At 43.9% G+C, this 137,858-nt stretch overlaps 1 protein-coding gene across 2 annotated transcripts; it reads right to left on the bottom strand.

The window, feature by feature from the left end:
• Positions 1-33,786: 33,786 nt before the first annotated feature.
• Positions 33,787-119,625, bottom strand: ARHGEF9 (Cdc42 guanine nucleotide exchange factor 9). 2 transcript variants are annotated; one of them, XM_077826431.1, is made up of 9 exons: positions 119,452-119,625; positions 96,906-97,097; positions 86,969-87,148; positions 82,302-82,534; positions 73,650-73,779; positions 63,194-63,325; positions 46,551-46,794; positions 45,780-45,848; positions 33,787-33,968 (listed from the first exon to the last, which is right to left on the bottom strand). In XM_077826431.1, exons 1-9 carry the CDS (start codon positions 119,575-119,577, stop codon positions 33,787-33,789), a joined length of 1,488 nt encoding a protein of 495 aa, XP_077682557.1. In that variant the 5' UTR covers positions 119,578-119,625. The 2 variants fall into 2 exon arrangements, with proteins under 2 accessions (XP_077682557.1, XP_077682558.1); XM_077826432.1 differs by lacking the exon at positions 63,194-63,325.
• Between the last annotated feature and the right edge of the window lie 18,233 nt (positions 119,626-137,858).

Below are 137,858 nucleotides of genomic sequence, written 5' to 3'. Positions count from 1 at the left end.
ACTGATTTGAGCCAGAGGTCTTGTGAAAGAGCTACGACGGCAGCTACACCGTCCTGTGGCAGCCAAGAAGCCAGCAATCCATCCGAAACTCATTCTGTTGGGCCTACAGTAGGAATGGGGATTGCTTTTGCAATATTAATATGGGATAGTTACATTTAAAAAATGCACTAGCACCTTTTCAAATATGAATGACGCTTCCTTATAAAAATTTCATTTTGAAAAAAAAAAAAGCCATGCATTTCAGGACTACAGAAGGCATTGCAATGCCCAAATCTACGTGTGTGAAGTGTAATGTGCAGCGCATGATCTCACATGTGGCTGGAGAGAATTTTAATTTTAATTCTTAATAACGGAGAAAGCAGAGATAAATACTGATCAGCAGAGGCAGGCAGCATGCTAGACCCTACTCTGGGTTGTTGCATTGGGATAGCACTGAGACAATGCCCATGCTTGGGAGACATGGAAAATACAGAAGGGGAAACTCTCTAGCTTCCAGGTGCAGCTAGATGGCCTGATCCTGCAGCGGGCTGAATATCCTCGCCTCCCCGGTGAGGGTGCTCAGCACACCCCCGAGGCACTGGGCAGCTTTCAGAACAGGGCCTAAAGGAAGGGTGTCAAGGGCTAGAATAGTCAGGGTTTGGGAAGCACAAAGGAAGCAGGATGCTGGTGTCAGGAAGAGTTTTTTTGCAGATGTTGACAGGCATGTGGTGTAAGCGCTCAAAAAAAGCACAAGGTCACCATTGCCCAAGCTTTCAGTAAAACAACAGCAAACTTATTTTTGTGCAGTTAATTTCAAGTAAGAAGTTTAAAGCCGCAGGTTGGGATGGCTACACACTGCCCAGCCTTTTAAGATAGTCAGGGCTCCATTCCCAGTGTGATCACCTGGCCACTTGCATTTCCACATCATGGTGCTCCAGAATCTGTTATTATTTATCAACACAGTAGCGCCTAGAGGCACTAGCCAGGGTGGGGCTCCATCGTGCTAGGTCATGTTCAGACACACTGTATAATAAAAAAAAGTTTCTGCCCCATAGTGCGTGAATTCATAGAAAGCATAGACATAGAGGACTGGAAGGGACAGTGGTAGAATTCTAGTCCAGTCCCCTGCACTCATGGTAGGACTAAGTAGACCATCCCTGACAGGTGTTTGTCTGACCTGCTCTTGCAAACCTCCAGTGACTGAGATTCCACAACCTCCGTAGGCAATTTGTTCCAGTGCTTAACCACCCTGATGTTAGGAAGTTTTTCTAATGTCCAACCTAAACCTCCCTTGTTGTAATTTAAGCCCATTACATCTTGAGAATCATAGAATCATAGAACTGGAAGGGACCTCGAGAAGTCATCAATTCCAGTCCCCTGCACTCAAGTCAGGACTAAGTATTATCTAGACCATCCCTGACAGGTGTTTGTCCTACCTGCCCTTAAAAATCCCCAATGATGTAGATTCCACCACCTCCTTAGTCTATATATTCCAGTGCTTAACCACCCTGACAGTTAGGAAGTTTTTCCTAATGTCCAACCTAGACCTCCCTTGCTGTGATTTAAGCCCATTGCTTCTTGTCATATCCAGAGGTTAAGAAGAACAATTTTTCTCCCTCCTCCTTGTAGCCACCTTTTATATATCTGAAAACTGTTATCATGTCCCCTCTCAGTCTTCTGTTCTCCAGACTAAACAAACCCAAATTTTTCAATCTTCCCTCATAGGTCATGTTTTCTAGACCTTTAATCATTTTTTGTTGCTCTTCTCTGGACTTCCTTCAATTTGTCCACATCTTTTCTGAAATGCAGAGCCCAGAACTGGACACAATAATCAGAGCGGAGTAGAGCGGAAGAATTACTTCTTGTGTCTTGCTTACAACACTCCTGCTCATACATCCCAGAATGATGTTTGCTTTTTTTGCAACAGTGTTACACTGTTGACTCATATTTAGCTTGTGATCCACTATGACCCCTAAATCCCTTTCTGCAGTACTCCTTCCTAGGCAGTCATTTCCCATTTTGTATGTGTGCAACTGATTGTTCCTTCCTAAATGGGGTACTTTGCATTTGTCCTTATTGAATTTCATCCTATTTACTTCAGACCATTTCTCCAGTTTGTCTAGATCATTTTGAATTTCAATCCTATCTTCCAAAGCACTTGCAACTCCTCCCAGCTTGGTATCATCTGCAAACTTTATATGTGTACTCTCTATGCCATTATCTAAATCACTGATGAAGATATTGAACAGAACCAGACCCAGAACCAATTCCTGCGGGACCCCACTCGTTGTGCCCTTCCAGCATGATTGTTCTTCTTAACCTGAGGAAGTTAAGGTTGTTCTAAAGAGGAGGGTGATAAATTGTTCTCCTTAACCTGAGGAGGACCTCTCATGGTTAAGGAGAACAATTTATCACCCTCCTCTTTATAGCAACCTTTTATATACATGAAGACTGTTATCATGTCTCCCTGCAGTCTTCTCTTCTTTAGACTAAACAAACCCAATTTTTGTTTACTGTCACAATAAGTAAAATAACAAGGGATATTGTATTGATTGGACAGGACCGGGGAAGGAGGGACACTGAAGTGGAGTAGTGCTGCATGATTCTGGGGTTCCTATTATAGAATCCAAGGGTCCCTTCATGTGCTGCATAGGACATAAGGCCTTGTCTATAGGCTGCTTTAAAAATACTTGTAAAGGCAGAGCTGCAGAGAACACATTTGTGTGTCTGGTTGCAAGGGCCTGAGAGTATGAGAAGATCTATATATCTGACTACATGCTCATCGGGTCCTCATCACCCTAATATCTGAGATCAGGGGCTCAGGGGCTTGGCCAGAAATTGGGATGATCTTTGAGGCTAAGGCTTAGGCTCATCTCTGCCAAAGTTCAGATCCAAACGTCTCTCAAAGTTGGGGGGTTGCTATCAAGGCAGAGGGTTGATTTGGCTTGTTATAGAAACATTATCCTGCTCCAAGTGGGAGCTGGAATCCAGGTTTCTGGTTTACGCCATCTCTCTAGATACTGTAAATCTTCGGTCTGCCCCATGATAACAGGGATCAGCAGGCCATACCCACAGACAAACACCCACACCAGGAGCTGTTCTGACATGGAATCATAGAATCATAAAAGATTAGGGTTGGAAGAGACCACAGGAGGTCATCTAGTCCAACCCCCTGGTCAAAGCAGCACCAACCCCAACTAAATCATCCCAGCCAGCGCTTTGTCAAGCTGGGCCTTAAAAACCTCTAAGGATGGAGATTCCACTGTTGTGTAAAGCCTCAGCTCAATCCTGTAGAATGCGATTGTAAGATTCGTAACTTTTCAGTCATTGCTAATATGATCATTAAGTTCTGTAACCTTTTGCAAACTTTGTAACTATTAGTCATTGTTAGCATAGCCTTTTAAATTTTGTAACTTTTGCAAGCTTTGTAACCTTTTCAGTTACCACTTACCACATTAAAACTCCTGGAGCTTTGTTACATTCCATCATGGGATCAGGGACAGTGTGAACAAGGGAGTGTGTGTGGGAGATAAGGGATTGTGAACAAGGGAGTGTGTATGGGACTGGGTGGAGAGGAACTGCAAGGAGAAAAGAGCCCGGTGACAGGAGCCAGGTGTGTCTGATGTAATCTGCCCTGAGAAGGCAATCATGGGGTGCTGTAAAGAAAAGAAGAACCTGGTATGCATGTAAGAAACAAGGCCTGGGAATGCTTCTCAGTGATGGACACAGAAGAAAAAACTCAGTGTACATGACAGGAGCCATCCAGTTCCAGCAAAAGGAAGAAGGCATGCACACAAGTCCCCTACGTCTTGACCTGCTGGATCCGTGACCACAGGCGGACACACCAGATCTACTATGCTTCGGCTTCTTGCCTTCCTCTGCTGTCTCTGGTAACTCTCCACCTACGTGAGTGTGTGGATGCATGAATGTGTGCGTGCATGAATAAACTCCATCCCTTTTCTGTTTGATCCAATAGCGGCATTTAATAAAACCAGTATAAGTGTAACCCTGGGTTGGTTTCTAGTGAAACTGAGGTAACATCCACCACCTCCATGAGTAACCCATTCCAGTGCTTCACCACCTTCCTAGTGAAATAGTGTTTCCTAATATCCAACCTAGACCTCCCCTACTGCAACTTGAGACCATTGCTCCTTGTTCTGTCATCTGCCATCACTGAGAACAGCCTAGCTCCATTGTCTTTGAAACCCCCCTTCAGGTAGTTGAAGGCTGCTATCAAATCCCCCCCACTCGCTTCTTCTGCAGACTAAACAATCCCAGTTCCCTCAGCCTCTCCTCATAAGTCACGTGCCCCAGCCCCCTAATCATTTTCATTGCCCTCCTCTGGAGTGTCTCCAATTTGTCCACATCCTTTCTATAGTGGAGGGCCCAAAACTGGCCGCAATACTCCAGATGTGGCCTCACCAGTGCCCAAGAGAGGGGAATAATCACTTCCCTCAATCTGCTGGCAATGCTCCTACTAATGCCGCCCAATATGCCTTTAGCCTTCTTGGCAACAAGGGCACACTGCTGACTCATATCCAGCTTCTTGTCCACCGTAATCCCCAGGTTCTTTTCTGCAGAACTGCTGCTTAGCCAGTTGGTCCCAAGCCTGTAGCAGTGCCTGGGATTCTTCCATCCTAAGTGCAGGACTCCGCACTTGTCCTTGTTGAACCTCATCTGAGTTCTTTTGGCCCAATCCTCCAATTTGTCTAGGTCACTCTGGACCCTATCCCTACCCTCCAGCATATCTACCTCTCCCCACAGTGTAGTGTCATCCACAAACTTGCTGAGAGTGCAATCCATCCCATCATCCAGATCATGAATGAAGATGTTGAACAAAAACGGCCCCAGGACCAATCTCTGGGGCACTCCGCTTGATATCAGCTGCCAATGAGACATCAAGCTGTTGATCACTATCCATTGAGCCCAATGAATCCAGAGTGACAATGTCTTTATAGAGTGTCAACAGCTCCAGGATAATGAAGAACAAATATAGGGACAGCGTTATCCCCCCAGAGCAGTATGTGCAGGTGACTTTTTTCAGTCTTACACGGGACATGTAGAAAACTTTGTTTTGAAGTCTTAGACCTTCTAGTTTTGAGCAGGTTTCCACACTCAGTGTGACCGAATTCTCTGTCATTCTTAGTACCGTTTAGCTATGAAACTGGATCACTTTCTCGCCTTGCTGTTGCAGGGGACCGATGGGGCTAGAATGACATTTTCCTAACAGTATTGGTATATCCTGGAAGACTTTTAAACACATTTTTTTCCTTTTGCAAGATCAGCAAGAACCCATTACAGACTGTAGCTCTAATCATAACTGCGTGGAATGCATGAGCGCATCATTTCACTTATGATTGATTTGTGCCTTTGGGATAGCTGCCAGCTAGCCCATGAGGTCACTGATTGCAATAATGCTGTAAGTGAGAGTGGAAAATTTTAGTATCAAAATGAATAAAGACAGCACAGACCAGCCCTATTCTTGGCTCCCTCTCCACCACTATTCAGGTTGAGCGCAGTGACATCCAGGTGTGAGTGCAGTTTAAAGAGACTTCTGGCACATTATGCTGAAAGATAATGGTACCAATTACCCAGATTGGGTTAGTATTATCCACTGCTTTCTGGGCTTTGCCTTGTCAGGTTATTGTTCCCACTTATAACTCAGCCCTTGGTCAGTCTCCCTGTGTTTCCTGTCTCCATGGTAACATAGGAACTCTGCAAAACTGATCTGATGGTTCAGCTTTTGAGTCAAACTCTGTATTTCACTGAAGCAACAAGAGGAATTCTGCTACCGTCAAGCTTAGATATTTTCAGTGAACAGAATTCTCTGCCCTGCAGAGACAGCTAGTGCATGGCTGCTGCGGTTTCAAAAAGTCATCGTATTTGTGAGCTTATTCCCTTTGCACAAGCAGCAAGGGCTATCTTGGAAATATGATCAATAAAGGAGCTCAGGCTATCTAGCTAACGTCTCACTCTTCTCTTTTCATGTGATGGGTGACACAAGTCTTATAAAAAGCCTCGTGTTTGGCTGATTTAGTGACTGCATTAGTGCCTGCTGCTTTCTAGAAAACTGGAGCATGTCTCCAGAGAGACACAGGGCACAGTAAGAATACATTTGTTTCTCTGTGGTCATAGCAGTTATCAGCTCCCAACAGGCCTGGGTGTGTGGTGAGCACTGAACAGCTAGTTCTTATGCTTGTCTAGAAACGGACAAATTACTGTTGGGACAGTCAAAATATTTAGAACTTCTGCCTATAAGGCCTTTTATCTGGAGGGGGAGGATTTTAAATTGCTTCATGACTTTAGCTTTACAATGCCCCATTGAGGAAGCAACTATTAGTTATGTGTTATTGTCCTTATTTTACTAATTAGAAAACCAATGCACAGAAATATTAAGTCACCTGCCAAAGGTCGCACAGGAAGTGTGTTGCAGAGCTGGAATTCCATCCTAGATTGACTCTCAGTTTTGAGCTTTAACTACAAGATGCCCACATATCATGATGATGGGTGCATTATATATGCCTGCAATGAATGGCTTATCATGAGGGCTGGTCTAACATTTTCCTTCAAAATCTTTTTTTGATGGAAAATTGTGGTTTTTCTCAAAAAAATCCATTTATTCAAAAAGTGTCTGTTTTTCTCAAAAATGTTCAATTTTTCATCCAAAACCCCCAAACCCAAAAGCTGAAAAAGTTTGGTTGAGAAAAATAACATTGTGTTGTTTGTTGTTTCAGTTTTTTTGGGTGGTGGTGGCGGGGAGAGGGGTGGATGAAACAAAGTTCCACTAAAATTTTCTATGAGAATTCTTTGTTTTCATTTTCTTTGAAATTTTCCATGGCAATAAAAAAACCTGATTATTGCAGTTTATAATGGACACCAGCCTCAAACTGATTTGATGAGATCCTCCTAAACACTCAGGATCAGCACCTTAGCTGGCGTAAGTCAGCATAGTGCCACGGACATCAGTAGAGCTAGTCCAGTTTACATGAGTGCAAGATCTGGCCCACCCTTCTTCTGCCAGACCCACAGAAAGTGAACCAAATCGAACGTTGCTTCCTCTGAGCTTCCCAGCATGCTCTTCTTCTCCAGCTATGTTGGTTACAATGAGCTAAGGTGGGTGAGGTAATAGCCTTTATTGGACCAACTTCTCTTAGTGAAAGAGACAAGCTTTTGAGCTTACATGGAGCTCTTCTTTGGTTCTGGGAAAGGTACTCATGTCACAGCTAAATTCAAGGTGGAGGAGATTGTTTAGGTGTTAAAACATATTGTAAGAAATCATTCAAAGAGAAGTGGGCAGTTAGCATGCCTACAGTTGTAGGATAAAGGGGGGATTGGTGTAATGAGCCATAAATCCAGGGTCTTTGCTGAGTCCGTGATTTTTAGTGTCTAGCAGAGATATGAGTTGAAGCTCCCAAGCTCGTCTTTTGATGGTGTTGTGCAGGTTTCTGTTGAGGACAAGGACGGAGAGGTCAGATACGGCGTGAGCACTTTGTGAAAAATGATCTGATGTTTTTGTCTTTTAATCTTCGGAGCCGGGACCAACTTTTGTTGCACTTTGTATAGCATCAAGCACCGTGGTAGCCCCTCCCATTGCTCAGGAGGGAATTTTGGAACTTCAGAAACCTATAACAAATTTCATTTCTGTACCATCCATCTCAGAACCCTCGGTTGGGCCCTTTGCAGGTTTAATCATTACAATTAATAATAATTAAAAACAGGTGAAAGCAGCAGGGAATAAATGCCTTCCTGAGCTAGTTTCAATGCTGTTGCAAACTGCATGCTCTGAATCTCAGAAAGGAGCCACTGCTACCCAGGAGGGCAACGTTACAAAAGGCCCTGGCTGGCTCCCAGGGTCTCAGGCTACTAGTTAGGGCCACAGACAGTCAGCCAGTTCTGCCCCTAACGAGCCACAAGGGAACACAGGCTAATAAAAGATGAAACACGCATACTGGACTGCAGCCACGATGTGCTGTAGCTTTATTAGTCACTAGCGAGCCTTTCCAATACATGTGGGATTTCACAGGGAATCAGGATCACCTGTGACAGCGGCACACCAGGGAAGAGTCTCACAAGCCCACCCGCGTTTGTTACAAACTGTTGATTCCCGCAGAGTGCCAATAGCATAAAACTCGAGGAACACAGGGTGAACCAGGTCCTCTGTGTATAAAGGACCATAAGCATGTGGGGCCACAGCTTCGCTCAGCCCCCACCCCTCACCCCCATACCACCAGATGGTGCAAAGGGGAATTAAAGCTGCCTGAAGAATTCCCCTAGTAGAGAGGGCTTTGGATCAGGCCCTAAAACACTTGGGCTGATGGCTGCTATGCAGCTTTGCTAGAAAACAATTTGTGAAGCCCTACCTGTGTTTTAGTTACATGCAAAAGGTGTTTTTTACTGGAACAGAGGAAATCAGTTTGTGTGTGTCTGGGGGTGAGGGGACCGCACAATAGTTCGAACCACAGTACATTCTGTGCAGGAACATGGCCAGGAACCAGCGCAGCTGACCCTAGGGTTCCTTGGTGCTGCTAAGGAGATCAGTAGCACACTAAGTTAGCAAGAGTACACATGTATCAGCAAAGCAACAACTGGCCTCTAGTTTGTCTGTGCAAAGGCTCTTCTGCCGTTGACTCTTCATTGGCTAAACAGGCTCTGAATTCTGCAAAATCCTGTGCACTAGGTACCTAATTCAAAGCCTAGTGAAATGAATGGGAATTTGTCTATTGAATTGAGTGAGCTTTGGCCGACCTTCTAAATGAGTAATGTACATGAAACAGGTCTCTTCCAGTAGCCCCTTCCACTGTCAGGCTTTTCTATTTTCAGAGCATAATACAATTACTTTAAATGAGTATCCTGGCAAAATCTGGGGCAGCCTGCTCTCTGCAGCCAGCAGGTGCTACCAAACCCATTGTTCGTGATGCTAGCCAAATTGGTGCTTAGCCACACCTCCTAGTTGCCAGACTGCTCCAACCTCGGGTTCTTCAGGAGATGGTTCCTTTTGGTGTGGTAGCTTCTAAGAAAGCATAGTGATTCTGCCCTCCTTCACCCCAGGTGAGCATGTGCCCATGGGTGTGTAAAGAGACTCTTTAATCCATCTCTCCATTGTGGAGTGCCCGGGAAAGGTCAATATTATTTTTATGAAAATTATGTATGCCTTCGTTTCCCCATTCCCTGTTGTATTGCTACCTACTTGGTCTCAAGGGGTTAATGTCTTTCCAGAGACCCTCACATAAATATTGAATGGTCTTGGTCTACACGACAGAGTTAGGTCAACGCAAAGCAGCTTATGTAAACCTATGTCAGTGTCTACACTACAGCCTTGCTCCCGCTCATGTAAATGCTCTACTACACTGACATAATAACTCCATCTCCACGAGTCACGTAGGGCTTATGTTGGTGTAGCTCCGCTCTGTGAAATCGACAGGATAGCTGGCTCCCCAGCTGGGTTGCTGCCCAGTCTCCTCTCCAAGTCCTGCTGCCAAACCCGGCTCCTGGCTTGAGCTGCTGCCTGGGCTCCCCATTGGGAGCCCTGCTGCCCCCCAGGGTGCTGGCTCCCCACTCCCCACTGGGAGAAGCCGGAAGAAGCCCCAGGCTGCTTTTCCCCCTGCTCCTGGCTGGAAGCAGGAAGATGAAAAGCCCAAGGAGGTTGCGGGGGGGGGAGAGGCAGCTGGGTTCCCAGTGGGGACCTGTGGGGAGCTGCACAGAGCTGAGAGCCCAGGCTCTTAGGCCCCAAGACTACCCCTCTTCAGTTGGTGGATGCGCTCCTGGTGGGGATGCGCACCACCAACAGAAGGAGGGCAGCGTGGACATCAGCCACCGCAGTAATTACTGTGGTAACTGTAAGTTGACCTAACATAGGTTAAGTTAAGATTGTAGTGTAGACATACCCTAAGAAGTGTAGGTCACGTAGATGAGTCTGAGTTGGCCTGAATGAACTCAGAATTGTTAACACATGAATAGAGCTACCTTGGAGCCCAACAATGGGACCATTATGTTTTAATGACTGCCGGCCAAAGAGACTTTTTGGAATAGATGATTACCTGACTACACTGCTCCCCTACTTGAACCTAGAGTGGGTGGGCCAGCACACATGAAAACAATGTGACTGGAACTTGAAACACAGGCCACCGGAGTTCAGAGATTGAGTCAAGAGGCTTGGTACAAGTGAGAGAGGGCATTCCACTTGGGCCTGTTGGCAGGGCCAAAGAGACATGGGGCAGGCAAGCAGCCTGTCTTTCTTCCAGGCCAGGGCAAGCAGGGACCCGCCTTACCAAGCTAGGGGACACGGACAGGTGAGGGGAGGCTTTTCTTCACCATTTTAATCCAGTGTCTGAGTACTGAATTCCTGCTGACTGGCAAATAATGTCTTGTTTTGCCAAGGCTGCCCTGTGTCCCTGCACAAGTCTGCTGTCTGCCTGGCTCCAAGGAGGGTAAAACTCTGCAATGTGGGAACCCAGCTCATCTGGCCCTGCTGAAGGAGCCTCCATGAGAAACAGAGGTGCTGATCCAGGGACCCCGTCTTGGAGTCATGGGACCCCCATTGAGCACAGAGGAGGCCCAATCACTGAGAAGGGCTTGCGCCCAGAAAGTTTGCAGAAAGGGACAGCTGCATAGCATACCCTATATCATGACACACACCCTAGCAGATCAGTGCAGCACAGGGCAGGATTTTGCTATTGATCAGAGGTTCCAGTGAAGCCTTGATCCAGTTCTGCCAACGCACCCATTAGCTCTGTATTTATCCTACCAAGGAGATAGGAATAATTGACACAATTTCATTTAGAGCTTATCCTTAGTTAATTAATTGAATTTAATTATCTATTTTTTCTTCCCCCCCCCTTAATAAACTAATAATCTAGTAGCTGAGACACCTGATCAAAGTGTTGAAATATTTCCCAGAGTGGCTAATGGGAAGCTGTGAGATTCCTTTCCCATGTGCCCTGGTGACGAGACAATGTTCTATCTCAGCTAATCTCCTTTCTCTCCCTCTAGATTTTTATAACATATGCACCCCCATGAGCTCTAAACCCCTGGGATGAATATCACCAAGCAACACTCCATTCTCCCATGCATCATATGTCACTCGACTTCTTCAAGTGTACCCACTTCAGGCCACCAGGGACCGTGCCCATCTCTGTTTTCAGCACCTTTCACAATGGGAGCTGATCTGTAAAGAGGCTTGTAAGCTAAAAGATTACTAACATCTGCTCGGTGATAGCAAGCTCACTGGCACATTTACTGGCCCACCTTTACTTTCACCACATTGCAAAACCTCTGGCTATTAGCTTGGCAGAGTTTCCACCCAGCCGCCAGCTGACTGTGAAATCTCACCAGGCCGTTCGAACTTTTCTTTTGCATAACTTAAAATGTAGCTGTCTGCTGATCACTGCAAAATGGCCCTGCTGCGAGCCAGAGGGGCCTTTCCCTGAGGACTGACTGACTGGTGCCCCCTTCTGCGCTCAAACCTTCCCATTCATTTCCAGTCATTTCAGAATGTGTTGGTGACATTTTCTTTTTAGTCACTGTTTGTTACCTGTGGCAAAAGAGGCCAGTCCTGAGTCTCTGGGCATTACCCAGATGGAGAGACACAAATTCCCCTAAGCATTTGCTTACCTGGCCCTAGCTAATTGTTCTAATGGTTAGTTTAACTTCCTGGCTAAAATAAAGAACTTGTGCTTGACTTTTACCCTTGTTTATCCAGACTCAGAATCAGCTTATTGCTTTGCAAACCAGGCCAACACTCATTGTACTATTGCTTAACTGTGCTTCCTGAAAGAGTACACCATGTCTTCTTCATCTGCCTCCATGATCCAAATGGGTAGGGCTGGGGGAAGCATCCCCAAGCGTGGAAAGGTTACATGAGATAAATGCAAACCCTGGAAAATTCCCCGCTCCTGTTCATAGTACACTCATCACTTTGGAAAGCTGGCTTGCCGACTTCCTCCGTGGGAGAATTATCTGCCTGGACACACAATTATAAAGGGGCTGGCAACCAATGTGCTCCTAGGTGTCTATGAAGGCAGTGTTAGTCTGTAAGGCTGGCTTTGTGTGTATGCGTGTGTGAGTCATTTTGAAGGCATTGCATGTCAGACTCAGAGAGACAACCACATTGCTTCCACGGCCATCTCATTCTCCGATGTCGCCGTTCATAGGGTAGCCCTCGTCTGCGCTGCATCCTCCATGGATAGTTGGGCTACAGGATAATGTATGGCTTTGCACTGTTTCCTGATAGGACAGTTGTGCACCTGGCTAATGTGTCAAGCAGAAGGGACCATCAATGAGCTGAGAGAGTTTCAGGCCCGTCCCTAAAAGCCAGGTGACAATCGTGACAATTGGCACACTGCCTGGTAGCCTCAGCAGAGCGGTCAAGCCCTGAGCTCTGCTGTGGCCCTGAGAGGTTGGGGGGAAGCATATTGATGGGTGGATAGAGTGGGACGCTTGCTCTGCTCCTAACTCTGCTGTGTCCTGTTTGTGTCAGCTGTTTTTTTTTTAAGCAGCCACTAATTTTGGGAGCCCAGCTTGGGAACCCTGGGTGTGTTGGATTAAGCATGCAAAAAACGAAAGCCTCCAGAAACAGAGCTTGCTTTTAAGCGGCCTTCCCCCAATGTCCAGTCCCTAACCTTTTAACAGCATGTCATTCAAATTGGGTGGGGGGTGGGGCAAATACACGCGGGGCAGAATTCTCGGTGCGTTCCCTTGGGGTGTCATTTAAAAAAAACTAGACCGGGCTAAAATTACTGGGGCAGCCTCACCTTAGATCCGAGCCCCACAGTCATTGCCCTCAGCCTCCCAGTATGGCAGCTCAAGGCTGGTGTTGGTTAAAGAAATATATTCACCTTTGTAGAAAGGGGAAAATAATGCTTTAGGCAGGACACCCAGTTTGAAAGGCTCTATTTAGCATCCTGATGTCATTGGCCCGTGCTCGAGCTAATCCATTTCCAATCTTGCCGCCCTCCCGTCTCACGTAGCGTTATCCGTCCTCGTGACTGGTATAGTAAATCTTGGAGTCCTTGGGCCCTTTAGCCATGGGCCAGTTTCTTGTCCACGGTAACTTTCCATTGAGGAGGGTGTGGGACAGTGGTGCTAGTAGAGGGGATTCGCAGTACTGGAGCCCATCAGCACCATAGCAGAGCTGCAGCTAAACTAGCCTGGGGCCAAGCGGCAGATCTGGGGCCAAATTCAGAGGTGACGTAAACAAAATGCTAGGGGCTGGAATGAAGTGCTGTAGCTGGACTGCCTCTGGTGACAACTCTTGAGCTTTCTGTTAGTGGCTATGCCCGCCCCTTTGCTCCTCCCTTGGTGGGGAACTTGCGCCCGCTGGGTCAAACCAATGCCTAGCGCGGCAGGGCGATACACCCTGCATTTCCCTGTGTAAAATGTCTACTTGCACCCTGAATGGCGTCATCCGCCCGCAGTGGTGGGCAGGCACATCCTGCACCTCTTCCTGTGGCTGGTGCTGATTTACGTTCCACAAGGGGGCGCCACAACAACCCAGCTGTTGCATCCTCCTGGAAAAGTCCTAGGGAATGTCACAGAGCACATGGTAGCTTTACTGCTGATATTTGATTGTTTGTATGTCCGGTCAGCTGAAAAATCATCACCTTGTCTGGAATGAAATGCTACTGGCAATACGGGGCATTATACATGCTTTAGAGAGGCAAAGTTTGGCTGCCCCGTTGTGCCCATTTGATAAGGGATGTTTGATCAGGGCCGGCCAAGATTGCCTGGCGTTTCATGGGAGTCAGACATACCACCAGCAGAGCTGTTCTAAGAATTGTCACACAGGTAAAGCTCAATGAGCCATCCCTCCTGCCTCTGACAATGACTGATAACTTTGTTTACCAAACATTTCCCAGCACTGTGGGTCTCTTCCATTTCCATTTGCCTCTCCACTGAGAAACGGTGAAATACAAAGTTTTTAAAATGCATGCTCTTAACTTTAAAAAGCATGAGATTAAAAATAAAACATTAATTAGTGAGGGTTTTTTTTTAAAGTTGCTTCCCATTTACAGACCCATTAGGGTTCATGTTTTCAAGCGTTTATCTCCAACAAATTAAAAAAAAAACATTCTTAAAAAATCCAAGATTCTCATATTATCAAATGCCTCCAGAAGCAGGAGCTTTAAGAAAACAACAAATGTCACAAGGCTCACGAAAGTTGGCAAAACTACAAAATCAATTCTTTTTCTTCTGGCCAGTTTGTACCCATTTTCAGAGAGTTGCTGTTGGGTGCCCTGGAGGCTGGATATGTGTTGGTTGCTTATGGATTGCAATATAATTCAAGGATTGTCCTTTATTTCTAGTTACTAATACTTTGACTTGCTGTGCCTCCCATATGGATTTTTTTTTTGAATCCTCAATGATGGTTCCTTCTGAATCATAAGCTATTACTAAGTAGCTATAAATGAGCCTTTCTCCTTTCCTAGCCGCCAAACAATTTACAAGGAATTTTTTAAAAGAAAATGAAATGAGTCTAAATTGTCCTTTTCATCATTGTGGTTGCTAACCAGCACACTCTGATTTGTGGCATGTAAGTGTACCTGGCTCAGGAGATTGTTAATGGGATATACAGAGACGCTCACCTTCTTGAAAGGATTACAAGTCTACCTTTGAGTTCTGCCATTTAGACTTACCACACTGTTACTCCTGAGGGTCTGCTGCACCAAAAAAATAAAAATTCTGTTCACACTATTTTAAAATTCTGCAAATTTATATTTGTCAAATAAATGTGAAGGCTCCGGTATGGCATTGGGGAGCAGAGGCTACTGGCTGCACAGAGGTGGAGATCACTGTTCAGCCCCCCCACTCCCCCTGGGACACAGACTCAGCAGTGAGGCTGCACCCAACCCTGACACAGCACAAGGGCTGGGCCTGCCCCAGAAACACCCCAGGGCCCTGCCCCACTGTGCGAAGTGCACCAGGTGTAGGCAGGCAAGCTCAGCAAGGCAGAATCCAAGGGGCTCAGTGAAGGGGCTCCGTGTGGGGGATCCAGGTGTGGGTTGAGAGGGTTCTGTGTGAAGCAATCTGGGTGCAGTGGCTCAGTGGGGGATCCAGGTGTGGGGGTGGATCTGGATGCAAGGGGGCTTGCTGGGGTGGTGTAGGTGCAGGGGAAGTGCGGCTCATGAGGGTGGGTTCTTGGTGCAAGGGGGGTGAGGCTCAGTGGGAGGGTCTGGATGCATGGGGTTTGGTGGATGAGGGAGCAGCTCCCTGTCCAGGGATCCCTCCCTCTGAAGCTGAGCAACAACAGATGCAGGGAGGAGAAGGAGGTTTGCAGAGCTTCCTCCAGCTGGGAGAGACATCTGGGGGTGGGTCTGGCATGGCTTTGGATGCCGTTCAGGGGAAGAGAAAGATCTCCACAGCACAGCTGGGACTAGCAGCTGAGCCCTGCTCAGGGTAGGAGCCTCCAGCCATGTCTTCCCCAGTCCCGCCCCCTGCCCCATAGTGATTTACCTCTCTGCCAGCTGCCCTGGGCACCCAAAACATACCGCTAGGGAGGGTTGCATGACTGCTCTTGTGGCTTCCCTTTGCTTCCCCGTCAGAAAGTCATTTTTCTGCAGGGAAGCAAAGAAATTGGAGGGTGACATGAATTCTGCACCTGCACAGTGGCCTGTGAAACACCTCCATGTGGTGTACATTGCAGCTCCACTGACTATATACACCAGACACACACAGTGGGAAACTAAGACTAGAAGCCTGGTCCTTCAGCCTCAAATCACTTGAGTGAAAGATACTCTCGCTAAATGCTGCTAGTGCCTGTATTCCTTCTGGGGGCCCAGCCGCGAAAGGGCAAAGCCCGCCAACACCCGCTCGCTCCAGATGGAATAGCACATTGCCATCCCCGTAGCCCTCTGCTGGAGGGCACACTGGAGTGGAATGTGGCTGCTCCAGCTACAACGTATTCACCTCCTCTAGCAATAGGAAGGTTGCGGAACCTGGGCAGCTTTTAAAGCTCTCCCCTACAGCCCTGCCTAGTCACAGCCAAGGGAAGCAAATTGACAGCCAAGTCCACGGATGAGCTGTAAAAGGATTTTCATGGTGGACGTTTCAACTCCATTGTGTTCCCGTTTGCGGTGCTTGGTAGCGATGAGCGTAGTTCAGCGGTTTCATCGTCCCAGCCTATGAGTTCACTCGGGGCCAGTCACACAGGCTTGACAGCCTCTGCAGCAGCGCACATTCAGATAATTGGATACATGTAATTAATACCAGCAGCTGTAAGGAAAGGCGTTCAGGCCAATCCCCTCTAAGATTACAGTTTGTTTGCAAAAGGGGCAAGCCCTCGCTCGACATCTTTATGAGAAACTCCCCCCACGCTGCTTTTCACCCATTTAAGCCCTGCATTGCCCCTTTGCAGGTTGGGTTTAGGGTAGGGGGAGGCAGGTGGAGCTGCCTTGCATGGGATTACCCACTATTCCTGTTCACTGAAGAGAGGAGCTCTATGCTAGGCCCTTGTCCAGGAACCCTTTGAGGTCAGGCTGCACTAGGGGGCTACTGGATTAGGACCGATGGCTCAATACTTGTGGTTCAGAATCCCAGAGAAACTGTGGCCTGCCTGTGGGTTTCTGTTTGCTCGTGTTTTTTGAGTGAGAGGTGGATTTCATCCTTTTAAAAGCCTCCAGGAGCTGAAATTCTTATCCTGACCCGTGAGGGTACCGTTAATTAACTCTCTGGTTTGCATTTTTCACCTGCAGGCATAGCACACAAATTGAGCCCAAGAGCAGCAAGTTCTGGCTCATCAGTCTTGCAGAAACCTGAAGGACAGGCGATTTCTTGGACTCTTCTGAGGCAAAAGGCTGAAGGAGTAATTGCTCTCATTTGTTTTGTCTCGATGTGCATTGAGTGACATGGATATGCCGGTGTGTAGAGCACAGACAGATTCTGTGGCTTGTTCAAATCTGCCTTACGTGCCACTGGAGATATGCAGCAGCCCAGCTGGCAAATGTCTTGGACGCATCCTATCAAATGCCTTTGAGAAAGCGATATCATTATTAATGCTTATTGCTCAGTTCACTGGACACCCAATAATATTCATCACCTCTTATGGAATAACTTTCCATTGGAAATCTGAGCTATGCTGCATTACACATAGGGTTTCCAACTTTCTAATTGCAGAAAACCCAACACCCTTTCCCCACCCCCTTCCCTGAGGCCCCACCCCCACGAACTCCATCCCCCCTCCCTCCATCGCTTACTCTCCCCACCCTCGCTCACTCTCACTGCAAGGCCCAAGCAGGCACCAGGAGAAGGCTAGGAGCTGCAACAATTTGACCCCTACATTCCATCTCCCTCATTCAAATACCCTTCACCTCACCAGGGAGAGATTTTAAACACCATTGTAAAATTCATTGCCCCCCAAAAGAGTCCCACTCATGTGCAATGAGCGAGACTAAAGAGACCATTTCAGGATCATCTTCTTGCCTTCACCCAACTGTCCTGGTAGGGATCCAGTAATGCTTCAGCCACTGACTGCAGAAACTGACCCCATCCCTATTTTACCATCCAGCTAACTACTAGATTTTCTAGTGTTGTTTCAAGTTTTTTCACCTGTACGGTGTCCTAGATTTGTCCCAAAGCAGGTTGAGAGGAAATATGTTAGAATGTCACACACAGTGTGACCATCTGTCCTTCGTTCGGTGCCCAGTGTTCCACTTACACATCAAATCAATAAATATTGTCTTGTGTACACCAATAATCAGGCAAAGGATTGTGCACTGTAATACAATATGTTATTTGTATATGAGTGTGTGTCATAAATAAAACATTGGGGAGGTGCCCTTAAAAATAAACTTTCTCCTATAATTTCCAGGTTGTCCTTTATTCGAAACAGAAAGGGTCTGTATATGGGTGTGAGGGAGATTACCATAGCCAGGGACTAGCTCATCCGTTTCAGGAACCTCAGGCCTCGTGAAGCTATGCATTCCCTGATGCCAGGCCCCTTTTGTGCTGCTCGCGGTGTTGGCACCATCGGACCATGTGACCCACTTACTTTTTGCAGACTCCTCCGGGCACCCACCAGTGTGAAGTGCCAGGCTTTGCTCACAGCGATGTCTGGCTGCTGGTGTGGCTCCTGAGGCCCTCCGCTGACTGGGTGGGTTGCAGTGGGCACCCCAGTGGTGGAGGCCGGACCAGCCCCACTGGATGCACTGGCAGAAACACGTCCAAAACCACACTAACCTACACACACCACCTGCATGGGGGGACTGGCCAGCACAGCCACCTATACTAGCAGCTGCTGTGTCCCACTTGCTGGGAGGGAGTGTGTGTGTCCCCTCTAATTTTTCCCACGCATGTGCAGAAAGAATTTTGTTATGTGCACCAATATGGAGGTGATGTGTGACACTTCACCTTCATGTTGGTGCACACAACAAAATTCATGTGGCGGGGTGGGGCCGAGGGATTCGGAGTGTGGGAGGGGTACTCAGGGCTGGGGCAGAGGGTTGGGGTGCAGGGTGATGAGGGCTCTGGCTGAGGATGCAGGTTCTGGGGTGGGGCCGGGGATGAGGGATTCGGAGTGTGGGAGAGGACTATGGCCTGGGGCAAAAGGTTGCAGGTGAGGGGTAGTGAGGGCTCTGGCTGGGGGTGTGGGCTCTGGGGTGGGGCCAAGGATGAGGGGCTCAGGGCTGGGGCAGAGGGTTGCGGGTGCAGGGTGATGAGGGCTCTGGCTGGGGGTTCAGGCTCTGGGGTGGGGCCGGGGATGAGGGGTTCGGAGTGTGGGAGGGGACTATGGCCTGGGGCAGAGGCTTGCAGGTGAGGGGTAGTGAGGGCTCTGGCTGGGGGTGCGGGCTCTGGGATGGGGCCAGGGATGAGGGGTTCGGAGTGTGGGAGGGGACTATGGCCTGGGGCAGAGGCTTGCAGGTGAGGGGTAGTGAGGGCTCTGGCTGGGGGTGCAGGTTCTGGAGTGGGGCCGGGGATGAGGGGTTCGGAGTGTGGGAGGGGACTATGGCCTGGGGCAGAGGCTTGCAGGTGAGGGGTAGTGAGGGCTCTGGCTGGGGGTGCGGGCTCTGGGGTGGGGCCAGGGATGAGGGGTTCAGGGTGCAGGAGGGGGCTCAGGGCTGGGGCAGATGGTAGGGGCGGTGCAGGGGCGGGAAGGGCTCTGGCTGGGGATGTAGGTGGGGCTGGAGATGAAGGGTTTGGGGTCCAGGCTGCCCCAGGGCTACAGCGGGAAGAGAGGACTCCCCACAGCTCTCTCTCTCCCCACACCAGCACCTGGGTTGGAGGGGGGAATAGGCAACTCCGCCATGGCGGGGCTGGGTTGAGGTGCCTCTCCCCCCAGCTGCGGCAGGTCCGTCCAGGGCTGGGCTGGGGCTGCACAGCTTAGATGGAACTAATTGTGTCTACACAGCAATTAAAGCTGGCTGCCCACTGTCTGCTGACTGGGGCCCACTGTGGGGCTGTTTGGGCTAGCTGAACCCCCAAGCTCTGAGACTCTTCAGAGAGCCCAAATGTCTGTGCAGTGATGTTACAGCGGAACAGCAGAACGGGAAAAGAGCAGTGCTCCATCTAGTCTGGTGTCTCCCCCGTGACATTGCTGATAACACTGCATTACAAGCGGCGGTCGCTGGGAGCCCCAGGCGGCAGGGCTCCTAGGCGCGCACGACTGCCCTGGACCCCGCACCTGCCTAGAGACGGCCTTGGCCCTGGGGCCCGGAATTGCTGTCGGGAGGCCTGATTCTGACTCCTGCAGTATCAACAGAGCTGTTACTATGTTCTAATCAGTTACACCCGTGCTAACGAATGCACGGCATGGGGGAGCTGCACAGATCTCAGTGAGGGCATAATTTTGCTTTCAGAACATTTATTATTGGTGAGGACGAGTCATAAGTCAAGTCCCACAACTGGACTCTCCAGTCCAGATGGCATTCAGGAAAAAGACATCTTTTTATTTATAAATTGATTACGTTGGAAAGGGGACCCACTGAGCGTCACTAAACATGGATCAATACCATTTCACCGTCAATCTTCAGATAACCGGTCTAATGGGATCTTGTAGCCCTGGGAGTGGGAACAAGTAAATCAATAAATAAGGAGATAGGCTAAAGAAGTTAGGAGGAATGTACCATACTGACCCTGTGATTGCAGCCCCATCACCTCATATTAAATCCCGTTGTTCCAGGTCTAAAATAGCTCACACATTTAAAAATGCGCTGGGCTAAAATTTGGCATAAGGGTTGATCCACCTGAGAGGTGATTTTTTTTCTTTTTAACACCAATTATTTTAATTGCTTAGCCACCACTTTCTGTTTTGAGATCAGCAAATGGCATGTAATTTGAGGGATTCAGGTAATTGTTCTGCCAGTTCCTAGATCTCACATTAGTTTAATTTTCAAATAGGACCTAAGGTCTTTCAGACAATAGAAAACATCTCATTAAACGGACAATTTATGGCTAGATTGTGCAACTCTTACTCAGGTGGATGAACACCCACTAACCTGAGTCGCTACACTGAAGTCACGGCCACTACTGTAAGTAAGTGCTCACCAGAGTGAGGAAGGGTTCAAATCAACGGGAAGACTTGTGTACGTACTCACTAGTGTAGTCATCCAAGGCAGTGGGACTACATGCGTTAGTAAGGACAGCACAATCTAGCCCTTATTTTTATTTTAATTAAAATGCACTTTGCAGCTGGCCAGGTGTTTCTGTTGGTTCCTGCTCAAGCACAACAGGGAAATTTCCCAAACCCTCCTTTCTCTCTGGTTTGCAAGCACGCTGAACTCTTAGCTGTTATGTAATGCACTTGGAAACGAAGCCTGTTTTCGTCCCAATTTGTCGTGGTTTCATCTTGTTGCCATTTCACATCCCATTGTTCTCATCTCACTGGATTTAGCTTTAATTTTCCTTTAATAAAATGATTTCTGTAGCCTAGGAAAGCAACTTTTGAAATGCCCTTGCTCCAAGGTAGCTTTGTTGCTGCCTAAATAACAATATTACCTGGAGAATCAAATGTGGTTTTAATAAGTGATGAAGTCACATTGAAATAAATTTCAGAGTGGTAGCCGTGTTAGACTGTATCAGCAAAAGGAACAAGGAGTACTTGTGGCACCTTAGAGACAAACAAATTTATTTGGGCATAAGCTTGTGCCCAAATAAATTTGTTAGTCTCTAAGGTGCCACAAGTACTCCTCATTCTTTTATTGAAATAAATGGGTCTCTTGCAACTACCATTTTGGTGGGATCTTATCTCCCGTTTGCTAATGACATTAGGGTGAAATCCTGGCCCATTGAAATCAATAGCTAAACTCTCACTGAGTTCAGTGGGGTCAGGATTTTACCCTTAGTGCCCAGAAAACTATCCTGATAGCACTGGAAAGAGGCAGGCATGGTACACACAGCGGCTGTGAAGGCATGTCCCAAGCTCTTACCCTGCATGCAGTTCTGTGCATAACTCTCAGTCCTGACCTGCTCAGTTCTTGCTAGCCGCTTCCTACTACACTCAGCTGAATGATGCTTTTTTGTGCACAGACTGAGCTCTCCACTTACCTGTGAGGGGAAACTGGACTGGATCCCTGATTGTAGGGATGTAGCCAGGGTAGCATCCCAGAGCAGAGGCTTGCATCTAGGTGGGCTCGGCCACTGCAGTGATGAGGGCCAGGTGAGTAACTAGCTAGAGATCCACCATGCTCCTCTGAGAGGAGAATATTACCTTTGAGATACACCATGCAGGGGATTCAAAAATAGAGACCAGAGGTTATAATAAAAAAGATAAGAGATTTAGGGCCTGATCCAAAGTCACTGAAGTCTGTCAAAAGACGCTCATCACTTTCAGTGGGCTTTGGATTAGTGCCCTCAACTCAGACCCCCCACCCAGCCCACCTTTGGGGGGACTTTGCATAGCGAGAACAACTCTCCAGTGCCATTCCTGAGAAAGACGTGGGAGAGGAAAAACATTAATAATAATAAACGAGGCACCAGTAGAGGCTCAAAAATATGCAGTGTAGCTCTTGGGTTTTTGCAGGACCAGTGAAACTTCTTGTGCACCGCAAATGGTGTTCACTGTGCAACTCCTTCCGTCAGCAGCGAACTCTTGCCCCACAAGCAGAGCAGCGAGGGACCAGAGATCAAAGTGAAAGAGAAAGCACCAGTACAGTGTATTGACTCTATTTACTGCTACGAGTGGTGTGGAGGGAGCCTCTACGCCTCTGCTATCAGTCAGTCCCTATCACTGTCACAATGAACAAATGTAATGAAGCCTGTTATTAATGGTCACCAGGGGGACTGATCTGTCTCTGGACATTTTAACAGCTGGCTGAATAGCGTAGTGTAATGAATATGAGGAAACTTCCCTGGGATCTGAGAATGTGCTGGCCATTAAGATCGGCTGCCATGTGAGCACAGGTTTCTCAGCAGACAGAAGGGAGTCCGTTTTGACTCCGTGTTCACCTTGAAATGAATGATGTGTTTGGACAGCGCCAAGCACAATGGGGTGGTGGTCCATGACGGGGTGTTGTAAGCACTGCCCCAATACAAATACTAAATGACTATGCTTTCACCAACCTCGCACGACCGTTGAGAAGGTTTGGTATTGGAAATTAAAATGTCTTTACAATACTATTAGCTGATCTCAAAAATGTCCCCATCTAAAATCACTAGCCAAAAGGGAGTTTTAGTTGTGCCATGGCATTATTTGTGCAACAGCATCACGCGGGCTGCGTACACATGCCATTGTGCACGAGGCTGTACAGGCATCTACAGCATTGAAAACAACCATTTTATAAGAGAAAAGAGGCTGAAGAAAACATATGATAAAAAAGGGGACATGATTGAAGTTTTAAGCATAAAAATATTAGCAAAAAGAGAAAAATGGGGACACCAGAAAAGCCAAAGGAATGAGTGTGAATAGCAAAGGTCTGATACATACCACTCACTCTTGGGGGGTCGTGTGCACCATGGGGATGCAAGGACCTGATTGTGTAAAGACTTACACACATGCTTAACTTTACACTGTTAGTTCCTGTTGCCATCAGTGGACCTACACAACATGCATAAAGTTAAGTGCATGCTTAAATCTTGGCTGGATTGCGGCCTAAATCTCCCTGAAGAATAATTGTGTCTCTCAGAGCTGCACAGTGGATCTTGTCTCCAAGAACTTCGGCAAAAGTTGCAAAAGGAATTGAGAACAGTCTTGTAGATGTGACAAGCAAATTCTGTTCTTAGGTTACACCATGCACTAGAATCACAAATAGAGATCAGAGGTTCTTACAAATCCACCCTGATGATTACTAAATCAAAGATTAATAAATCACAATTTGACATACAGGGGATAAATAGAGAGCTCAGTTTTAGTTTGGGGTTTATTTACATTCAGTTTCACTTTAAGGGTCTCAGTGCTGCAATGTTTGGGTGAAAACACTGCGGGGAAATGGTTGTTTGCTTAAAAACATCTGTTTCCATTGGCATAAAAATAACCCAGGAAGATATTTCTGTTGGTCTTGATTTGGCAAAATCCTTGTGTATATCTGTTTTCTTCTGATGCAGAACAATGTAAAGTGCCCATTACACAGTTTCCAAGTGCCCTGTCAATTATTTAAAATTACAAAAGCAATACCAATTTCAGTCAGCTCACGCCTTCTCACAAACAGCAGCTCAAAATACAAATAAAGACATCCCAGTACTTCAGCCAGTTCTTACATTTCCCTTATCTCTCTGCAGAGGCCAGGGGAAACAAGTGGGCCCTCCAATCAGCAAATCCAGAGTATTTCAGTGTGCCCTGAATATTGGTATATCCAGGGTTAAATCTGATTGGATAGTAAAACTCTCCCATGAGGTAGGTATTGTTATAATCTGCCCCCTGCCCCTTTATAATAGATATTAACTGAGGCACAAAAGAATTCATGGCCGGTTTGCGGATGAGCAGAGCTCTCACAACACCTAGTGAAGTCAACACCTCTGAAAATGAAGCATTCGGTGATTTGCCTGCAGGGCTGGCAATAGAGGCAAGGAGCCGGGATGCCCAATTCCCTGCATTAGCTGCAGATCTCTCTAGCATTTTCCACATGCGTCCCACATGTAGAACTTCCATTCACGTCAATGTGAGATTTGTGCGGATGCTGTAATAGGGAGCAGTGCTTCAGAGTCAGTTCCAAGCTCACTTTACACTAGTTTTACACTGATACAATTCAGTTTCCAGCACTAGAATTTCTGCTCATTTTTCAGCAATGTGAGATCAGAATCAGGCCCACAGTGTCTGACAGCAGGAGTTTGCCTACTGAAAGGGTGGTTCACTATTCCCTTCAACCTCTTTAGACTTTCCTTATGCATCTGTTATTCTTCTGGCTTAGCCAGTCTCCTTTTGAGTTCCCTGCTTGTTTCTTTCCTCAGCTTTTCCTCTGTTTATGATGCCCTCCCCACTTGTCTGTCTCTCTGTGCAGCTTGTTTTGTTCAGATTTTTACCTAAGGCAGCATAGGGGGTGAAACTTCACTTCTTCCAATGAGCCAAATCCTAATCCCACTGCAGCCAGCGGGAGCTTTGCCATGGGACCAGAATTTAGATGTACAGATTTTGATACCTTCCCATTTTAGTTATGTCACAAACCACTCACAGTGTCAGAACCAGATTATTTCCCATCATATTTGCAATAGTTGAGACATATTCAGGTCTTCTAAAATACAAACAGTTAAATGTTACCAAATCAAATTTCTCCCCCTTGTTGGCACCTAAGCGTTCTTTGCCCAGTCAAGTATTGGAAGAGAGGAAAGTTTCCTTGGAGCCAGCTTTGCCCCTGCCCTCTCAGGTCCTATGCTGAGTGCCGCTCAGCCAGACCCGGGGATCTGGCCCTAATTCTGATCTCACATCTATATTGGTTTGAAACAGCATTGACCTAAAGTAGTTTCTAGTTATTTACAACAGTGTAGTATAAATGAGTTCAGAATCATGCTCACATGGCCAAAATCTCTGCTGGTGTAAATGAGCAGATCTCCCTGGAGATCAGTAGAGCTGGGCCCATTTTAAACAGCAGAGAATTTGGCTTATTGTTTACACACCAAACGTGATGACAGAGAGCCCTTGTGAAATTGCACTTCCTTTCACTAGAGGCTTTTTGTTGTGTGTGTTTGTCCCCAATCTATTGCTCAGAATGTGCCTCATGTCCTAAGGCCATTCTTGCTGTTGGCAGAAAAGTGGTTTTCAGTTTGCAATTAAAATATAGCAAATTGAGGCTTTTGAAATTACATGCCCATATTTTACATTTACCCTGCTTTCAAACAGAAAATAAATGGCTAACAAAACTAGTACTTGGAAAGCAATTTCCAGGGGTACTAAAATACCTGCTACCTATCAGTAAGAACGGCTGTCCTTATCTACTCAGGATCGGCATATGATGGGAGAGAAAAGCCATCAAATGTCTAGGTCAGCAAGCACTGTACTGCATATTAGACTGACTGGAATGTTATAGCTCAATGAATCTCTCCTTAAAACACTGTCATTCATTGAAAAAGGACATTTCTCACATTTTGGGTTAGGCAATAACCTTCTGACAAAGGGCCTTTCAAGGCAACGAAAGAAGCCCCTTTTCTATTCAGCAAATGGCTAGTTCCTTAAAAGCGACTGCTCTCATCAAGATTGAGAATCTTTTTTTTTTTTTTTGCAGCAAACATAATACAGCAGCAACCCATCCTAGCAGTACCAATATGAGTGAAACCGGCACTTAGCACTCTGTCTTCAACAGGAAAGATCCAGAGTTAAGTGATACTCTAAACTATCTCCAAGCATTTACTAGGTCAATTTTGCTCCAATCATGAGAGAAATCTCATGGGTCAAATTCCGTTTTCAGTTATACCTGTTGTAAATCTGGAGTGACTTCACTTAATTCAATAGAGCTACTCTGAGTTCGTAACTGAGAGCAGAATCTGGCCCAACCTCAATCATGAGCTTGATTCTGCTTCCCTTATTCACATCAGCAACCTAAATGTGTGAATAGTCCCACTGATTGAAGAACCTTCTCCTGGTGTAACACACTATTCATGCAGCCCAACTGTACTATCATACGATGACTTTCTGCTAATCCCTTGTGCATGATTGCTTCAAACGAACTTTGCAATGGGCCCGATCCCACACCCATTGAAGTCTATGACAAAGTTCCCATGAACTTCAGCGTTGCAGATCAGGTTTGCTTATATATTACACACTCACTTTTTGTTGCAAAGATTGGATCGCTCAAGTTTCCATTTCCCAAACCAGTAAGGATCTCAGCCCTGTTATGCTTTTCAGCATTTATAAAAGCAAACTGACCCCAAAAAGATTTAAAATATACCAACAAACTTCCATCAAGGAGTGATCACCCCACCAATATGAGAGGAAGGAAAACCCAGTCGTTAAGATGCTATCTTGGAACTCAGGAGACCAAGGTTCAAGTTGCAATTCTATGCTCTGCCACAGACTTCCTGTGTGACCTTAGTCAAATCATTTAGTCTCTCAGGGGCAGATATTCAAAGTTATTTCGGTACCTAAAGGTGCAGATAAGCACCCAAGAGAGATTTTCAAATGAGCCTAGCTGCCTAATTTCCACTGAAATCCATAGGAGTTAGACACCTAGGCATTTTTGAAAATCTCATTAGGCACCTATCTGCATCTATAGGAGCCAAAACACCTTTGAAAATCTGGCCTTCTGAACCTCAGCTCCCCATCTGAAAGATGGAGAAAGCAGACAGATTCTCTCTACCTCCCAGGGATAAGATTGTGAGGTGCTCAGAAATGGGGACCATACAATAAGAATTAGCAGCATCTACAAGTATCCCTTTTTCCTCCTTTCCCCAAACCCTGTTAACAATTCTCCTCTCTGGCTGGAGGGCAGGCGAAGAGACAGAGTGGCAGTGGGGGAGGTCTGTGTCAGAACCAGATGTCCATGTTTGGAGCTCCTCTCGGGGCACTTATGAATCTATTGCTCCAGCAAGAGATTAATGTTTTATATGTTTTAGAGTAACAGCTGTGTTAGTCTGTATTTGCAAAAAGAAAAGGAGTACTTGTGGCACCTTAGAGACTAACCAATTTATTTGAGCATAAGCTTTCGTGAGCTACAGCTCACGTCATCGGATGTAGCTCACGAAAGCTGATGCTCAAATAAATTGGTTAGTCTCTAAGGTGCCACAAGTCCTCCTTTTCTTTTAATGTTTTATATGTTCTCCTTTATGAAAAATTAAAACAAACAGAGTGTTCTTGTCCTACAGATTTTTGTCACTGCTGTTGTTGTAAGCAATATTAGAAGGAGAAAGCATTAAATGCCCAAAGCAATCAAAGGAAGCACATGATGTGACTGGATTTAAATTGCTAGCTTTGGTGAGAAAAGGAGAAGCCAAAGGTTTGGTGGAAGGGAACAAACTGGAGATGGAGCCACTTTCGTAGAGATGCTCTTGGGGTGAGAGAACATTTTAGAACAGAGTAGGGACTGTCCTATCCAGCATTAGCAATGGCTAATTGCCTATTTTCAAGAGCTCAGCAGCTTTATGGTCATTGCATGCAAAGCTGCTATTTCAGCTGCAGAATGAGGAGGAATTGTGCAAGAGATTAATTTGATCCTGAGAGGGGGAAAAATGAGGCAAATACTGAACAACAAATTTAAGGAAAAAAACCCCCAACACACAATGCAACTTCAGTCCGGAATAATCCTGGTACAGGTTTGAGCATTGGCCTACTAAACCCAGGGTTATGAGCTCAATCCTTGAGGGAGCCATTTAGGGATCGGGACAAAAATTGGGGATTAGTCTGAGCAGGGCTATTCTATGTGCACACAGTGTTTTGCGTTGGAGGATGCTGAGCCAGTACTGTAGATGCAAAGGCCGGTGCTGGCTCGGTACAGAAGAATAGGGTCTTCTTGTCACTCTGTTGTGCCTGGACCTACAGTCCAGCTTCATTAGTTAGATGCAAAGAATGCTTGCTAAAAGCACTTGTACTCTCTATATCACAAACATGTATGCATTGCAAAAACATGAATCACTCTGATGTAGAGTGTGCTGGTTCTGCAGTACTTGTGTCATTTCAGGTACTACCTTGCACACACCTTAGCCTCCAGATTTTAGAGACTATGCTGCCCAAGCCTACAACTCTTAGGATTAGCCAGTGCCTGGCACCTGACATGCAAGGTGATGGGTATATGATGTATTCGGTATGTATATTGCCTGACATTGCAGTTCACAGACATGCAGCTGGGGTAATGCTGCAGTTAGCAGATGTAATATGAACAACCAAACCAGACATAATTAATAGAGACAAAGTCATTTTCAGGTCATTTCCCTAATGTCCATGATTTCACTATTTAGGCTCTGATTCAGCAAAGCACTTCAGCATTTAAAGTTAAGCATGCGCTTCAATGAATTGCTGAATCAGGGCCTGGTCCACCGGTGTAAATTGGGAATATCACCACAGAAATCAGAAAGTTACTCTGAGTAGTATATGAGAACAAAATATGGCCCAGTGGAGCAGCCCAAGGTGTTAAAATCTGGCCTCTCTCCTGCTATACCAAATGAAATCCATGGCTATCTGTGAATGCTGAATGCCAGAAGCCCATGGTTACTTGTCTGAATGCCTGATGTTTGAAGAAAGACCAAGAAAACACAAATGAATAAAACTTGTACCTACATAAAACCTGAATGTTTTAATGGTTGAACCAGTCTTCGATTGGCTCTGTCCACTAAGCCAACCGGAAAGTAGAAAATTAAAGGGACATTTAGGTTAAAAATCATGTACATTTATAAAAACCAAACAAGTAGTAAACAGCTATTTCACCAACGTCCTCAAGGCAAAACAAAAAACCCCATAGGTCCAATCCACATCAATCATTTGGTATAACAGAAATAACGTCATTGTAATAGAAGAATCATCCATATCTTCTCCACTGCAAGCAAAATTTATACAATACGATGACGCTTTTTCGGTGTAGTGATGGAAGAGAAGGAAATGGCAAATCCGTGAGGTTTTATTCCATTGACCTCACTTCTTAGCCCAGACAGACTCTGGAATAAGCACTCTGCTTGCAATGCTGCAGCATTCTCTCTGTAATTGATGTAGCACTGATGATTTTTCCTTTTATTTTTTTATTCCCCTTGCTGATTGGTTTGCCAGCATGAGTGGGCTGATCCTCCAGTCCCGCACCATGCTAGCATGCTGACTACCAGTCACCCAGGAAAGCATCGGGAATACAGAGTGTGAAAGGGAAGGGGAGCCAGAGGGAGAGAGATTTAAGTGGTAGCCGTGTTAGTCTTCATCAGCAAAAACAAAATGAGAAGTCCTTGGGCTTATGCCCAAATAAATTTGTTAGTCTCTAAGGTGCCACAAGGACTCCTCATTGTTTTAGAGAGAGTTATTGTTGAGATTGGTATCTGTTTGGATGCAGCCACTTCTGGGCACTTACAGTGTCATCTCTATACATTCTAGATACAGTGGTATCAGCATGGGAATTGCTTGGGTTACTAACTGATCTGAACACCAGTGTTAAATAACTGGAGTTGTCTTAACTGCAAACTAATGTTTGGCACTCACTCAGGCCAGAGGCACTGGCTTCCTGCTCAGAAAAATACGGCCTCTGCTATACTATCAATATGCTCAGGAATTTTTCTTATGTTAACATCAGTGTATTAGCAACTTGAGGTCTGTTGGGTGGCCTTTCTCTTCCGTTGTAAAGCTGACCAGAATTTAGTAATCAAATCCATCATTTAAAACAATGTTTCTGGGGAAGACTCCCCCTGAACTCTATTTAATGCAGAATTGGACTTGAAAGCCAATGAGAATTGAACCTTTCATCCTTAATCAATTGTTTCCGCTCAGTTCAGCAGCGGGCATGGGCAAGGAGTGTGGGTTATTTCTCGGGAGACACTCCAACCCCTTTTCTGGTTCCATATGAATCGCTTCTGGCTGCTTTGTTGACAAACTGGCCCCCCCCATCCAGACAATTCTTGCACATCCTTGGGGAAAAGAGTAAGACCACTCTGCGTAGGAAAATGATTTAAAAATGCCTTCAGATGCCTTTTCATTTCTTTTTATTTAACTCCATAAATATTTTCATAAGGCTCAGTGTCTTTACAACACTTTTTTTCAACACTTTTTTTTGTTTTGTTTTATACACACAACTTAGACACTTGTTTGACAGGGTCAAACAGTCCAATATAAACAAAATAATAAAACTGGCAAGTGTGGATCAGCTGGGTTACCAAAATCCATTTTTTTTTTGCCCATACTGTTAAAACCCCAAAAGCACTAAAATATCAGTATTTGGCTTCAAACATGTATTTTAAAACCCTTGATTGTTCTTTTTTATTCTCTGCTACAAGTCCGCATCATCATAGTGCCTTTAAACTCCTCCAGACTCTTTTGATCTTCTCAAGGAAAAATAAGCGTGGTGATGCCATGCAGAACTTACAAAAGCTACTAAATATACATGTTCCCTGAAATGTAGCTGCAATGAAAAGATGACAGAGCATAAAGAGAACAAAACCAGAAACCCAAAGCACCACAGTGTACTATCAATAACGTTGCAATGGATGGCTAGTGCCCATCCAAGAACTGAAACAGATTTCAAATATATTTTTCTATGTATTATTTTCTATTTACAACTGTTAGATGCACCTAGGTTGGTTCTTGTTTTATCTTTTGGAGAGGGTGGGGAGGCAAAAATCTTGAACTTACATCCTCTGCTAGGTCAAGGGGTAATGAGCATCATTTACCTACGGAAGAGGAGGTTTTTATATTATATATATATATAGTTTCAGCTGGAGAAATTCTACATCTAAGTCTGTTACAATCTCTGGTTCTATTGCCCATGGAACAGTATGTGGGTTCCTCTTGTCTGGCATTGAAATGAAAATCTATATAACATGCGAAGTCAAAAATTACCCCCAGTTTGATCAGATCTAATGTGTTTCTGGAGCTTTCAAGTATACAAGACCACCCAACCCAGCTCTCTATTTCATAATTAATAAGTAAGTAAAAGTGGGACCCATTGCTGGTTTGCCTTTCTATTAATGCTTCATTTCTTGCAGTACCTTGGCAACTTAGGGATGGGAAGAGCTTTCTTGAATGCCACAACTGAGGGCCAAATCCGCTTTGCTCTGGAACAGAGGCCTGCATCTGCTTTACCTGCTGCCTGGTTTTGGTGCAGGTAGTTTGAAGTTAGCAAAGCTATTTGGTTTTGGTTTTCCACGTAAGCAAGAAGCTGTGAGTCCAACAAGTGGCCTTGTCAGATCAAGGGAATCTCGATTTATGATGCAAATAATGGTGTGGCCGTGTTGTTTCTTTTTTCTAGTGCTGAATATTAAGGAAGCATCTTCTCATAAAAATAATGGATGTTTTATTCTCACTCTCAGAGGCACAAAACAGTAAATGAACAGGCTTAACTAACGTGCTTGTTACTTTTCTCCCTTAAGCAATTAAAAAGGCAAAGGTATAGGTGTAATTTTCATCATATTGACAAGGAGGCTCTAATCTGTCTCTCTCTCTGTGTCTCTCTCCAGCCATTCAGAAAGTGTAAGACGTTTTGTTTCATCCTTTACGTTACAACTTTTGAGGAATCGTCTCGTTCACTTCTCTAAACACCCATCCTATTAAACAAACAAAAATAATAATTGCCACATATTCTGTATTAAAATCTGAGCTGTTAGCCATAAAAAAAGCAGAGATACAAAAGAGTATTTTAAAAATGTTTCTGATATAAAAATTGTGTTACCTCCTGATTGGACTTTTTTTTATATATCATTTACATATAGGGGGGTGGGGGGGGAGCCTTCCTCTCTTTAAAATACTAGACTTTCTTTGCTGCTTATTTGTATTTTCTCAAGTAGCAAAGAAAGTGCCGAGATAATCTTTGTGCTTTAAATGGGAAATATGGTCACTCCCTTATAACATGGCATGGTGTCTTTATCTTAGTGCTTGCTCTAGCCCTACAAGAGAATAAACTGTCTGGAAATACTGAAATCATTCACTGGTGGCCTTCACAGATTCTTGTTTTTCAGGTGAAAAATTAAATCTGTGCTCCCCTACCCCCCGGTGTATTTCTCTACATCAGTAGCTAGCCTGATTTGCTTGGATGGCCGATAAGATTAAAAACAAAAGAGTCAATACAAATTAGGGTTTGGATCATTTCACCCCACATTTTCAAAGGAGACTACAAAACAGCACCTGCGAAATTTTCACGTACACCTTTTTATATAAGCAAAACATCCACATTTGCCCAAGCAAAAAGGCATCGTGTGTGCAATGATCTGTTTTGTGAGCTGAACTGCAGGCTTCCGTACATGCAAACTAGTGTGTTTGAGGTGAGGGTGAAATTGTAGGAGGTGTCATTGAAAATGCAGCTCTGAATACATAGAGTGAGAAAAAGAGAGAGAAAGAGACACAGAGAGGTTAACTAATTACTGTGCAGCCTATTGACAATGGTGCAAGTTTGCTGAACCATTGCTACAGTTTAGACTAGTCTGATTGCTGATCTACATTTGGATATGTAGTCCTGGTCACATGGCAAGACGTCTCAGGCCATACTGATTTCAATGCAATCTTTTCTGAAAGGCAGTTTTCAAACTCTTCCACAGGTTGGAGGCATTAAATGTTGAGTAAATGTTTTCGATTACTTAAGCAATAATCCTTAACCTAATAGGTCATCATTGTCAGCTAATGTCCGGTTGGTAATTTGGGGCTCAAGGCAAACCTAGGGATACTTAAATAAAACATAACAGACCAGAAAGCAAGTACAGCAATGGCTGTTACATCTAGGATCGTTGCTCCTGTAAACTGTAATCAATGGTTCATAACAGTGGTGCTACGCGTGTGTGTGTGTGTGGCAGAGAGGATGGGTCCTCTGAGTTAGTTCCTGCAGAAGGAACACTGGCCATTTTGTTTGTGTTCAATAACTAATTTTTCTCTACCTAGAATGCAGGACATGAGGCCATCAAGCAATTTTAAAACATCTGTCATCTTTATGTAGGAAAAAGCTAGTATTGGACATCTCACGGGGTAATTTCTCAGCTAAAAAAAAAAATCTCTGGAGAAAATAAAATAAAATAAGAAACAAAAAAGCCTCCATTGTTCTCTTTCAATCTTACTGGGAATGGCATGTGTGATTGAAACACACAGCATTGAAATGAAACACAGTTAAAAATGCAACAAATCAATTGAACAGAAGTCACCTCTCACATAATAAAGATCTGTTCCCCCCTTTTGTTTGTTTATACCCCCCTCCCTGGCCCAAGAACACATATAAAAACAGTTAAAGCAATAGAAGTACTGAGCAGCATATCACAGTGCATAACAGAGCACACCCAGACTGGAACGACTCAGAACAGAGAATGCTGGGGGGAAAATGCTGTTCATTGAAACAAGAAGTTTGGGGACAGTCAAGGGGTGGGGGGAGCAAAGAGGGAAGGGAGCAGAGATCTTCCCCACCTCTAAAATAGAAAAATAAAAGGCATAAATAAAATAAAATATACACCAATGTGGCCTGCAAGAAACTTCAGTGACAAACTCACAACGAGCAAGAAATCGTCCTGGAGAGACAATGACAAGTTGGACAAAAAAAAAAAAAATGAAGAGAAAAAATGATGTTGTCTGACCAATTAAATAAAACAAAATCGGACACATGAGTAGAAGTCATTGGTGCTTCCTAGTATCTAGTAGTAGTTTGCTTCCCAAAAACAACAAAAAAAAGTTTTTGGTCCTTCTATATATATATATATATATTTATATATATATATATGTATGTGTGTGTGTGTATAATTCTTTTTAATTGCAACAGTGCTTCTCCGAAAAAAGGTCCATCTATAAATATAATTTTATTTATTTATTTTTATTTTTAATTTTTTAAAATTTTTATTTTAAAATTCTCCATCTCACTCTAGGTATTATTTTTTGAATGGCGTTAACCTGCTGAAATTTTGCCAGAATGGTGACTGGCTGCGTTTGGGTTCGGTGAACTCGAAGACCTGGGACTGGGATATGCCATCTGTCACCATGTATTGTCCCTGATTTAATGGATCCTGGGGTGGTGGATAGGCTGGAGGAACCGACCTGGAGTAGCTGACACCTGCATTGATGGTGGGGAAGGGAAAAAGAAAGAGGTCAGTCAGAGTTCAGTTGGGTCAAAAACCGTACTCATGATATTACTTGCTATAGCTTTAAAAACCAAGGCCCCACACAATGGGGACATGAGCAGCAGAAGGCAATTCTAGGGATGAAATTAGCAACTAACTTAAATTCTCACTCCAAATGCAACCTAAACTGGCAAGCTAGTTGGAGATTTGAGAAAGATCAATTACTTTTGTTCTGGTGGAGTTTTGCTTTTCTCTTATGGAAAAGTCCTATATAATTTAAGCCATGAGAGCCCTATAGAACCATTAGATACGGTTATCTAGAAATCCCTCTATTATTGAAAAGGTGAAGTCTTGTCTATAGAATTGTTACATTGTAGAGAACTGTACCTCTTCTATAGAATTCCATTTGTTCGTTTCAAAAGACAGAAGTCATTGCTTCCTCTACTAAGTCCTGTAGGATTTTTCCCTAGCGGTTTGTTTTAAATTCACCAGCCTGGTTTCTGCTTCTAAACTAGAAAGTACTGGGAAATCTCACCAGAGTCACTGCCTGCTAACTTTCCAGCCTTATCTTCCAGGTGAGGTATTCCAAAGAAAGGATGGCCTTGTGGCTGAGGTATAAGACAGTGAGTATGAAGTCCTGGTGTCTATTAATGGCTCTGTCACATAATTTCTATGTGACCCTGAGCAAATTACAATCTCTCTGGGCCAGAGAGTGCCTCCTCTGATGCAGAAGGGGTGAGGGGTCCACTGTCTTTAAGACACAGAACTCTGCAGAGGATGCTCTATGGAGCTGGAATCCACATGAGTGATTGTGGGGGAGGTAGAGGATGGGTAGCCCTGAACTGATGATGGTGGGGCAACCATTACTATGCTTGTGGAGATTACTGGGGAAAGGTAATATGCCCACTGGTTATACTTCCTTCTTGCTGAGACCATTCATGAAGTGTAATTCCCTTCTTAAGCAAGCTCCTTGGGCAGTGTGATAAAGTGGAAGCTACACTGCCAGGAAGCAGGGGAGAGCAGAGGAAACATCAGAGCTTTGAAGCAAATGCAGAAAGTTCTGGTCTTCTGTGGATCCCCTCTGTTGCCTGCAGAACCTGCTACTCATTCTGTGGGTAGGGCAGCCCCCCGACAAAACGATGTGGGGGGGAACATTATGGAGATCTCCTGCTCCCCGGGGTTATACTGCAGGAGACGGTGGGCCAGCCTATTGTGATCAGTTTTCCCATCTGAAAAATGGGGACAATACCCACCTTCCTCATATGAGGGTTATGAAGCTAAATTAATTAATGTTTGTAAAACACTTTGAGATCCGCAGGTGGGAGGTGCTAGAGAAGGCAAAATATTACAATTAGCACCTAGATACCATGGTGATCGGCATAAAAGAAATTAGATTCTCTGCATGTGTCTCTACCAGCACACAAACACAGACTTTCACATGCCAGTGTTTTGTGATCCGGGGATGGGAGGTGCGATACATGTTCAAACCAATTACAGGCAAAGAATTAAACTCTCAAAAAATGCAATGCATTATAATGTGAAACTAAGCTGCCAACCTTTTAATGTTGGTGCATCATTATATAGGTCCTTCTATTATAACAAGCTAAGACTTTAATAGTCTGGAGAGGGAAAAGAAGTAATTTCCTCCCCTTTGTTATAGTAAATACCAATCAAGGCTGGTTAAAAACCAATAAGACTTCAGACTGAATTGAAACATTTCCTGGATTTCTTCAAATTGTGCTTCGAGACGAGGAATATGGAAATAGGACTGATTTCTTCAAAGAAATTAAACGACTATTTGTTTTATCTGATAACAAATACTACCACCCACGTTGCTCTCTATCCAGTCCAGGAAGTACAGTCATCCTTTTTCATTTTTAACATGGGCAAAAGTTGCTGCATGATTCATGACTTAGTAACCCTAACCAACTGCATCACAGTTATGTGTTCCAAGTCAAGCTGAAAACAACAATCTGTTTGGTTCCTTCACCTCTTTGGTAGGCTCTTGGATGCTTGATAAGATTTGCTAATCTCATGCGTTTACAACCTTATTTTTCCTACCTCACATATGTGAATCTTGAGTAAGATCCTTGCACAGTAGAATGCCAGTTCCACTGAGTGCTTGATGTCCCATCATTACAGACAGGGGCCAGGGTCAATCTTAAATGGTTTGGCTCTAGGATATCATAGAGACAGCAGGATACCTCCATCCTCCAATTAGATTGCTCAGGCATCTAGACTCTAGTTCAGCATCTGAAGATACCTGTGGCATGGGGAAATCCCCACCTGGTATAGAACCGGCATAGCCAGCTCTATAATAATCCCTGGTGGCTCACTCCACGTAGTGGCAGAAGATAAAGTGTGACAGGGAATGTGGCCAAATCATGCTATGTTACAGTGATCCATGACCATGGCAGTTTACCTAAATTAGAAAAGTCCTGAGGCTGATCTAATTTGCATAGAAGGAGGGGGCAAATTTGCTCCAGCTACCCTGGGCACCAGGTGAAAGCAAAGAGGAACTAAACTGTCAAAATTGTACGTCTAACCTGTTCATGCAATTACTACAGCTACAGACATGGAGGCATGTGTTATTTTGCCCTTGCATTTGTGTGCATGCAAATATGAGTATTTGTGCTCTGCAGAGTAAATTCGGCAATCCCACAAGAGTAGCTTTTCTCGTGAGGTTTTCAACATGTCACCTCCAACAGCAGATAAAAACGCCACAAGAATGGCCTTTCTTCGGGTATCTGTGTATTTCTGGTCTCGGTGAAACACTGGATGTGGGAGAAAAATCCCACTTACCAGAACATCTTCAAAACCTCAGAACAAGATTAGTTCTCAGAATGAATGAAGGGTTAATATATTTGTATCTGAACTGAGCTGGTTTCCTCCCTCATCAGAGCTTCAAGTAGCTGTGCTAAATTGTCTCTTTAAGGATTTTTTTTATATGCAAAGCCATAACTCTATTGCAATTTAACCAGAAAAAATGAGTAAAGCTCCTTCCCAGTGAAGAATGCTGCAATCTCAGGCTACCTCTGTGAACAGAATTCAAAATAGATAAGGAAAGATTTCCAGGCACAGAAGTCACGCTGCTTTTCCCTAGGCACAGGGAGGCAGTTACACAAGTCTTGACCAGACTTGGAGCTCCTTCTGCTGGTTCATGCAGAACTCTGCACCAAGGTAGACTCCAAGGGTTGCAGCTGCATAATACGATTGTTCAGTAGGGCCGGGGGGTTGAGGGGAAAAAAGTAGCTTTGCAGTTTATCATTTGTCAGGGCAAATGCAGCAAAGAGAGATGATGTATTGTCAATTGAAATTGAGCAGTATTTTAGTGCTAGGCAATGTCAGTTTGAATCACTTAGGTTTCTCATCTTAAAAACCCCCCCTCAAAACCAAAACCCTGAAAGGATTTCAAGCCATCTCTACTTTGCTCCTAACTTCTTTCCAAAATGCCTTTTGTACTTGTGATCTCAGAAGGAATTCCCTGGCACTGAAAGAATTAAAAGAGTAAAGCCAAATATAAGATGTCTTTCTATGCATATTCGATCCTGACCCTTTAAGGATTTCTTTCATGCCTTGATTGGTAGCTATTTCATGTTCCTTTCCTCTCCAGGCATCTAACCACCTTGCCTATCTATTAGCTGGATTTAAGAGATAGGTGATAAAATATAAATGTTTTCTAGTTCAGAGTGGGCTGAAGTTGGTGCCATACTGCTGGTGAATGGAGAGTGTACTGTGGTGCAAACCCTCAATTCTCCTGAGTTTCAACGGCAGTGAGGGAATTCACACCTCTTAGGAGGCGCACTCAACCTCATCACAAGTCCAGTTGCCTTATTTCTGACATATTTCTGTGGTGTACTACTCAGCATGCCCCTTCAACAGGAAATAGTGCCAAAGTATTAATCATTTGATGAGGAAATACTCCTTGCACTGTCCATTTTATTGAACTACAGAGTTCACTCACTGAAATACAGCCACTTCTGGGGTGACACTTATTAACAGCACACAGCAAATCTACATGACAATTTAGAACTAGATAGGAAGAAAAAAATATTTAACTGAAAATACAAGGAGAATTTAGGTGGTCAGAATCACTCAACTGGAAGTCTGGGCATGACATTGTGGGTAACACCTCTACTCTTCAAACAGTCCTTTGGGGTCTTTAATGAAGGCAAGAGGTCAGTTTCACATCTCACCCAACAGATGGCATTCTCAGCACTCTGCTGGAGTATCTGTTCAGAACGGACTCAGAAGCAAGAGTGCCCCCTACTTAGTCACCAGTGTCATTTCCTTTTGCACTTAGGTATTCCTTGGAGGTCTCCTATCCAAATATTCATCCAGTCTGACCTTGCTTAGCTTTGGAAATCCTAACTATATCGCAGATCAGATTCTATCTGGATTTAGTAATTCCTTCAGTGAAGAACCGATTTCATCTGTATTATGAAAATCATAATCATCATCAATACTTTCAGACTGAAAATGCTGTGGCTAGTTCCACAGGGTAACTGTATAATGGGCACTCATGGGCTTTGGAAGGTTCAGTTTATGGCACTGTTCCCTCTAAGCTGTGCACGTGTGCACACAGATCCTAAACACCGCGCGCTCAAAAAATGAAATACTACATCGGAGCCAGGCCGAAATATCATTTACTGGCGACTTTTGACATTGTTTGCCCGCCATCTATCAACACAGCCAGATTCTATTAGCTGGCAATGGGGGGAAGGGGAAAGGAGGTTAAATTTCCTTTGTCTAAGTATTTAAAAATGACATTTATAAAATAATATGGTGTAAAACTATTATTATCACAAATTGCTAATTAATACGTTTTAAATGTATAAGCATTTTACTCGCTTGGGCGCATTTGACTCATGGCACACAAATTTGAACTCTGCTTCAAAAATTTGCACAGAAGAAATTTTTTGTGCACACGGCCTGTCAAAAATTAGAGGGAACATTGGTTTACGGCCCATATAATTTTTGAGCAATGGGATTTGCACCATGTATTTTACGTATTTGCAGGGAAGTAGTATTGATAACATGGTTTTCATCCAGTAATGACATTCTTTCATCTGCAGTGTGGAAAGCTTGGTGAACAAAGGGAAATTACCTTGATTATATCTGAAAATACAAGTGTGCCTCCCCTCCCTTTTTAAAAAGAGTTTAACGAATGGGCCGGTTAACCCTTAAGATGTCATATGATTTCCAGGTAGAAGACACTTGGAAACTGGGAATGTTTGACAACTGAGCTGCAGAGGTTTGAGATGTCAGAAGAAATTAGGATGGTATGACCCTTGGGAGGAATTTGGGTCAGTATATTTGTGAGTTGAGGTTAGCTGGGCATCAGGTCAAGTCACTTAATGCGAATGAGGGTAGCAGAAAGACTTGGCAGCTAGGGAGAGAATGCATTCTGGAGCCAAAGCCTTAGCTGGTGGAGCTATGCCAATTTATACCAGCTGTGAATTTAGCTCTCGGTGGATTTTTACAGACTGCTAGGGGAGGGATGAGGCCACTTAGTGGTAGTGGGAGAATTCAGCAACTAGGGTATGGAGGGAAACAGGGAATACTGGAAACATCTCAGCATGTCAAGGGCGGCTTTTGGAGGCCTCACCATGGTCTGCTAAGAGAACTGAAGCATGCACATTGGAAGATGCAGCTCCTTAGCCCACTGTTATGCTACTCATGAAAACAGCAATAATAAAGAATAAGTTAGTCCAAAATTAAGAGAAAAAAGCAAATTTCATTCTTCATAGCATTTATTGATCGCTCGTGGGGTTCAGAAGGGAGATCCCATCCCACATAGGCTTGCACTATTAGATAAATAACAAAAACAAGGGGATATCATTCCTTTTTATGAATCGTTAGGTTAAGACCACTGATAGAGTCAAGTTACCTGACTAGACAGACTAGTGGTCTTATATAGCATAATGAATCCTATGTTCTTATGTCCAGGAAAAGCTAATATTCTTGACTAATGATTTGGGGAGCCTTAACTTTTGAATGGCCAACTTGAGACACCTTAACGGGATCTAATTTGTAGAAAGTGCTGTGCCTTTGAAAATCAGACCTCTTTAATGAGCCCCAAGTTGAACAGCCAAAAATTGAGGCACCCCAGAATCACTAGTCCCATCTGAAAATCTTGGCTGGGGATTTTGAAAGCATCTAGGAATGTATGCCAAAAAGCACTGTGTGAATTAGAAGTGAATATGTTACCTGCTACCATACATGGGGATAGAAGAAGACTAAACGGGGGATTTGATAAGTGTCTACCAGTTTTTGAAGGCTGTAAACACTGAAGATGGAGAGGAATCGTTACCGGGGTACTGGCAAACAATCCCGATGGTTAGATACACTAAGGGAGCTTTGAAGTCCCTGTTGTTAGAGTCACTTAAAACTGGAATGGACAAATCAATGGGAAATACAGTGTGCTGAGCAATCCTGCATTGGCAATAAGGGATGCATGACATGACCTAATAGGCTTGATTGTTAAGGAAACCTAAACCTGGCAGAAAGGGAGGGGAAGTGGTTAGAGAAACTGGCCAGGATGTTTCAGGGAGAAGTCTGAGACACTCAGAGAGAGGGACCAGGCTTCAAACAGCATAGGCTGTTTCTCCCAAATCAGAGATGGGAAATAAGCCAGACCCTCCCGAGTTATGGATGGCAAGGTTAAGTTTAGGCCAGGCAATATCTATGCAAGTCTTTGTTATTTTAAATCCACCTCTCTGCACTGTGTACTTTTTGGGCAAAATAAATCATGCCTTGTTTTGGAGACACAGTTTCACTGCAAAGGTATGCTGTCAAAGGCTCCCAAAGAGAAACCTCTGCAGGATCTGGCCCCCACTGGACCTGCTGAGTTAGTCATGGCTGGCACCTAGGGGACTGTAAATCCAGGTGCTAGTCTGAGAGTGGCGAACTGCAGAGTTCCACCCCAGGAGAGGTGGGGGTCCATGACTTGACAACTGCTGGGGCTGCACTCAAAATCCCCAAGAAGGGACAGCGGTGCAGATAGCCTAGTAACTGTGACAGGCTCTTTTTAAAAATCAAGCCAAACCAGAATTTCTATCTCCCATTTTAATTATTCTAGGATATACTAGACTAAATTCTACTCTCAGTTACACCCACTGAAGTTGCATGGAGCTGGATGGCTCTTACTGGAAGAAGGATCTGAATCACTGTCTGTAAAAAATATCCCACAACTGTGTCTGCTGGGAAGGAGCACAAGCCAATGCTACTTATCCACTTTATGTCTAATGGACTTAAAGAAGGTGGAGAATTGGTTTAATGCTGTCTTAAGGCACATGCTCTGATATTATTACATTTCCCCCCAATCCAATAAGTAGTGCAAATCCCAGTATGTTGCCGAAATCTGAAGTTTACTCGCTTGCTCAACATCAAACCAATTCTGAAGGAATCTTGGTTGTGCGTGTGTATATATGCCCGTAGGTGCATACGTGTGTATGTCTGTGTGTGCATGTATGTGTTAACAGCAAGCTGGTTCCAAATGGGATGATTCATTTAGGACACTGGTTTAAAAAAAACAAAACAAACCCCAAATGCAAAGGTTTATGTTGTCTCTTAATCATCTGATTAAAGTTTCATCAAGTTTATCTGACAGAGTTTGGATGTTTCTTCCTTGTCAGTCTCATCTTCCACACTTTCTCTCTCCAGTGTATTGCAGCTAGTGGTCCTTTAAATGTTTCCTCTTAATAAATATGCGGGCTGACTCCAGAGTAATACTTCAGGGAAACACTGTATGACAGTTCATGAAATACGCTGCTGTTAAAACTACTGAAAACTTTCTAGTTCGTCTCCAACACACTTGATTGCCCTTCCCATTTCATCTCCTTAACTGCTTCAATCCTTTCCTTATGCATTGTGTCATAGGGAAATTATTGCTGTTTCCCACAGAAGAGGTCAACTGATATAACATAGCAGATGGTAAAAATAAGGCTACAAAACACATCCAGTGACCTAAAACCTGGGCACAGACATCTTAACATATCAGATCAGCTGGTTGGGCCATCAAGGCCTGCAGTGGCTACTAAGCCTGATCAGGCAAAGTGTTGACGCATGTGCTTACTTTGAACATATACGTAGCATTGATGTCAATTGGACTATTTATATTCTTAAAGTTAAGCACATGCTTAAGTGCTCTGAGGCCCAACTGATGTATCAGAGGCAACCCAAACCTTTCTGCAATGCATATGTCTAGTTCCGCAGTGTGTACATAGAAAAGGCAGCAGGCCTACCTGATCCCTGGCTGCAGTCATCGTGAAGCATGAGAACTGGTTACCCTTCTCTTAGCACAGGTAACTACAACTAGGTACTAGCAATACACAGTCTCCAAGTATTTATCAATGCCTTTGGTAAAGCCTTGTTGGGGATACATTTCAAATACGTATGAAATTATTACAAGATAAGTCAACAAAAGCACCCTGAAACTGCAAATAACTTGGAGCCCAGTTCTGCTACCCTTCCTCATGCTGAGTAATGCTTGCTAAGTATTCCCACTTAAGCCAGCTGCTCAATAGGACTACTCACACAAGGGCCAACCTCTGGGGTATTATGCAAAAGCGATTTGCAAACACCTGGAAGATAAGGTGATAAATAAGAGTCAGTATGGATTTGTCAAGAACAAATCATGTCAAATTAACCTAATAGCTTTCTTTGACAGGGTAACAAGCCTTGTGGTGGGGAGGGGGGAAGTGGTAGATGTGGTATATCTTGACTTTAGTAATGCTTTTCGTACTGTCTCGCATGACCTTCTCATAAAGAAACTAGGGAAATACAACTAGCTGGTTGGAAAACCGTTTCCAGAGAGTAGTTATCGGTGGTTCAGAGTCAAGATGAAAGGACATATCAAGTGGAGTCCCAAAGGGATCAGTCCTGGGTCCAGTTCTGTTCAATATCTTCATCAGGGCTAATGGCATAGAGAGTACACTTATAAAGTTTGCGGACAATACCAAGCTGGGAAGGGTTGCAAGTGCTCTGGAGGACAGTATTAAAATTCAAAATGATCTGGACAAACTGGAGAAAATGGTCTGAAGTAAATAGGATGAAATTCATTAAGGACAAATGCCAAGTTCTCCACTTAGGAACAATAAATTGCACACATACAAAATGGGAAATGACTGTCTAGGAAGAAGTACTGCAGAAAGGGATCTCAGGGTTATAGTGGAATCACAAGCTAATTATGAATCAAAAGTATAACAACACTGTTGCAAAAAAAGTAAACATCATTCTGGGATGGAAGCAAGACATGAGAAGTAATTCTTCTACTTTACTCTGAGCTGATAACGCCTCAACTGGGTATTGTGTCCAGTTCTGAGAACCACATTTCAGGGAAGATGTAGACAAATTGGAGAAAGTCCAGAGCAGAGCAACAAAAATGATCAAAGGTCTAGAAAACATGACCTATGATAGAAGATTGAAAAAACTGGACTTGTTTAGTCTGGAGAAGAGAAGACTGGGGCGGGGACAGGGACATGAACAGTTTTCAAGTACATAAAAGGTTGTTACAAGGAAGAAAAGTTGTTCTCTTTAACCTCTGTGGATAAGACAAGAAGCTACGGGCTTAAATTGAAACAAGGGCAGTTCACGCTGGACATTAGGAAAAACTTCCTAACTGTCAGGGTAGTTAAGCACTGGACCAAATTGCCTAGGGAAGTTGTAGAATCTCCATCATTGGATGTTTTAAAGAAAAAGTTAAACACCTGTCAGGAATGGTTTAGTTATTACATAGTCTTGCCTTGAGTGCAGGGCACTGGACTAGATGACCTTTTGAAGTTCCTTCCAGTTCTACACACCTATTATTCGATAAGCCAAACCACACTCTATGGGGTAATAAAATCAACTGGTTTTGATGGTATTTAGCAAGGCTCTGGCTTTACAAAATTTACTTTATCAGTACTTAATTTAATTAACTTGGGGCTGGGCTATTCTCACTGAAGCACAAGACATTATGGAAGAGGCAGAGTTGCTAATATAATGATGCTATGTAAAGGGTTTTGTTATTATTTCAGAATAAATGTCTTAGGTAAAACAATCTGACATCGTTCCACTTGATGTGTGAGTCAGAATGAGTTTCTGTCAGACTCAAGGACGTCATATCATAAAAAGAATTCCCAATATTAGAGCACAGGGTCATTCTGGATAAGGGAGGTGCTGACTGATGTTCTAGGAAGAGGGAAGCTAATTAATTGTATAGCCTAAGGAGCCTGGGCTATTAAAATTCCCCTCCCCTTTTGTTTTTTCCCCACAGAGAAAGAAAGAGAGAGAATAAGAGAGCAATTGCTGTGTAAAAACTAAATATAGTTAAGTACGCTGAGTTTGTCAGGATGGAACTACAGCAGTTCAATTGGAAATATTCATATGCACTCTCAGGCACACTTGAGCTGAGTCAGTTTCATTAGCACTAATGAGAACTTGATTTGCCGGGGCTGTCATTTGAGTCACAGATCCTGCGATTTTCCAGCGAGCGTGATTTCAGTGAATTGTTTGCATGCTCCGGGAGTCAGTGCGCAAGAGGATAGTGAAGGGGAAAATTTTCAGAATTGTGCCCATACAAGTGGCCAGTTACATGAAAAACTGGTCTATTGAATGTGCAGTTCCTGTGCACAGTTGCAGTGATGCGGTACGTACATTTGGCACCCAAATGCATTTTTTGCACATTTCCAGTTTTGAAAATCTGGCCATGAGAGTTTTTAGAGAACAACTCAGAGGATAACACTAGAGGCTAGTAGATGGCGGTAGATCAACAACAACAGTGCAGGGACACAGGAGACCAATGGATTCACACTGGGCCTAACAAAGCACTAATGAACCATCAGGACAGTATGGAACAACCAGGTGAGGAAGAGAGCTAGGAACTCGTTAAAGGTTTAAGACATTGTTTGTTTGAAAAGTCAAGCATAGGGCTGTAAAAGCTATAGAACAGGGAGGCGGCAGCTGGTGACTGCAGGTACCCAAGAAGTCCTGAGTTGTTCCCAAAACATTTAACCATTTGGAGACCTGAACGTGCCATGATATTTTGGTAACTAGATGGCATGTTCATGACTTCTCATATTTTTTCTGAAGACTCCATGACTTCAAACATTGTTACTATGACTCCTCTCTAACTCTCCCCAACATTGATCATTACAAAACCTGCAGCTGCAAGAATTATCAGAACTGATCATTAACTCTGGCCAGTGACTTCTCAGTCTAATATATGACATGACTCTTATTGGTTGACTGTACTCTTCCCAGGCAGGGGGATGAATATGATCTTCTAGGACTATTTGATATATAGTGTCTTTACTAGGATGCTATGTTTGCTAGTGCTGATGCAACTGTGCTATCCTTAAAAGGTTATATGCAAGTTCCATGAGCCTCTCATTTCAAAAAGAAGTAGAGTGGTGGGACCTCAACACATCCTGGGTTTTAGCCATCTCCCTTTCTTTTCCAATGGGAGACTCTGGGAATTAGCAAAGCCTCTTTGTATCTTCTCACCGGCTTTAGTTTCAGTCCGAGGTGAGATGAATCTACATACTGTCTATGGTTTGAGATAAATTCCTGCCCACAGGATTGCTTTTGGATACTAGACTGGACAGAGGAGATCAAAATCACCTCTGCTGTAATTCCACTGGCTTCAACAGAGTTACACCAGAAATGAATTTGGCCCATGGATACATCAACAAATTATATGAAACACACAAACGAGATAAAAAAAGAGACTGGTGAAAAATCAAAGGGAACGTGGATTGCAGTCCAGCATAAAGCCCCACCCCACCCTGGCTTCACCTAACGAGAGACATGCTGCCAATTACCTTTTTGCTTACTGACTTTCCTTACTGTCATTGCCGCTTGCCGCTTTTGATTTTCAGAAATTTCAAAGCCTGGAAAAAGGGAATATGGCAAAGAATTCAGAAAATCGTTTTCCAACCCTCTTTTTCTGAGTATTTCTTCATGCACCATTTATGAAACTAATAACCCATAGATGGCAAAGCATTGCCTGGTGGGGCTACCCATACAGAGAGACATTTTAATAAAAAACAAATCTTCTTTTAAAGTAAAGCCTCACTGTAACATCAGTTGGGAGGAGGCTGCCTAAAAAGCAACCTTATAAACATTATTATTTTTAGCATTATTTATACAGTGCCATAAATGAACACAGTACTTTATGAATGAGCAAAAGACAATAAGCCAGATGCCAATCTTGGTTACAATAACCTTTTGTGGTAATACAGAGAGAAGGGCAAGGCTGGTAGAGCAGTGAGTCTGTCTGCCTTTCTCCCTACAGTGGTAGTGCATAGGTAGGGCAGAAACTACTGCAGCCGTGAGGCTTTGCTGCCTCTCAGTGGCTGGGGGACTGTAGATTTCTCTCTCCTGCATCACCTTTGTGGAGTTTTCTTCTGCTGAAGCTTGAAGCCAAGGGCAGCATTTGCTCCTAAATGAGCAAATCTTCACAGCAACTGTGAGATAAGCCAGGGATGTTATAATGAAGTTAAACTATAATTCTAAAGCACAGTAATTTGGCCTTCTCCCCCACAGGGGGCAAAACCTAGCAACCACCCTCCCACTGATTTTCGATCCCTTACCTATCTTTTCATCTTCTTGAACCATCTTTCTTTCTTCTCTGAAAGCTCTGAGCCATCGCAGTTTCTCCTCCAGCTTCTTGGCAAAGAATAAGTGAATTTCCTCGGTTTCCTTGTTATGAAGTTTGAAGGCATTCTTCATGCTGACGTTGAAGTCATCATCTCTCCCGTCTTCTATATCCACCACTTCATATTTATCCATGTCAATGCGACCTTTGTAATACAGTATATCTCTTCGTATCAGGTCCTACATGAAAAAGAAGAGATGCATTTAATTCTAGGTGGACTGAAGCCTATGCCAGGAAGTATATATTGAATCTTAATGAGGCTTGGCAGAATTCAATATTTATTTTTCATAAATTTGAGAGATTATATTGATGTTTATGTTTACACATTTCTGAAGATTTTTTCAGTTTAAATCACTGAGGTTACTGGAAATTATGAGGATCTCAGACAATGTGGGGAGGCAGACAGTAATTATGTAATGACATTAGATGCTGAGATTCAAAAAATTAAAGCTTTATAAGCATTAAAACACCAATTGCCAACATCATATGTAAAATATATATATGTAAAGTTACTATCCTTAAATCAAACTCTAATAAGTTCTCAAGCAGCATTTTTCTTACTCTATCTGTAAATTTTGATGATCATTGATGGAAATATTTTTTCATTGATTTGTGTGTGTATGGTGAAATTAACCTTTACTGACCAATAAAAATCTAATCTTTCCAAGTGTAGTCTTAACCATTTGAAACACTGTAGTTTTCTTTCAGCACAGAAATGAAAGGGTTAATTTGCAAAATATGATCTAATTCTTAGAACTTTATTTGCTGTAAATACTTAAATTTTTGGCTAAATTAATAGAATAGATAAAGGCTAGCTACGATAAAAATGTACACTTGATATAACCCTCAGGCTTTGGGGCATAAAATAGCCACTATCAGCTGCTTGTGATCAGGAAGAAACTTCCCCCAGCAAGTAATTTATTCCATGATTGACAATTACATGGATTTTACACCTTCTTCTGAAGCATCTGGTACTTGGCACTGTTGTGCAGATGACAGGAAACTTGAGAAGAGGGACCACTAATCTGGTCTGCTTCCTATGGTCCTAAAGTGGTTCACAGAAACATAAAAACTGGAGATAGAAAAGAGTAGACCTAATAGGTCATTTTGCACATTAGCTAGTAGACTTGTGCTTTGTCCAAGCTAGTTCTAAATATCACAAAAAAGGGGGGTTCCCACCACTTTTTCCCACTCTTACAGACTTCATTACTGGGAACATTCAGCCTGTAATTACCCTAAGCTCAGTTCCATCCCATTATACCTTGGAATACTTTAACATTGTTCTCCCTCCATGATATTTATACCTTTCAGTATTATGTATGATCACCCCTTGGTTTTCCTCTCTCCCTTTGTTTTAATGGCCCTTTCTCCCACCTTTACCACTTTGGAGAGGAAGAGGAAAAATCATTATTTGTTATTCCTGCTTAATGGCTCAGCTAAAAATGCACACAATCCATTGAGCCTCTTGACATGTCTAGCACACCCAGGGCCCCATTGCTGCTGCTGTTTTTGCCACCGTGCTCTGCATCAGCTGTCCTGATTCCTTGAACTGAAGCATAAACTGTGCTCACTGCAGATGCCTGAAAAAGCTGGGGGAAGGTGCCACTAAATAAGTATGCTGAGAGATGCCATGTTGGTTTATCAGACATAGATGTGAAAATGCAGGTTTGAGGAGTTGTATGTGAAAAACAGCGCTCAGACATTTTTCTCTCCCTCCTTCCCTCCAAAAAGAGGATATAAAATAAATACCAAGGAGCCTGATTCTCCTTTTGCTTACATCAGTTTTACAACAGTAACATTTGCATTGTCTGCAGCGCAGCTTTCCCTGATTCACACTCACATACTGAGCGGAGAATCAGGCCCGCTGTATAAACTATTTATATGACAAGAGCATAAAAAAGCCAGGTCATCAGAAAATAGGAGATTAATCAAATAGGAACATGATTCTATATGGAGAACCAGTTATAAGGCTTTAATATTTAAATAGCCAATTTTAACAAGGCACAATTAAGGCTAGGTTCTTCCACAGGGCTCATAAACCAATACACGGTTGTACAAAGTTAATTTATCTTGATCATTTAAACAGCAAGCCATTTTCTTTCCTATTTTATTTTTCAACTATTTTTAAAATGCAATAAAGATAAACAACATATCGGAGGAATAATCTAACCATACAAATAAAATCACAGCACAATATTTGTGTAATTGAACAAAATTAAATGGTGAATGTCCTTAGGATATCTCTTATAAAACTTCTTGAAATAAAGAAAACAAATGAACTTGGCATAAGATCTCAAAAGAGCTGTTTTATGAATCTGCTTAATGGTATTAATGATGGTGAGAGAGGAGAATGTCTAGAAGCTCTTAGTCTTAATATTTCCCCTAAAACTCCCAATGAAACAATCCATTAAACAATATGCTTTGCAACTATCTTATTCTAGCAAAGTATGGAAAGAAAAGAAAGGAAATTTCAGACTGAATACATAATGGAAAACTTTCTAACAATAGGATGTACTAAATTGTGATATAATTTCCCAATAGAATAGTTAGAAACAACCCTGTCATTTAAGAAAATTACCCTGGTCAAAACACTTAGGGCAGGTCTACCCTTAAAATGTTGTAGGAGCGCAGCTGTGCCGCTGTAGCACTTCAGTGAAGATGTTACCTACGCTGACAGGAGGGCTTCTCTCATTGGCATACGTACACCGCCTCCCCGAGACGCAGTAGCTACATCGATGGGAGAATTCTCCCATTGACTTAACACCGTCTATACCAGGTGTTAGGTTGGTTTAACTGTGTTGCACAGATTGCCCCTCCCAGCTCGCAGGGTCCTAGAGCCCAGGCTCCAGCGCAAGCCCCAACGTGTACACCACAATTAAACAGCCCCGCAAGCCTCAGTCCCGCAAGCCTGAGCTCCGTAAGCCCAAATTAGCTGTCATGAGCCAGCCCAGGTTTTTAATTGCAGTGTGGACATATCCATAGTTTCACAGGTGCCACTGAGGGAACAATATGAAGATGAACAATATGACAGATTGCTTTCTGTCACTGAGGGAAGGATATGAAAGCAATGAAATTGCACTTGTGTCACTGGGGGGCAACATGCAGCCCAGAACATATTTATTCCTGGTGAAGATGCACTAGCAAGAAAGAACCCAGCTTGAACATCAGATCCCAGACTGAATTTGCATAGAGGGAAGTTAGAAGAAACACCTTTTTTCTGTTCTTGTACATTAAACTGATGTGGAAATCACTGTAAAATGAGCAGCATGAAGCCCCTGCCACTTTTACAAAGCTGACTTTAGAGAAAAGAACTGCACATTACAAAAACTTTGTTTTAAGGAAGCCAATTCACCTTTTCTTTTTACACCAGGCTCCCTAGAGTCTTTAGCCTTAAGCTTAACAGGAATTTTCAGCCATCTGAAGGATGCTAGGCAATCCCAAGAATACAACAGAAACATATTGAAATTGACAAAAAACTAAATAATTCAAAGTGGTACATAATGGCTACAGAGTTCAACCATAGTACATCTTAGAACCCAGGCCAACTGCTCCAGGCATTCAACAAATTCCTTTTTTGCTACTACAGGAAACAGGAAGAAGCAACATTCTCCACTTTTTAGCTGTATATTCGAATCCAACTTCTTTTCAGGGGTTCTTGAATTTTCACAGGGTTAAGCGCAATAGGAGGTCTGTACAAATCCACAGAAAACAAAAAGTGTTTAGGGCTGGAATAGTCTTGGCAAGACCATTGATTTCCCAGAAACTTCAGTCCCTGCAGGAAGTCATGGGAACTGGTACTAGATTATATTTTCTAACTGGTTAGCCATTCTTTGCCATCATAATCCCAGTCCCAAATTCATGTATCTCAATAGATGGATATTATTGATTCTTCAACTGAATTTTAAATCACCTGACCAGGGCTCTATGAGCTTGCACATACAATAAAAACATATAAACTAAAGGATAACTATCTATAACAAAACCTGCCCATACTCCCAGAAAGTCAACCACTGCTCTCAAAATATAATGGGACCCTATAATCAACCTACCATAAATAACAACCTCCCCATCAGCAAAATCTAACTACGGTATCCATATCTAGTTACACACACACACACATATTTGGTATGTGAATATATATATATAATTAAATATCTGAAACCTAATATATGTCTATGGAGTGTATATTTTATTCCAAAAGTTCCCAGCTCCTTTAATGAACTGTATGCAGGAATTGCTTCTCTCATTACTGCAATGCAGCCATCTATGAAGTGACCAGAAGACCCTTCTAATATTTGGATTATAGTAGATCCAAAAGGCCTCAGCGAAACTTGGGATCCTAAACGTGCGACAAATCGTACATACTCAGTAAGGCACAATCCCTGTTCTGAGGAGCTTCTAATGTAAACAGACAAGAGGCACGAAGTCCGAGAGAAAGGGACTATTAATACTTCCATTTTACAGATACTAAATTGAGGCAGGGAGAAATTATGTGACTTGCTCAAATTCAGACTGGGAGTCCATGGCAGTGCTGGAATTGAATCAAGATCCTCCTGAGTCCCTACCCTGTGTCTAACCAAAAGACCCTCCTTCCTAGATACAAGCTCACAATCTAAATCAGATAACCACACAGAAGACAAAAGGAAACAGGTGTTTGGATGATGTGGAAAAGGGACAGCTTGAAGGGGGGGGGGTATAAAGGAGGCATATGAAGGAGGAGAGGGAGGGTGTTTATTTGATAAGAACAGGTAGGACTATTGCAGTTCTAAGGGGAAGCATATCAGAATGGCAGAAGCAGGCACCTTTCAAATTAGGTCCTAAATATTTAATCCTACAGCCCTCCAGCATCTGCTGTTCAGTTGATAGACTTGTACCTGTTTTGTCCTGCAGAAGGCTATGAGCTCAGGTGGAAAGAGCATTATGTGTTTCATTCACATAGAGGGCCAGGTTCTCAGTTGAAATCTCTGTACAAATGGCCAGCAGGACATCCCATGGAGCAAGAGAACTTGCGAGCATATGGCTGCTGTGTCAGCTGCCACCCCACCAATATAAGAGTCATATTGAGTGCTGGAGAGGGCTTGTCAGGATTGTGGGAGGGGGCAGTATGGTAGAGCTCTGCTTCATCTATCCTCCACTGTCATAAGTCAGAGCAGCCTCTTAGCTGCTCTTACTCTCTTTGCAACGGGGACCAGTGCAGACTGAACCTGAGAATCAGGGAAGCATCCTAATGCACAGATGGAAAGGGTCACATTCACATTAATTAATATGAGTCAGTATATCTCTCCTATAAGCTCACGATATAAAAGATACTATTTGCATAATATATATTAGATATATGTTGTTGCACATGTAGGATATTGGTCATTCTGCTGATGATACATCTTTTGGTTCCCAAACTCTCATGTATTCTAATGTGTAAAAGGTTAATAGGAGAGGAAGGATTGTGCAGTGCTTAAAGCACAAAGATTGGAGTCAGGATGCTTAAGTTCAAATCCTGATCTGACAATAACTTGCTGTATGACTTTGGGTGAATCACAATGCCTCCGTGCCTCAGTTTCCCCATCTTTAAAAGGGGGATATTTGCCTACCTCACAGGGATGTTGTGAGTTGCAACTAATTAATCTGTAAAAGGCACTTTGAAATTTTTAGAACTGCAAAATATTATAACCATATTTCAGCATATGATCTTAATGGTTTTAGAATGTGAAGATCAAATGGTCACACACAGGCAGTTTCCTAGGCTGCAAAAGGAAAGCAGTGATGGTAGATGTCATGCTACCACAGACTACATTGGCCTAGTTTCCCAAATTCTTCCACATGTTCTTATGATGGCATGTACCAGGGAGATGGCACAAATGGGATGGGGAAGGGCATGCTACCTAACTAGAAATCTGCTGCCAGAATCAGACATTTGACTGTTTAACTGAAATTCTGTTGCAGTAATCTGTTTAAGATGGAATCTCCTTCCTTAGAAGTGTTTAAGGTTAGGCTTCACAAAGCCCTGGCTGGGATGATTGAATTGGGGATCGGTCCTGCTTTGAGCAGGGGGTTGGACTAGATGACCTCCTGAGATCCCTTCCAACCCTGACATTCTATGATTCTATGATTAACATTGAACTTTAAAAGTCTGGCTGGAAGAAAACACTTTTAAGGACAATTTATTTCCTCTGCCACCCCTTCAGCAAACGAGTAAGAAAATATGGGCTCAGTGGTGCTGGAAGTAAAACTGTGATACAGCGGGTACTGTGAGTAAAGCATTCCAGAAGTGGTGGTTGTTTATTTCCACTCTGAAATGTCAGTAAGAAAAGCTGTGTGTGGGAGTTAGTGTTGGTGTGTGAGCGTGCACTATCCTGAATGGGTGCTGGGAGTTCTGGTATGCACGTGTGCTAGGTGATGTGGAATGCAAACATTTTTCAATACCCACTCAGAATCTTTGAACTGACTCTTATCTGCGGATATTGTTTTTTCATTGGTGGTTATTTTCCCCGTTTCCTGTTCAAAGAAGTCACCCAAGAGCTCCAATCACTCATCTTCCACATGATACAATGTGATGCTTTGATCTGCACTCCAAGGGCATCTGAAGAACTGCTTAGCAAGTTTGGGAGAAAGGGAGAATTGAAAGAGAGATGCAAACGCTAGCTCAGCCGTTTTAATTTTTCTTTCAAGAAATGTTCAAGGGATCTGGGGAATCTTTCACCTGCTCCCCACATTCCCTGCTCAGCACAAACCATCTGCAAAATGTCACGCTGTTCTTTTGCTGCAATTATGAATGGTGAACTTTCTGCTCGGAACTCTTTATTATTAGTATTAATTATTTGTAGGACCTACAAGCTAATCAGCGATGCAGGCCCCATTGTGTGAGGCACTGTGCAAACATATAATGAAAAGACAATGCTTACCCTGAAGAGCTAATCATCTAAATATAAGACACAGGTGGATACAACAAGCAGACGGAACGAAACATGAGGCACAAGTGAGATGAGTATGATTAGTGTAAAAAGCAGCAATCATAGCACATCATTTGCCTGGCCACTGTCGAGTGTTTGGTAGGCATCATGGGAGAGCTGCGTTTTAAGGAGACACTTGAAAGGGAAAACGTTACATAACTGAAAGCTCAGTCATCTTCAGATGTCAGGCAGCATTCTCAAATTAGCACATGATTATACCATAGGCCTATAACAAACCACAGATATAAATGCAAACTTTGGGGAAAAGCAGATCTGGGTTTTGGAACCAAACCACCATTGTGGTTCAGGCCCATCTCTGGTGATTTCTAGTTGTTTTGGACAGTGGTCAAACCAGGTGGATGGGGGAAATCATTTTTTTCAACTTATTCCTCAACTCTGTCCTCATTTTCCCATCTTGCTGCCCCTTTTTCTGCCCTTCCTTCTCCCCACTCTCACAGTCTGCTGTAAGAAATGGGGGTGTGGCACACTACACTGTTTTATAATAGGTCTTACGGTATTTTATTTTTTTTCAGTATTATTCAGTTTTGTAAGTTAAAAAAAAAAATCCCCATTACCGAAGTTTGAGACCTAAACTACCTGAGTGTGACCCTCTAAAAGAATGAGATCTGGTTTGCTTTGCAGGGATATAAGGACAACATTTTCAAAAGCATCTTGCTCATTTAACTTGAGATGCCTTGGGCATGCTTTTCAGAGGTGGTGAGCACCCACGGTTAACTCTGCCTTACACTGGAGATTTGGGAGCTGATATGTCAGAACAGTGAACTTTTGTTCTATCAGACTGGTTACCTAAAAATTAATGAACCCTTTTGAAAATGTTTGGCCTAAAGATGTCAAAAAATAAATCTAGTTCCTGCTGATTGGAGGGAAGGGACATGATTAATTATACATACAATGTATATAGAGTATAATTTCTCCTGTTGGAATATGCTCAGGTATCATGGTGATGGGTATCATATAAGAACTTAGATGGAGAGACAGACCAAAATTTCCCATTCCTCCACTGTGCAGTGTATTGTGTGCTTATGCTACTATCTGCTCCAGAGCTGGCTGCATTTCAGTGGTGCTGTGTGCTGGTAAACTGCTTTGGGCTCATTTTGAATGAAAGCTGCTGTATAAATATCTATTTTGAAACAGTTTTGTTTTCTATCAAGTTAGGGGCATTGCAGGCCCATACAGAGCGTTTTAATACCGGATAGCTCACGAGCCGCTAACATTTGTTTCTAGCACAGAATCTGGACAGTGTAACATCAGACTTAGAAATTAGTCCAGCAGGATTTAACCTGGCCCTGGTCCAACACTGGAGGGGCCAAATTCATCCCCTTCTGTAACTTTACTGAAGTCAATGGAGTTACACCAAGGGTTAATGTGGCCCAAGCTGGCAAGTCATGGACTCAGATCAGTGTAATTATCATTCCTGAGATGGTTCTTCAGGCACTGATTTTGTTGTAGCTCTTATGACTCCCAAACCTTTTTTGGGTGAAACATCCCATTTCTCCTCTTAGCTCTAGGTCAGGTACCAGCTTCGCTCACATATCAAGTCAAAGAAATAAGAGGACACAACGACGTCAGTGACTGTGCACTTTGCTGGTACACTGTCTTTGGGCTATCTCAGTTTAGACAGAACCACAACGAGTGTATTGGAACTCAGGGCCTTAGAATGCATCAGGGAGAGCTGGATCATATTAGAAGCAATAAAATGTAGCATGAACTCCCTGGACACAGCTTAAAGCACTCAGCTACTGCCAGAGAATCTCTATGAAGAGGGGAAGTGTTTGTTACGTGTATCCTCAGTGGCTGATATGTGAAGAGAGAGGAACCCAAATCCATGAGACACAAGTTTATGTAATCCCTTCTCTCACAAGGACAGCTGTGTTGGGAGGTCGCCAGATTCCTGCCAAATTATTCAGTCGTGCCTGTCTAGTGAGTTTTGAAAGAGACACTTGATTCACTCTTGCCAGTTTCATGAAGCATGGGGCGAGAGGGGAGGAGAGAGAGAAGCTGAAAGCATTTATGTGGAAATGTTCTTTTGCTCAGTATATTTTGTGGAACATCAGTGGCATTTTGATGTCTCATTCCACCTAAAGCCCAGTCACATTGTATCCAAAGCAGTGAGGCAAGGATGATTTTGTTTCTAACAAATTAGCAACAGGAAGAGATAGGAAACCCTTTTTCGGCTACGTCAACTTGTTTTTCTGACTCCTTCAATTTGTTCTCAGGGTTTTCAAATGGTAATGGTGAGAGAACACTGCAGCATGCGGGCTCAACTTTCTGCTCCTCAGAGCAGAGGCCCGAGGTAATCACACCATGGATGAATTTGGCAGTAGGCATTTTGTACACCTCTATTTTATATGAACAGACTAAGACCCATCCCCGGCCACAACAGAGCACACAGGGCCTGAGGCAGCACCCAAACTTAGCCCCTTTCTGGATTTTGGCTTTACTGATAACTGACACAATATAAACCTCAGCATAAGCTTCCTCCTTGAGCTTGGCTGGCCCTAGTGATCTTACTCCCCAGGACATCATCTGTCCTAGCTACCGCTCTAGAGGGCTAAACCCACTAATGAGCAGCACCTACCACAGTGAATTAGCAGAACTTCAGCACCTTTATGCAGGGTTCTAGACCAAGGTAAGACAGTGCGTTGACAAAAGAGCCCTTCCCCCTGTTGCATGCTAGGTAAGTAATAAATAATATCAGTTGAACTGATACCTCTCAAAAGCCTGATGTTAGACATCAAGCCAGGGCACTGGGAGGAGTACTCTGTGCGGAATCACCTTCCTCAGTCTCCTGGGTTTTCATTGGTGGTGTCTTCTACAAGGGCAGATTAGGCTTGACCATGGTTTAACCTATGGCATCTGACAGGGCCACAACCTAAAATGCCTTGACTGCAAGTGCAATATACAATCGCCAAGTCTCTGTGGTACTGCCATTTGAAAGTGGTGAAATACGGGCTGACCCTCATGCCCACTCTGTAGGCTGGAATCAGGAGTGGCCGGCAGCACAGGGGGTTTCATCAAGTGCCCTAGTGATGGGGAGAAGGGGATGGAAAACTATAACCATGCTCCATGTGACTGGAAAACCACCTACAATAACAAAAATGGACTTGTAGTTTTCTCAGCCTTTCACTGTCTTTGCAAGTCAGATTCTAGGAGAAAACGGCAAGACCCCATTGGATTGAAGTGAGAGCGAGGATTTTGTTTTGGTTGGGATGCAGCTTGGAGCAAGGTGTCACCCGTGTGTTTTTGAAAAGGGCTATAGAGGAATTGGACCGTCTCAAATATAAAATCTAAGGGCATGGGATTGTCTCTTTAATCTCACTGCATGGAACCTTGTCCTTCAGAGGCGTTACAGACAGTAAGTAAAACAATAATACTTCAGATAGTACAGCTCTTGCTGGCAGAATGGCCTGCTACTGCTATTAAGCTGCTCTCATTCTGCCTCTCACGCAACATTCTTTGCTCCCGGAGCTCAGGGAAAAGACAACCTGGAATTTACCTTGCCTCTTGATTACAACAGATACATTAAAAGTGCAAGTGAAATCCAAATGCGTTTCATGCAGCCACTGATCTTTTCTGCTCTGTCAGGAGGTGCTGAACAGGAAGCCCCATCTATAGCAGCTCCACCGTTGACAAAAGGAATGCCTAATTCAATACCTAAACATTTTTAACCCTTTGTCTGTTCTACTGTCACTTCTAATCTGATGCCAGTGTGCTTTTGCACCCTTTGGGGAAACCAGGGCTGTGAGCCAGAGGAGAAACATTGCAGATCCACCGTCTGTTACATCATATGCCCCTTGAGTACCCCAAGACATAACAAGCTAAGATCATAATTAATCCTCTGTGTCAGAATGCCAGATGTTAAGTGATGTGATTTGTAAACTTAAAGTATCTCTGTGTCAAACTCTCTCAACTTCAGGAAAGGGAGAAAAAGAGCCTCTATGCCTTTAAGGCAATCTTTTAACTCTAACATCAGTTAGGATTGACTTCGTCTCTTGGTAATTAAGGTTACTCTGCTGGAATATGTATTATTCTTTCCTGGTTATAGACAGATGATCAATGGAGCAGGGGTCAGTGCTTGCCTCCCACACAGTTGATTCCCTTCTTCCCCTCCTTCTAGGATTTTCACATTACAGAAACCAACCCACAGTTTCTTCTGCAAAACCCATGTCGTGGTTAACCACACACTCTGCAATCACGTTCCAGTTCAGAGAACAAGAGGAGACAGGAACCCTTTTGCTCACATATTATCTCTTTCTTCTGCCTCCACGATTCTGTGGCTAGCACTTTGGAGAAACAACCATGAGAAGATGGCCTCTCCATTCCCATCCAACTAAAGGTCTGTTGGAACAGCCTGAAGTTAACCGAATAGACCAAAGCTTCCTTGTGCTGCAAAGAACTGAACCCAACTCATGCAGGAGCATGAGCAGCCGCGAGAGGCGGCATGGGCTAGTTGCACCTAGTACAAACCCTCCGGAACTCAATGGAGCCTGTACCACTGCTCACCTGTGCGACCACAGCTCGATGAGAGCCAGCATGAGTATATCTTCGCAAAGCGGAGCCACACCCCTCACCCCAAATGTAGATGTAGCCTGCAGTAAACTGCCCGGCAGAAGCAGCATTTTGAAATACAGTAATTCTGGGGCAAGACACCTTGATAGAAGAGATCTCATAAAACGAATAACCCTCTACATGTAAGTCAGCTATGAAGAATCTGGATAAAAGTAGATTAGATGGAATCTTCTCCAGCACATGAATTCCATGGCATTACAAAGGCTAAGCTACCCCGTAAGACCCTACAGCCGATAATACATCATACTTTTCAAAGTGCTCTACTGATTAATCCTGACACTATGCCTGTGACATTTTATAGACCGAAGAAATCAATGCTGAGGTTAAAACAAAGGAATCTGTCAGTGCTGGGATTAGGATTGGAGATATCCTGAATCCCAGTCCCCTGCTCAGGCCACTAGCCCATGTCTCGCTTTCCCACTACAGTAGTGAAAAATGTAAAAGCCTGTATGATGTATGCAGAAAATAGTACCTCAGGTGTAAGGGGTTGCTGACCCCTTAGAAATTGTGTGAGCTGGAAAAGGAACTGAGGTACGCTCAGCAGGCACCCTCCAAAATTTTTCGTGTTATTTACAACTGAACCACTCTCACTTTCATTTAGCATGGCATCTAAGCAAACACTTTTGAATCTTACAGTTCACGACACAACATGCAATTAAGAAACTAAAATGTCAGTGAGTGGCGCTGTGACCCTGCATGAACCTTTTGAACCCCCTACCCCAGGGCAGCCCTGCCCCCAATTGACAACCTTGTCAATGGTGCACACCACGCATAATGTGTGTACAGCTGTGGGTGCCAGTGTTTTCCAGGAGCTGACATGAACTGAGAGGAAAGCGGGGTGAGGATAGAAGGGAATGAGCTGGGCTGTAGGAGACTTTTACAGAGATGTGACAGATAAAGAAGGAAGCAGAAGAAAACGTGATTGTGTCCCAGTTGCTTCCCAAGAAGAATTAAAAGGAGCTGGGAGAACATGGGAGAGACAAAAAAGACTTTGGTGCTAAACTGAGAAAGTAGTTTAGCACAGAGACTGGTTTGCTTAATGCAGTAACATGGAAGTCAGTCACTGAGAGTCACATCCTCCATCCAACTCAGTCTACCTGCGGGTAGTTCAGGGGCAGAATTCCTGCATGGCAGCGTGAATACTTGTCATTTTCACTGGCACTATCTTGAGAGAGCAGTGGGCAAGGTAAAGTGAAGCTACGGTGCAGGTTGGCGGAGGCTGGGGAAAGGGTAGAATCCTTTTTTGCTGGAGGTACAAAATGCACTGACCCAAACGGATTGATAAGAGGGACCAAAGACGAGACACACACTCCAGGAAGAAGCAGCACAGCACAAGGCAGTGCTGTGGAGAAGCCACCTGGGAAAAACTGCATTGCAGCTGAGGAGAGAGCAAGACAATGTTGCCAACTCTCCCACTGTGATCCCAAGTCTTGTGATAATTAGTGTTTCCCTTAATGCCCTGGTGCCTGAAGTCACATGACCACGAGAGACCCTCAGCTTCCATTTAAAAAAAAAGAAGTGAGTTTCACCCGCTACCGTTGGGGAGAAAAGCCTGCAAACTTGACCTGAGCGCACCCTAAAGGTTCCAAAACCAGAAGGCAAAGAAACCCCCCACCAATCTTATTATATTTTTAAATCTCCTGATTTTTAAGCCATGATGATTTTTTGAGGCTCGACTCACGATTTTTCAGTGCATGGGATAGGCAATACTGCACTTGTCTGAACCTCTCTGAATCCTAATCGGCTAATTGGCTGCCTCTTGTAATCCCCAGCAGGAGAGCCTGGCCCCAGTGTCATGACAACACATGCTGTATAACACTCCAGTTTAAGTCTACAGCATTTGTGAACCCAAACTGTGGGATAATGCTAGTGTCAATCCCTTATTCAGACAATCTTTTTAAAATAATACTCAAGGACACTGCCATAAAGATGGAAGGACGTGCTTAAAAACATACAGTTTAATCAAAAATAAAAACTGGATTTTCATGCTGGCAAAGGTACAAGATTAACATCATAAGCACAATTGATAATGCACAGACAGAGGCAGGTACTGCAGACGCAGAAAGGGCCCGTAAGCTGGTGTGGCCATCCTGAGCTAGAGGGATGGCTTCACGAGATGAGCGGTTAGTTTAGTCACCAGGGACACTACCTTCAACTCTTAACCTCTGTGCCTTACAAGAGTGCCAACTAGTACCACTAGTGCTTGTGCATTTTCCGATATGAATTCTTTTCCTCCAGGAAATGGGCTAAGACCCACCTGATGGGCCAGGATAGACCTCAAAATGATTAGGGGTCTTGTTCGATTCTCCTGTGAAGACATGCATGGAATGCGGTATCCTGCAAACCCTACTGAGTGGAGGAACTGATATATATGAGTGAAAGGAAGTGCCAGAATGAGTGAATAAGGGGAGAAGGTGCTACTGTGTGAACTTAAGAGACTCGATCCTTCTTGCCACTGAGCGCCCTCAGCTCCCAGTGACCTCATTGAAGGCCTGTGTCTGATTCTAATGGGACTTGAGGACATTTGGCTTCTTTCAGGAGGTGCTCATTACCTTGCATGAGCAAGCCCGATGCAAACAAAACTGAATTTTGCTTTAAGAAATTAGAAATTCAGAGTCACGGTGGAAGTTTAGGAGCTAAGGATTAAAGTTCAAATCAAACTACTTATACGCTCGATCTCAGCTTGACTGTTCTCTGACCGCAAGAGTTCGTTTCACAGTGCCAGGAAGAGCGTAAAAGGAAAAGCAATGAGGCAGAAAGAAAAAAAAATCTTCAGAAAGCAGAAATTCAGTCAGCCGTAACTCAAAAGCACCACACTCCTGAATTATCCAGGCCACAGCTCCCCTAGCGCAATGCTGGAGCAGTGGTTCCAGTGACTCAGGAGCCATCCACACCATTTCCTCAGTACCTGGGTATTCCTTGGAGGGCTCCAATCCATATACTGACCATGCTCAACCCTCACTTCACATACAAGACCTGACAAGAACACGGACTGAGTAGGCAGGGCTGTGTGGGTTATTCTCATTCACGCTTGCAGTTGATCCAAGGGTCTCCCCCTGCATTTGTATCGACAGCACAAATGTTGATGAATCCAGATCTCTCAGAAGACAGAAATATCCAGGATTTATGAGCTGTGTCACTTCAGATACTGATGCTTTCCTTAGTCTTTTGTCAGAATAATGACTCAAGATTATGTTAATGAGACTAAAACAACATCACAGGCTGATAGGCAGGGGGCTTGCATTATGACAGTATTGTTTACTGCAGTGGTTGCCAGCCACTGGTACATATGTCAGCGCTGATACTAAAAAGTTACACGATTGGCATGCTTGACCAGTTAGATGTGTGCCTGATAAGCCACCAAGTAGCTTGTGCTGGTGGTTTCATGAAGCTTAGGCTTAGACTACACACCACTGTATGAGAGATGATAGGCAATGCCGACCTTGCACAGCCCAGATCTTTACTTGGTGTTACCTCTAGAGGCTGGAATGACCATTGTAATCGAGACACTGACCTGTCTGCTCAAGTGCCAGATTTCACAGTTCATACAGAAATGCTGGGGTCATCTGATTCCAGATCATACACTGCAACCAGTGCCCAAAAGTGGACATGGGGCAAAGAGCCAAAATAAGGGACACATGAGAAAATGAGCAAGGCACTCAGCTGACAAATGGAGGTGGGATTTGCTGCTAGCATAAAAACCTCTCAGCGTGTTATAACCTCTGTTCCAGGACTTAGTGTTTCTGGTGCCTAGAATGCACAAGAACAGAAGTGCAGGCTGGCCAGATCTGGGTGGGATGAGGGAAATCCGGATCTAAAATGGAGGGACAGGCCTCAAGCTGAGGATATTGCTCAGCAGGGTTTGAGTCATTGTTTTCCATTCCTCACGATCCTTTGTGTGAAAAACGAACATTTTGCTTCTCCACTCAGGGTGTCGAGCCATCCAGTGGTGTCGATTTCTTTGCTCATTTTATAGCAATTTTCAGTTTTGACCACATGGGTGTACAGTGCCTGCCACAGATTCTAGGGGACCAACTGAAGCATACAGCCAGAGCTTTTACGCTTCTCTTGGAAATCAACAAACATCTCATGCACATATGTATAGGTCTCTTGGAAATCGACAAACATCTCATGCACATATGTATAGGTCTCATATGGAAAATGCTTCATAACAGAAATGTTTGCTCCACAGGGAGAACAGCAGCCATTCCCCTCACCAAGACCTTCCCCTGTTCCCTCTGTCCATTTCCCTCACTGTGACCTTCTCCAGCACTTCCATCTATTCTCCTTACTGTAACTTTCCCCTGTGACTCCATCCATTCCTCACCGTGACCCTCCCCACTGACACCTCCCGTCCATTCCCCTCAATTTGACCTTGCCCTCTGTCCCCTCCACCTATTTGCCTCACTGTAACTTTCCTGTGCCCCTCTATCCATTCCTCACTGTAATGCTCACCAGTCCTGCTTTCTACTGTTTCCCCTTCAGTGGTACACTCATCCTCACTTACTTTCCTCCCCCCACATTACTTCCTGCTTCCATTGGTCCCTCCCTGGGACAACCATTCCCACTCGGCTTCATCTCCAGTCCCACCTTTTGGGCTTTTTCTTGGCCAGATCCTTCCCTCTGACCTCCGCACCCAACATCATCACGTCCTGCCAAAATATCTTCAAGCTCTGATGCAATGTCATAACATCATTATGTTTCATGGCTCTGATGTCTGGTTTTATGACTGGTGAAAATTCATGCAGGCTCCACCTAATAAAACTGGGACAACCCAAGAAATCTTGAGACAGCCGGAAACCCTGTTTCTTGCAGTCTCCCCTCATTGTAACTAGCCTGGAAAAATAAACTCTACCCGGTCTAAATTTCAGCTCTATTCCCGCCTCCCTGCTACAGTATCCATCATTTCCCTCTTTGTGTGAGTTGCTGTCTTCCAGCCCTGGAATATATATGGGATGGCTTCATTCGAAAGATGCTCCGCACTGAATGCCTCATCCTCACTGTGCACTGAAGAGCCCTGATTTCATGTGGGTTTCATTACCTTTTTGCAGAGAACCATCTGGTGATCAAAGAGGAAGAAAACGCGCTGCTGGTTCCGTCCATAAGGCTGATAAATCCAGGACATCTCCCCGGTGTAGATCAACTCGGAGCTCCGATCCAAGATGTCATCTCCCTAGGGGGCACAGAGAACAAGGCAGAGTGAGCCCCTTTGCCAAGCCAGATGTATGCAGGCATGTGGGGTGGAGTGGAGAGAAGCATTGATTCAGGGGGATTCTCTTACCACTAGATAACATCAAAGCACCACTGTTTATTTTTTAACCAGAAAACTAGAGGTGAAAATTTAAAAAAACTGATTTGGGGGAAAGAAAGAGAAAAATGCAGAGATTTTGTTTCTATTGATTGATTCAGATTGAAAGTGAAAGAAGAGACAGCAGCACGGTCAGAACAATCCCCCACTCAGGTTGACAAACCCTACTTCCCCCACAGCGTCCCCTCTTATACCATAGGCTCCCTTCCCAGGATGCCAGAGCCCCCACCTCCACCAATGCCTCTCACAGGCTGTGAGTATCCTCACTGGCCTTCACAAGCTTCCAGAGCTCCCTGCATCACCCACAGGCTCCCCTCACAGCCTTCCAGTGTCCCTGCTTCCCATCACAAACTGCCAGAGCCCCCTTTCACAACACAGTCTCCCTTCCATGCTGACTGAGTCCCCCTCTCCCACAGGTGGTCAGATTCTCAGCTATGGAGGCTGTCAGAAGAAGCCAGTAATGCAGTTTCTGAAGGGCTACCTTCAGGCAGGGCTGTGAGGGGAACCACCCACTCTTTAACTTATCAGAGCTGTCCCGTTCAGGCCATCAAGGCTATTCCCTCCTTCCCATTGGGCAGCATATAAGAGCCCCTCCACGCACTGGCCACTGGAGCAATTTCCCTGTCAGACTTCTCTCCCTTCAGGCTCTCAGGAGATCTCCTCACCTCAAGCCCCCCATGCAGGGCTGGGCATCAGGGTAAACCAAAACAGACTGTCCGTTCCCTGCCTCCTGGGGCTGTCAAAGCCTTTCCTTACAGATTGTTAACCACTCCCCCTTTGCAGGGGATTAGAGCCCCCAGCCCAAGCTGTCAGGACCACCCTTGTTCAGGGTGGCAGCATCCATCCCCACATGCTGTCAAAGCCCCCCGTTGCAGGCTGCCAGAATGCCTTCCCCCTTCTTTTCTCCCCCTCAGGTTAAAGCTTGTTTTCCTCTCCAACATTTTTTCTTAAAGGACTCATGAGCAGATGGTCTTGAAAACACAGCTCCTCTCCCACTCTCAGAGAGAACAAATCCATTCACCCTCTGCTAATTGGGCTGAGGTTTGGGGTTTTTTAGGGGGAGAGGTGTTTGAGTTAATTAAAATCTATTTATTGAAACAGGTGAATTCTCCACCACCTGCACTGTGTATCTGTCCTATTCTGTGAGCTCTAGATGCACACCTTTCTCAAGCTTCACAGGCTGACTCAGAAGGCCTCTGGCTACAAGGCAGGGGCAGGACTGAGAAACAAGAGTTAAAATGCGAGTAGACAGTTGTTTGGATCTGGATCCAGATTAGGTGCTGGATCTGAGGCTGGACCAGGGCTCAGTTTAGGGATAGATGATGATGAACAGCTAGTAAGGCTTCAGCCTGATATGGTGGAAATCTTGTGGGAATAGCTGTTCTCGTGCCATGTCAGTCACATCCAAATGGGCCCCCTTCTGGATTTGCATGTGCAGGTAGAACGAAAACTGAATCCTCCCCCACAGTTTCTTTGTGGGGGGAGGTTAGCCTTGAGGCCCAGTTCAGGCCAATCCGTAGTTAAGATCGCCCATTTATTCTAAATGAAAGTTTGGGTCCAGTGACAAGGGAAAATTCACTGAGTCATAACTAATGCATTGTCACGGAGTGTTCAGTTCCCACTGCTGCAGCAACGGCAACTCAAACTCCGGTGCAGCTTTAGTGAGGTATTTTTCTGTCTATCTTGCGCTCATCACCATGGTCTCTGTGCATCTCATCAGAGCTAGCTGAGCCCTGCACACTTGCACAGACCAGGGAGTAGAGCTGCTTGTATGTCTTCTGGCACCCCAAATGAGTTCAAAATAAGAGTTAGGAATTAGGCTGCTTTGCCTGCTGGTCAGAGCCTTCTGCTTATAGAGGCCATGGGTTGTACACATGTTGCTGAGGCTCTACAAATAGCAGAAGGAACCTTGAACAAGGAACCTCTCAAAAGCCTGGGGGCTCCAGAAATCACTGCCCTTGCTTAGGATACATCCAGTTATGCAACGAGGGTGGATTCATACAACGCTTTCGATAATAATTTTTCATTGCAAGGAAGAGGTTGCTTGCTAAAAATAGAAAGCAGGCTTTGTGAGACTGGTTGACTCCAGTGGTAGCATCCAAAGCCTGAGGACTCAGAGAGGACTCTGCAAACACTGATAAACTGCTTGATTAACTGAATCCAAAGTGTGTAGTCCCTGCAAGGGATGTAAAAATGAGATCTAAAATTATAGGGTTTTTATTACATTGTGGATGCTGGGAAAACAATTTAAACAGTATATGGGCTATAAATAGATGCATTCCAAGGTTGTGTTTGTTAGGGAAGATGCATTGCAGCTAGCTTTAGCTTAATTAATACACAACTGACCGGTGTTCATCGCACAAGCAGCAGCACAAAGTGAGGCGTGCTTTCCCAGCACGGCCCTCCTAGCATTCCTCCTGTAAGCACAGCAAGGGTATGTCTACACAACAGCTGGGAGCGTGCTTGACCTACTGTGCTAAAAATATACGTGTGGCTATGGTGTCACAGGCAGCGGCTCGGACTAGCCACCTGAGTGCATGCCCAGGGAAATGGGTGGGTTTGTACTCAGGTGTCTTGCCACACTGCTATTTTTAACACGCTAGCTCTACTCGAGCTAGCATGTGTCTGTCTACCCACGTTGGGAAGCCTGCTCCCAGTTGCTTTGTAGACATACCCTAAAGGTACGTGGGTCTCTCCCAACAGAATTAAGGTGGGATGCTGAGGCTAAGGGACTGTGTAGTCTAGTCATGTGGACGGAGGCAGCCAGCTCACGTCCACCAGGGAGGAACTCTCTTGTGACCATTTAGTATTCAGCACTGAACAGTCAACGCTGGTACATGGTTTCCTTTAGTCCAAAGAAAAGCCCAAAAAGAATATTCACTTTCTTCTCCTTTTCCGTAAGCAGCCATGAGCCTACCTCTCCTACGTAGCCAGCCTCATAGACTGAGAAAAACTGCTGAAGACAATGAGGGTAGAACCTCAGCAGCTGTGAACTGGCATAACTCCACTGACTTCAGTGCAGCTAGCCCAGTTCACAGCACCTGAGGATCTGGCCCAACAAATCGACTGACTCAAAGGGGAGGAGGTCTGAAATCACTCAGGGACACATTGGTAGACCTGTGCGCACAACACTGCATGCACATAATTTATCTCGGCAGCTGTGTATGCAACTTCCATTGGTGTGTTTTATGGTGGTAATTATAGGCGATTCCGGTGGCAAGTAGAGGTATTTTATCATGGCAACCGTGCATTCAAATTTTGACTGAATTTTCTGAAAATTTGGCCCTTGTTAGGGGTGAAACTCAGTTTCTAATATGTGTGGCCGAGCAACTGTGATAATGCATCCCTTCTCTTCCCCCAAACCAACCAGAGACTTTTATACATTAACCGCAATGTAATGGCTACACAAAGACTAATACAGAGCCTGGATCTGATCCACAACTACACAGCCTATAGCTATGGGTGTGTGTGTGTGTGTGTGTGCGCACACTCTACGTCCCATACACAGCCTATGGAGAGGTATATGTCCCGCTCCAAGTTAAGTGTAGAAAAAAGGAAGCCAAATTCTCATTTCTCCTTCAAGCCGTCAAGAGCAGGGCCTGAGCACTTAGCATGCAGTAGGATAGACCAGAAGGTCAACCAGTTGAAGGCTGAGACTGTGCTTCACGCTCCCTGTAGGCTGCAAGCATCACAGAAGTGACACACAAGGTCCGGAGGGCCAGTTCCAAGGGCTGCAGGGGAGGGTCTATGCCTGGGTGACTGATGAAAGTTGTCAATCATCAGCTTCCCAGCTATGCCATAGGTGAGCATGGCTTTCCATAACTAGGAAGTGGAGGAAAGCCGAGGGGAGGGAGGGTGGAAGGGCTTCAAATAATGACCAAAGAAGAAACAAGAGTTGAGAACACCAGCATTCCAGGGAAGAACCCTTTAGCGTGGACAGAAGGACATTGTCCCCCACATGACCAAGAGGACCTCTGAGTAAACATTACCAAAGGCTGGGGAAAGATGCTTAGCTTCTGAAAATCATTCATCCCCTCCCCGTCCCCAGCCCACCTCCTGATACAAGTCCATGCTATTACTGCCAGGCAGAGAATCGCCTTTCAGTGAGCAGGGCCTTTTCTGACTGACACTGCTGTGCTCTAATTAGGGACTGATAATCTGATTTGCGCTCTAGGCGGTGGAAAGATCAGCAAAAGAAAAGCAAGCGAAATGTCATCCTTTTCATCAGGCTCACTTTTGATGCCTTCTGTCGCTGAGGGGGAAAAAAAACCTGTTTCAGTCCCAGATTTGATTTTTCCCAGGAGGTTTTCTCCTCAAACTGTTCTAGGTTTGAAAACAGTGCGTTCGTTGCACGCATCATTTCTGTATGCCAGTCTTTGGGTTCCATAATGCAGCATCAAGCTGAAGCCAACTATTGTATATTACATAGTTAAGGGCAATGAATCTTCCATTACAGGATCCATCTGGAACAAGAACTGAAGAACATGTAAAAGGATGCAATTGTCAGTTATATTTTTCTTATTCTTTTTTTCCTTCCTGTGAATCTAAGCCTCTTGGAAACTGCTACACTGACACCCAGTAAATACACGGTGCAAATGTCTAGGATTCTACTGGGCTCAGAGTAGCAGCCGTGTCTATAGAGGCTGAAGTCCTTTGTTTATGGAATGGGCAATGACAATTCAAGCTTCTTTTAGACCGATGAGCTAGATTTCCTCTTGTGCCAAGCATTCTGCCACTGGCTTAAGGTCTTTCCTGGAGCCTGTACCAGTGGAGGATTCTAATGGCCAGGTGGAGTTCTGACACACTGCCTTTCACAAGCGCCCACGTTACAAGGGAGGACAGAGTTTTATTGAACTGCTGCTGCAGAAGCAGCAGAGAAAGCCCAAAACTCTGTGTTCTTGTGGTTACCAGTGAAACTGGGACCACTATTAAATCTTGTTTCAATCTGGTTACAGAGATAAATTTAAAAGAAACTCTGAGAGTATACATTTATATCAGAATATAACAGTGCAAGTCTATATTAGCACCTATATGTTTCCCATTACTGTAGGATGTGAGCCCCTCACGGTCGTAATTAGGCTTGGAAGGATTAGATTTTTTTTTTAAACAGTAAGTGCTGGTAAATGTCAATGTCACCGTACACACATGAACCAATGACAATGTATTTCCATGAATAATAATCTAAATGTACAGATAGGCAAAGTAAGAAAAATGCTGCTTGAGAACTAGTGTTTGATATGAGGATATTGACTTTGTATATTTTGGCATGTGATGCTGACAGTTTGTGTTTTAGCCATTAGAAAGCTTTAACTTTTTGAATCTCAGTGTGTACTGTCATTAAATAATCGTTGTCTGATCGTCCCTGTTGTCTGATCCTCCTCATAATTTCCCGCCCCTGTGAACATTTAAATCAGTAAAAACTGAAAAAAAAATGTTTAAAAATAAACATCGTTATCAGTCAAAATTATAAAAAAAAATAAAAATTAAGTTCTGCCCAGCCTCATTGTAATGTATGCTTTTCATGCGGCATATGGAGACTAACTGACATGCCCAAGATCACACAGGAAGTCTGTGGCAGAGCAAGAAAGGGAACACATGCCTCCTGTGTCCCAGGCTAGTATCTGAACCAATGGTCTAGCCTTCCCCCAAACTACCTTAATTGAGTCTCTGTAAATGATGGGACTAGTCCTAACCTTGTGGGAATGATCTCTTCACTACATTACCCACTGGCCACAGAACTCCAGGAGTACATTACAAAAGGGCGCGAGTACAAGAGGTGGCCAAGGAGCTGACAGCTGCTCAGGATGGGACTTGCCTGGCCTGTTGCGAGTCAGAGCCAGATGGTTGCTGTGAACTGGCTCCAAAAAACTTTTTCATGTCAGTTTTGCCTACCCACTTCGGAATGTCACCAGCTGGGTCTGAGGGTATTTAACGACAAGGAAAGGGACGACACTGAGCAAAGGGAAATGTAAGTCGAACATCAGGAAACATTTCATAACTCTGAGAGCTATCGCAAGGGTTCTCAACCTTTTTCTTGCTGAGGCCCCCCTCAAATGCTCTAAAAACTCCAGGGCCCAGTGGGGGGAGGGGAAATGGACCTCGGGGCTCCTGGCCGGGGCTGGCCCTTGGGAATAGGCATAGTTTTACTTCTATTTTGGGGTGGAAAGGGCTGGTGGGGCTCGAGCCATTTCCGCACAGCAGGATCCAGAGCCACCCCCCTGCCTCACTCAGGAGCTACCCAGCCTGCCTGGGCTGTGGGGGGGACACAACCAAAAAATGTAACTCAAAGGGGGGAGCTCAGTTCAAAAAGTTTTAAAAAACGCTCATGGTGCAGGGCGGGGGTAGCTAGAGGCTGTGTGGAGTGAGGGGTGTAGCTCAGGGTGCAGGGAAGGAGTGGCTAGGGACTGTGTGTGGGCAGGGGGGTAGCTCAGGGTGCAGGGAGGGGATAGCGAGGGGCTGCATGCGGGCAGGGGGTAGCTAAGAGCTGTGTGTGGGAATGGGGGTAGCTCAGGGTGCAGGCAGGGGGTCGCTAGGGGCAGTGTATGGGCTGGGGGAGTAGCTAGGGGCTGTGTATGAGCCACTCCCAGTGCAGTTCCCACTTCAGCAGGAGAGGGGTGTGTGCTGGGGCTCCCAGCTTCAGCCCCCTGCTGCTCATGGCTTGGGGCTGAGGGGAGGTTTGCCGGTTTCAACCCTGTGCCACTCCTGGCTTCGGAGGGTTGAGGGGGCTGCCAGTGTAGTGGCACAAACTGCTCTGCCACACCGGTATCAGTCCCGCGCCACTCTTGGCTTCAGGGGTGAGGTGGGGGCCTTCAGCCCCACGCCGCTCCCGGCTTCAGCACCGGGGCTCGGGGCACCGGGTTTCAGCAGGGGGCCTGGCAGACCCCCTGAAAGGGCTCGCGGACCCCTGGTTGAGAACCGCGGAGCTATCGGACTGTGAATCAGTCTCCCAAGGGAAGTGGTGGAAGTCCAATACTCTTAGTCATTAATAATTTAACTGGACAAAGCACGAGAGAATTCAGTGTAGGCAGGGACAGCATTTTTTAGGTTTATTTATATTTTTGGAATTCAGAAATCAGGTGCTATTCTGTTATAGTCAGAGCCAGAGGTCCGCAATCAAGGCTATATTCGTGTCAGCTATACTAGCATATATCTGGAGTTAAACCTCATTAAAGTGATTGGAATTGCTCCTGATTTACACTACAGTAGGCGAGATCAGAATCTGGCCCCACAGTCCTTAGTCAGGTAAAGCTCCCATTGACACCAATTTCTAGGACATCATGTGCTGGATGCTAGAGCATGGCTATCAGCTGTTATCAGCAAAGCAGAGCCATCTTCTCAGAATTCCTTCCCAATTTCAATCATTATCATTGCACATACAGCACACGCCAGGCAGTGTTTTAGGAGCACTGAGCTAAAGCTGAAGAGAAAGGCTAAGTAGGGCTTGGGTGAACCATCTGATGAAAAATCAGGCCCCGTTCAACCAAGGGGCATTTACATTTTTCAAATGTTGACTCTAAAGTTAACCTTCAACACTGGATCAGCTGGAGAATCCTGAGGGCTAAATTCACTGCTGACATACGCAGACACAACTCCATTGACTTCCACTGAACTGCATATACTTAAATCAGCTGTGAATTGGGCCCTGAATGTTTCTTATTTTAGGATCAGCAGCATGCCTATATTCCCAATATACCCTCCCTTTGTGAGTCCTAGGAGTATATGAATACTGACGTAACTAAGATCTAGACTCACATCGGGGACTTGAGGCATTGCAACGATCAGCACTGTAATGCTTATATTTTAAATGCCTTTCTGCCTCATAGCATTCACAGCCCCAAGTTAGGCGACAGGCTTCCCACCAGTGCACGGAAAGAATTAGGCCCCTAGAAAAGGGACTCACAGAAGCTAGCACACTGAGTCGGGGGCTGTCTAAGCTAGCCAGTAGGAAATGTCAAGGAGAGGTTTGGGGCCTAATCCCTGCCGCTCAAGGGGAGTTGGGTGCTTAACTCTACACTGGAGTGAGGTGCCGATCTCCACCCATGACTCTCAGTTTTGAAACCTCTCTTGGAGTTAGGCACCTAAGCCAGGTCAGCCCTTTCTCATGGAAAATGGAGGAGGAGATGGTGGCAGTGCCTCCCTTCTACCCTCCCCGCAAGTGCCCTAACCACTACACTATTGGGTACTCTAAGGTGGGTCTCATTCTCTCCTGTTGTTGCTGTTCCACTTTATATGAAATACTTAAATAATCATTGGGAAAGAGTGCATGAGAATGACTGTATAGCCCAGTGATTAGGGTGCTCCCCTGAAAGGTGGGAGACCAGAGTATAAATCCCTGATTTAATCCAGGCAGAGTAGGGATTCAAACCTGGATCTTCCACAAACAGCAGGTCAATGGTAGAGCCAGCAATAGAACTCAGGTCTCCTGATTTACTGTCCAATGCCCTATCTACAAGACTGCAATTACCTCTCAGAAAGCACCATCTCCTTTGACTGGCAGGCATATCTGCCATTAGAGTACTCGGATCAATTGTTGGGGCAGGGGCTGAGGAGATGATGGTTGTGGCTAAGTAAGAATGAATTTATCAGCCACGGTGATGGTGGTGGAATGGAAACTGTTATTCCATCATTCCTAGGTGCAGGTCACCTTGGCTTTCCATTCACACATGAACATTAAGTGTCTTGAAACTGATATGTTCTTAATCCAGGTTTATTTACAATTACGCTCTTGGCATTTCTTATACATGAGTCACTAACTCATCACATATAATGGATTTACGGCTGAAGACGCATCTGGTGACCTTGTACTCTCTCCCCTGATAACAGTCTTCAAATGCAATAACAAGCCTGCATGTCAATATCAGAGATTTTTTAAAAAATAAATAACAATGAATCAATCAATAAAGCCATGAAGCAAATCATCTGCATGCTCTGCTTTAACTGCTAGTCAAAACTTAAGAACCAACCATAATAGTATCACTTCCACTTATACTCTTTACCTACCAAGTTATGGCCTAATCCTGCCCTCATCTGCACCAGCGCAACCCCAGCAAAGTCAATGGGGAGGCACTAGTGAAACTGAGTGTAGGAGTTGGCCCTAAATTTCTCCCTCTCTCCCCCTGATCCTCCTAGGTTTTGTCTGGAAAAACTATTAAAGGATGGAGTTCTCTCCCTTCCACCAGTTTATCCTAGCATAATTCCATTGATTTCAAAGGCATTTCTCCTAATCTAAACTGGTGTAAGAGAGAAGAGAATCCAGGTCTGATTGTATCAATGTGAGAGTCCTCTTGCTAAAATTGTGTCTTAATGATTCCATATGGGGTAGGATTTACAAAAGTGGTCAGCTTTGGCCTAGATCAACAATCCCATCTACAAACTACAAGCAGAGATTCTGATGATAAAACAATGGGAAAAAACAAAGGATATTCAAAAACTCCCAGATGAGCATGTAGCAAACCACAGTAACCTGCAAGATCTGGTGATGCACTTACACCAGCGTAACTCCATTGATGTGAGTGGACTAACTCCAGATTTACACCAGTAAAAATGAGATCAGAACCAGGCCCTAGATTTCCTTTGGAGCAACCATGAAGGTTCCTTCACTAAATCAATTTAGGCCCCTCCCTCAAATATGCGTGAACAGGCTCTCTTCTCTCATAAGGTATGTCTACAGAGCAGCTGGAGGTGTAGTTTCCAGCTCAGGTGGATGTATATGCACTAACTCTGCTCAAGATAACACTTAAAAATAGAAGTATGGCCACAGCAGCATGGGTGGTGGCTTGGGCTGGCTGCTTGACTACATACGCAAGGGGTGGACAGGATTGCATTGGGGCGGCTACCCTGAATCACTACTGCCACACTGCTATTTTTAGGGTAATAGCTTGAGCAGAGCTTGTGCATGTATATCTATCTGGGCTGGGAGTAACACCTCCCAGCAGCTGTGCAGACAGTCTCATAAAGACGAAATGCATCCTTCTGCCCCTCTGTTTAACCCAGGTTAACCCAGTGTCCTGCAATTTACTCCCAAACATACCTGTCCTGTACAAAAGGCTTGAGGCTCATTTACTAGCCACTAGCACCTAAACATGGCATCTCTGTGTTAGTTGCAGCCCAAGCCTGATATGAATCAATTCACCTCTGCCTCTTGTGCTGGAATCTACTGGAGCCCGTCACTGCCCAATGCATACTGTACCTCCCAATCCAGGACTGAGGCCTGCCACTGAGCTATCTTGTCAATGTTCTCCAGTCTCCGTTTCCGCTCATTGATCTGCTGAGTCACATTCCTCATGACTGCGAGTGCAGCAGCCACGTACCTGTAGTCACTAGAAAACACAAAAGGGAGCCCATGGAGTTACACCTGACACACAATGGAAATGTACAAGGGTTCATCATTATTAACAGCATTTATTAACAGCATATTGCCGCATCTGTTAGAACAGGGGACTAACAGCAATTTGCCCCTTGTTGTTATTCTTCATACGTCTCCTCCTCTGCTGGTTGCTTTTTGGCTTGTCAACCCCTCCCGCCTCTCCCCCTCCAAAAAACATTAACTTGTTTCAAACTGAGACTGTGAAACTCTAATAAAATTAATGGGCCAACTCCTCAGCTGCTGTACATCCGTGTAACTTCATTGACTTACATGGAGCTACACTGAACTACAGCAGCTGTGGATCTTGCTCTTTAAAAATGTGTTAGGATGGTCAGCCACGTTCCGGGGCTGTCTGAACATTCCTAACCCCGTTACTCTGCAGGCAGATGATGGGAGACCTCATACTGGGGAGCCTTGGGTTGTTCCATTAAAAGGAAAGTTGGAAAATATTTGAATGTTACTGTTCCTTTATAAAATTAGTTTCCTTATTACAATGATTTATAATAAATGTAAATGATGCCCAGAACGAACTTCTGGATGTGTGATTCTCAAGTTATCTGGGACAGAACCGGCCAGTGTCATAGTCATATTATGTACGTGAGCAATTCCCTCTCTATGTGTGCATGTACGTCTATCTACCACCTACATTTGTAGATAAAGACACACACATTTTATAGTCCCAGATCAGACTTGCTCATGCCTCCCTTATCATACCAGTGTTTCCGGCAGAAGCAAAGTCAGGGCAAAGTATTTCTGGATTGTAACAATCTCCTTCCAGAGCTTGTTTTTGCAAGGGTTGGCTTCAGGGCTTCTCTGGCCCCAGTATCTGCCTATGCTTGTCTTTGAATAATGGAACGAATGAGGTGTTCCCTGGGTCCCCAGAAGAAACATGTATCACTATAAAACATCAGTCTATAACACACTATATTAGGTTTGAATACAGAGGCAACTGCCCTGGCCAGCAAAGAATACACATGTCACAACATGATCTTACAACCCTTAAGACATAAGGCTGGAGCCCACTCAGTTCAGCTGTGATAGAAATACCCTTTCTGGCCAGCAAGGCCAGTATTTCTACACTGCATCTTGGAGAGACTCAGGCCAGAGTTCAGGTTGCAGCTCAGGCTAGAACTTGGGCTTTCAAACCTAGGGGGTTGGGTGGGTGTCACATAGCATTTGTCTCATGGAATTCACTCTCACTGTGAATATCTCATGTGCTATGTGAGCAAATCAACGCAATTCTTTTTGCTTCCTGGATACGTGCATGAGTGTAATAACAGACCGAAAACAGCCTCCTGTTGGGGCAGCAAGGAAGATGATCAGTCCTTTCAAAAAGTGATGCTGAAATCAATGCTATTGATTTCCACCTTGTGCCTCATTTTCCATTCCAGGAGACCTTAATGTTCATTTCTATTGGGAAGACAGACTAGGACAGCTGATATAATGTTGCCATAATTTATGATTAACTTAAGGGTTGATATTGACTTCTAACTAATGAGAAAAATGGAGATCTCTCGTAGCTGCTGAGGAAATGCCTCTACTGGTTACTGCTCAGGATTCTGTCAGTGACATTTAGAACAGGAGATTAACCATTTGTATTCTAGGAGATCTTTATAGACTGATTCCTCAGAATATACAGAAAATACCTCTCAGGAACGGAGTTGCTCATTATAGACCCAAGTTGACTTCAGATTCCCACACGCATCTGGTATTATCCGACTGCTCATTATGTCAAAGAAATAGCATATCATTTTGAGTCAACTTCTCTGCTATTTTTGTAATATCCTGCACTTGAAATCTTTGTTGAGGACTATTTTCCAACATTTGGGGACATGTAAGTTTAGAGCTATGAATACTTCAATACTGGATACTGAAAACAGCCAATCCACTTCTCTGTGTATTTCAGAGCTTCCTTCCTGTACCATGATTTTAGATCCAGAAACTCAGTAAGTGTCACAAATGGGATATAATTGGGGAAATATTAAAATAAAATAAACAGCATATTTTTATAGTTTTCATAATAAAATATATTTATTATTTTAACATTATTTCAGGTCTTGATATCCTTACACAGTTTCTACTTGGTCCTTAGGCAAAACCCTCACTGAATGAAAAAGAACTCCTACTGTTCCAAAACTTTCCAATCACTGAGTAAATAGTGAGTAAAGGACTACAGGAATTGGCTCTTGGACTATAAATTAAGGATGATGGCTGGAGAAGACACCTTCAGGGTGGGGAATGTGTGTGTGGTGGACAGTGAAAAGTCTGTTGAGCCAATGCCCTTAAGGGCATGTGTGTGTGTGTGTGTGTACTAGGGATACCCTGATAAAATGGCAGCACAATTCAGGGGTGTGGCTTATGCAAATAGGATCAAGTCTACACTTCAGGTAGTTGTACGCATGCAAGTGGCCTGAGTGAGTGTAAGGGTGGTTAATTTCAGTTCAAAGATTAGAACAGCTCCCCCTTAACCCAATATACACTTAACTCTGGCTCTGATCTGCAGGAGGGGACATTTGGGACTTGTCTCACAACAGCATGATATCCCATAGCGTAGAAATTAACTTCTTAAATGGAATGGACAGCATACCCGATGAACCCACAATAGACACACCTGAAGGGTCAGGCCCTAGTTAATACCTGCATAGCAATGGAAAGAAGTTACACTTCTATAAAAACTATGAAAACTACTCCTAATGCCAAGCATCCAGGGAAAACTCTGATTGCCTTTGATTCCACACCAACTTCTTACCCCAAATCTTATTTGCACTGAAACTCCGAATCAAGGAATCTGATGAAATCCCTGGACAGTGGCCCTACAATGCCAGTTGCTCACGAGGCAATGTTGCACTTATGACCTTCAGATATTTAATGAATATGAAACTGGTTTCAATCTTGGGACGATGAACAGATGTGCCTTTGTGAAAAATTCAGATGAACTGGCCCATAGACAATGAACAATTGAACAGAGCCAAGATTTTAAAACACCCCCAAGCCTGCCTCCACGTGGAGTGGGCTAGTGCCAATGAAGCTGGGCTTTATACTGGTAACGCTAATTCACTAATTCTAATGTTCCATTTGAAGAGGAAACAGCAGGTACATTTTTCCTTTCGTACATTAATGAAGCAAGAATCACTGACTGAACTTTCTGGGCTCTGAGCCCATGTCTGCGGTTGAGCTGACAAAGAACCTAGAAGAGAAATGGCAGAAGAAAGCATTTGGCTGGTGGATTAATATTAGGATAGCATTCAAAATAAAATTAAGGCTGATAAATTGCTCATCAGTTATATTTGGGATGCAATGACTTCCTTTCAATGCTCAGTGAGAATGCAAGTGTGGGCTCTTGCCAAAATGTCATGTGATAACTTGGGCTGGAATGATCAGGAATTTGGATGCAGGCCCATTGTCCTGGACCTATATATAGTAGATCTACAGCGATACAATAAGAGAATGATTTCAGCTAACCAGAGAGGAAAAAAATCTAATAGTATCCACTGACAAATGATACAAAAATCCTTCCTTACATGGGACCAGACTATTAACCTCTTGCTCACTCCGAGTAATACCTTTCTTAGTCCCATTACTTCTTGCGTATTAAAGTCCTACTCAGAAGAAGAGACTCACAATCTGGCCCATGATGAGCAGCAATCCACCAGATAATTTTGTTCCTTCAGTTTTGCTCCCACAATCAAATTGGGATTAAACACATTGGGGTATAGATAATAGCTTTAAGATATCTAACAACATAGAATCATAGAATCATAGAATATCAGGGTTGGAAGGGACCTCAGGAGGTCATCTAGTCCAACCCCCTGCTCAAAGCAGGACCAATCCCCAATTAAATCATCCCAGCCAGGGCTTTGTCAAGCCTGACCTTAAAAACTTCTAAGGAAGGAGATTCTACCACCTCCCTAGGTAACGCATTCCAGTGTTTCACCACCCTCCTAGCAAAAAAGTTTTTCCTAATATCCAACCTAAACCTCCCCCACTGCAACTTGAGACCATTACTCCTTGTCCTGTCCTCTTCTACCACTGAGAATAGTCTAGAACCATCCTCTCTGGAACCACCTCTCAGGTAGTTGAAAGCAGCTATCAAATCCCCCCTCATTCTTCTCTTCTGCAGACTAAACAATCCCAGTTCCCTCAGCCTCTCCTCATAACTCATCTGTTCCAGACCCCTAATCATTTTTGTTGCCCTTCGCTGGACTCTCTCCAATTTATCCACATCCTTCTTGTAGTGTAGGGCTCAAAACTGGACACAGTACTCCAGATGAGGCCTCACCAATGTCGAATAGAGGGAGACGATCACGTCCCTCGATCTGCTCGCTATGCCCCTACTTATACATCCCAAAATGCCATTGGCCTTCTTGGCAACAAGGGCACACTGCTGACTCATATCCAGCTTCTCGTCCACTGTCACCCCTAGGTCCTTTTCCGCAGAACTGCTGCCGAGCCATTCGGTCCCTGGTCTGTAGCTGTGCATTGGGTTCTTCCATCCTAAGGGCAGGGCCCTGCACTTATCCTTATTGAACCTCATCAGATTTCTTTTGGCCCAATCCTCCAATTTGTCTAGGTCCCTCTGTATCCTATCCCTGCCCTCCAGCGTATCTACCACTCCTCCCAGTTTAGTATCATCCGCAAATTTGCTGAGAGTGCAATTCACACCATCCTCCAGATCATTTATGAAGATATTGAACAAAACCGGCCCCAGGACCAACCCTTCGGGCACTCCACTTGATACCGGTTGCCAACTAAGATATGGAGCCATTGATCACTACCCATTGAGCCCGACAATCTAGCCAACTTTCTATCCACCTTATAGTCCATTCATCCAGCCCATACTTCTTTAACTTGATGGCAAGAATACTGTGGGAGACCGTGTCAAAAGCTTTGCTAAAGTCAAGAAACAATACATCCACTGCTTTCCCTTCATCCACAGAACCAGTAATCTCATCATAGAAGGCGATTAGATTAGTCAGGCATGACCTTCCCTTGGTGAATCCATGCTGACTGTTCCTGATCACTTTCCTCTCATGTAAGTGCTTCAGGATTGATTCTTTGAGGACCTGCTCCATGATTTTTCCAGGGACTGAGGTGAGGCTGACTGGCCTGTAGTTCCCAGGATCCTCCTTCTTCCCTTTTTTAAAGATTGGCACTACATTAGCCTTTTTCCAGTCATCCGGGACTTCCCCCGTTCACCAAGAGTTTTCAAAGATAATGGCCAATGGCTCTGCAATCACAGCCGCCAATTCCTTTCGCACTCTCAGATGCAACTCGTCCAGCCCCATGGACTTGTGCACCTCCAGCTTTTCTAAATAGTCCCTAACCACCTCTTTCTCCATAGAGAAAGGCTGGCCATCTATTCCTCATGTTGTGATGCCCAGCGCAGCAGTCTGAGAGCTGACCTTGTTCGTGAAGACAGAGGCAAAAAAAGCATTGAGTACATTAGCTTTTTCCACATCCTCTGTCACTAGGTTGCCTCCCTCATTCTGTAAGGGGCCCACACTTTCCTTGGCTTTCTTCTTGTTGCCGACATATCTGAAGAAACCCTTCTTGTTACTCTTGACATCTCTCGCTAGCTGCAGCACCAGGTGTGATTTGGCCCTTCTGATTTCATTCCTACATGCCCGAGCAATATTTTTATACTCTTCTCTGGTCATATGTCCAACCTTCCACTTCTTGTAAACTTCTTTTTTATGTTTTAAGATCCGCTAGGATTTCACCGTTAAGCCAAGCTGGTCGCCTGCCATATTTATTATTCTTCCGACACATCGGGATGGTTTGTCCCTGTAACCTCAACAGGGATTCCTTGAAATACAGCCAGCTCTCCTGGACTCCTTTCCCCTTCATGTTAGTCCCCCAGGGGATCCTACCCATCTGTTCCCTGAGGGAGTCGAAGTCTGCTTTCCTGAAGTCCAGGGTCCGTATCCTGCTGCTTACCTTTCTTCCCTGTGTCAGGATCCTGAACTCAACAAACTCATGGTTACTGCCTCCCAGATTCCCATCCACTTTTGCTTCCCCCACTAATTCTTCCTGGTTTGTGAGCAGCAGGTCAAGAAAAGCTCCCCCCCTAGTTGGCTCCTCTAGCACTTGCACCAGGAAATTGTCCCCTACGCTTTCCAAAAATTTTCTGGATTGTCTATGCACCGCTGTATTGCTCTCCCAGCAGATATCAGGAAAATTAAAGTCACCCATGAGAACCAGGGCGTGCGATCTAGTAGCTTCTGCGAGCTGCCGGAAGAAAGCCTCATCCACCTCATCTCCCTGGTCCGGTGGTCTATAGCAGACTCCCACCACTACATCACTCTTGTCGCTCACACTTCTAAACTTAATCCAGAGACACTCAGGTTTTTCTGCAGTTTCCTACTGGAGCTCTGAGCAGTCATACTGCTCCCTTACATACAGTGCAACTCCCCCACCTTTTCTGCCCTGCCTGTCCTTCCTGAACAGTTTATAACCATCCATGACAGTACTCCAGTCATGTGAGTTATCCCACCAAGTCTCTGTTATTCCAATCACATCATAATTCCTTGACTTCACCAGGACCTCCAGGTCTCCCTGCTTGTTTCCAAGGCTTTGTGTATTTGTATATAAGCACTTGAGATAACCTGCTGATCGCTCCTCATTCTCAGGAGGAGGCAGGAGCCCTCCCCTCACAGACATTCCTGCCTGTGCTTCCTCCCAGTATCCCGCTTTCCCATGACCTGTGGGCACAAAGAATTTTAGGTATTAGGTATTTTAGAAATTTTAGAGATATTAAATATTTTAGAAATTAAGGCTGTGTCTACACTAGCATTTTTGTCAGTAAAATTTTTGTCCGTCAGGGTGTGAAAACACATACTCCTGACCAACATAAGTTTCACCGACAGAAGGGCAGGTGTGGACTGCGCTTTGTCGGCAGGAGACGCTCTCTCACTGACATAACTACTGCCATGTTTTTTCACACCCCTGAGCCAGAAAGTTGCAGTGCTGTAAATTCCCATTGTAGACAAGGCCTTGGTCTTCGACAATTGTAGCTTAACCACAGGAATGCATTGATTCCCTCAGAACGTCACAACATCCATGATTATATAATCACATAGTAATTTTAAGAGTCCTCATTGAAAAAGGAATGCTTTAAATTATGTTGAACCCAAAAATGTAATTTACCCTCAGTGTAATCACACTGTACATCTCCCCTTTGGTATTAGTACTAATTATGTAAGAGGAATCACAGATTCCTTTTTTCCCTGAGGCTGCCTCTCCTTACGTTGAAGCCTGTATTTACATCACAAAACAGCAAATGCCATTGTGACATTACAATGGTTTGGGACTGGAAAGGAGAATAAGACACAAGATTTGGACCCTGGGCTGGGTTTCAAATGTCTCAGAGCTCAGCGGGTTCAGATTCAGGGTTTTGATTTGGCCCCATGATAAAGGAAGGGAGAAAACTTGGATTCAGGTCTGGGATTTGGTTTCAAACGTCCACCTTTACAAAGATGTTTGTATCTGGGTTTGGTTCAAGCTCATATCTATTCGACATTGGTGAACCCAGGGCAGATCAAATAAACATAAACCTCTGCTCTTGTCACCCCTTTGTCCATTTCCAAAACCAAATCACAAATCAAACCGTTTTAGAAGTTTCTGAAATATCTGGCTGTTGTTTGTGTCTGAATGCCCTGGGCTCTCTGCCTCCCTGGCATCTGGAGCTGGGGCAAAGGTGGGGAGGCTGGGAGCCAGGGAAGCAGAGAGTCCGGGTGCTCAGCCATAGCACAAGCAGAAAGTGAAACTGACAAGTGTCGTCCAGGCGGGCAGCCATTATTTCAATTTTCCCAGAGAAAAATTCAATTTTGAGAAAATGGCATTTTTCATCAGAAAATCATTCTGATGGAAAATTCCTGGCCAGCTCTAGTTCAGAGAAACATACAAACTTTTGCGTGCTTCTCACATCCAAACCCAGATTCCAAAACCAGTGACGGACACAACCTGCGACAATCAGATCAGGATCTGATTTCCCCCCAACTTCAGGGAGTTCAGATCCAAGTTACTGGTCTGGCCCATTTCTATCCAAACACGAGAGGTGTTCCCATTCCCAGCTGTGATGAGTTCACGGTTAGGAGAAGGAAACAAACTTTTTTGGCTAATGTATCTTAACCGAGTACATGAATCAATAATTCATCTAGAGTAGCAGGTAGCATCCAAAAGTACAGCTACCTATCAGTACTTCAGGTCTCTGACTACAATGGGGTTCAATTTGGTTCCACTGGGAATAAGTGCTCCAGGCAGGCTTTCTATCTAGTTTGCTGAACCTCTGCCCTGCCCTAATTTTAGCAAGTTTTCATGAAGCGAAACAGCTGGATGCAAGAAGAAGTAAGAGAGAAAACGCTTTGCTATTTAGTGTGTGTAGATGCCATGCAAAGAAATAGGCTATCAAAAGTCCTCAGTTTAGTGAAAGCCATCAAAAACACAAGTACAGTTAAAAAAAAGGCATCTCATTACCTGTGATCCTGTGCAGTATACTTCAATAGCTCTGCCAGTTGCAAGGGGTATTTGCAGATCTTCTGCACTGGTGTCAGAAGGAAACCGTCTATGGCAATGTCAATCATCTGCTGCAACAAGCGACATGCTTCAAAGAAATGCTGGTACCTGCCATCTTTCATCAGCTTGGACAGCTCCATACATGCGTCCAAGTGATTGTTACAGTACTCCGAATAGATCCAGAACCCGTCTTGCTGCGAGAGGTGAGAGTGGGGGGAATGAACAAAGAAAGAAACAGGGAAGAGAGATGAGTGCATCAGACAAGTGCTGGGAACAATAAAGTGCTTGTCACACTAACAAGAATAAATTACAACAAATAAAAGAAAAACACCCCAGCAGCAGCAAGGTCTGATGCTGGATTACTACCACGCAGGCCTTGTCCCGTTCTCTGTGTGGCACTCAATTAGCACTGTGTCTCTGCAGGGAATCCTTTACACTGACACATTGTTGCAGGTATATATGAGCTACAATAGTGTAGTAAGATGATCCCTGAAGAGAGCCATGTGGGAGCTTTCTGTTTCAAATCAAGAGATGGGGTTTTCTTCCTTTAAAATGGTCAAGGTGACGCTGAGTCACAGCTCTGGTCTTTGGCAGCACACACGGCACAGTAATAATGGCAGGCGCAGAGTGCCTTCCAGCAGACGCTCCCCAAAGCGTTTCACAAATCTCTGCGATATTCAAACCTATCCCACAAACCACGTGGGACAGGTTTGAATATCCCAGCTTTACCAATGGGGAAACTCAGGCACGAAGGAGTGGAGGGACTGGCCCACAGTTACACACCAAGACAGTACCAGACATAGGTGCTGGAACTAGAGGTGCTTCTGCACCCCCTGGCTTGAAGTGGTTTCCATTATATACAGGGTTTGCAGTTTGGTTCAATGGCTTTCAGCGCCCCCACTATAAAAACTGGTCCAGCGCCCCTGGTACCACACCTGGATCACAAGACCACCTCTTCCTCCTTTGCACCAGTCCATCAAGTCTGTTAGTATTAGCATTTATTTGTATTACCTTGCCTAGAGGCCAGCCTAGACACTGTCCTGGTCCCATTGTGCTGGACATGGTATAAACACATAGTAAGGGAAGCAGTCCTGCCCTTAGGAGCTTACAGGCTATACAGACAAGAGGTAGAAGAAAAGGATACGTATAAGCACACTGGAATCTAAGGCACAGAGAGATTAAGCGAACACCCAATATCACACAGAGACAGGAACTGAATCCGGGTTTGTGAGTCACAGCCCTACATCTCAGCCACAAGACCAGCTTTTGCTATGCTGCATGCAAGCTGTGGTTGCTACCTAATGATGCAGAGGAAGGAGACACTTACTCCTTAAACACACTTGGCCAGTAGTGCAATGCTTATTACATAATCGGGTGGGACCAAAAATCGCATTCCCTTCATGCTGTACATGATGGGAAAATGTCATTCCGACCCTTGCATGTGATCAGTTTGCACACTCTGCCTTTTGTACTACCTGTTTTGCTCCAATTTTACTTCCTTAAACACAACAGGCTTCCTGGATAGAACAAGAACCTGGGAATCAGGAAACATGGCTCCAGAACCTTTGTGAAGTCACAGAGACTCCAGACAGATGACCCTGTGCTTCCAGGGGCTCAAGGAATGTGGGAGTTCTGGGGAGTCAAACACCTTGCTTCCCTCCATCAGAATAACCTGGGGGAAACCCTTCAAGAAGAGCCTCACAGTTCTCCACCAACAAGCTCTCCCATCTGTCTGCAGGAGGGGATTAGTCCCCCACCATGAGGATATAGCCCGTAGTGAAACTCTCCCATGACTTCATACTATGAGTTTTCCAGTCTGTTTGCCCCTCTGCAGATTTCTAACATGCTCATCACTGTAGTATCTCAGCACCACTGTTAGAGATATAAAGAGGGATGTTTTTATTACAATACTGTCCATCAAAAAAGAAAGGTGCTCTTGGCTGCAAAGGCCAGTGGCAATTAGGAGAAGCTGTGAGTGGTTTTAATGGTGTCCCACTGAAATTTCATTAATGTCTACAATGAGATTCTCTAATGAAACTGAAGTGTTGCTGAGGTGAAACGTAGCTCAGCCCAGGTACAACTCTAAGTAATGATGTTACACATAAAAGGATTCACATCCTGGATCTTACATAAGCTCCGATATAGCACTTCGTTCTCCCTAAAGGAAAGCCTAAAAAAGCAGAACTGCAATTTTCTTGACATATTTACAACACTGGCCAATTTATCAGCTCCCGCAATATACAGCTTATGTAACAGGCGAGATGGGGTGGGCTAAAGCCTCCAGCGCTATATTGTCAGCTACTGTGTTTTAGCATGAGTAAGCTATCTGCTACCTTGCTGTCACTATTAGGCAGCATGAGGCCTGGTGGGCCAGCAGCCTTCCATCCGGCAGAGAAACACAGTCACAAAGGGGGGAGGAGGATTATAAAGTCAGATGGGGTTGCATTCCTTGCACATGTGCTGTGTTTCTACAGCCAAGACTCCAAACATGTGTTTTCCTTTCTTGTGAATCAATCCATTGACAGCTTACATTGCAACAAACCGTTCCGCTCAGTTGGCATGCAATTAGAAATGCCAGGTTTCTTGGGTTGAGAGTTTTGTTTTAAACCCACCAATCAAACAACTCGGGTTCTTGACTTTAATACAGGTCTGAGAACAGATGGACATTTATTTTTAGAACCATTTTTTGAAAAAACTTTCCATATGGTGAGCCACGTATTTGTAAATTGCTTCCATACAGTTAAATCTTGGTCTCCCCTGTACCTGACGAACATAGGTATGTAGGAAATGCCAGACAGGATCAGATGTATAGTCCATTTCCAACTGTGGCCAGTACCCGTGGCTTCACAGAAGGGTGCAAGAAACCCTGCAGAAGGCCATTCCAGGATAACATGCCCACAGGGAGAGTCTTCCTAACCTATATTAGTCAGAGGTCAGCTTATGCCCTGGAGCATGAAGGTTTCTGTCCCTGCCAAAACTCTTGATTAAAAAAATAATCATTTAAAAGGTGTCAGACATAAAATTTATCTTGGAGGGTAGCCACATTATTATTAATAAATAAATAATAATAATAATCTCCTCTTCTGGAAAAGGCCTTTAGAATTAGATAGATGATGATAAACTTTTTGCAACATTTTTAAACTATCCTGTAATATTGAATAAAGGTTTCTATCCCTTATACCATAGGGTGATTTTAAAAGACAAAGGAAAAAATCTCACTGTTTATTAAATTCTATAGGTTATAGAAATAATTTCTATAGAGCCCTATTTCACTTCTGTGGAACACTATTGGTTGATTTAGATTAGATAACATTTTGATATGAGGGATACTGATGATACTTTGCAGTTATGTAATACGTTTGGAACTGTGGATCTCAAATCACTTTACCAAAATTAACTAATCAAGCTTTGCAACACATTTGTCAGGTAAGTAGCCATTTTATAGATGGGGAAATAAGTGATGTGACAGTCAGAAACAGATCCTACACACTTGTACTATTCTTTTGTATTCATCCTTAGCAATTTTCCCATGTTTCCAGTTTTTGAAGGATTCCTTTTTTATTTTCAGGTCATTAAAGAGCTCATGATGGAGCCATATTGGCCTCTTACAGTTCTTTCTGTCTTTCCTATGCATTGGGATAGTTTGCTATTGTGCCATTAATACCGTATTTTTGCCATTTCTCCTCAACACCTTTGTCCCTTAGATTTTCTTCCCATAGGAGTTTGTTAAAATCTGCTTTTTTGAAGTTCATTTTCCTTATTCTGCTGCTTTCACTCCTTCCTTTCCTTGGACTCATTAAATCTATCATTTCATGATCACTCTCACCCAAACTTCCTTCAACCTTCAGATTCACTACCAATTCCTCCCTGAAGTCTGAAATGGCTGTGCCTTTGCTTATTTCCACTTTCTGAAACAAAAAATTGTCCCCAATACACTACAAGAACTTACTGAAAAAATTGTGTTTTGCCATATTACTTTTCAAACAGATGTCTGGGTAGTTAAAGCCCCCCATTACTACCAGTTTTTGTGGTTTGGCTTTTCTGTTATTTGCTTCAGAAATGGCTCATCTACTTCTTCTTCCTTACGTCCCCTTCCAGGATGCTGTCCCTGCTTTTTTCCCCTTTTATCTTCACCCTGAGACTTTCAACTGGTCTGCCTGTCACCTCCTTCTAGACCTCAGAACAAGTGTATTACACATCAAGAATATATACGCCTCCTCCCTTTTTTCCCTGCCTGTCCTTCCTGAACAAGTTATCCCCTCTATACCAATATTCCAGTCATGAGATTTATCCACATCTCAATGATGCCTAGTAAATAATAATTTAGCTACTTAGTACTAATACTCCCAGATCTTCCTGTTCATACCTCGTACCCCTTGCAATTGGGTCGAGACATGTAAGACGTTGAGCAGATTCACTGACTGTTATCCCTCTTGTTGCTCCTGTGTTTCCTATGTCCTATAACCTTATGCATCACTTGTGAAGTTTGCCCATTTCCAAATCTAGCAACAAGAAACCAATAGTCAAGGTAGCCTCTGATCTGTAATCTGAGGAACCTGCCATCCAGAACAGTGATGATCCAGTCATGTAAAATGGCTTCTGCCTTCTCACTCCCTCCAAAAACTTACATGTTCCAGGAAACAAGGTCCAATTTCACTGAGGTGGGGGTCCTCATTGTTATATTGTTTCTCCAAGTCCCGGACAAAACCCATCTGAAACCTGTAGATATCTTCGATGTTGCCGAATATGACCTTTAACTGTTCATCGCTGAACATGTCTCTCCTCTTCCGGCACTGCTTTAAGTAACCCTGCAAGGAGAAAGAGGAGGAATTTGTAAAATAACCCAAACACTCACAATGCCAGATGGGCCTTGGAAACAGCAATGGACAAAAAAAGTTACTGTCCCCTGCACCCATGGAAGAGCCAAGCACAAGACAGACTATGGCTCCTTGAAGCTCTGTGGCCCCTAGGGGTTATGGCAAGGCTGCTTCTTTGGAACATGGGCAGGGCCCTGCCATCCTGATAGGCTTGCTAGCCTTGGTCAAAAGCTGCTGTGGAGTACATGCTGATCCACTCAAAAGCAGGTATAGGGAGGGCAATACAGAGATCTACCCCGCCTTCCCTGAGCACTCTGCCTGCACCTTCTGTGGAAAGGGAGTACTCCTGAAAGGAGCTTAGCCACCAGTGCTCGGCGCCTTCCTAGGTCTACCAATGCTGCAGAGAGAAGCAAGCCTCACGTTTGGTCCTTCATACCGTAAAGGGATTTGGTTACTCATTTCTGTCCCTGTCTGTCCCTTTAAAAATTACCGCCATGCAAACAAATCCATTAGTTTTGGTTCTTGCTGCAACCATTGTCCCCAGAAAAGGTGCCACATTCTCACACTTTGATCAAGGGCGCACCATCCTACTGTGACAGCTGCCTCGGTCTGTCTTTCAATAGGCTGGCCACCCTCATTCCCCTCCACAGCCACAGTAATCGGCACTCGGAAGCAGCCATTCAAGCTGCAGAATATTCCATTAATGTCTGATTCTATGGTCTTGGTCTCATAACAGAGAGTGAATGAGCACATGATGCAACTATCCTTCCCATTGCTACTGCACTGAGCACAAGGTATCTGAGACCTACTGCTAGCCAAAGGCCTCTACAAATCTCATGGGACATCCCTGACTTGGAATGCTGTGTGGTTTATCCCACCATTATTTATTTGCCTGTGTATGAGAAACAAAGGCAGGAGGTTTTGCGGTTCTGAAAATGTCAGTGTGTGGGAACTCTGAATGTTAAAACAAAACAAAAAAATAAAGGTTTGATGGTGGTTTCAGTTTATTGGCTGCCTAACGAGGGAACAGCAGTGATGGAAGATAAAAGCCATAGTTAAATGTCATCTTGGAGGAAGAAAATAGCATCATTTTCTTTTCTCTTTCCCTCTCCTTTTTATTCTCCCAGATTCTCCTCAGTTACGTTAGTGCATTAAAGTCAGTGAGGTTGTGCCAGGGACGTTTCTCCCATTTTCTTGGCTATTGTTTTATTATTAAATAATGTTTTATTATTTAATGTATTATTTATTATGTGTATTCTAGGAATGCCTAGACTCCTAACTGAGACTGGGGTCCCGTTGTGCTAGGTATTGTACAAACAGAGTAAAAGGCAGTCCCTGGCCTGGAGAAATTATACTGTAAATAAACTAGACAGATGAAGAATGGGAGAAAGAGGAAGAAGTATTGCCCCCAGATGGGACACTGAGTGGAGAGAGTTTAAGTGACTTCCTCAAGGCCACAAAGTGAGTCTGTGGAACAGCTGCAAACTGAACCCAGTTCTCCTAAATCCCAGTTTAGTGCCGCAGCTACCAGATCATCCTTTTTTCCTGTCCCTCGTCCTCTTATTATTACTATTAATTGTTGTTTGTATTACAGTAGTGCCTAGAGACCAACTGAGAACAGGCCCCATTGTGCTAGGCACTGTACAAACATAGATTAATAGACAGTCCCTGTCCTAGACAAGATAGGTAAGTATGGGAAAGGGTTAGAACACACAACCCTTTATTTGCCTTCCTACTTGCAGATAATTTTTTTCTTCCCAGTCCACCAATTTATCTGAGTATTCAGATCGAAGCTTTACCGGTTGAAGGAGCACAATCTAGCACAGCGGGCACTGCCTGGGGAGGAAGGAGACCTGGGTTCTATTGCTATCTCTGCTACTGCCCTGCTGCGTGGCCTTGGGCAAATCCCTTCACCTCTCGGCATCTGTTTTCCCTCACACTGTTTGCTTGTGTTGTCTATTTAAATTGTAGACATTGCTGGGCACAGTGGGGCCACACTCTCACTTGAGGCTTCCTAATTTTAAACAACAATATTAACTGAGGCCCTGTAAGTTGAAACCTTATACTTGTTTCCTCATCCCGCAAAGTAAAGAAAGGTGCTGGAAGGTTCAGCTGAACAGCTGAATTTGGGAACTGAGTCATGCAGATGAACCACTAGCTGGTGACACACAGTTGATGTTGAACAATGATAAATATTAGAAAGGGATAATAAACTGCACGTCAGGTTCACCAAGTGGTTTCCTGGAATGACGACTTTAAAAAGATGATGGAATTATAAATACGACTTGAGACATCCTGGCTAACGGCCAACTTCCTAAATGTCCAGTTTAGCTAACATCATATCAGACCAGACCATAGCTGCCTTTGGAGACAATCCTCTCTTCCTCCCTTAGCCTAGGGTTTGATCATGAAATACATTACACAATTGATGAATCTGAGTCTCAGCTCTTCCAGGGACCTGCTTTGGAACTCAATTACTCATCTCCTTGGGTTTCCCCTCTCATTCTAAGGATGAAATGACCTGAAGAAGTGGAGCAGCCTGATTCACAGCCGAACAATTTTTAAGCTATGGCAGCTTTACAGCAAATAAATGACACAAGCCAGGTAGAAATCATGGTAATTTTTGCTATAATATTTTCACTCCCACGTGAGGATCTCAAAGCACTCTGCAATATGAACTGATTCTTGCAAACCACCTGTGAAGTAGGAAAGGATTATTATTCCTCTTTTATAAAACCATTCAGTGGGTGAATCACGCAAATGGGTTTCAGCCATTGCTAGTTGGCTATTCACTGTGACCACTGCCTTGAATATTTTCCACACTCCACGTGCTATGTCACCACTTGCCTAAGCCACGCGCTACTCAAAGTAAAGCAGCAAATCTCCATAGAGATGTCAATCAAAGCCTGGGGAATGTAAATAAATAAATAAATGCAGCATTCAAACAAAGTTCCCGAGCCTTCTCTTGTATTTGGTTTCTACATTTGGATGGTTAGCTTCCAACGTGAGCAACCAATTGAAAGAGACCACTGATTATATATAATACACAGCAAGCACGAGCTAGAAGGCTGCAGAGTTTTTCCAGTAAATTTACTTTTGTTGCATAAAACAATGTCACCTTTCTGCCACTCATTCCATCAGGTTTGCTCAGGCTGGGGATAGCTGACTGATGAGCAGATGTTGGAGAACGCTTTGCTCAATGAAGACCTAAAAATAGCTGACAAACTGTCTCCTTTTAAAGTATTTTTTGATGTTGTCCCTGTGGAATAGCAAAGTTGGAGAATATTTGCAGGAGGTTAAGTGCTAAGTTTTCTAACCCCTGGAGTTGGTATATAAAGAGGCATGGGATGTGACCCATCTTCCTTTTCTTCCACAGAGAAGGAGAGAGAAAACAGAAGAAGGAAATGAAACTGAGAATATACTAGACAAGCGATCGCTTGTGGGTTCCCCTCTTCCTAGCAGTGAGACAGTTCATTCCCCTCATGGACCATCCCCACTGCTTGGTTCTCAAAATATTTCATCCTGTAGGCCACCAACATAGGGTCCAGAGCTTCTGATGAGCTATTGGGCTCTTCTGAGAGCCATTCTGGTATGCACATGCATCAATGGTAACCACAGGAACGAAGCTCAGGCTATGAGATGTGAAAAGAAACTTGGGCAGTCATGACTGCATAGTATTTACTCAAATACCCGACTGTAGTGAGCACTGTATACAAAGTGCATAAGAACTGCATATCTGGACTCCTGTTCCCCCCCCCATCAGCATAGTCATTCCTGTGACATGTACACTGTCAGTGCAAGGGGGTACAGTATAATACACACCAAACCCAGCAAGAGGTAGCCAAATTCCACAAAAGAGAGCATAGAAAACCAGCATTACGATAGCAAAATGACATGTAAAATACAGTGTGAGCCGGCTCCAATACAGAACAAAATGACATGTACAAGTGTAACAAGGTCAGCACACGCCTCTCATGCATGCCCCCTTTTCTCTGATAGTGCCTGCAAACACTTCGTTTCGAGGGGGGAGGGGGGCTTTCTCTCGGTTAGGTGTGAACTTGCTTTTCTTTTTTGTTATTACATCAGGGTGGCACCTGCCTCTCGCGAGCACCCCCAGGCTGCTAGTTCTCTCGGCTGGTCTTTGGCAGCTCAGCCCTCCGGTCGAGCCGCACAGGCTGTCCCCCCTTCCAGGGTATACAGTCCAGTTTTTTTTTCAGCCCTGATATAGGGCTGTAGCTCTAAGGTTTCTTCCCCAAGGCACTGCCTTCTTCAACCACCCAGCCGGGACCCATCTCAGTACCCTCAGCTCTGGCCTCCCTACCTCTCACTCTCCCATCTGCAATCCCTGCAACATCCCACAGCTAAAATCACCTTCCTTGCCCACTACTTTGTTCATGTTACTCCACTGTTTGAATGCCTTTGCTGGCTTCCCAGAGTCATTCTGCATTAAGTATAAACTCCTCATGTTCATGCTCAAGGTTCTCCACAGTGTGACTCCTCTTTGTATCTCTGCCTTTTAGCTCAAAGGGAGGTGCCGGTGTACCGCACACCTCAGGATCAAAACTTTAGACTGTGAACTCTTTGGGGTAGGGACTATATCTTTTTATATGTCTGCAAAATGCCTTGTCCATCTAAGGTCTTCTATTCTAGATGGGGCTAGAGTGCAGCATATGTTAAGGTTGTCTGACACTTCCCCACTATAAGACCCTATTTTTTGTTGTTGCTTATTACTTTCCCAAACTCTGTTTGGGCTGAAATTCTCTATGCAAGATGACTAACTTAAGCTACATTTGTTTATGAAGTTCTGAAAAATGGTTCGGCCATTTCTGAGAATGAGGCTAGGGTGGAAATACATTGTTTTGCCCATAGTTAAAAAATTCTTGCAGTTGTTCTTTTGCGAAGCTCTAGTGCAGTGGTTCTCAAACCGCAGCCCAATTAGCACACAGCTGCAGCCCAGCTGTGTGCTAAAAAAAATCCGGTCCCAGCACACACGGAGCGAGGTTCAGGGTCCCGGCTGCCTGGCCCCGTGCACTGGGCTTTGCTCCTGCCCCGCTCTGTAAAGCGGTCTCTGGGACGGGGGCACTGATCATAGGGGTCTGTGAGGCGTTTTAGTGGAGGGAGGGCACTGTAGTTCTCAACCTGCAGCCCACATAACACATTGTGGGACACAATGATACATACATGGAGAACCACTCCTCTAGTTCCGCATACAGTCTGCTCTAGTGCCTCTGTACTGTGGAGCAAGGCTTGCAACGTAGCAAAGGGGTGACCTTTATGGCAAGGATATGCCTTTTGCTGCTCCACTGAAAACACACCCAAATTTGGCCAAGTTATAAGTCTTTGAAAAATCTCAGTTTAAAGAGGCAATGGGCAGCTTTAACACTGGCATTTCCTAACTCTTGAGCACTGGACTTTGCCATCTTAATGTTCTTTTAATGTTGTTTTTTTGGATCTAATAAATAATAGTCCTGTGAAGCTCCAAAACATATTGGCATTGGGTGTGTTCTGAGACTGGAAGCTGCAGGGCGAGTGCCCTGAATCACCCAAGACCTGAAGCAATCTAGTACCACTGCATTTCTTGAGATGTTTCCTTGATTTTAGATGATGTTATGTGATTACATCTTAGCAGTGAGACCTGACGCATGCTGCTATACTCTATACTAAACTCAGTCCCGACTTTCATTAGCCTGTCAGATTCCTTCTTCCATATGACTCAATGTAGAATAATGCAATGCTTTCCCTGACATCCTAGAAATCAGAGTAGGGGGATTTGTAAAGTTTGCCTATGTCAGCAGCACTTCTGTCTCTCATCAGCTTGTTATCAGAAGACTATTCACTCTGCAGCATAGGATAACACCTCTGTGTTCACCCTGCAGCACTGACAGGAGATCAAGCTGTCCTAGCTATCTCTAAGTCTAGCCACACTCCACTTAAGCACAAAAGCATGCAGTCAAGTCAACTTATTTGGATAGAGCCTGGAGAGATTAAGCTGTCTCCCAGCCTTCTCGGAGCAAACCGATTGCTCTGATTTGCACACTTACTTTGAGCAAGGTGAGCTTCTCTCCTGCAACGCATGACCTATCACATTTGGAAATGAGAATGCTCATTTCAGTCTTCTCTAGTTTACAAAGGCATCTGAACCCTTTATTGGTACTCCACCTTCTGGTAAGATTTATCCTACAATTCTATTTGGTATAATTCACAGCAAGACGAGAGTCATGGAGATACACATCTCCTGACACAATGGGCCAGATCCTCAGCTTGTGTAAATCCATGTAGCTCCACTGAAGTCAGTGGAGCTATCCCTATATACATCAGCTGAAAATCTGGCCCTGAAAAGCCCAGTGACATAGCTGGCAAGTGGTAAATTCAGATTTTCTTTTATTGAACAGAAAAATGCCAGAGGAGGCAAAGAAACAATACACAGTAAAGCTGCTGCAATACTTCGCTGCTTGTTTAGGTCAAACACCTTTCATTGGAACAATATAATTGAATCAAACTGACTTGCCCCCAAATTGAAATCCCAAGATTCTTCCACAATTGAAAAAGCATGAAAAATCTCCCTTCTGCTTTGCCTCATCAGCAGAAACAGGACCAGTTTACGCAAATGAGATAAAGTCATTAGAGACTTTTCAGTATTGATTCTGCAGAGGTTGGGCACAGGACTATTAAATTTTAAACTATCAGTGGCATGAATTCAAAGCAAAGGACTTTGATTATAGGTCTTTAAGACTAAGGGGAGGATGAAGCTCTGAAAGAAGGAGGATGGGTGAAGAGAGAGTGAATGAGCTGTAAAAAGAAAGGGGCTATTCCTTTCACTCAAAGGCAATCAATATTTGTCTGAAAACATTAGAAAAATGGATACATCTGGCTTAGTGAGTAGAGGTGGTCAGGAATTTTTCACCAAAACTTTTTTTCTCTGAAAATGCCGATTAAAAATCCAAACTTTTCCCAGGAAAGGGTCAGTTCTGACAAATTTGACCAGAAAACATTTTGAAAAAAGGTTTTGAAGTTGTCAAAACTTTTCATTTCAACATATTCAAAATAAGAAATTCTGGTTTTCCAGTCTGAAATGACTTTTCATTTTGAAATATAAGCTGATTATAGTAAAAATTAAAAATAAATAAAAATGATTGAAAGCTAAAGGAAATGTTTCAAAATTACTGAGATGAAATGTTTAGATTCCAACTTTTTATTAAAAAAAACAATCCAGATTTTCAGTTTGTAAAATTTTTTGAGATTTTGCTTTTTCATCCTGATTGCGGGACAAGGACATTTTTTGAAATCTCAACAACTTTTGCAGCACAGAAAAACCATTTCCTTTCTAGCTGTGTTATGGTAGGAATCTGATTTCTAATTTTCATAGAGTTCATGGTAACAATATACTTCTATAGTACCATTTATTCTGACAGATCCCAATATACTTTAGAAACTATGGGCTAGATCCTCAACAGAGCTCCCCTGAAGTCAATGTAGCTACACCAATTTACATCACCTGAGGATCTGGCCCTATATATAAACCTCCATCCCTTAAACCCCCTCAACACAAATTCTAAATAGAAGGAAATGCCGAGGGACAACCTCTTAACCACATTCTAATGTTCACCACAGCATGTTCCTTCTGACAATAACAGATTCCATCTCATCACAAGGAACTTACTTCTGCCTCCGACTTATAAGGAAGCATGGTACACACAACACATTAACCTCTCTTACAGTATAACACAAAATTGTAATTATAACCTCATGTGTTACAACACGACACACTGCACACTTAACCTGTGTACATGTGTCAATCTGAATATTTGCTAATGTTGTTGAGGCTGTAATTAAGGTGTTGTGCTATATAGTGAAGGAGATTAATAACTTGTGTGTAGTTCTCCACACTGAAGATAACAGTTACTGTAGCTTAATGAAGGTTAAGCAGAGGATCTCAAGGTCCAGGCTTCAAACCTTGATAACAAGCAACCTGGGGGATCCTTTAGATTGTATATAATATAATTAAACAACTACATTTATTTAATTCGCACAGTGAGAAAATGTAGTGAGGGCACATGTCACTCCAATCCCCTTGGGGAGTTTCAATCCCATTGTAAATTAGAGGAAATGGCAGCCATTTTGAATAAAGGAAAGTTGTGAACATAATAGGAAAGATAGGCAAAAGCAACTGATACTAATCTTTCTTTAATTACACCCCCTAATTTCTTCACATGTACATTCAAAGGTAGCTGGCACTGAGTTTTAATTCTACGGAATGTCTGAAGGATAAAAATCTGGCCGTTTGTTAGTAGGATGGGTATGAAAAAAAGTCAGAATATTTTCTTAATAGTCCCATTTTTAATTAATTTGAACTCAATTTTCAGCTAAATCTGTTCACATTTCAGTCCTTACTCATAGATATCACACACACACACACAGCCATCCCTGGAGAGAGAAAGGCATTGCATTGCAAGCTGGATAGCTGTGGGAGGAGAGGTAGGTATGATCAATGAAAGTGACAATCCACCTACTTTTACAAAAAAACTGTCACAGGATCTTTAATGTCTATGGAGAGCAACAGGATCTTGGTTTTGAAGGTTTCAGCTGAATGATTTCTACACATTAAAGTGCTTGGAACTCAATCTACCTCAGAAGGAGCAGAACCTTCTCAGTATCCAGCCTTTGGTTTCAGGCATCCTAAGTATTGTAAGCCTGGTTATTTGGACATGAGGCATCCCCTTCCAGTAGATAAGGCTAGATGGAATAGTGGATTAGTGCAGGACTGAATTTTTGATTGTGGAAAGCCAGGTTCAACCAGGCTTAGGTCAGCAGGTGAAAAGACTTTGGAGCCCTCACTCTAGTTTTGTACACAACTACAAACACATGATGACTTGGTACAGATACCTATCCGCCTGGCGTGGGAGTGGGGAGAGAGGCTAAGGACAAGAACAGAAAGCGATGATCCAAGTCAGGATGAAAGTAAATTCACAAAAGGCACAAGAGGGTGAGGCTGGCCTAGAGTGTGCTTATACAGAGCGGTGTGAGCATGCAGCACTGGAGTAGCAGTGGGGGCTTTGAGTCAGGATTAGGGAGCAGTGGCAGAGCTTTGTGGGGAGCCTAGGACTGGGATAGCAGTCGGGGATTGTGTTGCATTGGCAGAAATGTGTGGGGAGCCCGTGACTGAAACAGCAGGGTCGTGCTGAAGGCACAGGAATGTGGCAGACTGGCAAAGATGTTTGTGGGAGGGTGGGCGAATTTCAAAGCCCTTGTCTACGGCAGTTCCCAGCCACAGTTCGTAAAATCTCTTCTTTTATGGGTACCAAATAAAATAAATTCAATCATAAAAAATGACAACTACAATGAACTGTACAATAACCTAAAACAATCGTTTAATGTAGGAATTTCCCGTGATTTTTCCAGGTCTTTGAATCATTGGTGATGGTTAGGAATAAGCATTTTGTGGTCAGGCCCCAAACCTGGGTGAAAGAATAGAACAGTGTGGCTGGCCCTCATTTTCTTTTTGTTGACGACTGGAAGGAGCGTATTGCTCTAAAGGCTGATGTGATGCTTCACACGGTGGCTTGGCCAATCCTGTCCCTTAATGACCTTTCCTTGCACTTAAAAACAAGACTCAAGTCTCTTGATGAAGCCTGGAGATTCTCTCTCTCTCTTTCCCCACCACCCGCTTACAGTCTAGATATCTGGATCCTGGTCACACACTATTCTTCTTTGTTCTAGCAACTGAAGACTCCCCACAGCCCCCACGTACCTCACAAATGTCCTTGAGGTGTTTGATATAGTGGCGCTCTGTGCTCATGATTTCATTGATTACATTGGCTCTCATCTGGTCTCGGTTCTGAAGGGTTCTGCTGAGACAGAGGCAGTCGGCGCTTGGATCCAAATGGCCATTCTGAACTTCGCTGGTTCCTTCCTCTACTCCGTCTTCTTGGTTCACCCATAGCTGTGAGGAAGAAGAGGGAATGGCAATACATTTATTAGTAAAAGTATCAGGAGCCCAATTAATAAAAATAGGCATGGTAACAATGGGAAATTATAGAGAGGAATATTGGAGAAGAAAAATAGGGTAGCAACTTTTAGCTTTCAACACAGCTTGTCCTCTTGGATGTGGGCCGCACCCTCGTCATCCATGCCTGCCTTCCCTCTAGGCTAGACTCTTGCAGTGCACACTGCATGGATCTGATCTAGAAGGTCACTTTAAATCTGCAGGTAGTGCAGAAAGCTGTTACTCTCCTTCTGAGAACAGAAAGCTAGAGGGGAGCATTTTCTACCTGTGCCCCATGCTCTGAATGGGATGCCACTCCAGATGCAAATGATATTCAAGGTGCTGATTATTAACTGCAAAGGTTCCAGTTACAATGGATAGATCTAAATTCATCCCTGCACCAGTGCAGAGCCCAGCATAGGGACCGAAGGGAACAGCATATGCCTTCCCTATCCTGAGGCTGCCAGCGGAAGGGGAACAGTTCAGCTGGTTAGGGCAAGGATTAGCGCTGCCCTACATTGCACTGAGCTTGCCATAGCCAATATGGGCTTTATGTGGTTGTAGGGTAAATAGCTAGGAATGCTCCCCAGCCACACTTCCTCCTGCCTCTGGAACATCCACTATGTCAGTGGCTCCAGCTTGAGTCACTGTGGCCAGCCCTGCATCTCACAGGAAGGCCTCCTGCACAAGGGTATTCCCTGCAGGATCTTAAAGCCCCTTTGAAGCCATTTTTTTGCACCAGCATAGCTGGCTCAAAGTGGCTGCAGTACAGGGCTGAATTCCCTTAATAAATAGATAACTTTATGTCAAGTCAATTTTGATCCCAAACATAAAATAATAATAATTTAATTAAATGAAGAAGATGGGGTCTAATTAACACTGTAAAGGTCATTGAACCAAAACAAACCCATACATAGAATCAACCCACTTTAAACAGATACCTGTGTCAGGCATATACCATTAAATCTCCTGTGTCTCATATAACACCATTTGGGATCTGCTGTGAAAGGAATAAATCTTTTGAAGGAGGAATAAGCTGTTTGCTTTCACCACAGAAGACTGATTTGAAAAGGGCAAAGTATGTCTGGTTCAGAAATCGGAATGTATCTGAACTTCAATTAAGTCTAAACCTTGATGGGACATTGAGGTTTACGTAAACATTATAGTATATGAGGTCTGAATGAATACTGATTTTCATTCCAATTGCAGTTTCCGCTGATCTTTATGTTTCTCATAAGAAGCCTTCCTCAGCCAGAGTGCCCTACCTTAACATCAAGAGATTCTGTTGTGGGAATTGCACGATGGTCCATACCCAATTCCTGGGATGAACAGAATTTCTGAAAAGTGTTTGTGGAATGAGGGTGAGTTTGGATTGGCTGGTGAACATTCTCAAAGGGTTTGGATTGGCCAGTGAACATTCTAAAGTTGTATTGCTTGCAAAAAAACAACAAATAAGGGTTGCTATGTTCTCAAAACAGTAAACTTCCCTTTCATCGCCAAGTCAACATAGTATGCAGTGATCTCCCAAAATAAAAAGTATATCTGGCTGCTAGCTAATTCTTATGTCTGAGGAAAACCTCAGAGCATTTGCAAGTATACGAATCTAGTTGTTAATAAAAACCCTCCATTTGTTACATTTGCCGTAAACTAGAAACTGCGTAAAAGGCACTATTAACTAGAGCTGAGTGAATAATGAATTTTTTTGGTTTAGAGACCTACAAATTTACCTTAGTTGTGCAATTAATTGTAAAAAGTCTATAAAAGTTCATAAAATGTTACAATAACGTAGAACAAATGTCAATAAAAACTAAGTCAAGTTGATTTCCATAATGAATGTTATGAACAGGTGCAAAAGAACCAGATAGAGAAACTAAATTATGCCAAATAAAAAAGGCCATGTTGATATAATTCAAGGACCATGTTGAAATCATGCTAGGTTAAAGAAAAAGAAAAAGAAAAACAAAAGGTGTGGAATCGGAAATTAACGAACCAAAATTGGTGTGTTAGATATTAGGCATAATTGGTGGACAAAATAATGATGCAGTGGGCTATTCCAGCCCATTGTGGGTCCTTAAAGAAAGAGATTTGGAGGGAGAATATAGAAAACCAGATGAAAAGAAAGAAAGATGGAGGCTACTACAGCAAGGTTCACCGTCATGGTGGCCATCCCTTAACTCCCATTTCCTGAGACCCCGATCCTTCATTTCCCTAATCCTCAGGGACGTCCTAACCAGACCAATCTAAAGAGAGAGAAATGCGATGACACTGCACACCTACCCACTCCATCTGACCCCAAACACCACCTGAGATGAAACAGGATTGGACTTTAACAACAGCAGCAAAATCAACAGCTCCAATCCATCTCAGCTAGCTTCTTCTCTTTCCCCCAATAGGCCAGTTATTACCATCTTTGATACCATCTAAGAGACTGTCCAACAAGGTTTTTCATTCCTTCTAAAACTCTCTCAAGTAAAGGGAACAGGGGATGTTGTTAAAATTAAAGCCTTACTTAATACTTTAACATCTCAAATGCTTTAACTGTTTTCCCTTGTCTGTATCTTTAACAGGATAAAAGGATATTTAATAGCGTGTTTTCCACGGCACTAAGCAGGCTGAGGTCTCTATATACCAAAGCCTGGACCTTGTGTCACACTAATTAGTGTTGGACACTGACTGGGTTATGTTCACACCTTTGGTCCATATATTTCATACAATAGGACAACCAATAAAATAAAATAAACCAAACCAAACCTGGATCTATTTGAATTGAAAAACATTTTTTCATCAAATTGACGAACTAAAAGAATCGACCAAAACATTTTGAATTGACTCAAAACACTTTTCTTCCCTCCCTCCCCCCCAAATTTGGCTGTTTCTGGTGTTTTTCATCTTTTTCTGTTTTTCTTTTTAAATTGGCCAAATTTTAAATTTTGAAAAGGTGACATAAAATGTTTTAAAATGGTCAAAGTGAAACATTTTGACTCTTTCAAAAAAATATATAAATTTCCAAACCCAAACTATTTACCAAAGGCCCTCCAAAGTGCATTTTTTGACAAAAGAAGAAATAGAAAAAAAAATTGTCCCACTTTACTTATCAACTCAAATAATACCCAGCATTTAGTGAATGTACAAACATTCTGTAAATCCCAAACTCAACAGAAACGTTCTCATGATAAAAACATTCTAACAGAAAGTTGTTTTCAAATAAACACATTTTCCTTTCCAGTGCCTCAAAAAAAAATTGCATTCCTGAGAACCTGTAAGTAAATCTACCTATAAACAAATATGAAACTGACTTTATGAATACTCATTGTCCAAGCTGAGAGAAAGGCACAAAGTTAAAAAAAGCATAAAGAGTGAAGATAAAATTTATTTTTTTATTATTCTTTCAGATTTAATAAGCTAAATATTTATGGATAAGGAATTTTGTTTCCAACATATGATTTTTAAATTGACTGTCCCTTTAAATTGCCAAAGGAAAAAAAATGGCACAACCTTTTTATTCTGGATTTTTTTCTGTTTTTCTAACTGATGATTACATTGTGCTCAGCAACATCTCTTTTATCACAGCTCCAGTGTTTTGTCTTCCCACAGTGAGCTTTAAAGGTCAAGAAACTGGAGATTTTGGAGAATACCCACCTCTCTGTGAGCACTTCTAATGATATAGTAAACACAAAAGAATAAAAATGTTCTTCTCAACAATAAGGGAAAAATTATCCTTCCTGCTATACTTGCCAGACGTCTCAACCACAGAGTAGGCAGCAGAGATCTTCCTCAGGGATAAGAGATCACAGGAACACAAGAGAATCATGCTGGGGCAAAGTGAACCACAACACAGAGATCCACATGGCAGATAAGAGAACTGACATATGCAATAGAAAGCCTCACTTTTCCCCATTTATGCAGTACAGTTACTTTTTCCACTTAATCTGAGCTGTGACAACTGACTGGTCATTTTCATTTTTGGTTTAAGTTACTTTGTATTTCTAATTCTTAGGCACTAGGATACCAAACTGATGATAGTGGCCCAAATGCCTGGAGAGACAGACAAATGTTGGGTACTTCAGATTGCTGGAAAGGAATGTTTACAATAAAATAAATAAATACATACATAATCCAAGTTTTAGCTACTATTTTAAAACAATTAAAGAATTCTGTGCATTATAAGGGTTTTTTACACACGTACATAAATTGTGATATTAAAGCAATATTGACAGGCCCACCTTTTTAACAAATGCTAGTAATAGTTTCCAGTTATACACAACTTGATCCTGTGCCCACTGAAATCAATGGAAACACTCCCACTGATTTCAGTGAGAGCAGGATTGAGCCCACAGTGAGCTGTATCCGCGAATCATAAAGCACTTTACAAACATGAATAAAATTAACTGTCTCGCTATGAGAGAGGCAGTATGGTCTAATAGATAAGGCACTGGACCATGACTCACAGGAAAAGGCCTAATGGGTGACCTTGGGCAAGTCACTTCATCTCTGTGCTTCTGTTTCCCCATAGTAAAAAGGGGATAATGACACTCACCTCCTGTGTAAAGTGCTTTGAGATCAAAAGCTAGGTATTATAACAGCTAGGAATTATTATGATGATGCAAGCTCGACTGGCTGTTATATTGTCTGTGCCTGCCTGCATAGAGACATACAGAGGAGTAAGAACACCTCTTTTACCCCTGTATGGGCTACCCAGACATTGAGTAAATTACAATGCACCCCCCTAGTCCCTGACAGCACTGGGTCAGGACACTGTTCCTCGGTGCAGAGGACGCACCCTGCACACCACCTCTTGCTCAGGACTGTGCCTAAAGACACAATCTAGCTCAGTGTTATTATAACCACTTTACATATGAGGAAACCGAAGCAAAGACCACATGCCTAGTGATCCTGGCCAATCCAGGAATAGAATCCAGGTGTCTTGACTATTCTAATCATCCTACCAACCACATCCTACCAATACTGCAGATTTCCCTAGCATTGCCTTGTGATGCCGTAGTTATTACTGCACTTCAGGATGTCTGAGGCACCTGGGGATCTTGGCAGACTAGAAAGTGAAGTGAAAACAGAAGCAGTCCCTCTTTCCCTCAAAACAACACCTTTGTTCTTTTGTTATATAAGGAAACCATACACTGACTACTAATGCTTTGTCCCTGTCCCCATGTCAATAGAGCCAAGAGTCAGTGTAATGTCTTGTGTGATGGAGCAGAAAAGAAACACAGTGAATACGCCTGTCAGTTCCTGTTTTTTATGTTCTAGTGCATACAAGGTGGACCAGGGGAGTATGGATGCAGAATCCTTGCCCCCTTCCATCACAATAATGAGTCCGGCAGCAGCAATGCCAGGGCCAAACACAATGATTATTGCAAAGGGCAAATGTGGCATTTACCTGGCAGAAGCCATCAGCAAGCCCCATGTTAAGAAGCAGTGTAAGTCCAAGACATAACTGGGCAGTAATTAGCGAAAAGGAGCCAAATGCTAGTGTAGAGAGGGGCTAGACACCCCTGATCCCCTATGTCTAACCTCCGCTCCCTCCTCATACCGTAGGGGGGGATTCACTCTGAGGCAGGGCAAGCAGCGGTAGCTCTGTTTGCCCCCTCTGGGTTTTCTGCTGGGTGGGACAGCTTTTATTTCCATAGGAGATCTCTGCCACAGTGGAAGCTGCTGAAAAGATGGACTTGAATCATTCCATCTCCTGGTAAACTTGGCCATGCTCTGTTTCCCACCCAGCACCACCCACTTTTCAGGCTGTGTAGGGTTCCTGGCAGAGAGAAATTTCCTTGGCCAAGGGCATTTTGCAGGATTTCTGCCAAATGGCCAGAACTGGAACATTGGGTTGATGACGCCCTTTGTTCCCTCTGCCTGGGTGCCTGACGCACTGGATTGGAGCTCAAGCAGAAGATGCAAAACTCAGCTATACAGAGCCTCCTTCCCAGCACCTGAAAATGAGATAAGAAAACTGCCCCTGAACAGAGTCTGCAGGGACAACTGATAGCCAGTCGCATAGCATGGTTCTTCCCAGTGGGGCTATTCCTCCAGCAATGTGAACAGTGCATCCCCCTGTGTAAGAGCTCTTTATAGAGACTGGAGGGAGCAATGTTGCACATACACAAGCAGAGAAATGTGTTACACTGAAAAATAAACCACCGTGTCCTGCTTCTGAGTAACTTGACATGGTGGGGGTAGGCTTTCAAAGTGTTCTCTGGGGGCTGTTTTAGCTACATTGATCACACTGATTTTCCTGGGGGGCAGCTGGGGCCGGGGCGGGGGGGGAGGGAGAGTATGCTTTAAAGACCATGGGTTCATGCTTGGAATAGAAACAGGGCTAAAATTCTAGAACAAAGAATTGCACTGGTGCTCTGTTGGGAGAGAAATCCTAGTGATGGGATCATCATTATTCAAACCCAAATACACCTTCAAAATCAAACAGAGCAAATGTTCATATTAAACCCTCAGCTCATGCCAGCTAAAGTTCTAAGTCTCTCCTCATATTATCCTCTTCCCATCATTAAAGTGCTTCTTGCAGGTCAACAAATTCAGACTGGCAAAGTCTCCATACCAGATTGGGACCGCACTGTTGTCAATCTCATGGTGCTATTGCAAGTCTTGCAATATTGGATGTTTTTCTTAAAGTAAAAAGAAAAGGAGGACTTGTGGCACCTTAGAGACTAACCAATTTATCTGAGCATGAGCTTTCGTGAGCTACAGCTCACTTCATCGGATGCATACCGTGGAAACTGCATAAGACATTATATACACAGAGACCATGAAACAATACCTCCTCCCACCCCACTCTCCTGCTGGTAATAGCTAAAGTGATCACTCTCCTTACAATGTGTATGATAATCAAGTTGGGCCATTTCCAGCACAAATCCAGGTTTTCTCACCCTCCGCCCCCCACCCCCCCCCCCCACACACACAAACTCACTCTCCTGCTGGTAATAGCCCATCCAAAGTGACCACTCTCTTTACAATGTGTATGATAATCAAGGTGGGCCATTTCCAGCACAAATCCAGGTTTTCTCACCCCCCCCCCCTCCAAAAACCACACACACAAACTCACCTTCCTGGAGAGTGATCACTTTAGATAAGCTATTACCAGCAGGAGAGTGGGGTGGGAGGAGGTATTGTTTCATGGTCTCTGTGTATATAATGTCTTCTGCAGTTTCCACAGTATGCATCCGATGAAGTGAGCTGTAGCTCACGAAAGCTCATGCTCAAATAAATTGGTTAGTCTCTAAGGTGCCACAAGTACTCCTTTTCTTTTTGCGAATACAGACTAACACGGCTGTTACTCTGAAACCTTTCTTAAAGTACCAGCTCCTGGAGGCAGGTCATCATGTGAGAATCTCAGCTGTCATTCAGAAACAAAAGAGGTAAGTTTTTGGTCCTTGTGCTTGTAGACAAGAGTGTGAAAGCATGAACCCCGAAGGCTCAGAATCCAAAAGGCAAATAGGAATCCAACATTTATTATTTTTAAAACTCTCATGATGTTTAAGTCAATCTTGTGATTTTGGAGGCCTAAGTCACGGTGTTTGAATGCTTGGAGTTCACAATATGAGGACCCCTGTGATGACAGGTTTTTGCATCAGCTGTCTGCTATTTTCTATTTGGTTTCCTATACAAAAAAGGTTAAACGTGTAATTTTTAGTCTAGCTGAGTTCTATTTTGGATTGAGGAAAAACAACAAAGAAAGAAAGAATGAAGGTACAGTCTCCAGACGAGAGAAAGCAGAATATGTCCTTCACTTTAGTATGATCCAGCCTGAACTGCTTAAGAACACAGCAGGCAACGAATTTCCTTCCATTTAAAGGTGCAAGACACAGAAAACAAACATAACTCACAGTTACCAGCACATAGCCTCTACAGCACATACTCTACATTTTGTGCCTCTGATTCAAAAGGAGAGGCCATCTCTCATGGTATTTCAACATTTTTGTTTCTGATCTTAATCTCTGGACATTTTTGCACTTTGGGAACATTCGATTAACATTTTACTGGGTTTGGTTTTGTTTTGTTCTAGGTTTGATTGGAACCAAAATTCAGAAGTATCAGGAAACTCTATCAGTCTTTTCTCACAAGAACTTCAGCCTCGTTTTGCTAACCCTAAAGGTTTAGACCTTTTGGGGAAGCATTCTACTTTTTAAGTTTTTATCTGCATTGATCCAAACTTTCCAGAACTCCTATGTTCACTTGGCACTGCATAAAACCAGCCTTCCCTTGCTGTCTAACCTTGATGCCTCTACAGAGTGGTTAGCAATTCTGATAAGAGTCGTTCTTTGAGAGAAAGGATCATTCTATGGTCTGGCTTGGAACTCGGGAGATCTGAGTTGGATTCAAAGCTCTGCCACATATTTCCTATGTGTCCTTGGGTTAATCACAATCTCTCTGAGCTTCTGGTTCTCCAGCTGTCAAACAATCCTTCCTACTAGGCGGGTGTCTTACGAATGTTTTTGAGGTGTTCAGGTGCTATGGTGAAGGGGGACATAGAGAAGCTTATACATAAACTGAATGTAGACTATAGCTTTGGGAATTCAATTGCTTTTGTATGAACCCTCATTTCCTTCTGTACCTTCTTGCCTGGAGGTTACTGCTGAGAAGTAGCTGTGCCGCGTTCGGGCTGGGGACGGTTACACACAGTCGCTTTGCCAAAGTGAACCACGTTAGCTCTTTTGAGTTAAAACTCACTTTATTATTGAATGCAGGGGGTCGTGAAATGTTATCCTGTGGGTATGAGTAAAGGGCAGCAGAACTGTGCTTAGCATGCCCTGATTAAAGGGCTCACCCTCAAGGGAACCTCACTTGTTAAGCAAGGCGTATGGACGCCAAATGCCAGTGAAAAACCAAAGTGGGTGGGGACAGGTGTTCCTAGCAGGTGATGTGGACTCTGTTTAAAGAGTCCCAGACACCATTTGACACTCTCCTCCAGCGTTTAAACTTAAAGATGGAGCTGCTCAAACTCTGAGAGCCCTTGTTTCTGTTCAGTGATTACTAGAGCTGAAATCATGGAGGGGCAGGTCTCGGGGCTAAGCCTCAGTCCTGGTGCGGAGTCCGCGTTGCAGTGAGACAACTCGGAGGCTGCCCCCTAGCAGAGAGATTCCCCACTCCCCAGTGAGGCCACGAAGAACTGGGCTGAGTGGTGGAACCTCGGAAGGCGGCAACAGAGAGGTGGCAGACAGGGAGCGGCAAGCCGCAGCAGCGAGAGCGTAACAGCGACGGAGGGGGCAGAGAGAACAGCGGCAGCCGGCGGCCAGCAGCAGCGGAGTCCAGCGGCTCTGGCGGAGATGGCCGCAGAGACAGCAGCAAGCCAGCTGCAGAGGCGGTGACCAGCTGCGCGCAGCAGCAGCACTGGAGGCATTGCTTGAAGCCCCCCCCAGCGCCTTTCAGGGGTGAGAGGTGAAGCCACATGGATGCACCTCTGAACTCTGGGTCTTTGCTGACCATGCACAGCCAACTGGGAGCGGGATGCAGCGGAGGGACAAGGAGCGCCATGTTAAAGGGACTTGCACACCACAAGATGGGACACTGAGCCAAAGGACACTGGGTTTACTTATGGTTTGCATGCTTTTGCGTCACTGTTGCAGTGTTTTCCCAAATTAATGCTGAGTTCCCGTTCCCTTTGAATACAAGTTTTCTTTGACTATAAACAGACTCAGCGCTGGAGAGTGGGTGTGGGCTCAAGTTGGTTCCATTTTGTATTGTTAAGAGGAACTCCTACATCTTGAACCTGGCCCTTGTTGCTGCCGGCACCACCTGGGGTTACAGCCCATTGACTCCAGCTATAGCAGCACTGGACCCAAATCATTTGGTTACAAAGGCTATGGAAATTTTTAATGCGGATTTTAAAAGAAACTGCAAACACTTTAGTGCCCTCCTTTTTCCAGCTTCATCTGAGATTTCCATTCTTCCCTAGCCCCAGTTCACTGCAGCCACCAGGCCCTGGGCTTGGGTGCCTTTCACTCAGACAAGGAGATCTGGACACAATTTTCTGGACTGCCTGCCATCACTCCCACTCAGTGCGCTCTTAGGTCATCTCTCCAGGCTCCCATCCTCTGTCATCATAGGGAATTTGGGCCAATGACCAGGATCAGGAATAAGCCTGGATCATCAGCCTGGACTGCTATACCCAGCACTATTTTGTCCTATGAAAAAATAGCAGCAGCAGCCTGGGTACTCATCAGCAACCCTATAATAATAAACCAGCATGGAGTGCTTTCATAAACAACCCCCCACTAGGAAAACAATGAGCAAAGCACTTGCCCTAAAGTAATAAGTCAATGAGCACCACACCATTATTTTAAAGGTACACGTTGCCCCAGTAAATTTCAGCTACAGACCAATTTCAAACACTTCCTATTAAAAATTTACGAAAAGAATCCAAAGGAAAACTACAGAGAAAATTCAAGATGCATAAAATCTAACATTAGAGAAATTTCACAATGAAAGGCCACCTACACATAGAGAAATATAGCTATGTATGCCTTATGTTAAGCCTAGTTCAAAATGCAACCCCTATTACGGAGTCATGATCAGTACTTGCATAATTATATAACTTGCAGAAGCCCTGTCCTTTACAAATTTTAAAAAGCAAGAAATTCACAAAAACTGACGCTAAATACAAATTTCAGCTAAAGATCGTAAATTTGAGTCAAGCAAAGCTGATCGTTTCGTTGTGCTGGTTAATATTACATGTGAGTCATATAAAACCTATTTAAATGTGACTTATTCACTTGAAACTACTCCAGAATTATGCATAAAATAACCAAATGGCATAGTTCCAACATTTGCTGACCTGTAATTATTATATATTTCACCTAAAGCATATGCTCTATAGAAAGGGCATTTTACCTGAATGCATGCTAAGAACCGATCGCCTCAGAACAGTTAGAGTGCATGATAAAACAAATGTATGATCAGCTATCTGGATTATTAATTACCTTCCATTAGAGATTTGCAATGGCAGAAATAACAGATAATATGTCATCTTGGATTCTAATTCACAATTAAGTAATATGATGGATTAATGATGCAAGCAGGTCCTTTCAAAGAGCTGTTGTCACTTCATTGAACCAGCACTCACCAGTGACCCTACAATAACTACCAGTGTGAGGGGCCCAACCTTGACTAAAAACTGTGTTTAACCAACTAGTGTCTTAGCTCAGTACTCAATGGCAAGACAGAAATCACAAGCCATTGTCTGATACTCCAGTGACCCTACATGAATAAACTGCTGACTAAGAGCTATACCTTACAATCCTCTAACTCAGCGGTTCTCAAAGCCGTTCCGCCGCTTGTTCAGGGAAAGCACCGGTTTGTTTACCTGCCGCGTCCGCAGGCTCAGCCAATCATGGCTCCCACTGGCCGCGGTTCGCCAACCCAGGCCAGTGGGGGCTGCGGGAAGGGCGGCCAGCATGTCCCTTGGCCCGCACCACTTCCCGCAGCCCCCATTGGCCTGGAGCGGCGAACCGTGGCCAGTGGGAGCCGCAATTGGCCGAACCTGCGGATGCAGCAGGTAAACAAACTGGTCTGGCCCACCAAGGGCTTTCCCTGAACAAGCGGCGGACCGGCTTTGAGAACCATCACCTAGCTATGCCAGCGTATATTGAGCTGCAGGTATGAATTCTATTCCTCATGCTAAAAGCTTGTGGTTAGCCAATGTCATGACCTTTCCATCTGTGTATTTGCAGCCACACACAAGATATTGCTACATCTCTGTACTAAAATTATTGTTATTTTTATGACTTATTTGTACTCCAGTAGTGCCAAAAGTCCCAAGTCAAGGGGCTCCACTGGCAAGGCGTCGGTGAGACAAATAACTAAGACAGTCTCTCCACATACTCTGCACTCTATATAAGAGGGCACCTAGCTCTACCTTACTCAAGACAGAACAACAATCTACTCTCATCATCCTATCCAGTATAAATCACTGGGGCAGCAAGATGCGGTTTGGGAAGAAGCCATCAATGGGTAGGGTAGGGTAGGGTAGGGTAGAAGTTAAAGTCCTTTCGATCTTGTAGTTTCCCTTTCCCCTGAGTATGAACGGGGAGGTGAGAACACTGTGGCAGGGCAGCTGGTGGGGGTGCAGGTAGGTATCTGCACCCTCACCCCCCTTCCTGCTCGTGCATCCTATCTCCAAAATGAGAACTGGAGACACTGGGCCGGGGTGTCACAGCGTAGTGCTTTGCTTTGGTGGGAGGGGGAAGAAAGAGAAGCATCTTTTCCCCGCTTCCCCTTTCAGGGGGAAAAACTGGGACACTTGATAGTAAAGGGCAGGGTGCAAGAAAGCAAGAAAGCAGAAAGAAAGAAAACTGGAACCCCTTCACTCTTCTCTCCTAGTCCTCACTCTCCTTCCCCCCCCGCAGTCCCCGCGGTCCAAGCTAGCTCATACTTTGCCGTCTGCACCACTCTCAACCCCCAAGTGACTCCAGTCCCCCTTGCTCCAATACTCTAGTCTCACTCCCAGCTCAGAGCCTCCCAACCCCCCTCAGCTCTCTTCAACACCCCCCCACCTCCACGCTGTCCTATCCCCCAGGCTGAGAACCCACCCCTTTCCCATGTGACCTTTCCACTGCTCAGAACCACCTCCCTTAGCTCAGAACTTTTACCCACTCATCACACACGGGCTAAGAAACCTTCTCTTCCCTTCCCTCCTGCAGTCCATCAGCTTCAGAAAACCCATCCCAGGCTCATCTCCCTGCGCTCACATACACCCCCTATTTCTTTCTGGGGCTTGAAAAGCGGGAGCAGACAGCAGGGAGCATGTGCAGACAACACTATACTTTGCATCTGAGGGGATAAACAAAAAGAGCCCCCCAAAGCAGCTTGCATTTCTCCCTCTGAGACAAAGCCCACTGAAATCAATGCCAAGTCCTTCGTTGACTTCAGTGGGCTTTGGATCTGGCCCTGTCTGCTGAGGATCACCCTCGTGGCAGCCTGCTGTACTGCAGCCACCAGGGCTTGCAACATTTCCAGGCCCAGCAGGAGTCCCCAGTGGCAACAGGTGCTAGGACTCCCTGAAGTACATGAGACACGCAAATGCATATTTGTGACATTATTAGCGAGGCTAAGCCCCTGCTAAGCCGCACCAGTGCAGCTGCGCCACTGTAGCGCTGTACATGAAGACAAGCCCTCAGTTAACTGCATACAGATGGCTGCAGACACGCAGGAGCCAGTGAGACGGGGCAACACATTTCCCACTTTATGAAGCAGAAACTGGATCTCTCCTCCCAACCAATGTAGGTGCACAGCAGAAGTGCTGGGATGGACTGCACTGACTTATGCATCTTGGGTCTGATTCTAAGACCAGTCTCAATCCAATCTCCATTTCTTGTGCTTGCAAAATTACTGGTGAAAATAAGCGAGGGCACCGTTACCTATATGTGAACCTTCAAGTATCCAACTGAGCCTACAAATCAGGTACTGAGATGATTAAGTGGCATTAATTGCATCTGCAATTATTTGTATCTGCACTATGATAAGACAGGGAAGAGCATCTTTGCAAGCAGGCTGGCTAACCTAGTGAGGAGGGCTTTAAACTAGGTTCACCGGAGGAAGGAGACCAAAGCTCTGAGGTAAGTGGGGAAGTGGGATACTGGGAGGAAGCACGAGCAGGAGCACGCGAGCGGGCACGGGTCCTGCCTCATACTGAGAAAGAGAGACGATCAGCGAGTTATCTCAAGTGCCTATACACAAATGCAAGAAGCCTGGGAAACAAGCAGGGAGAACTGGAAGTCCTGGCACAGTCAAGGAATTATGATGTGATTGGAATAACAGAGACTTGGTGGGATAACTCACATGACTGGAGTACTGTCATGGATGGATATAAACTGTTCAGGAAGGACAGGCAGGGCAGAAAAGGTGGGGGAGTTGCACTGTATGTAAGGGAGCAGTATGACTGCTCAGAGCTCCGGTATGAAACTGCAGAAAAACCTGAGTGTTTCTGGATTAAGTTTACAAGTGTGAGCAACAAGGATGATGTCGTGGTGGGAATCTGCTGTAGACCACCGGACCAGGGTGATGAGGTGGACGAGGCTTTCTTCCGGCAACTCACGGAAGTTACTAGATTACAGGCCCTGGTTCTCATGGGAGACTTCAATCAACCTGATATCTGCTGGGAGAGCAATACAGCAGTGCACAGACAATCCAAGAAGTTTTTGGAAAGGGTAGGTGACAATTTCCTGGTGCAAGTGCTGGAGGAACCAACTAGGGCCAGAGCTCTTCTTGACCTGCTGCTCACAAACCGGGAAGAATTAGTAAGGGAAGCAAAAGTGGATGGGAACCTGGGAGGCAGTGACCATGAGATGGTCGAGTTCAGGATCCCGACACCGGGAAGAAAGGAGAGCAGCAGAATACGGACTCTGGACTTCAGAAAAGCAGACTTCGACTCCCTCAGGGAACTGATGGGCAGGATCCCCTGGGAGAATAACATGAGGGGGAAAAGAGTCCAGGAGAGCTGTCTGTATTTTAAAGAATCCTTATTGAGGTTACAGGGACAAACCATCCTTATGTGTAGAAAGAATAGTAAATATGGCAGACGACCAGCTTGGCTTAACAGAGAAATCCTTGCTGATCTTGAACACAAAAAAGACGCTTACAAGAAGTGAAAGACTGGACAAATGACCAGGGAAGAGTATAAAAATATTGCTCGGGGATGCAGGAGTGAAATCAGGAAGTCCAAATCACACCTGGAGTTGCAGCTAGCAAGAGATGTTAAGAGTAACAAGAAGGGTTTCTTCAGGTATGTTAGCAACAAGAAGAAAGTCAAGGAAAGTGTGGGCCCCTTACAGAATGAGGGAGGCAACCTAGTGACAGAGGATGTGGAAAAAGCTAATGTACTCAATGCCTCTTTTTGCCTCTGTCTTCACGAACAAGGTCAGCTCTCAGACTACTGCACTGGGCAGCACAGCATGGGGAGGAGGTGACCAGCCCTCTGTGGAGAAAGAAGTGGTTCGGGACTATTTAGAAAAGCTGCATGAGCACAAGTCCATGGGGCCAGATGCGCTGCATCCGAGAGTGCTAAAGGAGCTGGCGGATGTGATTGCAGAGCCATTGGCCATTATCTTTGAAAACTCATGGCGATCCGGGGAAGTCCCGGATGACTGGAAAAAGGCTAATGTAGTGCCCATCTTTAAAAAAGGGAAGAAGGAGGATCCTGGGAACTACAGGCCAGTCAGCCTCACCTCAGTCCCTGGAAAAATCATGGAGCAGGTCCTCAAGGAATCAATTCTGAAGCATTTAGAGGAGAGGAAAGTGATCAGGAACAGTCAGCATGGATTCACCAAGGGCAAGTCATGCCTGACTAATCTAATTGCCTTCTATGACGAGATAACCAGCTCTGTGGATGAGGGGAAAGCGGTGGACGTGTAGTTCCTTGACTTTAGCAAAGCTTTTGACACGGTCTCCCACAGTATTCTTGCCAGCAAGTTAAAGAAGTATGGGCTGGATGAATGGACTATAAGGTGGACAGACAGTTGGCTAGATTGTCGGGCTCAACAGGTAGTGATCAATGGCTCCATGTCTAGTTGGCAGCCGGTATCAAGTGCAGTGCCCCAAGGGTCGGTCCTCGGGCCGGTTTTGTTCAATATCTTCGTAAGTTATCTGGAGGATGGTGTGGATTGCACCCTCATCAAGTTTGCAGATGACACTAAACTGGGAGGAGAGGTAGATACCCTGGAGGGTAGGGATAGGATACAGAGGGACCTAGACAAATTAGAGGCTTGGGCCAAAAGAAATCTGATGAGGTTCAACAAGGACAAGTGCAGAGTCCTGCACTGAGGACGGAAGAATCCCATGCACCGCTACAGACTAGGGACCGAATGGCTCGGCAGCAGTTCTGCAGAAAAGGACCTAGGGGTTACAGTGGACGAGAAGCTGGATATGAGTCAACAGTGTGCCCTTGTTGCCAAGAAGGCCAATGGCATTTTGGGATGTATACGTAGGGGCATTGCCAGCAGATCGAGGGACGTGATCGTTCCCCTCTACGCGACATTGGTGAGGCCTCATCTGGAGTACTGTGTCCAGTTTTGGGCCCCACACTACAAGAAGGATGTGGAAAAATTGGAAAACGTCCAGCGGAGGACAACAAAAATGATTAGGGGACTGGAACACATGACTTATGAGGAGAGGCTGAGGGAACTGGGATTGTTTAGTCTGCGGAAGAGAAGAATGAGGGGGGGATTTGATAGCTGCTTTCAACTACCTGAAAGGGGGTTCCAAAGAGGATGGATCTAGACTGCTCTCAGTGGTAGCTGATGACAGAACAAGGAGTAATGGTCTCAAGTCGCAGTGGGAGAGGTTTAGGTTGGATATTAGGAAAAACTTTTTCTCTAGGAGAGTGGTGAAACACTGGAATGCGTTACCTAGGGAGGTGGTGGAATCTCCTTCCTTAGATATTTTTAAGGTCAGGCTTGACAAAGCCCTGGCTGGGATGATTTAGTTGGGAATTGGTCCTGCTTTGAGCAGGGGGTTGGACTAGATGACCTCCTGAGGTCCCTTCCAACCCTGATATTCTATGATTCTATGATGATTCTATGCGGCTGCTAAAAGGGAGACCGGCGTTTAAAAGTCCACCATATTCTGTCTGTATGTGACTATATCCCTACGGCTACTGATATACTGGATTTGCCATGGGAGAGAGAACTGAAATCTCCCTTACAATGTACTGGCTCAGCAGTACAGGCCATTTTATTTAAGTATCAGAGGGGTAGCTGTGTTAGTCTGGATCTGTAAAAGCAGCAGAGTCCTGTGGCACCTTATAGACTAACAGACATATTGGAGCATAAGCTTTCATGGGTGAATACATGAAATACACGTTGCATCCGACAAAGTGGATATTCACCCACGAAAGCTTATGCTCCAATACGTCTGTTAGTCTATAAGGTGCCACAGGACTCTTTGCCATTTGTTTAAGCACTCTTAATGTTACACTTCCAGCAGGTGAGTACTGCTTTAATGCCATTCCCCTTTCTCTGCCCTCTAAAACCTCACCTAGGCATCAGAGTGGCCAGTGCTAAATTAATGCTAATTAAATAATAAAAGCCTGGAGGTTGGTTGGCTATCTTGTCAAGATGCCCACACACAACAGGGCTCAGCCCTAAAAATAATGCAAGATGAGAAAGCCAGCTAGACATGGCCCTTGGAATGATGTGTGTGCAATAGAGAAGAGAATCACAACACCCATTAATGAAAGTTAAACACCCCTACCAAATAGAGCATATGAGCTGTTAAGCACTTGAACAAGACATTGGTTTAATACCTCTCTAAAAACAGTACTTTAAAAGCTTGCAAAGGTTTATCTAGCACTACCTCACCACCAGAAAGGAAGTAATGTGAGCCAAAGATAGCGTGTCAGCAAGTACATCAGCAGTCAGGGAAACGTTGAGAATGACACGAAGGAACAAAGGCTATCAATGCACCTTCCCACACACACCAAAACCACAGTGAAATGACCAGATAAAATCTGCACACAACTCTACTTCAATGCTTCAAGGGAAGCCTTACCTTCCACCTCCAGTCCTTAACATGTAGGAAGGGGGTGGTAAATCCTTCTTGACCCCAGATTTGCCAATTAGTTTAACCTCGTAAATATGAGCAAGAATCACTGCTGTTCAGGTGCTGGGAAATACATCCCAGTGACTCATCCCGGCAACCCATAGAATTAAGGACACATTTACAAATAAACAAATTCTCCCTCCCTGCGCCACCAAGACAAGTGCATTCAACTGCAGTGCATGAGCTGTTCGTCTTTAGGCTGCGTTTCATGGTGATAAGCATTAGGGTTTTCTCCTCTTTAGAATTTACTTCCATGGGAAATGTCTAAGGCCGAAACTGGCCATGCTTAGTTTATCTGTTTTCGGAGTGCTTGAGTCCTGTCTGGGCTCGGTGTGGCACGTTACAGAGAGCCACATTTGGATGTGGAGTTTGCGGGTTTGGTTTCGACCCACCTCTGTTTGGAGCAACCCAACTGTGCGGTGATCATCAGCTCTGCAGTTCCTGGGCCTTTGCAGAGTAAACATTAGTCTATATTAGAAACCTTTTGAGTTCACAAATGGGATTCTGGACCATCATTTGGGGAGCCATTCAGAGAACATGATGTGAATGCAGTAAAAAGCCAAATAGCACATATATAATTCTAGCAATGTTATAGCAGAAGCAACACCTCTATCTAAAAGAGTGAAGAGCCACCAATGTCAGACAGTGTCACAGCTATAAACCCATGGACTCCTTTAGTAAAATTCTGGCCACTTTTCCAAACTTAACTCCCACCCTGTCAGATCCCAGTCAGCTCATGTGATGTTCACTTGACAGTGTGCAGCTAAATACAGGGCTGACATTTGCACCTGACAGATCAGTTCTGTACTGTTTCCTGGAATGTTCACTTGACAGTATGCAGTTAACTACCAGGTAGATATTTCAATTGGACCCAAACCAAGCTCTCTATCTAGCCTTCAATCTGAAGAACCGTGGAGCCCGCATCTGCTTCTCTAAGATTAAAGAGCTTTCAGTAGCCTCATTTCTCCATGAGTGAGTGGCAGAACAGGATGATTTCTGATAGAAAATCATTCACCATACCACATACCCTCCTCTCCTTTGCTTCCTCTCGTATCCCGACAACTCCCTGTTCCCAACATCTAGTTTCTACCCTTGAAAATCATTGTGCTCTCCCACACTTCACAGCCTCTCCCTGTCCTTCCTTCCTATTTCCCTCCCTCCTTCCAGGTTAACCACAAGTCACAATCAGAGAACCTAAGATAAAGGCAGGCTTTGTACATACAAACAGGTATATATGCTAATCCTGCAGATGCAGTTTAGAAGTCCCAGGTATTTGTGTGCATAAACCTTTCACATTAATCTACATAAACATACTGCAGGAGGTGCACTTGCAAATGTGAATTTTTCCTACAGTCAGACTTTGTGGATGCCAAATGCCATGCAAAAAGCTGGTCCGACTGGAGGCAGGAAGTATCTGAATTCTCCCCAGAAATAAGATTTTTCCAGCTCAGTTTTGCAGCTAGCAGAGATTCACATGGTTCTGATAAGGATCTAAACTTAAGGGTGCTTATTTATAAAGCAATTCCCAAACATGAAGTTCACACGTCACTAATTGCCTCACCGTATCTATCTGTGAAATTCCTTCATTCTAAAACAACATTTTCATGGGATAGTTCCCAGTCTGTGTTTTGAGTTCTCTGATCCATCTTGTCTGCAGTAATATGATCTGGGATCGTATTTGTCTCACTGCTTTTGATCATCTGCAGGACTCTATATTGCTTTGTTTCCTCCTATCATTATTTAATAAAAACGTGGACATAAAAGGCAGTGCAAATATTTGTCAAGTAAATCAAAGCAGAACAACTCTAGCCAGCCCATGGAGTTTGGTGCAGTCATATACATAGAGTAGGGGCTTGTACACACTACCACTTATGTAGGCAAAACTTATGTGGCTTAGGTGTGAATAAGCCACCCCCCGAGCAACATAAGTTACACCGATCTAAGTGCCGGTGTGGACAGCGCTATGTTGACAGGAGAGCTTTTCCTGCCGACATAGCTACCGCCTCTCACAGAGGTGTTTTTTTATGCCAACGGGGGAGCTCTCTCCTGTCAGCATAGAGCGTCTTCACCAGATGCGCTACAGTGATGCAGCTACAGCGGTGCAGCTATGCCGCCATAGCGCTTCTAGTGTAGACTAGCTCCGGGACTCAAAAGAAAGAGAGAAAACACACACAGTCCTCTTGTTGCAATAAAGCAATTTGTTTAATATAAAGTACACCACATAGAAAGAGGACGGCAGGGAAAGAACAGCTAAAATCTCCCCTGATCAGTTTCCTGATGAATTCCTGAAGGAGTGTGCAGATTAACCCTCAAATCCTCACAAATTTTTACAGTGCAGTGCTTGGCCTGCAAGCTAATGAGGGGCTAGAGCCACTGCCTCTGAAGACCGCCGAAGCCATAGCAGCCACCTGGTGAGAATCACACCTGAGGGTTTTCTTGGTCAGGAAAAGGAGAAAAAGGGAATTTGAAGAACAGAAATCAAGAGGCAAGAAAGATTAGCGGCAACCTCAGACAATGGAGAAGAGGAGAACATGGGAGCTCCAATGGCAGTTATTCTTGCAGTTGATAAACAAGGACAGGGTGGCTCAGTTTGTGGTAGCTTGCAGGTCTGTGGTATCGTGTGGAAGAAGCATCGCTGCTTTATAGATCTAAGTGCTTGAATTTCCCTTTCAGCTGCCCATGCAGAACTTGGGGTACGCCATAGCAGGCCTCCATTTGCAATTTTTTGAAATGTCTAGTATCCATTGTAAAGTATTAATTGGCATAGTTGTGGCAGCAGTATGGATTCTGCCTTCTCTTACGCCTTGTCAGGAGTCCATCATTCAGTCCCAGGGAGTGACTCTGAGCTCAAACCCAGCTGAGTACGTATCTCACAGATGGAGGATTTGATCCTGCTCCCAGTGAAGTTAATGGGTGAACTGATTTCAGGGCAGGCAAGAGCAGGCCAAGAGGCTGTGACATTAAACAACACAGGCAAGGAACTCACACGTAAAGGCCAATGCTTCCCTCGGCACAAGAATGATCCCTGAACTACTGTTAATGCATCTGATAAAGCCTCAGTGTATCACGGTTTTGGTTTCATTTAACTGATCTCCTTTGTCTTTATTGTCTTCTAAAATCAACTTCATACCCTTTGAATGGCTTTGGGCTAGGGGAATTGTTGGGAGGCTACTGACCCAAATGATCAAGTAGCATAGGCCCTACATTAAGTGGTTTTGTTTATTTGTGTTAAAATAAAGTCTGGTCATGGGTGGTAGGGCTGTTTACGAAACCTGTTACAACCAGACCTGATTAACTGCCAACCCACGCACAACAGCACTGGTTTAGTGAATGAGAACAGGCAAGTGAAACTGACCAGGCTATTTTACTCTTTACCGAGTGGAATTATTAAAAAAAAAAAAACAATTTGGATTTTAAAAATTTGGCCCTTGTTACCCCAGGTTCTCTCATCAACACAGATGGGGAATATTTTTCACAAATGTGGTCATTATCTGACAAGGCTCAATCTTTCTCCCCTATAAACCAATTTTCAAAACTCCTTTTGACCTCAGTGGGGGCAAGATGGAGCCCACAGCATCCCATTAAACAAAATGAAGGAAGGAGGGTTAATTAGCTGGGTGGTCTAATCATCATACTTTGCATTACCATACAGGTGACCCATGTTGGATTTCCTGTCCCTCGTCTCTTAGTCTCAGGTCTGGCCAGAGCTAAGAAAGGATCAAGAGCAACATGCTGAAGTCCCACAGTGAGAAGGGTATGTGTGGGAGGTAAGAGGAGAGCAGGGCTGGTTTTCTATATACCATTAAGGAGCACTGGTTCATGGGTTTTATCCAGGCTTCCTTGGCCAGTAGGGTCACTGGCAAATAATGGCGCCTCAAAGGCTAAAGAATGTTGTAAACATGGGAGAAATGTGAGGAGGAGTCTTGATAATGCAGGAACCTCCAGAAAAGGAGCCGGGGGGAGGTGGAAAATGGTGACTTAAGCAGAGAAATAAAACAAAACAGCATCACTGCTGGATACTGCCTGGGCTTCATCATATATTGAATATAAAACAGCCTTCCCTCCCACCAGCACTGAGCTTGTCAAATTGACTGAAACGTTAAAAGGAAAGCATCATCTTTAGATGATTTTACAAGAGAAAAGAAATCTTCATTTTTGCACCACATCCTCTAGGCTTCAAAGGAATACAATCTATGATCCTGCCTATCCCTCCACCGCAAGAGTAAAGAAAGAAAGCATGAGAAGAAGAAAAAGGACATGGTTAACATCTGGCTCTTGATTCTCTGATGAAGAACAGAGAGATCCCTATTAAAATGGCAAGAGCTGACAATAGCTAGGAAGGTGTCCTATTGTGCCTTTGTTCTTTGAAGACAAAAATAATAATAATGCTCTGGTGTCATTCTGACATATGAAAGGCTTTTCTTTGTTAGGGTGGGTGCTGGTGGGGCACCCCTAGAGCTGGGTGGATACAGCAAAAATCTGCTTCAGTATAAAACCAAAAATAATGGGAAATGGCCCATGTCCCTTGCAAAGATGACTGCTTGTGTCTGCTATGGGGAGGTTATGGAGAAAGGCTGCACTGTTGGGATAAACACATGGAACATCAGTGATACAAATACTGGAGCTCGATCCCACATTTACTGCACAACCAAATCTCCCATTGAAGCCAGTGGGAGTTTTAAATTCAAAATTGGCCCCGCATTTCATATGTGACAGCAACAACCCAGTGCAGTGAGATAAGGAAGGGAGAGCCACTCACCCTTACGAAGCTGGCGGGAAACCATCCTTCTTCATCGTCGATCTGACCCCACCACCAGTCCTTGTTGGAAGCATCCAGGACCTTGATAACGTCTCCTGCTTTAAACGCCAACTCCCGGTTGGCCATGGTGACGTGATCCCATACTGCCTCAGCACTTACAATAGAACCACCACTGATCAGCTTTAAAAACAAAACAAGAGACAGTCAGCAAACGCTCTGTCCAGAGACCCAAACACATTCACATATACAATGAAAAAACAAAACACTCAGCTAGAATAAACAATCCCCGCATTTACTATCATTGTCATTGCCACCCCCATTTGCTTTAAAAATACATTATTTTTTAGTTAAATAGATAGAATATCCCATTTCTGAGTTGCGAAGGGCCTGACACTGAGAAGTGCTGAAGGGAGCGGAGTTTGCTGGGGCTCAGAATTTCTCAGGATCAGGCCTTACATGAGTAACAAGCAAAGACCTCATCCTACCTCTAAGCCACACCTATGCACACACATGCTGTTCAAGGAACTAGGCTTTCATGTATGCTTTAGTTAGCACAGTATATATCTGGGTGTTCCTAGTTATGGCATCTTGGCAAGGAATTTTAGAAACAGGACAGTCTTTTATATTTTGCTTGGCAAAGTGGTATATTCCCATCTTGATGTGGCTGAGATTTTGCAGACAATTCCAATTAATGGATGATCATGTTGGAAATCTTCTATCTACAGAGCAAGTGCAGCATGGGCATTTGGCAGAGCAAACTTTCCCTGCACTACCCTACTGATTTGTCTCAAACCAGAGCTGGAGGGAAGAACAGTCTCAATAGCCCATTCAACCCTTGGTCTGTTTGCTGGGAGTGCCAGTTTAGTGCTGATTGTGGTGATGGGTTTCATGATGCAAACACCTGTCCACTAGAAACTAGATGGAGGCCCCCGAATTCATCTCTCCCAGGCTGCAGTGAACATGGAACACTCAATCTCTTTTGAGTTAGGCTATATTCATATCAGTGACCTAGAGGTGAAAGGTTCTGTTTTCCATTAACAGTTTTATGAGCCATCTAATTCTCCACAAGTCCCTGATTAACATGGAATGAGTCATGTCAACCCTCCTCCTTGCATGTCTGGATGAGAACAATCCAACCGTAATTGGGATTACCCACTGCTTTTCACAATGATGCTCACAGTTTTTAACAGGAGAATAAATTGTGCTTATGCTTTGTTCAGTGAACGAACTGTGCACTGAGCGATAAGACTGGATGGGTATACATAGCCTGGTGACCTCGCCAGGAAGGGACAGCTTTACATGTGCCAGTTACACAGCTTCTTCTCGGATCACCTCCTCAAACCTTGCTCTTTAATGCTGTATCTTGAGATGTATTAGATGTGGTTGATATGGGCTCAGTTCCAAATCAGTATTTCATCTCAGGAAGCGAGAGACCCAACTCTGCAGCCATTAGGGACTTTCCATATGGCAAGAACTTAACAGCCACAGACGTCCACTCAATTTATGTTAACAATGCAAGACACACAAAAGAAAACAATGCATCATGGAGGCTACATGAAAGCATAGGCCTTGCAAACTGTTAGAGGATTATGATTCCTCTTCTAGACATTCAGCCAGTAAAGAAATGTCTGATCAAAAATGTGGCTGCACAGAAGGAACTTGCAGTAAACCTTTCACCACTATTGCACGGGTTCTGAGTGTATAAGACGACCCAGATCCCCATGAGTAGATTTGCAGGACTTGTTTTACCCCATTCCTTGAGCTGACCTTCCTCTAAGAAGTCAAACTTTATAGGTTTGTGAAGAATATTTGTGGGCTTTCAGCTCTTCAGGTAGCAGAATCAGTTGTGCATAGAAAACAAAATCTAGGTCAAGCTTGATACTTAATGCTTTTCATCGTCAAAGCACACTACAAGCACTGATATTCTCCCCATCTGCAGTAGGTAAGGTAAGATTAGTTACACCCATTTTACAAATGAGTAAACTGAGGGAGCGGGGGTCACATGACATCCCCAAGGCCACAGAAGGAGTCAGTTTCAGAGACAGGATCTGAACTCAAGAGTCCCTGGCTCCATGACCTGTGCCCAGGCCCCTTGACTGCACCTCTGCCTTTTTCATAAAGCCAGTAGGTTGCTTATATTTGCAAGTTTTCCCGGTGATATTGTCAAGTTTCAACATTTTCCAAAGGACATCCAAATTTGGTGGACCAGTAGCCCGAAACACATTAAGTACTTGCAAACAAAAGTGACAATTTAGTTGTCCTCAAGTCGAGAGACAAGTGAAGCAAAAATATTCTTTCCACAAATTTCTGTTTTACAGCGCTTTCTAGAACTCTCTGTAAATTCATCAAAAACCAACTCTTTACAATCACACACCGCAGAGACAGAGAATGCACTAGGGCCAAGTTTGATAAGGGGACCTATTTAACAAGAAGCCCTTATTGGACTAGCACTGAACCTAATCTACCCATGTAGAAGGCACCTTGATGTTTATTTAACTTCCATACAGATACCATAGCCTGGGCATTTGATGCAGAGCTCCTTCTGCAAGGTCCAGGTCCAACTGAACTTAATGGGAGTTGAAGGCACTTCATACTGCACAGTATGAACACTGGGCTCTGAATTAGTATTATGGTAGTTAGGCAAGAATTAGTCTGGAAAAATGATGAACGACGCATGGGTCTAGACTCTTTACAGCACCCTTATTACAGGACATGCTTTTGAGAAACTTCTGAGATGGGTACAGCCAGTCTAATAATTGTCAGATCATTTATTTGATGAATTTCTTTATATTTTCCTTAATTACTCAATGAATGTTTTAAAACATTATTTGCACAACTGAAATGCTGGGTTGATAATTCAACCAACCTATTTGCAAATAATGTATTGGATAAATTACGCAATGTATTGCAAATAAACAATTTGCCCAGCTCTGGAGAGGGGATGGTTTCTACTACAGGACTTCCTTATAACAACCTCTGGCATTTTTCTAACACAACAGAAGATCCCTAAGGCCCTCACAAACACAAATCAGTTAAGTCTCCAATAAGCCCTATGATAAATCAAAAAGGAGAATTAGCTTTCTTTGTATATGGGGAAACCAAGGTACAGAGAAATTTAAGTGACGTGACCAATGTCACACAACAAGTTAGGGCTAGCGCTCGGAATGGAATCTAGATCTCCTAACTACCAACTCCATGTTTTAGCCACATCCCATCTTTATGTACGTTTGTTGTTTCCATTAAATTTTTCATGTCTAATTAAGTGTGGATAGTCTCTTTTCAGGACACACTACATAGGCAGTGTTGTGTATTTTAATTCATAGTTTTATTGTATATTAATACCTTAAGAGAAGTAAAACCTACCAGTTAGTAGTATGGCTAATTACCATATTGAATACTAGTTTTCAAGATGATCCAAGAACAGGGCTATTGCACAAAGGGCTTAATCCCCTTCACCACCACCACCCCACCCCCCTCTACCCCTCTACATATGCTATTCCTGGGCACTGGATCCACACTCACAAATATTCCTTAGACCAAACTTCAGAGTGGTTTTATTTTAGATTTGTTACTGTGCTGGCAGAATAGAGTAACCTGAGCCTGACACACACAATTCAAATCCTAAGAACTGCACCATGGTCAGCAATGGTAGGTGACAGAGACTCTGTTGGCCAGGTAAGGAGAGCTGTTTGCCGCACATTTCCCTTCCTTTGTCACTGTGAGCATGTGAAAGAATTTTTCACTTGATGTCGGAGCCCAAATGACTCAGAAAGGCACTTGTTGATATAAGAGGAGTAAAGAAAGCCTAAATTCCTTCACTTTCACTCTTCAGTGCCACAGGATGGGAAAAAAAGGCCCAGGTTGCTTTACCAGGGCTTCCTTCCTGCCCTCAGTCTGAGACATGAGCAAAGGAATGGGGATTCCATTTGACAGAAATCCAGTGAGGGCGACTGTGCCTTCTAGAACACAAATAAGGTGCGTTCTAAAACAAAAAGGATGGAGACAGGATAGCAGGATTCAAGCTCCAGCCATCACATATGTTGCACCCATTGAAAAAAATGCCACAACCTAGAAGCAAAAGTCTAATTCTCTCTCTGGTTCATCTTGTGAGACATTGGGCTGCACCTGTAAGGTAGCCTGACTAGTCCAAGGCAGGGTTATAGAGATGGGGCTTGACATCTGCAGCAGCAGCAACAGACAATGAACTAGAGACAGGTTAGAACCAAATACTATAAAATCTAGGGAAATTCAGATCAAGAGACAAACACACCAGAAAGCTCCTATCTCTATGGTGAGCTGAATCAAAACCTGATTTGGACATGGCTAACCCATGAGGCATTTCAAACCCAGATACTAGCTTTCTGGCTCATCCCCATCTCTACATGGACACCTTAGGTTTTCAATTCAGCCATCACTCATGACAGTAGAGATGGCCTACTAGTCAGTATAAAAGCACCAACCCAGATATTATAATGATGGCTGTAAATAGCTGGATAAATATAGACAAAGAGATAGCACCTTGGCCAAAAATGCAAACTAAATCCATCAAAACTGTTCAGTAGTTAAAAAACTTAAATAAGCTTTCTCTCTTCCTAATCCCACATGCATCTCACATCCTGGCTTCAATATACTTGAAACCACATAAGCAAGGCTGTTCTCGTGTGGCACATCAAACCAAGCCAATGGTAGGAAGTACCAGAAATCTCATGAGAAAGTTTGATCTCACCAGATTTTCAGCCCAAGAAGGGTTAGATGAGTTTGCAATGGCAGCTGAACTTTGAAACCTATCTTTCCAACAGGAGATGGAGCTTGAATAAAACCTTGGACCCAAACAGGTGCTGGGGAAGTGGAGTCTGGACTCGTATGTTATGGCACAGGCCCAATTTTTTCTCCAGCTTCTTAAAGTTCACTCATCGCTACACAACAATATCAGTGTGCAACAGAGACAAACTATGGAGGTAGGTACTTTTCTAGCTAGAAAAACACAGCAGATGATAATTTGCTTTTGTTTCTGAGGCACAATGAATTCTGCATGCACTGTAGACCAAAATCTTAGGTCCCGTTAAAACCAGTTCTACCTGTCAGCTACTTGTGTTGAACTGAAGAGCCCAAAAGCACAGAAGCCACTTAGTGTAAATGACTTCTTCCCCTGAGTGAGCTCTCTGCGCAATAACAGCAGAAGGCAAAGGCCTTAGAGCAGAATTCATTTCTTACTATTATCCATTTCTTATTAGAAGCTTTGGGTTTAATTTTTACTGTTTAATTTTCACTGTGCTTCAGGGCATAAACCAACCACTAGCTGCCTGGGGTTAGGAAACAAATTCCCCTGTGGCCAGGTTATAGGTGCTCAGATACCACAGAGGTACTCAGATATCATGGTAATGGGCATGGAACAAGAATCTGACTAGAACAGAAAGATTGTCCATTTCAGGGCTCATTCCAGCTTCCTATCAAGCAACTGGTATTGGCTACTGCCAGAAACAGAATTCTGGATTAGATAAACCACTGGTCTGATCCAGTCTGTCAGTTCCTATGTGACATTTTCATAAAGGAAAGGAAAGGAAAGGAAAGGAAAGGAAAGGAAAGGAAAGGAAAGGAAAGGAAAGCTCCCCTACTAAAACCCACAACTGACCTGTTTCTGGAAAACATACTAATAGTACTTGGTGTCTCCACATTATCATTATAACAACACTCCGCAGCTTGTATAGTACCTTGCATTGCAGGATCCCAAAGCACTGTCTAAATGCATAGTAATTCAGAATGGCAATACCCCTCTGTGATAAGTGAAAACTGTTATACCCATTTCACTGGTGGGGAACTGAGTCAGCATAAAGAAGTAAACAATTTCCCCAAGGACACACAAAGTCAGTGGCAGAGCTGCGAACAGAAGCCAAGAACCCTGACTCCCAACTCCAAACGAAACTGCCTCGCCTTACGGGTCAACACTTGAGCCTCATGTACTGAGGACTTGCTGTCAAGCAAGGCGGTGCTTTACTTTTACATAAACTAAGAAACAGAAAAACCCTCTCAGATCCCATCTGGACCATCTCCCAGTAATCAATTCAGGACTGTTTCCTATGGGACATTTTCTAGCATTTTGTCCAATCTGTCCCAAGCAAGTAATGGGGCTTTCCCCCCTTCGCTGGGGGATCTTATGCCCCAGGCTTATTGATCCCATCGTGTGGCTGCTTTTCCTGATTTTCAGCCTCCTTTGCCTAGCATTACTTTTTATCCCGTTCCCCTAGATTGAGAGAAGTTGTGAGTAAACCTGCGAACAAGTGACCAAACTGGTAAATGGGAGAAGGAGTGAGAGAGTTAGGGAGCGAATGAGTAGGTGAGGAAGTGTAAGTGCAAAGAGCCACCTGATGGTCCAGCTCCTATTGCTTTAGGGCACCATCTAACTCTCACAGAGGTCAATGGGAGTCCAGTGACTTTAAACTGAGGGTCTTTGATGCAGGGATCACACACAATTAATACAAAAGTAGATGGGGCCCTCTGCTAGGTGGTTAAATCCCCTGCAGTCTCTGGGTGCCTGCTGATAGAAATGACAGGTTGCATAGGTGAATGAGTGTAATGTTAACCAGTCCAAACAATGTTTTTTCATTGTGGTTGCCCACAACTCCCACTGACTTAACAGGAGCTCAGTGCCATGCAGCATTAGGCCCACTGTGCCTCAGCTATTATTATTTGTATTGCAGTACAACCTAGAAGTCTTCAATCAAGATCACATCCCCACAGTGCTAGGTGCTGTCCCAACACACAGTGTGAGACAGTTCCTCACCCAGGGAACTTTCAGTCTAAATAGCCAAGACAGATCAAGGGTTCAAGGGGAAGCAGAGGAAGAGAGGGGTGGAGGGCCAAGATCATAATACAGCAGATTGGTGGCTGAGCCAGGAGTAGAACCCACGTTTCTTGACTGCCCTTTCAACTGGATCACACTGACTCTCACTGTTCTTGTGCAGTTTCCTCCCTGATCCATTCTGATCTAATCTTCAGGACACAACAGAGTCTTCAAAAATAGGCATTTCATTAGGTTAAGGAAGCTGTCAAAAAACAATAAACCAAAAAAAAAGCAGAATTAAAAACGATATTCAAGGTGCTAACAGTTAGACTGATCTTCCAACAATATCAGCGTGTGCCAGCTAAGAGTTTGTGGAGATGGCATGGCAAGGCTGTTTGTAGGCTTGTTGTGGTACAGAATTGTAAAACCATGACTGAACTCACCCAGCTAGAATTATAATGACTAGCGCTATAATGCCCACTCGGCAAGCAAACCCACTTTCTTGCTTTTTATTAGAGCTCTCTGAAGACCACCACCAAAGGGGAGAGATTGTCCCTTTTTCAAGGGAAAAGCCTCCAAGAAAAATAAAAGGAACTCAAATGTGGTAGGTGGCTCTGGGCTCTGCCTGTTCCCTCTGTCCAGGGCTTGGTATTGCTGCTCTTGGATAAAATAACTGCCTCCACAAAGATAAACACAGAAATACAGGTAAGCAAAGAAGGAATATTAGTCACACCATCCTAAGAGCAAGATGTATTATATGATGGAATCTTCTCCCAGCCCCATCACTTGACCAATTTAAAACTGGACTAAAGAACATACTATAAGGAACAATCCTATATGGTCATAGGAAGGGGAGGTTTATGGAAGAAACAAGCCCCTAGGACTTCCTATGGCGATACAGATTCCATACATCTAGTCCATCCTAATCATAACAGGTTGGATCTATACCTATTGCTATTTGAATCTATATCTAGCTATTGTACATGTACCCAGCATCTGTTGGTCAAAATGGAGGCAGGATCAGGCACCTAGGTTTTTTGAATGTACCCAACTACAGTATTCTCTGGGGCACTAGGTTTCCAAGCTTTTCCAAACAGACTAGAGTTTAAAACTTCTGGCCAAGAGCTGGCAGCACCTCTACAAAGGGACCTTGCTCCAACTCTGCTTTGTAGATGTAGCAACGGCAGAAGGACATGGGAAATGTGTGAACCTCACACTGAGTTTTCCTTTATTCTGTGATTTACAGTTGGGGCTCATGTCTGTTCCTTCCCAGCAACTGCCCTTCCCTGCTTAGTTCCAACTGAACAACTTCATATAAAGCTATTTCCAAATCCCCAGTGGAGCAGCCACACGTGAAGCACACATTTTAGTTGGTAATATCAGCCACTGCTGCAAAGCACTGTTGAGCATTTGCTGCCACAATTGGATTGGCACTAATTGGTCTTCTTGTTGGCAGTCTCAAAAGAGAAGCCAAAGATTGACCATTCCAAAGCAGTGTAGGAGAAATCCTTTCAGGTTGGTCTCTCCAGTGCAGGGTGGGGATGCACTGATGGGGAAGCACGCCCAGTTGTTAGGGCTTCAGTCCCCAGAGCTTTCAATCCAGAACCTGTCACCAGCACTAACTTAACTTACAGAAAAGAATTAAACTAAATACTCTGAGAAATTACAAAAAAAAAAAAATCACCAAAGAGTGCTGCCATCTTAAAGCCATGACACCCTTATTCAAGAGAAAGTATAGCACGAAGAGGCAGTTGTGTACCCTCACCCTTATGGAAAAGCCCTATAAAACAGGGATCAAACAAATAAGGCTCCCTAGAATTTATTCTAAACACCTACAGAATTTCTGAGAGAATGGTCTCCTGTCTCGAGGTAAATTGAACAATTCTATAGAAGGGATATAATTGTCCATTAGGCCTTTTACCTGTGTACCAGTGCAGTTATAAAGACATAGTTATAGCCGTATAAGCTCCAGGTGTACACTTACTCTGGTATAAGAGTGGCTTTTTTTGTTTTAGGTTAAATCCCCAGCGACATAAGCTAAACAACAACAACAACAACAAAAAAAAAAGTCCAGAATGAGAGTGCCCACTCAGAGGGGTACACTGGTATAGCCTTATTCACACCTTGGATTATACCAAAAAAATCTTTTTTGTGTAGACAAGGCCAAACATTCTATAGGATGGTGCAAAGGTGCTCTGGAATGGCTATACTTTGCTATTACATTCTACAGAGTTATTACATTCTATAAGGGCAGTATCTGAAAGTCAGAAATTCTTTAAAAAAAAAAAAAAAAACCATACAGGCTGCTGGCATTCATGATGGAGAAATCATTACTCAAAGTAAATCCAACACACTCAGAAGCAAAAGCGATCCTGTTAGAAATTCCCACCTAAATGAGGATACCATAGTTTGATTCATATGCTTCTATGAGAAAGATATCCCCCACTCTCTTGTTGAATAGCCCTCCGGCATTTTAATTGCATTGTTCCCTCATGTCTAGTAACATTTACAACACAGATTGATGGGATTGTTAATCATGAGACCGTTTGTTGCAATAACAATGCCGTCATCTCAAAGGCTTCCCATGGAGAGCATTTATAACTCTGTGGCGGTATAGTCATACATCTCCATCACCAAAACCATCTATACAGCACAATCACAAGACTGACTCGACGGGAGGCTCACCTGAGCTCTGCATACCACTGAAACCACAGCCAATGTGTTTCAGTCTGACATTTTTCTGGTCTTAATGATGAGGATATATTAGGAGCATATAAGAAAATGTTGCCCAAACCAATCACTATGTAATTCAGCTCTTGTATAATTTCCCCATCATCCCTTTATTTATTTATTTTTAGACCTCTCAGCAGAAATGATAGAAACTGAATAAAGCTAAATCATTCATGACTCCAATGGGAGGGTATTTCCACTTGATTTGCTTATTCTCCAAAGAGGTGCAATCACATAAAGGTTAAGCATGAGGCAGAAAAAAATCCTTTTTGCATTCAAGCCCTTTGATGAATTTGACTAATGGATAGATTTCAGCTGAAAGGGCCTGATTGGGAAAACGGGGCCTCTGATATCCTCATGTCGCTCAGTTGCTAGTGCATTTGGCTGGAGGCTTTATATAGCAGGGAGTCAGTATAGACTTGAGGGTTAATTTAGAGCGAGTAACTTTCTTCTTTGTTGACTTGGTTTTCTTGAAGATATAGCCTGACACCAGAGAAATTAACTACTTTCACACTTTTTACATTAGTAGACTCAGGGGTCCAGTACTGCTTACTCTCATCTTGATGAGTCCATGTAGCTCTCATTAATACTAAGGGCAGCAACACAGAGATATATACACACTTGGAGAGGAGAAAATGCATTAAAAATCAAAGCAGTAATAAAGTAAAAAGAGCTGGCATTGAGACTGAGTTACCCCCATACAACATTGCCAATCTGGGTTTTAACTGGCTCTGGAGTATTGACAAATACTCTACTTCAACATGTTGCCATAATTGCTTTTCCGTCCCTTTTATGCACTGGGTACATTAAGATTCCTCTCCTTGGTGACATAGCTACTTGCACATAGAGTAATTACAAGTAGCTACAAAAAATAACCTTTTCACATGGGTGAATTACCTTGTGAAATTCTGGGGCTCAAAGCTGGAACTGTTCAACGAATGGCACCATCTTTCTCCAAAAGGGGTCAGCCCAGACACCCAACAGCAATTCTGATTCAGTAAAGCACTATTCCCAGGTTTCCGAACAGAGACTGGGATTACCCACATGCTTAAAATTAAGTATGCTGAAGTGCTTGGATGAATCAGAGCCTTATTGAGAAACATTCCTGTAAATATATGGCCAAAGGGTGCCTAGATTTATGCCCAGTTTAATCTTATTAACTTCTCTGAGGCTGCATGGGGGGAATAATCGGTGGAGGGGGTAAGTCAGCATGGAAATTGGTCCAGTATTATTAAAATGATAAAAATTAAATGTTTAAATGTTAATAAAATGTCACTCCAGTCTTTGCAAGCTCCCTTGCCCACTACGGTAATGAAATGCTGTTACAGATAATATCAGAGGCATCAGGTATTCACGACCACACGATACTGGACTAGATGGATAAATGGTTTGATCAGGAATGGCAAACCTTCATTCATGTAACGTTTCACCCCAAGACCCATCCTTCCCTGAAAATGGAAAGGAATAGGAGTCTCCCCTAGGGATCTGGCTGGCTGAACGGGTCTCATAATTATAAAAAGAAACTGATCTGAGCAACGGAGCAGTTTCTGTAGGAGGGGAAGAGTCCATTGTAATTGCTCCGAGGATGGAGGGATTAGTACTTGATTTACTGGTTATTTATTTCACCTATTACTGTGAACTGCGATCTTCATATAAAAATTAAAAAGGCAAATGATGTAAACTACTCACAATGGGTTGGATTATTCAACACAGCCACTCACAACGGTAAGGCAACAGCAAGTAGAGAATACATTTCTTCCTGATCCAAACCCCCTAGACCTCTATTACTGGAGCTAAACAAGAATCTTCATGAGTCGTCAGTAGCTGACACACGTATGACACACAGCTAAGCAGTTTTGATTCCATCCTGTACTGGGCGACACTGGGAGACACACACACTAGCCAGTACAGCAGTCACATAAATCAACAGTTGCTGTCATCAAATAAACTGCAGCAATTCAATTATCTGGAATACAATTTTATAAATAAAATAAAAGGAAGTAAACCAATGAAACCAGAAGAAAATAAACTCCCTGTGCTATCAAAGCTGCCCTTGGCAGGGTCTTGAAGATCACGAAGGGGAGTAAATTCCAAAGGCAGAGCCTCAGCTGGAAAAGCCCAGCCACCATTCCTGAATAGTTCAGTCCCAGGAACTGACGGCAAGAGCGTCCCAGATGACATTAATTGCTACCGTGTTTTTCAAACAGAGGTTTATAATGAAGCAAAGAGGCACAGATTATATTAAAGGTATATTAAAGAACAGTATAGGTCTGGACTTAATACTACACAATTCCTGCATGTTGGTTTCACACTGAGGATAAAATAAAAAATGTTTAAAAATATTGATATTTTTAGTGCAGCGATAGGGCTGGGAGTTCATGAGCAGTGACTGTAATTAGCACAAATCGCAGCTCTGGACAGATAAAAGTTCAGATGAATGAATTACACTGAGACGCCTTATCCACTGCTCTGATCTCTTGATTTCTTAGGATAAGTCACTCTGCAGTTTACCTCTAGAAGTCAGGTGGTAGCTCATTTGCAGATCCAGCACGAGGATGACAGTGCCATTTCATGATTGCTTTGCAGCCCCTGAGCCTACTTAGGAGGTGGCTGCCTATAGTTTAATTAGATGTAACCCTGGAGGGACTGATAGGCTTAGCTAAGGATATATTCCTCCACAAGCCAACCCTGGTTTTTGATGACTTTGCAGGGTCTATAATAGACCCTAGCCAGCCCAATGGAAAGCAGAGCCTGTCATGCTGTCCCTTTCCAGGCTCAGAAACACCCAGTGAAAATTTCATCACTGCCTCCCCAGCAGCAAAAGAGCAGGACAAATGCCCAGTAGAAAAGCGGCTAGATTCAGGATTAAGCCACCAAATTCCAATCCTTCCAACTAATATTCAGGGGTGTTTGGATCCTGGCCCATCACTCCATGTTATGGCACCTGGGCCCCAAAACCTATGGAAGACTTAGCACAACATAAGCTAAGCCTGTAACACACTGTAGAGAAAACACATGGGCAACATGCCTCAGAGAGTCACCACCCGGAGCACACAATGAATAAAACAACCCATCACTCACATAGCAGACAAAATACAAATCTTTATAACGACTAGATGTTGTGTTTATGTAGCCCCATTCATTTGTTTCAGCTCCCAGGAGGCAGGACTTAGAGGCAATTATATAAAGGAGATTCTCCGCTGAGGCTGCTGGAACAGACTCTGTGATTCTCTCTGACTCTCTAGCTTCCAAACTGACTACACACAGTCTGTGCTGCCTAGCATCATCACCTAGAGCACCTCCTATGTCCTGGCCTGGATTAAGCAGTCATGGAATAGACTGCTAGCTACACTACATCATCCAGAGGGATCCAAAAGCACCTTCCATACTATGAGGCAGTCCTACTATGGCCAGCACTCTGACAGTGCAAGGTAATTCATGCCCACTTTAAAGCTCCTTTAAAATGCAAAAGTTATAAACTAACCTGACTGTAATGACCTGAGTAAAGAGGGGCTAGATTTTTGGTGCTGGAAATCCCCAATACCCGCTGATCATATGCATACTAGGCCTTACAGCTACGAATGAGCTGGATCCTGTTCCAGTTGAAGAACCCACCAAAGCTCCCATTGACTTCAAAGATGCAAGGACAGTCCCTATAAATGGAATGAAATTCACTCTCCAAAGAAAGCTAAAACTCTACAAAGCTCCCACGGAACCTTATCACGTTCCTTGCAGCTGCTCCCTGGGCACCTCGGCTCAACAATGTTCACAATTGTCAAGCCAAGTTTCACCTCAACACAAGGACAGCAAACGAAGCAAAGCCCGGTTTCACTTTTACAGTTCAAGAACTTAATTTAACAGGCCAGATGCTTAGCTGGCATAAATCAGTAGAGCTCCATTGATTTCAGTGGAGACATGCCAAGTGATGCTAGTTCAGATTCTGACCCGACATTCTGCATTCCACCTGATTCTTTCTGCATTTTCACAGTTTTCCCTACTGAATGAATGGGCAACTCGGCACCTACAATGTTGTCTTGCCAGTAAGGTCATGAATGACAATAGTTAAAGGCATTTAACTCTCTCACAGATTGCAATCAATGCACATAAGTCTGTTGCACGGAATGGCTGTATCACTGATGGCATATGTAGCCTTTCACTTCGAAGCTGATCTTTCCGATCCAGACTGGGTTACTAATGACTGAAAGTAACAGTCTGATGGCTGTTCAGTGACCTATGGAAAAGGGATTGCTTCGTCTCAGTCTGTTTCCTAGAGGAAACATGCTCATCTCACACAAAAAACCCACCATCACACTTGGCTCTAATTGGCCCCCATGTTTGCTGTCTCAGTAGAGAGGCCAATGATTGAATAGGCCATGAGGCAGAACCTCACAGCCTAGAGGTGTCCCCTCCCAGGTTAGCAGTTCAGCACGTTTGCAGTGGGAGAGTGCAAGGAAGGCTTACATCGCCAGTGCCCATCCTTTACCAATCTTATGGATAAAAAGCAGACTTTAGCTTCCAGGGTGTCCATCCTGCCCCTTTTGCCAACACTAAATTCACTCAAACACCCAAATATTAATGATTGTTTATACAACAAACAAAACTACTTACTTTGTGGCAGGAAAATCACAGCCGTACATGTACACAGATTAAGTGTTATACATTTCTGCACAGGTTTTCAATAGGGTGCTGAGCTTGGGTAACAGCCACTCATCCCTAGGAAGAGTGGTGACAAAACCCGTAGTGACTGTGTGATGGTCACCATCTTGGCCAACACCAAGACTGAACCAGAGACCTCCAGAATTAAATCCCTGAGTGTCTACAGCTAAAAAGCCAAGCTAACTCAGTGGGGCTGTAACAGACTCAGATCCTCTGGGGATCGGATATAGATGGAGACATATCACAAACCCTGACCAGTGGGTTACAACTGTTCTGTTGTATTCTGTTGAAGCCAAGCTGACCTATTATAGTGACCAGTTCCACTAGTTCTAAAGATTCTTTCTTGACCTAAATTCTGGGAAAGGACCTTGTATATTAACAGCAGCAAAATAAATTATTGCCAGAGCTTGTGCATGATTTTTTTTTATTGACGCTAATAAAGAAAAGCACCTATAAAGAGAAATATCTAATTGTGTCTGGAATAAGGAGGCCCATAGCATTGCAGCTGGAGAGTCCTACAGCAAACGTAATTTTAGATGGAATTTCACTGAGCTTGACTCTTTATGCACCCTCTGTCCAATCTTCTTACATTCGTAATGTTCAGAAGGTAAAGAAGCTCTGCTCACTAGAGTCAAGCTTTGCATTGTGAATGGCTGATTCTTGGGATTTGGCTCTTTTCTCTGTACATGTATAAATCACATGTACAAATGTGTCCATTATTCGTAACAGTTCAGTGAACCACTTAACCAAATACATTTGGGCTGATGGGCTGTTAGACCAGTGTTCACAGTTCATTTTCCAGGTTGTGCATGCAATTAAATATTTGGGACTGTTTGATTGGTCAACTCAGTCACAAGCAATGACTTCTGTTTTCTGATTGGATAACCTAAGGCAAGGCTTTTCTGGCAACACTAATGTTGTCATGTGTGTACAAATAGCCATATCTACACAAATAAAAGCTTCTGCCTAAATGTTCTTGTGAACAAAACACAACTGCAAAAATGTCTGAAAAACAGAAAAGGAGTAGAATGGTCAGACTGAAGTGCCATTCAGATTTAACTACCAGGTTTGCACATTATTTTCCACTATTCACCCAGGTCTACTCCTCACCAAACATGAACTGCTTTTAATAATACACTCTGCTGGTGGCTATTTCAACCATACGTTACATTTTAAAATAGCAATATTATTTTTGGTAGCAAAATTGATATTGAAACTACAGATACCACATCCTAACCAAAACGCCTCTTCCCCAAATTTGGGGATGTTTAGATTGGGCTCAGTTCCAAACTTTGCAATGTGAGGATAATCTCTAATTACAATAGGATGGAATATGGCTAAAGGTTGCCAGGACTGTAAATAATTCACATTTTATTTTTTAACCATGTGGTCACAACAAGCAAGCAATTCAGCAATGCCTACAATAAACAGTTACTTTCATATACATTTCTTGGGTTGTTTAAGGAGAGAAGGTGTCTACTAACAGATGAAATTTTAGAGGATTGGGCTAAGAAATTTAAATTCTATTTATTTATTTTTTTATTTTAGTTCAACACATGGTAAACACAGAGTTGCTATCAAAAGACATCAGAAGAAATGGGCTATGTTTTCAGCACCAAGATATCAAGAGTAATGTCTTTATCCTCATCATTGTGTAAATTATGCATACTTCTCTCTCCATGTCAAATGGCACAATATATGCATATGTCTCTTTCCTCTCCCCTTCATCTATTCTATCTACAAAAGAAGCTGTTAAAAGATAACTTTTGCTATCCAGTACAACAAATTACCACTCATACTACATTGATGGTGCTGAAGAAGATAGATAGACAGACCTGTTCAAGGAAAAGAGGAAAATTGTTACATCTCAGATATCATTGTGTAGTATCTATTGGCAAATGCTAACTATTTAATAGCAATCATTCAAATTAATGGCTATCTAGATGTTTATAGTTTGCCCATCACCATTGTCTCTAGGCTCCATACCTCCAACTGAAAAGCACAAATTCCAACCAAAAGACCATTCACAGGCTCTCTGTGCATCAAAAAGAACCTCATGAAGACTAGGAGTTTTATAGCCTAATTTATGCACAGATGATAACTGGCTCTGGGAAGGTTACTCAGGCAAACTTCCACTCACTTTATCGGGTGTTAGCCTGCATGACATACGTAAGACCGGGCCATTTGCCTCTGTAGCTAAGAGAACAGGTGTCCAGAGCAGTACTCTAAAAAGCAATGAATAAATGGATAAAAATACTGAAGGGAAATATAATGGAGTTAAGATAAAAGGCACTTCCCCACACATTTTAATATTTCACACCTGAATAGCTACAGCTTGAAACTCAGTTTCACCATTCTCACAACAAAATCATCTCTGGAATAACTAGTGCATTCAGGTTGAAATGGGTCCAAGTATAATGAAAGGGAGTTTGCGAGCATCATTTGTTTTCATGGCAAAATTAAGTTTTCCCTGGTTATCAGGTTTAATTTGTGATTCATTAAGTAACAACGAGAGCTGAGTAAATGATTTGCAGTGAATAATTCATCTGACAATTTTAGCCACTTTTTTTTTGGTGTGAATTATCCAAGAACATATTGATATTTACAGGATTGTTTGTCATTCATAATGATTCAACAAATATTTGAGTCTAACAGTCTATTGGTTGCTCACAAGCTACTCACCACAACTATTGTTTAGGATATTAACTATCACAATTTGTTATTCATATAATATAGCTAGTCACTTCAGTCACCTGGCTTTGTTTTTACCCTCTGACAGGATGACTACCCAACCCACAAAGACTTTTCAAGATGGCTGGATTGAATACTCATGTGAACAGATATTTACATAAGAACATAACAATGGCCATACTGGGTTAGACCAATGGTCCACCTAACTTTGTATCCTGTCTTCTGACAATAGCCAGTGCAAGATGCTTCAGAGGGAATGAACAGAACAGGGCAATTATGGAATGGTCCATCTCCTGTCGGCCAGTCCCAACTTCTGGCAGTCAGAGGTTTAGGGACACCCAGAGCATGGGGTTTAGTTCCAGACCACCGTGGCTATGAGCCATTGATGGATCTATCTATCTATCCTATAAGAATTTATCTATTTTTTTCACCCTGTTATACTTCTACCGTCACAACATCCCCTGGCAATGAGTTCCACAGGTTGACCATATGTTGTGTGAAGAAGTACGTCCTTATATTTGTTTTAAACCTGCTACCTATTAATTTCATGGGGTGACCCTGGGTCTTGTGTTATGTGAAGGGATAAAAAACATTTCCATTCACTTTCTCTACACTATTCGTAATTTTATAGGCCTCTATCATATCCCCGCTTAGTCATGGCTTTTCTAAGCTGAAAAGCCCCAGACTTTTTAATCTCTCCTTTTATGGAAGCTGGTCCATTCCCCTAATCATTTTTGTGGCACTTCGCTGTACTTTTTCTGATTCTATTTGCAGGACTATTTGCATGACTACCTAATCTAGATGAAGAGTCACAAATGAATCGTGTTTTGTACTGTTCACCCACCTCTAGGAGTGATACTCCTTTTGTCCATTGAACAGTAAGTTTTTTGCTTGAGCAAAATGGAGGTCATGCAGCCCATCTAAAGACATTTGCCCATCCCCCATGTCCTACAAGCCCACCCCCCGACTCTCCCATCCCCCTCCACACACACCTGGTCAAGGTTATTAACCAGCCAAAAGAAGAAATGCATCTGTCAGGTTAAGGGGAGTGAATAATCACCTAGTGCATCATTGCTGCGACAAGCACCCCAGGACACGAGCTGGAGTCAGAACATGTCCTCTTCAATTAATCCAAAATGATGTGTTATGACAATGAAGTCAAAAGAAAACTTTAAAGGTGACTCACACTGTTACTTTTAAAAAGCACAGATAACTAAAATCTCAGCTCACTGGGAGGGGAAAGGCAGCCCCAGTAAAAGGACCACGTGCAGAGGAACCCCACAGACCTAGAAGAGGGATGGGACCGACCCCAATATCAGCGGCAGCTCCACAGTCCTTCTACGGCTGCCTACCACCCCTTCGCTGGAATAGGGGCTGCAATTCCCACAGACCCACATGTAGAGGGGTTGAGCCACCGGCCACGTCTCCGTCCTTTCCTTGGCCTGTCCGATCCCTGCTGGCCTATGTCAAACTAGAATGGAGACCAACTCCTTTGTCTGAAGGTAGTGTGGAGTCCCCTGCGCAGCTGCTTCCCACCTGGTCCTCTGCG

The sequence above is a fragment of the Eretmochelys imbricata genome, chromosome 9 (assembly GCF_965152235.1).
Source record: "Eretmochelys imbricata isolate rEreImb1 chromosome 9, rEreImb1.hap1, whole genome shotgun sequence".
In the NCBI taxonomy this organism is placed as follows: Eukaryota; Metazoa; Chordata; order Testudines; family Cheloniidae; genus Eretmochelys; species Eretmochelys imbricata.
The sequence above is the reverse complement of the archived record's forward strand: the minus strand, read 5'-3'. Positions and strand labels throughout refer to the sequence as shown.

What these genes read in the sequence shown, in the direction of transcription:
- ARHGEF9 (XM_077826431.1), bottom strand. Translation starts at nt 119,577, where the DNA reads ATGGCCAACCGGGAGTTGGCGTTTAAAGCAGGAGACGTTATCAAGGTC. An exon ending in ACCTCAAGGACATTTGTGAG is followed by an intron (nt 87,149 to 96,905) that starts GTACGTGGGGGC and finishes TTCTCCTTGCAG; the next exon opens with GGTTACTTAAAGCAGTGCCG. An exon ending in GAAAGTCAGTAAGCAAAAAG is followed by an intron (nt 33,969 to 45,779) that starts GTAATTGGCAGC and finishes CCATCAATGCAG; the next exon opens with GTGTCAGCTACTCCAGGTCG.